This window comes from Oncorhynchus clarkii, chromosome 26 (genome assembly GCF_045791955.1).
Source record: "Oncorhynchus clarkii lewisi isolate Uvic-CL-2024 chromosome 26, UVic_Ocla_1.0, whole genome shotgun sequence".
Classification (NCBI taxonomy): Eukaryota; Metazoa; Chordata; class Actinopteri; order Salmoniformes; family Salmonidae; genus Oncorhynchus; species Oncorhynchus clarkii.
The window spans coordinates 26,862,788-27,006,966 of record NC_092172.1 but is presented as its reverse complement, the minus strand read 5'-3'; the positions used below and the strand labels follow the sequence as shown (position 1 = coordinate 27,006,966).

The 144,179-nt window shown below is 40.6% G+C and overlaps 1 protein-coding gene across 1 annotated transcript; it reads left to right on the top strand.

The window, feature by feature from the left end:
- Positions 1–31,104: 31,104 nt before the first annotated feature.
- LOC139384694 (TOX high mobility group box family member 3-like) lies at positions 31,105–92,122 on the top strand. The gene is made up of 7 exons (XM_071129522.1): positions 31,105–31,270; positions 68,940–68,993; positions 79,329–79,571; positions 87,574–87,834; positions 88,471–88,701; positions 89,371–89,451; positions 89,895–92,122. The coding sequence occupies exons 1-7, from the start codon at positions 31,169–31,171 to the stop codon at positions 90,774–90,776; spliced, it is 1,854 nt and encodes a 617-aa protein (XP_070985623.1). The 5' UTR covers positions 31,105–31,168; the 3' UTR covers positions 90,777–92,122.
- Positions 92,123–144,179: the final 52,057 nt, after the last annotated feature.

The following is a 144,179-nucleotide window of genomic DNA, read 5'->3' as shown; positions in this document are numbered from 1 at the left end:
ATCCCACACCTCCGATTACTGGCTCATTAGGTCTGATACTAGCTGTGAGCAGGGGAGGTGCAGGGGTGGGCGGGGAGGCTGTCGTATGTCTCTTTAGCCTTCACTCCCACGCCACACTTTAACCATTGAGACATTGTTAAGCAGCCTAAACCTGGGCACTGTTTAACCCCTCGTTTCTCACACTCTCACACTTCATATCAGGTCAGAGGGCAGCTTCAGGAGTTTGTTTAGACATTATCCCTCTAGCTTTATATACTGTATGATAATCTGACTTACTCTTTACGTCTTTTACCTATATTTACCATAATAACGCTAAGTAAAATAAGCTGCTGACTATCAAGATTATGATTGTTTCTGTTGTTGTTTAAGATAGCTTTGGGGGGTGAAACAGCAATATGATTCAGGCCATTGCAGAATACATAACTTACTATAGGAAGACTATAGAAACCTTTTGGGGTTGTGAAACTGTATTGTATTTTATATTGTATCTATATTCACTGAATGTACTTCAAGGCTACTGCATTTTGAGAGGTGATAGTGAATACTGGTAGATGTTCCTATGCAGCTACTGTATAGAGAGAAGAACATCATTCACTGTGCTTGTAAACAACAATAGTATGCACGGTATTAATTACTACATGTTGTATAACAGATGTTGAATATAAAAGAGCATTTTTGATAGTTTCTCTCCCCCAGGCATTCAGCTGAGATGGAAATAAAAAAAAGAGAACAGTGGAAATGCAGCAGGCACTTCAATGACCTTCCATTTCCATGGCTACGTGCCTTTGGTATATTATTATACTACTGTGCCGCTCTGTTGAATTTTTAATATACTCAAAATAAAGTTCTCATTCATTCAGCTCTACAGCTCCTGTGCTGAGTTCATCATTTCACTGTTGTTGTTTGAATAACTCTAAGGGTGAGCCACAGTGGAGGAGAGTAAAATACTACTCTCTCTATTTCTATTGCTCTCTCTCTCTTTCTAATTCTCTTTCTCTCGCCCCTTCTCTCCCTTTCTCTTTCTCTCTCCCAGTTTCTCTCTCTCTCTCGCACGCCACTTTCCCTCTCTCTCACACTCTCTCTTTCTCTCACTCTTTCCATTTGATCCGTCAGAATTCTTATTTGGAAGACATTATACGTTACTACAGTGCAATTCTCTGCAATGTTAGACAGACTGCATGAAAGTTGTTCCTGTATCTGCTGAAATAGACTGTACTGGCATCTGGAGTTGGGAACATTCTGGGTGAGCTGTAATAGATTTGCGATGGGTTTTTGTATCAGGAAGGGAAGGACAACATGGGAATAACAGCAAGCATTATAACGATTTGTAGATTAGATTGTGTAACAATAACAAACAGGAATCTTATAAAAGCATGGAGTGGTATTAGTGTAGTATATGCACGATTACAAATCACTGTTCTATCCTACAGTCTTTTATTTTAGACTCAGTATAGTAGATAATCAGTGTATTGTTGGATGTGCATGCTCATTTAATTAAGAGCTGCTGGAGGGTTAATCAAATGGAAATACAAAAACACAGATTTCAACACTGTTCGATATCATATATTATGCACACTGATGTCTATTGATCTGGTTGTTGTCAGATGATTGGGTGGGGGTAGTATGGCTGTGCTCCTCAGTGAAGGTCTGGTCTGAGGGATTGTTGTTTGAGTATGATCCTCTGTTGTCATCAGCTTCAATTCCACACATGCACATGCACACGCACGTGCACACTCACGCACAGACATTGAGAGATTGCTGTTTGAGTATGATCCTCGGTCGTCTTCAGCTTCAGCTTTACTCAGGAGAACAATCTGTACTTCACAGGCACAGGGAGAATTCGTTTTTTCAGACAGTTTCTAATGAATAATGTTGTTTTTTGCATAGCACTGAAATGTTATCAGACCTATACCCTGTATGCTGTATATGAGTTTTTTGAGCATTGTCCCTCACTATCATAACTACCTTGAACAAAAACACTGTAAACGTCAATCAGTTGACCATGCTACAATAGCAGTACAATAATTTCTGCACAAGCTTAACTATGAGTTCTTTAACATTACAATATTGACATCAATGCATGGAGGAAATACTGGAGCATTGCCAGTCATCCAGCGGTAACACTCGACCATGTTAACAGACATTACAGAAATCAAATGGCCTTCTCGTCCATTGTGATTGCCGAACTGATCTAGACAGCCAGTCGTGAGCTCTGCATTCACCGTACCGCCCACTAAATCTATCAAATAAAGCAGAACTATTTGAGGTGTTGATCTGAACGAGCAGGCCCCCTGAATTTAATCTAATCCTCTATTTCTATTTAAAAAGAAGCAAAATAGCCCTGCCTCTGCGCTCTCTCTCTCTCTCTCTCTCTCTCTAACTCTCTACTTCTCTTTTTCCATGGTGGTTATTTGTCGTGTGATTATCGGTAAAGAAAAACTAGCCAAACGTGAATTAAAGAGAGAAATAACACTGTGGTGAATGACCTGGATGTCGGTCAGAGGGGTGTGGGGGGGGATTGAAGGGATGTCTGAATGTGTCTCAGTCCAAACCGTGCTGCAACAGAGGGGGACTCGTCAAGGCAGCAGCAGGCCCTCGGACAATGGAGCCCATCGCACGCTGATGCAGTTTGACATGTGAATGACATGCTGAATGGTTGCCATGGGAACAAATGTGTTTGGATTTATGCATTAATATTCTGTGGTGAATTTTTTCTCACATTTTTTTTCGTTCTTTATGGCTCGGGAGAATTGACTAATAATGTGGTGATTCTAAGCATTGTCCCTGAACAGAGAGCTGCATAGCAGGGAGGCTCTTCTTTCTCTCTACTAGATCTACTAGACATTATATTATAGCCCCAGCTTAATGCTAATGCGTCAGAGAGTATTAGAGCACAGTCAGTCAGCGCCATGGTCCATAGATTAAATGCAGAGCATGTGAACAGAGAAACAGTGCATTAGGTTCTGCAGGAGGGGGCCTTCCACTGCTAATGATTCAATGACACAGTCTAGTCCACTACTTTGTCAGGCCTCATACCCCCATAGACCACCACATACTGGTATTAAGTGTTCAGCCACCACTGAGGAAACAGGCAAATATGTGTGTTTTGTTTGCATTCACAAGCATTACTGTGTATGAGTGTAGCATAGCGTATACCAGTGGTTCCCAACCTTTTTATATTTTTTATTTAACCTTTATTTAACTAGGCAAGTCAGTTAAATTCTTAGTAGAAAGAGGAGGAAGGGAAGCGCTACTAAGGTACACAATAGTACATTTTGGTAGATAGAAGGTGCTCTTTGGTAAAAGGGGTAAATTGGTCATCAAATAGAAAGAAGGACCAAGGCACTCTTCATATGATTGATTAAAATGCCTTTATTAGTATGGCATGTTCAATAGAAACAAAGTTTTTTTTAAACCGATGCGTTTCGGCTGCATGGCCTTCGTCAGGGAGTATAAAAAAAAGGAATACAAGGTCCTCTTTTAAACAGATTATCAATTAGCCCTAATTGGAAGAGGGAGTGGTTACACAATTGATTGGACACACCTAGTAAGTAATACTATACACATTGAAATACTGTAGCTATGTTATGGACCCATCACAACCCTACAGGATGGGTGAGAAATCCATATCTTCATTTAAACCAGGGTATTTAGTGGCCTGTAGTTTGTAAATCCAAAAACGTTCCCTTTGGTTTAACTGTTTAAGACGGTCCCCTTTTCTAATAGAGGCTGGAATATGATCAATACCCATAGCTTGTAGGGAGGCAGGGTTGCCATGGTGTAGGGACTTGTAGTGCCTTGCCACGGGGTAGTCTTCATTACCTACCCGTATGACGTACTTGTGTTCCACTAAGTGGTCTTGAAGGCGTCTCTTTGTCCTTCCAATGTAGAACACCTTGCACTGTGGACATTCCAATCTATAGACGACATGAGTGGTTTTGCAGTTAATGAAATGCTTGACGTAATACTCTATTTTGGAAGCTGGGTCAACAAAATACTTATTCTGTGCAATATTACTGCAATGGTTGCAATGGTTACATTTAAAAGAGCCCTTGGGTTTGTGGTCAAACCAAGTTTTTTGAGAGTCACCCAGAAGATAACTGTGGGCTAATTTGTCATTTAGGGTAGGACATCTCTTAAAGCTTATGACTGGTGGCTCAGGAAAGACTTTGCGTAGTAGCGTATCACTTTGGATGATTCCCCAATTGTTTATAATGATTATTTTAATGCTCTCTGCTTCAGTGCTGTATCTTGTAACAAAATACACTCTCTCTGATGTATCACGAGGCTCTCCCCTTCGCAACAAGTTCTCTCTGTCAAGTTATCCAGCCCTTATAGCGGCATCTTTCAGGACCTGAACGCTGTAGCCCCGATTCAAGAAGCGATTCTCCAATTCAACAGATTTGACACTGTAGTCTGTTTCCTGATCGCAAATTCTGCGGACTCTTTGGAATTGGCCATATGGAATGTTTTCTTTTAGCCTTTTGGGGTGAAAGCTGTCTGCCATCAGAATGGTATTCCCATCTGTAGGCTTCCTAAAGATTGATGTGTGCAAACAACCTTTGTCATTTTTACTAATGTCGAGGTCCAAAAGATGAATGTTATCCTTGCTGTACTCCATAGTTAGTTTGATGTTAGGGTTAATGTTGTTAAGGTACTGGTGGAAGGAAATAAGTTCATCTTCTGAACCGGACCAAAACAGGCAAACATCATCAATATAGCGTCCCCACCATATAATCCGGTCAAAGAAATGGTTATTAGAAGGATCCAAAATAAAGTCATTTTCCCATTTACCCAAGTACAAACCAGCGTAGGAAGGGCTGTAGCTCCCATGGCACAACCTTTGACCTGTTAAATACGGTCCTGAAAGATAAAGATGTTATGATTAAGAGTCCATTCAGTCAGTGAGACAATTAATTCTGTAGGAGGCATCTCAGTTTCAGGTCGGGTACTCAAGAAATGGTGCATCGCTGCCAAACCTTGTTCATGCTCAATGGTGGTGTATAGAGACTCCACATCCATGGTGACTAAAAAAGAAGCTGTACCTATATTGTTCAATTCCTTAATTTTGTTCAACACATCTGTAGTATCTTGAAGATGGGCTAGGAGTGACGTCAGAAAAGGCTTAATAAAGTAATCAATGTACTTAGAGATAGGTTCTGGCAGACTTTCATTACCACTGGGGTTGAAGGTAAGAGATTGGTAGAATTCATCATTGTCTAATTGACGGTAGGCTTCTGTTACATATTTGTCTTTACTCCACACTACTGTAGCACCACCTTTGTCTGCTTTTTTAACCACAATATGTTCAGTTATGGACAAGTACGCCATATGGAACACAAGTACGCCATACAGGTAGGTAATGAAGACTACCCCATGGCAAGGCTCTACAAGTCCTTACACCATGGCAACCAATGCTCCCTACAAGCTATGGGTATTGATCATATTCCGGCCTCTATTAGAAAAGGGGACCGTCTTAAACAGTTAAACCAAAGGGAAAGTTTTTGTATTTACAAACTACAGGCCACTAAATACCCTGGTTTAAATGAAGATATGGATTTCTCACCCTTCCTGTAGGGTTGTGATGGGTCCATTTGCTGTCATCTAGTGGACATTTTGCTCTATTGCCCTCAGCTATTACACTGTTGTTGTTCATGTTTTGCTTTGTTCTAGTGTACTATGGTATATTTAGCTTTTTTATTCTTGACACTTCTCCCAGTCATATTTAAGGTTAGAACTACCTTTTAGTGTTCTGATACTTCTAGTTTGGAGTATTTTTATGATAACATAGCTACAGTATTTTAATGTGTATAGTATTGCTTACTAGGTGTGTCCAATCAATTGTGTAACCACTCCCTCTTCCAATTAGGGCTAATTGATAATCTGTTTAAAAGAGGACCTTGTATTCCTTTTTTTTGTACTCCCTGACGAAGGCCATGCATCCTTTCTTTTTGATGATCAGTTAAATTCTTATTTACAATGATGGCCTGATTCTGATTTTAATAGCTAGCATTTCGATGGCAAAAACGAATATATATGGTAACAGCGGACACCCTTGTTTAACTCCTCTTGACAATTCAAAACTCTCTGAGAAGTAGCCGCTATTTACTATTTTACACCTGGGGTTGCTATACATTACTTTTACCTATTTTATAAGAGAATCACCAAAATGGAAAAAATCCACTAGAAATACCAAGCATGGCTTCTTAGATGTTTCATGTTGTTATATTATTTCTAGTAGTTGTCGTACATTATCTCCAATGTATCTTCCATGTAAAAAACCTGTCAAATCAGGATGAACAATATCTGGTAAAACCTTTTTAATTCTGAGTATTTTTGCATTACAACATTGAAATGTAAAGGGCCTCCAGTTTTTTTTAGATAGACTGGATATTTATATTTGCCATCTGGGCTTGTTTTAATAATAGTAAAATCAGACCATCCTACTGAGTACCTTACAGACTACCATTTCTATAGGAGTAGTTAAAACAAGCTAACATTGGAGCTTTGAGTATAGCTTGATATACATCTACCTCTATTCAGTGTCTTTATCATTGGGTCAGTGCCACTTTTGTTTGTTTTCAGACAATAATTTCCTCCTCCAGGTTAGATGGACGTCATATTGTATTTGTGTCTCCCCTTTTTGTAGGCAGATTATGTGGATCAGACAAAATAGTTTTTATTGGTCTATTTGTCAGTGTCAGCAGAGTCGGCTACCCTGTAATTTTTGTAGTGGGCCTATTTTAAAAAAAGTGTGTGCATGTACTTAGGTGTCCCTTACCGGTAAGAAATGTAATCTACTTTAACCCCTGGTTAAGCTGTAATCATGATAAGCTCCAGTATAACCTGGTATCAGAGGATAGATAGGGATATATAGGATAGAGAGGTAGGATAACTCCCAGATGTAGTATGTCTTTTTAGCCTTTGAATCCTGATAATTTCTTGTTTCTGGTTGAAAGTACAGTACATACAGTATAGTTACCACATTGAGAGCTGATCTTCACACCATTTTGAATGTATTAATATAGTTATTTAGTATTCAGAGAGGCAGTGGTAGGCTACGCTGACTGTGAGTGTGTGTTACTGTTAACCCGTCCTATGGGCAGATTAGATGCTGGGTCGTCCTCCACCAAACCCTGCTGATGAGACGGGAGAATCAGCACTATTTACAACAATACCACTGTCACACTCACTGATACATAATGAAATTGTGTGTGAGTGTGTGGCAAAATACCCCTGTAATGGATGTGATGGTGACATCTTAGACATTTATCATCATTTATCAGTCTTTGATAATAGAATAGGATCTTACAACCCATGATTAAACCACCCAGAATATCATTATGTCATGTAAGGTATAGAGACATCGTGTGTGTGGACAGGACTAATAAATGAAATGTCAATCTTGTGGAGAGCACACCCTTACACGGAACCCAAACCGGTTGCGCACGTGCCCCATTGTGCGCTATCGTGCATACATTTATTTTGTCCCCCTACACCAAAAGCGATCACGACACGCAGGCTAAAATAGAACAGATAGAATAAAACAAACTCTGAACCAATCACATTAATTTGGGGACAGGTCGAAAAGCATTAAACATGTATGGCAATTTAGCTAGTTAGCGTGCACTTGCTAGCTAATTTGTCCTATTTAGCTAGCTTGCTGTTGCTAGCTAATTTTTCCTGGGATATAAACATTGAGTGGTTATTTTACCTGAAATGCACAAGCTCCTCTACTTCGCCAATTAATCCACACATAAAACATCTAACCGAATCGTTTCTAGTCATCTCTCCTCCTTCCAGCTTTTTCATCTTTGAACTTATATGGTGATTGGCATCTAAACTTTCATAGTATTACCACGACTACAGGCAAAACAGTTTGTCTTTCAATCACCCACGTGGGTATAACCAATGAGGAGATGGCACGTGGGTACCTGCTTCTATAAACCAATGAGGAGATGGGAGAGGCAGGAATTTCAGCCCGATCTGCATCAGAAATAGAAAGGAGTTCTATTTTAGCCCTTGGCATCGCGGACGCTCGTTGGCACGCACGAGCAGTGTGGGTGCAATAATTGAATAACATGGATTTCTAAATATATTTTGCGATACTGGTAAAGGATACATGACAATATATTCCATATCTCTCCAGTGAGGGGAATGCCCTGGGAATATTTTATTTCACTGACCGAAGAGCTACATTTAAATTAATCCAGAGAAGCAAAAATCTCTACCAGTATGATGACAGATATAAGATACTGTATACACATAGCTCACTGTACACATGACCAGCACAATAACCATCAGTGGAGCTTTATAGGCTACTGTGTATTTTCAAATTGTACATTGTAATACAATTTTAGATACAGTAGGTCCAGAGTTTTCCCTTTACTTTATTGGCTAATTAACCTTAGAGACAGGCCAGCTCTGTTTGAAAAATGAATCAATGGATTGTTACAACGCGTGGCGATGAAATCCGAGCAAATTCAATTTTCATAGGTCAATTAGGTCCTTTGGTTCTTGTTGTACAAATGTAGCTTCTTTACTGGAAACCTGGCTGCCACTCTTAGAGTAATATCAATATCAGTGGTCATAGATCATTTATAACGTGTTGAGTTTACACATATAGACTCACAAACAGAGAGAAAGAGAGAGAGAGAGGTAGACTGAGAGAGAGGTAGAGAGAGGTAGAGAGAGGTAGAGAGAGAGAGAGAGAGCGAGAGAGAGATGGGGGAAGAGGAGAGAGTGAGAGAGAGATGGGGAAGGGGAGAGAGAGAGAGAGTGAGAGAGAGATGAGAGAGAGAGAGAGATGGGGGAAGGGGAGGGAATACACCATTGAATGTCCCAAGCCATTAGAACAAGGGATATTTCTGGTTGACTGAGCAATTCATTCTCGACATGTCACATTGAATTTCTTCCATTATAAAACACTGCTGCCTTCTCTACTCTAAAGGCAGATTGCCTGCTCCTGTTTCACCCAGTAAAATATTGCCTCTCCCTCAAACAATCTTTTTTATCCTAGTTATGAGAGAATTCAGAACATTCATAATGTTCATAATGTAGACTGATTATTTGAAAAAGTCTCACATTATTTTATTAGATTGATAAATATGTTATCATGTCATCCTTATGAAATACATGTATCCTTATACCATGTATACCATCCAAAATTATAAATTGTAAGCCTTACATTTGTTCACATTTTAAAAGAAATAAGCAATCCAAATCCATTGACAGTTAAGCCAGTCTGTGTACTGTCATTTTATGACATGGTTTCTGGTGTTGTACATCACACACCTGTCCATTTTCTCTGTTATTGATGTGGTATTGGACATTAAAAAGAGAATCCATCTGTAACTGTCACCATGTATGGGGCTTTAGTGCTAAAGTCTGTTTTTCACTGAACCTGCCCCATGACACATGGAGTAAAGAGTAGGATTGAGTCTCTTCTATCTGTCGACCAGCGGTATCATTTCCTCTCATCCTCAGCAACATCTTGTGGTTAGCTGTTAGCTCCACCACTTCACAGCATCTTTCTTTTAGGAGCCAGGCTTTATTCTGTGACTCAGACAGTTCTGACAGCCCTGCAATACAGATTGATGTTGCCCAGATAGAACCGGGAAGGAAAGAATGCCAATTATGTCTGCCTCAGAGAAACACATGTCTGTGTGTGATGATACAAAGGCCTCCTCACTACATTGTTATCATTCTCAATAACCCAAACAGTGTTTGGGAGTAAATTGACTGTCTGCAGACATCTATCCCTCTATCGTCTTCTCCTCCTTTCTATGTATTCCACCTCTATTCTAGAATTAATCTTTCTTTCTGTTGCTTTGGGTAACATGGAGTGTTTCTCTCTACAAGAAATTTAATGACAGATTTTTAAAAATCATAGTTGTTGGACACGAGTTTGAATACTATTGATACACACGCAAGACATAGTTGTACAAGAATTGGGTTTATATACAGTAAACAAACATGTATGCTTAAACCTGACCACAAAATGCTTGAATGGTCGTCTTTATCTACAATAAGCCAATACATAAACTAAGACAAACAAGAGAAGTTGTTAGTTCTGGATAAGTACAAGCCCTTTATCTGTGGGTAGCTGACAGCATACTGTAGGGGGATTTATCATACATTATGTTCTAAACAGAGAATGATCTAAAAGCTATTATTATTCCAAAACCCTCATTTCATCACTTAAGAGCACATTTTGGATAGTGTCCAAGTTGTAGTCTGAATATGCTCTCATCTCTGTTAATCATCATTAGAATAACAAAGGTCACATGACATAGATCTCCATGATATGGACACTATTCAAATGACTAGTCAGAAGCCTATAGCTGATTATTGAAAATATAATAAACCCTAAACATCAAATCCTGTACTTGTCCAAATAACACACTAACACACAATGGGAGGGGTGACTCTGAATGTATCTGACTGAGCCTCTGATCTCTCTGTGCTAATGTAAATGACAGTTGAGAGAGACAGAGACAGTAGCAGTAGGATCCTGGCTAAGATCCAGATCCATCTACTACCTCTGTTTCTCCACTGTCTAAACATGGCTGTCCTCCCTCTCTTCTGACTGAGCCAGTTCTCACAGAGCTTAATATGACACTCCTCTGGTGTCATGGCAACCCTAACGCTAAATCAAATATCTGTATTGGGAATCAGATTAGATTGGTTGTCATAGAAAAACAATACCAATTTGTTCTGACTTGTTAGTTATATTACCATACAAGTTACAACCTAATATGTTTGTGCCATCAACAGTGTAGCTACTATTTACCTCAGCAGGTTGCTTGTGTTTACAAATGTAGGATCTTAATTTGATCACCCTGTTGCAGAACAACATTCCTGCCATTTCAAACTTGATCCCTTACGAAGAATGTATCAACCCCTACAAAAATGTCCATTAATTATAATCCAAATAATAAATAACCTTTCCTGTTGCTCCAGGATTATTTTGCTGCTGTAGCAAACTGGCTCGAATTAGGATCCTACATCTGTACATCATTTGAATAGAATGACATTAGTCAAATAGAATGACATGAGTCAAATAGAATGACATTAGTCAAATAGAATGACATGAGTCCAGAGGACAGGATTCCTTTCCATCAGTAGGAATGACAGGAAGTTTAGTTAAATGATAGCATACCCGATTAGGATTGAAATTAACTCCTTGCTACAAATCAAATACGTGTCACTCAAACAGGGACAAATCTGGACTAATTTATGACCATAGAGATGAGGCTTACTTCTCTGGCAGACTCAATATCAGCAAATGACACAGTTATATTCAACGGAATATGAAGTCACATTCAGTTTTACACTCTTGTTGACATTTAATTCGAAAGACTACGGGCCAAGAGGCCAACTCCATTCTCAGGCTACTGTTTAATGTGTTTGAATGTCTATCGTAAAGACAAGCCATGATATCATTGAGATAATGGCCAGAAAAGTGAATCCAGAATGTGTTTGTAGTTTAATGTATTATGTTGTAAAAATGTAGTTCAAAACCAATAGGAAAACAAATCAAGATACAACCAAGTAGGAAATGCTATTCTATTGCTCTTCTATCTATTGAAACAGCTAAATGTAAAGGTCCCTTTCCAAGACCAGTGTCCATACCATATCACATATAATTTCCATGTGATCAGATTGTATTTCATCAATGCTTAGGGACCAACACTACCTTAATAGTCAAGGCCACGGTGGAAGCACAAAATAAATACATCATTCAACAGCTATCTCTACTGGACACCTATGGGTAAGATAAAGTCTTCATGTCTTGTTTTAAATGAGCTTCAGATTAAGCCAGCCTACAGCCGCTAGACTCCTGTGAGCTTTTCTATCCAACGGGCTATATGTAATATTCAACGCTCAAGGCAGAACAGCTAACGGCAAACAGCCCTCAAGCTGTGCAATAGTGAGGAGTGAGCAGTGCTTAACTGCAGTGTTGCATAAATATTGATGAGATTCCTAGCTACAAACCTATGATATAAACATCAGAATAAGACCAGTGACAGCCATTAGAGAGTGGTCACACTGAATCAAACAGAATAACTTGTCTTTGATGCCAGTTGTCAGCATTATCACTGCCATTAGTGGACACATAAGAGCAGAAAATGATTTTCTAAATAGACTCAGACTCTGGAACTCTGTCCTTAGATTCATTATTTTGCAGCACATTTCATGTGTGCTATGGAGATGAGAGGGTTTAGCAGCCTGTGACCCTGGAAACTCTACACTCTTAGAAAAAAAGGGTTATTAGGCTGTCCCCATAGGGTAACCCTTTTTGATTCAAGGTAGAACTTTTGGGTTACATGTGCCCTGCACAATACAACACAAATATACACATTACACACCAAATATACATATACAGTACCGATCAAACTCATACAAGGGGTTTTCTTCATTTTAACTATTTTCTACATTGTAGAATGATAGTGAAGATATCAACATTATGAAATAACACACATGGAATCATGTAGTAACCAACAAAGTGTTAAACATAACAAAATCTATTTTATATTTGAGATTATTGAAATTCTCTCAACCAGCTTCATGAGTTAGTCACCTGGAATGAATTTCAATTAACAGGTGTGCCTTGTTAAAAATGTATTTGTGGAATTTATTTTCTTCTTAAAAATGTGCTTGAGCTTGAGTTGTGTTGTGACAAGGTAGGGGTGGTATACAGAAGATATCCCTATTTGGGAAAAGACCAAGTCCATATTATGGCAAGAACAGCTCAAATAAGGAAAGAGAAATGACAGTCCATCCTTACTGAAAGACATGAAGGTCAGTCAATAAGGAAAATGTCAAGTGCAGTTACAAAAACCATCAAGTACAATGATTAAACTGGCTCTCGTGAAGACCCAGAGTTACCTCTGCTGCACAGGATAAGTGCATTAGAGTTACCAGCCTTAGAAATTGCAGACCAAATAAATGTTTCAAAGAGTTCAAGTAACAGACACATCTTAACATCAACTGTTCAGATGAGACTGCGTGAATCAGGCCTTCATGGTCGATTGCTGCAAAGAAACCACTACTTAAGGACACCAATAATAAGAAGAGACTTGCTTGGGCCAAGAAACACAAGCGATGGACATTAGACGGGTGGAAATCTGTCCTTTGGTCTGATGAGTCTAAATGAGTCAAAATTTTAGATTTTTGGTTCCAACTGCCGAGTAGGTGAATGGATGATCTCTGCATGTGTGGTTCCCCCTATGAAGCATGGAGGAGGAGGTGTGATGGTGTGGGGGTGCTTTGCTGGTGACACTGTCAGTGATTTATTTAGAATTCAAGACACACTTAACAATCATGGCTACCACAGCATTCTGTAGCAATACGCCATCCCATCTGGTTTGCATTTAGTGGGACTATCATTTGTTTTTCAATAGGTCAATGCCCCAACACACCTCCAGGCTGTGTAAGTGCTATTTGACCAAGAAGGAGCGTGATGGAGTGCTGCATCAGATGACCTGGACTCCACAATCACCTGACCTCAACCCAATTGAGATGGTTTGGGATGAGTTGGACAGCAGAGTGAAGGAAAAGCAACCAACAAGTGCTCAGCATATGTGGGAACTCCTTCAAAACTGTTGGAAAAGCATTCCAGGTGAAACTGGTTGAGAGATTCCCAATAATGTGCAAAGCTGTCATCAAGCCAAAGGGCGGCTACTTTTAAGAATCTAAAATATATTTTGATTTGTTTAACACTTCTTTGGTTACTACATGATTACTACATGATTCTGGAGCAACGAACCGCCCTTGCTGTCTCTGCCTAGCCGGTTCCCCTCTTTCCACTGGGATTCTCTGCCTCTAACCCTATTACAGGGGCTGAGTCACTGGCTTACTAGGGTTCTTTCATACTTGAGTGGGTTGAATCACTGATGTGATCTTCCTGTCTGGGTTGGCGCCCCCTCTTGGGTTGTGCCGTGGCGGAGATCTTTGTGGGCTATAATCGGCCTTGTCTCAGGATGGTAATTTGGTGGTTGAAGATATCCCTCTAGTGGTGTGGGGGCTGTGCTTTGGCAAAGTGGGTGGGGTTATATCCTTCCTGTTTGGCCCTGTCCGGGGGTGTCATCAGATGGGGCCACAGTGTCTCCTGACCCCTCCTGTCTCAGCCTCCAGTATTTATGCTGCAGTAGTTTATGTGTCAGGGGGCTAGGGTCAGTTTGATATATCTGGAGTACTTCTCCTGTCCTATCCGGTGTCCTGTGTGATTTTAAATATACTCTCTCTAATTCTCTCTTTCTCTCTTTCTTTCTCTCTCTCAGAGGACCTGAGCCCTAGGACCATGCCTCAGGACTACCTGACATGATGACTCCTTGCTGTCCCCAGTCCACCTGGCCGTGCTGCCGCTCCAGTTTCAACTAGTCTGCCTGTGATTATTATTATTTGACCATGCTGGTCCTTTATGAACATTTTAACATCTTGGCCATATTCTGTTATAATCTCCACCCGGCACAGCCAGAAGAGGACTGGCCACCCCACATAACCTGGTTCCTCTCTAAGTTTCTTCCTAGGTTTTGGCCTTTCTAGGGAGTTTTTCCTAGCCACCGTGCTTCTACACCTGCATTGCTTGCTATTTGGGGGTTTAGGCTGGGTTTCTGTACAGCACTTTGAGATATCAGCTGATGTACGAAGGGCTATATAAATAGATTTGATTTGATTCCATTTGTGTTATTTCATAGTTTTGATGTCTTCACTATTAGAAAATAGTCAAAATAAAGAAAAACTCTTGAATGAGTAGTTGTGTCCAAACGGTTGACTGGTACTGTATATACAGTGGGGCAAAAAAGTATTTAGTCAGCCACCAATTGTGCAAGTTCTCCCACTTAAAAAGATGAGAGAGGCTTGTAATTTTCATCATAGGTACACTTCAACTATGACAGACAAAATGAGAAAAAAAATCCAGAAAATCACATTGTAGGATTATTAATGAATTTTTTTGCAAATTATGGTGGAAAATAAGTATTTGGTCACCTACAAACAAGCAAGATTTCTGGCTCTCACAGACCTGTAACTTCTTCTTTAAGAGGCTCCCTGTCCTCCACTTGTTACCTGTATTAATGGCACCCGTTTGAACTTGTTATCAGTATAAAAGACACCTGTCCACAACCTCAAACAGTCACAGGTGTCACAGGGAGAACTTGCACAATTGGTGGCTGACTAAATACTTTTTTGCCCCACTGTATAAAGATATGTACACATTAAAATGCAAAAACACAGTAATGGGAAGTAAAACGTCACAAATCACAGAGAAAATCAGTACTCTAAACAGCCCGAACTGCGCCAGAACATTAAGAATAAATGTATTTTTGAATTTTGTTCCAGCAATACTGTGCATTAAAACTAATAGCAGATTTACCTAGCTCGGTGGAGACCCTAAGAACCTCAAGAGTTAAGCAATCCTGTGAATGGGTTAGGCAACTCAGGTGACTATACTTCAACAGGAAAGTTATATAAGATGGAAATTTATGAAGTAGGGCCTAGGGCTGTGGTGGTCATGAGCCGGTGATTGTCAAGCAAATAACTTCCGGTCTCACTGTAATTTACCATATTTAACATTAACAGATATAACATCTTTGGCATTTAACGCATAGCCTACAAGCCACTGATACAGACCTTAGGAACATATACATTCAAAAAAGTATAATAAATCAATTTAATATAGTCTACACCATCACAATAAATCCATTATTTATTTTAGAAAGGTCTAAAGAAACATGATATGAAGAAAATGTAGTCTATTTCAGAGGAACAGAATAGAATACTTTGACTTGTCCTTATGTCAGGCCCTGATATGGCTATGCCATGTGGCTGTGGGCTACACTAGTTAATTTAGCAGACAAGATTTGCTTAGAATTCCGTGGAATTATTTTATATTTTTTAGCTGAATAAAAAATAAAGTTGATTTTCTCCAAACAATTTGAGGGGGTGCACACAAAGAAACTGGTCCTCCTACTGTATATGCTTAATTTAGAGTTATTTATGCAACTTTAGTTTTGATACAAACGTTTGGCTACATGTTTCGATTTTTAATAGATTCTAAGGCTGCATGATGCGGCTCTAATGATGATTCGAAAAAAGTTGTGTGAAAGACATGAGCTCTGCTTGTTTTTTTGCACATGCCGCACACACTTCATCAGTCCCTCATTCACAATTTGACAAGCACTTGATAATGCCTCGAATTTCACACTGGCATCCACATTGTGTGGCAGTAATGCCCCCTATAAAAATCCATGCCTTTTGTGGCCAGTGGCCATTTTGCCCTTGGGCTGAATGTAATAATTATTCAAATTCCCTTCTCCTGGCTGCGTGCTTCGAAGCACCTCCCACTCACATGGCTCTCTCAGATATCTAAATTCTTATTAGCCAATGCCCGTCACGTGATCGGGTCCTTCTCACAGTCTACAAGTGAAGACAGACACATCAGGGACGAAACTGCGTGCGTCCTTATTGAATTCCGAGGCGTATATTGAAGATGTTGGACAAACTGTCCACATTTACTTTTTGCCAGCCAACAAGATGAGTAGGCCTAATGAACAGCAAAAGCACTAGCCTATGTCAATCTACTACCCTATGGTAAACAAGTTGACCTATTCTATTGGTCATTATTTTCGTCAAACTTGAAACTCACACACTGCCAAAGTATGCCAGTTAGGCTTTAAACCAGTTGTAAAGTGAATTATTTGGCCACTTGTGTTGCGATACAAACCTTATCAAATAGATTTATGGGCTAGGCTACATGAGATGTGCGACTATGATTTGAAAAATTCAGGGGAAAAGGGCATGCGCTGTTTGCACACAAGCTGGGCATCATTTACAAATGATAGGATTATATCACCCATCAGACTATTCTTGATTTAATCTTGTCTTCACGTATACTAAATAATATATGTGTGAAATTTGTTTTGATTTAGAATGGACCATTATCATGCACCTGTCTCAAAACAGGGGCAGGGGGAAAAAATACATATAATCTATGCACTTAAATAGCGAATGGAGGACGCTTTTCCCGTGTTTCGTTTTCAAGCCAGCCAGGGAGGCCATACTCCTGCTGTAAAGAGAAGAAACGTGCTTAATATTAGAAAAGTTGAGAAATAAATATAGTAGGCCTAACCTAAATAAAGCTGATGGGATCCTCCTCTTTTTAATAGATGCTATCTCACGCAATTGCATAGCCTATACCCTTAGGGATACGTGCCATGCCTTCGGGGGTACGCCAAATAAAGAAGTTTTAAAAATGTATTTAAACTTGTTGAGGATAGCGGGCAGTATTTTCACTTTGGATGAATTGCGTGCCCATAGTGAACTGCATCCTACTCTGTCCTAGATTGCTAATATATGCATATTATTATTACTATTGGATAGAAAACACTCTGGAGTTTCTAAAACTGTTTGAATTATGTCTGTGAGTATAACAGAACTCATAGAGCAGGCAATATTCCAAACAAGAAGTGAAATTCTGAATGTGGGTCAAATTTGACGTCATCACCCCTTCCTTTCCAAACAAGATATGGATCTGGTAGCACTTCCTACACGTTCCACTAGATGTCCTCATTCAGTAGAACGTGGAATGGAGCTTTTGGTGTGAACTTTGACCGAATGGGAGGAGAAATAGTCACGGTCTTGGCAGAATGCAATTTCCCTGTGGCGCATTTCTCTGTGGGTGCCACCGTCGTTCCATTTGGCTGCAGATGAAAACGTATGATCCGGTTGGAACGTTATTGGATATATATGAAAATAACATGCTGAAGATTGATTGTCTACTTACTTTGACCAGATTATTCGACCTGGAATATAGATTTTTAAAGTTTTCGTGCGAGTTGTCCTGGACCAGCGTCAGTTTTTGGGTACGTGAGCTGAAAGTGCTAGCAAATGCAGCTAATTGGACACTAGTATTGGACATTATGGAACAAAACAACGATTTATTGTGGAACTAGGACTCCTTGCACTGCATTCTGATGAAAGATCATCAAAGGTAAGGGAATATTTATGATGTAATTTCGTATTTCTGTTGACTCCAACATGGCGGAGAAATACTTTTACGTCTGAGCGCTGTCTCAGATTATTGAATGGTAGGCTTTTTTCGTAACGTTTAAAAAAAATCTGACACAGCGGTTGCATTAAGAACCCGTGTATCTTTAATTATATGTAGAACATGTATCTTTAGTCAAAGTTTATGATGAGTATTTCTGTTATCTGGTGTAGCTTTCTATAATTCCTCCGGATATTTTGGAGGCATTTCTGAACATGGCGTCAATGTAAACCGAGATTTGTGGATATAAATATGCATATTATCGAACAAAACATAAATGTATTGTGTAACATGTCATGAGTGTCATCTGATGAAGATTTTCAAAAGGTTAGTGATTCATTTTATCTCTAATCCTGCTTTTGTGACTCTATCTTTGGCTGGAAAAAATGGCTGTGTTTTTCCTTTGATTTGGTGGTGGTCTAACATAAATATATGTTGTGTTTTCGCTGTAAAACATTTAAAAAATCGGACATGATGGGTAGATGAACAAGATGTTTATCTTTCATTTGCTGTATTGGACTTGTTAATGTGTGAAAGCTAAATATTTCTAAAGAATATTTTTGAATTCCCTGCTCCACCTTTTCAGCTGAATGGGGGGGTGGAGTTCCCCTCGGGGATCGCCTTGCCATAACAGGTTTTAACATTTTTATTTCTTCACATTTTCAAACAGTACATTTATATTTTCCAACTAGGGCTATACATTTTGGACTATACACGAGTAGCCTTGTTTCACTGCCAAAAATACAATTAAACCATATAGTGTTTAGCGAAATAACAACAATTAATTCATTAATAATTAACATCCAATCACATTAACCGTTACTCTCTCACGGGAAACCTTCACTCTTGCGCAGACATTTAGAAACGAAACATGACAATTTAAAAAATAAGCTACGGGAGTATTTTGAGCGAGAATAAAGATGACCTTCGAGTAGTAAGACCTGTATAAAAGCAACAGATACCATTAATAACAAAGGGCTAGAATCGTCTTATATGGTGAGCTACCGAGTGGCTAGGACAGGCAGGCTCCATACTACTGTGGAGGACTTAATTATTCCTGCTGCCGCGGATATGGCTGGGACAATGCTGGGAGAAAAGGCAAAATAAATATATACTGACAATGACTTCTTCAAACAACACTGTTATACGACACATCAGTGACATGGCAGGAGTTGTTTTGAAACAATTACTGCTTCGCATACAACAACAGACATGGCGGGCCTGGCACAGGTCCTGGTATAGGCATGTCTGTTACGTTTATGTGGGGTCAATTAAGGAAGACATCCTCTTCTGCAAACCACTGGAAACCAGAACAATGTGAGAGGATATTTTTAAAGTACTGGACAGCTTTGTGACATCAAATGGACTTTGGTGGTCAAGATGTGTTGGCATCTGTACTGATGGCGCAAAATCCATGACAGGGAGACATAGTGGAATGGTAACGTGCATGCAAGCAGTTGCTCCCAACACCACTTGGGTACACTGCAGCATCCACGAGAGGCACTTGCTGCCAAGGGAATGCCTGACAGCTTGAAAGACATTTTGGACACTATAATGAAAATGGTTAACTTTGTTAAACCAAGGTCCCTGAACTCTCGTGTATTTTCTGCATTATGCAATGATATGGGCAGCGACTGCGTAACGCTTTTACAACATACAGAAGTGCACTGGTTATCAAGGGGCAAAGTATTGACACGTTTTTTTTCACTTGTCTGACCGTTTGCGTGATGACGAGTTTCTCACATGACTGGCCTATCTAGGTGATGTTTTTTCTCGCCTGAATGATCTGAATCTAGGATTACAGGGACTCTCCGCAACTGTATTCAATATGCAGGACAAAAGTGAGGCTATGATTAAGAAGTTGGAGCTCTTTCCTATCTGCATTAACAAGGACAACACACAGGTCTTTCCATCATTGTATGATTTTTTGTGTGCAAATGAACTCAAGCTTATGGACAATGTCAAATGTGATAAAGCGAAGCACCTTTGTGAGCAATTACGCAGGTACTTTCCCGAAACGGACGACACAAACAACTGGATTCGTTACCCCTTTCATGCCCCGCCTCCAGTCCACTTACAGATATCTGAACAAGAGAGCCTCATCAAAATTGCAACAAGCGGTTCTGTGAAAATTGAATTTAATCAGAAGCCACTGTCAGATTTCTGAATAGGGCTGCGCTCAGAGTTTCTTGCCTTTGCAAATCGCACTGTTAAGACACTGATTCCCTTTGCAACCACGTACCTATGTGAGTGGATTCTCGGCCCTCACTAGCATGAAAACTAAACACAGGCACAGACTGTGTGTGGAAAATGATTTAAGACTGAGACTCTCTCCAATACAACCCAACATTTCAGAGTTATGTGCATCCTTTCAAGCACAACCTTCTCATTATCCTTTGGTGAATTATTCACAATTTCTGATGAACAAATAAGGTTTTATATGTAAGATGGCTACATAAAGAGCTAAAATTATATATTATTATTATATTATTATTTGTGCCCTGGTGTCACACCCTGACCTTAGTAATCTTTGTTTTCTTTATTATTTTGGTTATGTCAGGGTGTGACGAGGGTGGTAAGTGTGTTTTTGTCTTGTCTAGGGTTTTGGTATGTCTAGGTAAATGTAGGTGTATGGTGGCCTGAATTGGTTCAGCTGTTTACCGTTGTCTCTGATTGGGGATCCTATTTAGGTTGCCATTTCCATTTTGGTTTTGTGGGTTATTGTCTATGTGTAGTTGCCTGTCAGCACTTGTGTCTTATAGCTTCACGTTCGTTTTGTTGTTTTGTATAGTTTGTTCAGTGTTTCTCTTTCATTAAAGAAGAATGTATTCTTATCACGCTGCGCCTTGGTCTCCTCGTTATGACGAATGTCACAGAATAACCCACCAAACCAGGACCAAGCAGCGTGAAAGGGAGGAAAGGCGCTTTGTGGAAAAATGGACCTGGGACGAAATACTGGACGGTAAAGGATCCTGGACGTCGGAGGAGATTTTGGCAAGAGAGGATCGCCTACCATGGAGGCAGGTGGAAACTGCGCAGGAGGAACGGCAAAGTAAGAGAGGACAGCAACGACGTCGGGGAGGTAGGCCACAGAAACCCCAATAATTTTTTTGGGGGGAGCACATGGAGCAGTAGGCAAAGTTGAGGGGTTAGTCTGAGATTGTCGAGGAGTTATTGGACAGATTGGTGGAGAGTGAACGGAGGGGAGATTATGAGACATTCAAGGAGTTGTTGATGAAATTGGAGGAGAGTGAAGAGAGAGAGCTGATGGTTTGGCATAGTATGCACAGCATTCGCCTTGAGGAGCGTGGACCTGAGGACCTGTGTCAGTTTATCGTACTCATCCTGAAACATGTGTTAAAGTTCCGGAACAATTGATGCCGGCTATACACACCAATTCTCCAGTGTACCTACACAACCCAGTGTGTTCTGTTCCTACTCCTCGCACTCTTCCTCCAGTGTGCCTCCAGGGTCCAGTACACCCTGTCCCTTCTCCCCGCACTCGCCCTGAGGTGCGTGTCACCAGCCAGGTACCACCAGTGCCGGCACCACGCACCAGACCTACAGTGCGCCTCGGCAGTCCAGTGTGTCCGGTGACAGTACCCAGTCCAGAGCGTCCGGCGACAGTACCCAGTCCAGAGCGTCCGGCGACAGTTCACAGACCGGAACCTCCAACGACGGGCCACAGTCCGGAACCTCCTACGACGGGCCACAGTCCGGAACCTCCACTGACGGGCCACAGTCCGGAGCCTTCAACGACGGACCACAGTCCTGAGCCTCCAACGACGGGCCACATTCCGGGGCCTCCAGCGACGGTCCCCAGCCCGGGGTCTCCAGCGATGGTCCCCAGCCCGGGGTCTCCAGCGACAGTCCCCAGTCCAGAACATCCGGCAATGATCCACGCAGCGAGGGTCCCCAGCCCGGGGCCTATGGCGAGGATCCGCCTTAGGCTGTTTATCATTGTCTCTGATTGGGGATCCTATTTAGGTTGCCATTTCCATTTTGTTTTTGTGGGTTATTGTCTATGTGTAGTTGCCTGTCAGAACTCGTGTCTTATAACGTCACGTTCGTTTTGTTGTTTTGTATACTCTGGTCAGTGTTTCTCTTTCATTAAAGAAGAATGTATTCTTATCATGCTGCACCTTGGTCTCCTCGTTATGCCGAACGTGACACCTGGTCCTATAAGAGCTCTTTGTCACTTCCCACAAGCCGGGTTGTGACAAAAACTCACCTTTATTTTTATGTTTAATAAATGTCTCGTATAGTGTGTGTGTGGCAGGCTTACAATGATGACAAAAAACAACATTTGAGAGTGCGCTGACCCTGGTGCTAGAGGCGGTACACAGCTGGAGGTTGAATGTTTGAAGGGGTACAGCACTATAAAAAGTTGGGATCCACTGGATTAGAGGGACAATAGAGTGCTGAGTCCAGGCAGTTAGCAAGTTTGGTGGGCTACTAATGGCCATCAGCATCATCAGAGCTTGGAGAAGCCTAGTTACCGCGACTAAACGGTCACGTGGAATTTGACTGCCTTCATGACTCGTGACCGCCGGTGTGGCGGTAATACGGTCACCGTAACAGCCCTAATAGGGCCTTGTCATTATTTTAGCTCTGTTCTGGATGACTGTGTGATAACGCTCTCGTTAGCTGTTGTGAGAAAGACCTTTACCAGGACGTGTACTCGAAGCATGTGCGGACCAACTGGCAAGTGTCTTCACTGACATTTTCAACCTCTCCCTGACTGAGTCTGTAATACCTACATGTTTCAAGCAGACCACCATAGTCCCTGTGCCCAAGGAAGCGAAGGTAACCTGCCTAAATTATTACCGCCCCGTAGCACTCACGTCGGTAGCCATGAAGTGCTTTGAAAGGCTGGTCATGGCTCACATCAACAGCATCCTTCTGGATACTCCACACTGCCCTTTCTCACCTGGACAAAAGGAACACCTATGTGAGAATGATGTTCATTGACTACAGCTCAGCGTTCAACACCATAGTGCCCACGAAGCTGATCACTAAGCTAAGGACCCTGGGACTAAACACCTCCCTCTGCATCTGGATCCTGGACTTCCTGACGGGCCACCCCCAGGTGGTAAGGGTAGGCAACAACACATCTGCCATGCTGATCCTCAACACTGGGGCCCCTCAGAGGTGTGTACTTAGTCCTCTCCTGTACTCCCTGTTCATACACGACTGAGTGGCCAAACACGACTCCAACACTATCATTATGTTTACTGACGACACAACAGTGGTAGACCTGATCACCAATAATTATGAGACAGCCTTTAGGGAGGAGGTCAGAGAACTGGCAGTGTGGTGCCAGGACAACAACCACTCCCTCAATGTGAGCAAGACAAAGGAGCTGATTGTGGACTAAAGGAAAAGGCAGGCCGAACAGGCCCTATTAACATCAACGGGGCTGTAGTGGAGCGGGTCGAGAGCTTCAAGTTCCTTGGTGTCCACATCACCAACGATCTATCATGTTCCAAACACACCAAGACAGTCGTGAAGAGGGCATGACAACCCCCCCCCCCCCCCCCCCCCCCCACTAAAAATATTTGTAATGGGTCCCCAGATTCCTCAAAAAGTTCTACAGCTGCACCATCGAGAGCATTGACCGGTTGCATCAATGCCTGGTATGGCAACTGCTCAGCCTCTGACCGTAAGGCATTACACAGGGTAGTGCGTACGGCCCAGTACATCACTGGGGCCAAGCTTCCTGCAATCCGGGACCTATATAATATGCAGTGTCAGAGGAAAGCCCATGAAATTGTCAGAGACTCCAGTCACCTAAGTCATAGACTGTTTTCTCTGCTATCGCACGGCAAGTTGTACCGGAACTCCAAGTCTAGGACCAAAAGGCTTCTTAAAAGCTTCTACCCCCAAGCCATAAGACTGCTGAACAGTTAATCAAATGGCCACCAGACCCCCATTTGTTTTGTACACTGTTGCTACTCGCTGTATATTATCTATGCATAGTCACTTCACCCCTACCGACATGTATACATGACCTCTAACCTGTACCCCCGCACACTGACTCAGTACTGGTACCCTCTGTATATAGCCTCGTTATTGTTATGTTATTGTGTTACTTTTTATTATTTTTACTTTAGTTTATTTTGTAAATATGTTCTTAACTCTACTTGAACTGCACTGTTGGTTAAGAGCTTGTAAGTAAGCATTTCATGGGAAGGTCTACACTTGCCGTATTCGGCGCGTGTGACAAATAATGTTTGATTTGATTTGTACAAACTGAACAGGAACATGTTGCCATGAAAGTCACTAGCAGAATTCATTGCTTACCATTATGGCAGAAAGAATGCGTTGACATGACATACTTGAATTTCAGACAACAATAGGATCAATGTAGATGGGTATTTATGCAGGAGGGTGACAGCAAGCCTGTAAACATGCTAATTTGCTTAGTTAACGATGAGATGAAGAGAAAACATTCTCATTCAGAGCACTGATGGGGAACAGACTACACAAAGACGTGACAAAGCAAATTGTGGCAGAATAATTTATTTAATTTACCAAAATGGCAACCCCAAACTATCCATCAAAAGAGGATGTGGGTAGAAATCTCATTATGCTGTAGCATTTGGAAAATAAGCTCTTCGGGACATAGCTATTTCTTATTTTACCTCAAGACAATCTTAAGTTTCATGTATCTGTCAATATTATGGGTAGATCAGATTGTATACAAAGAAGTGCAGGCATTACCCTTATACAGAAATACCATGTAAAAGTGTCAGATAATAAGATTCTTTAACTTTAGTATCACGCTGACATTAATATGAAGCCCTTGTGGAGGGTTCTCACAATTATATGTTTTACACACTGAAAGCCTTGTGAAATATGAAATGATTATAAAAACACTGAAGCATATAATGTAATTACTTCCCCAAGTTTTTACAGAATGTCAATCAGCATCATATCTCTGCATCATTTAATGGGATATTGAAATATCCTCTTCCAGCATGAGACACTGGAGGCTGCTCTACTAATTAGTATAAATGACGAGCACTAAGATTACTAATGCTGCTGAGGACAGGTTTTAATTGAGAATAATATAATTAAGTATCCTGTAGATTTGTCAGAGTTCTCTAGATTACTTTTCATTGGTCTACTTGGGGGTTATGAGAGGGGTAGCTAGTGTTATGTATGTCCTGTATACAGTAATAACTGTATAATAACATAGTATTAACAGTAACAGTGGTTACTGTGTAACATGTTACTTATAAACAATATTTTTGTCTTTGTTTAATGTACTGATGTGTTACTCGAATAGGGGATGGCTTACTTTGAATGATTAAACTGTCTCTGAATATAAATACAATGCTGGCCACTAAGGAGGGAACTCAAGTCATGCATATTAATTAGGGTGCTAGTATGCACTGTATTTTGGGATGGGTGGGACTGAGTGGAATGGAGTTTCAGCACCTTAGTATAGAACATCATTCAATGAAAATTGAATAGGTTTCTGGTAGACATCATTGAAAAGCTACACATTCTGGAGACAGATGTATCTCCCATTTCATGTTCATGTTTGAGCATTTCAACAACAGTCAATGAAAATAACTGTTTCAGTAACAAATATTCCCTAGAAACGGTCCTTTGAGGCGTTAATGGTATTACTATGTTCAAATGCACATGTAGGTGCCGCGGATATGATTCAGCATTGCAAGAAATGTTGCACAAACATGCCCTGTGACATCACCGCATAGGCCTATCACCTTAGAGGAAGAGGATGGTTCAGTTTGGCTTTAATCTTCAATCTTCTCATCATTACCGAGTAGTGTAATAGAGGCAATGGTCCCCAAGAGCGTGGCATGAAACGCAAACACAGCACAGCACATCTAAATCTATCTCCTGCAGGATGAACGATGCTGGCTGCTAGATATACTCAGACTAAATGACACCCTATTCCCTGTATCGTGCACTATAGTAGTGCACTATATAGAGGATGAGGTGCCATATGGGATGTCGTGTACCAGTCAGAACCAAGTCCTCCAAAAACAAACAATCAGCTCAGGAGACATTCAGGTCGGACTGGAAATATACCAGCCATATGATAGGCAATGAGATCATGTCAGACTGCATCACGACCAATCTGATTTAAATAAAACACACATTCCTTTTTTTAGAACACTGTAGTTTTCTTTACAACACCCAATTACAGGCAAAGGATATGATCTGATTGGTCAAATGACTGTAAATCACGGTACAGTATCTTCTTCTGTGGTGGAGGTATTCAAAATGAGCTAGAAAAATGGTTAATGACTGTCCACAGCTCAGGAGGCTGTCTCTTTCTCTCTGTGGTGTTTGGGTCTGCATTATCCACTTCATGTTCACTCCTCAGTGGCTAGCTGCAGGCCACTATTTATCTCCTAGGAGTGTGTGTCAGGGAGGTGTATATGTGTGTGTGAACTGACTGAGTAATCACCAACAGTGCACTGTAATAGAAAACTGTCATTTATATGCTAATTTTGTGTATTATTAACAGTAAAATACAGTGAAACGTTTAACTACAGGATTCTGTAAAGAATTGCAATTTTCAAATGGTACTGTAATTCAATCCCACAGAATACAATACCATACTGTATTATTAGAGCAGCAAAAACCTTTTGACCAGTACTGGGTACATGGTATTGTTGTTTCTGGGTCCTTAACATATTTTTAGGCTATATTTGTTGCACCCATGAGTGAGAGTGCTGTACCAATTTAACTGATATGTAGTAGCAGTGCCCCATCGATTTAAATTGTATAGAGGACAGATTTGAGTGGCAGCAAGTACTAGTGGGTACATGGTATTGTTGTTTCTGGGTCCTTAACATAATTTTAGGCTACATTTGTTGCACCCATGAGTGAGAGTGCTGTACCAATTTAACTGATATGTAGTAGCAGTGCCCCATAAATTTAAATTGTATAGGGGACAGATTGGAGTGGCAGCAAGTCTTAAACCTTTAATGGTTGAGCATTTTGCCATGTCCTTGGTTTGTTTTGCACTGTTGTCGCTGCCAAGTGGAAGCTTTTGTTCAGGCCTCTAGAAGTGAAAGTAATATAAAACACCAAATATTCATTGACATGCTGTAATGTGTTAACACGTTACCTAGCAGCCAACCTGCTTGCACCATTCCCATATCATTAAAGTAAAATACTGTGAAATACAAATCTCCTCTCAAAGAATTTCATTAATCTATTCATTAATTACAATCACAGTATTACTAGACACAACAAGTTGTGATACTACTGAAGTTACAGTAGACATACTGCCAAATTCTCTATAACGACGTTATGGTAGAGAAATGAACATTCAATTATCTGAAAACAGCTCTGGTGGACATTCCTGCAGTCAGCATTCCAATTGCACGCTCCCTCAAAACTTGAGACATCTGTGGCATTTTGTGTGACAAACCTGTACATTTTAGAGTGACCTTTATTGTCCTCAGCACAAGGGGAACCTATGTAATGATCAAGCTGTTTAATCAGCTTCTTGATATGCCACAATTGTCAGGTGGATGGATTAGCTTGGCAAATGAGAAATGATCACTAACAGGGATGTAAACAAATTTGTACACAACATTTTAGAGAAATAAGCTTTTTGTGTTTACGGTAAATTTCTGGGATTTTTTTATTTCAGCTCAGGAAACATGGGACTAACACTTTACATGTGCATTTATATTTTTGTTCAGTATACAAAGAGAAATCAAATGGATGAATGCTATGGTGCACATGCACAAAACAACCATTGGCTGGATAGATAGAGGGTTAATTAACCAATGGCCCGACAGAACAACCACAAAGCACAAGAAGCTTCCAGGCTTCCCATGTCAAGGTGAGGTTGTAGCCTTGGAAATAGTGTTACAGTAGGTTGTGGATTTAGTAGAATAGTATGGAGATAATACATTTGTACATTGTCCTTGGGTACATGGTGCCCTTCAGTAAGGATAAAAGCTTCTGCGATAAAAGCTACATTTTGTTTTGCTGTACATGTACAGTATTATGTTATATGTTTTGATAAAATCATCTAGTCTCGTCTTAGCAAATGTAGCTTGATAATACATGTTCTGCACATCACATTTGGTCAGGTGTTAGGGTTGCATATCTTATCCACACATGTCAGTAATTCACATAAATTCTCCACTTTCCTCGAATAGATTGACATTCTAACACGTATACTGATGCAGCTGTATCCATCATGTACAATATGTGCTTAATGGGTGAATGAGATGGTAATCAGAACAGATCTGGGTATGACATGTACCTGAGCTGTTTTTAATATGAGATGGGAAAGAGATGGGAAATAATGAGCATTTGATTTCACTAATGTAACACAGGATGAAAAACAAGCACGAGAATTCATTTACAAATATACAACAGTAGTTATTTGTTCAGGTTGCCGCACAATGGAATCCCATACTTAATATGAGGAGCATCATAAATAAAGATTATTAGGTTAATTAATTATTTTGCATTTATTACTCTTTTGTACCTCCACATAATTACTCAGCACTGATTTAATTGAATTTGAACGAGAGCTAGCGGAAGATAATTTGTTTTCAGGTTACCAAATGGTTCCAATGTTTCCTGAGAGAGCTGGAGAGGGAGAAAATGACAAATGGTTGGATCCCAATTGGCACACTATTCCCACCCCTGATCAAAAGTAGTGCACTATAAAGGGAATAGGGTGCCATTTGGGACATTTCCATGGTAGCAAGGCATAATTCATCAGGCTGGGACACTGACACCCAACCAACAATACGGAAATGAATTCAGCTCTGCAGCTGCATGGGCGAACAACATTAAACACAGAAATAAATAACAACACCAACCCAAAGACCTGCCAGAGCCAGAGCACAGCCGTGCTTTATTCAAAACCAAAACATATCTAATAACCATGAGCTATTGAATTAGAAATGTAGTGTGGCGGGCGGGCGGTGGCACTCTTATCTGATAAATTATGTGGGAGATTGTGTGGGTTTTTATTTGTGTGCGTGTGTGTGTGTGAGTGAGTGATAGTGAAAGAGATGTGATTGAGTGTATATATGTGGGTGTATCTGTATGTGTACATGTATAATGCATTTTTTTTTACACGTTTGCAGTTTAATTATCCAGAAACATAACATAAAAACATCCACCTTGGGTCAACGTATCCATAAATGCAAAGTATATGGATTTTTTTACATTTTGTTAACCATTTCAAAGCAAGCGTTGGATCGTTGGACAGCACTCAAAACATTGATTATCTTCTAGCATGGGCATACAATGATATACTTGATATAATGATATGATATAATGATATAATTTGATTCAATAACACATGCTAAACACCTCCCACGTTCAGAATATCTTATACAATGAAAACATACACCATACCTTCACCCACTTGGGACCACAAAGGAACCTTAGATCTGAGATGTTCAGTAACGCCAGCTCTCCATTTCTCTAACATGTTTGACAGCACTCAATTTTTAGGTATATGTGTAGATATGTGTTTACATACAAGAAGAAGAATACTTTGTCTATAGATGTTTATGTGTGTGAGTGAGTGAGTGAGTGTGAGTGAGTGAGTGAGTGAGTGAGTGAGTGAGTGAGTGAGGGACAGAAAGGTAATAGAAAGCCCTTTGTCCGGGGTCTCTTTGTGGTTGCTAATAAGTGATGCCCCTCATTTTCATCTCTCCACTGGTCAGTACGTATGCAGCAGGCCTACTATCCTGAAGAGAAAGATGTGCAGGCAGGTGGTTGAAGTATCTAATAGGCCATGTCTCTACATGGGGCCGTATATGTTTGACTCGGCCTGACAAGAAATCAGGTTATCATTATATACATAAGAGGCCGAGCACACATAAAGTACATCTCCTCCAATCCCTGTAATGGGAGACTGACTGTTAGTTCAATCTTTTCAGAGGAGAAAATAAACAAGTAGGGCTACACATCACTGAGACATGATGATTATTGTAAATAGACTGTTTGTATTCATTCTAGTGTCCCATGTGGTCATATTAGGGAGTGGACCAACAAGCTGCTTCAGGCTATAACTACTCCTAAGATTGGATTGGCTTTCAAAACTCATGTTTGTTTGTTTTGAAGCGATTTTCATTAGGAAAAATGTGTGATTTAGTAAAGCACATAGAAACAATTATAGTAATAAGGTTCATTACCATCTTATTACCAGTTTATTACAAACATAAACAAATGGTGTGTATCCCACTCAATTCGCAATTCAAGCAACTGCTGTAAAAACATGTGTATATTGCTGATTGAGTATTTTGATATAAAATCTGTCAATCAAAGTATCCCCAGAGACTGAAAGCAGTGTAAAATGTAACTATCTAGTGTTTTCATTGAGGCAAATGCTGGCTAAATGGGAGTGGCGTGCTGTGTTCGGGGAGTAGCCCGATTTGTTCACACATTGTTCATCAACAGAGCCAAAGACTGAACCAAGCATCTATCTAGTGTTGTAAAGAAAATCTACCAATTCCACATTATTGGTTGACCACACAAATGGATCAGATTTTGTCCCAAACCCCACTCTCCACTGATGGAACACTATAGCAGAATTCCAGGGAATACAATATCCTCATTGCTTTGTGCACCTTCGCCAACTACTGTGCAAACTTGAGGAAAAACAACTTCTGAAAGAAACGAGAGGGTGGGGGAAAAACGAGCCGGACTTCTTATTATACACCTATTACAACGTTAGCTCTGTTTTACATTTTGTTTCGCAAGCTGAACAGGGGAAAGACGATTGTGCAGTCTGTCCCTGCCGGTCGCGTGGCTTCTTTGTGTACAGCAGCTGCCTCTAAATGCATGGGCAAACATCACCGCTTGGCGCAGATATCATAAACCTTGAGGACGAGCTTGGACATAGCTCAACCGTTATTTGGGTTTCAAAACTATGAAAAGCTTCTTCAACAAGTAGAAGAGGAATAACAAAACGTCGTATTTTAACCCTTACCTCTTCTTATCCCGCTTTCTATTTATTTGATTTACGGTCCCGATAAAGCTTGCCTGCCTCGCCGCCTTTCTCTCACTCTATGCGCGTGGATTGTAAAAAGGTAGAAACAAATTGAGCTCTGTTCACAGTACAGCTGCGCTGTTGCCTGGTACATCATGGATGTACGGTTTTATCCGACTGCCGGAGGAAATCCTATTCCAGGAGACCCACCAAACCTGGATTTTTCCCACTGTTTGGGCTACTACAACTATAATAAGGTGAGCATTTGTGATCTACATTGTTTTGCGTACTTCTATCTTGTTTCTGCACACTGTATTCAAACCCCATTCCTCCTGAGTCCAGACAGTCTGATATAATGGCAAACGGTGTTGTACACGATTGGGAATGTTTTATTTTAGAATTAATTAGGCTACTTCATCTAATCCTATTCTGCATTGGCATTACAAACCTTTTTAAAATAGACATAATAACAAAATAAGACAATAGGTCGTTTTACCAGTGCATTACACACTTTTATCAATTAGGCAAGTTACCATCTTAATTTGGTGCTGGAGTTCTGCATGTCATAATGTTTACTTGTTGAAATGCTTTCTCATATAGCACATCTATCTCCCTGTTGGACGAAGTTTTGGTATCCTATCTCTTGCAGAGTAAGCTATTCATGCCAGGTGGCAGTGACACTGCTACTTTACGATGAGTGATCAACTTGATTACATGTGTGACAGAGCCTTTAAAAAGTGTCTTGATCCATAATCATTTAATCATTTAATGGGCAGTGTTTATAATTCCACCTGGAGCTTCTAGTCTACATCATCAATCAATCAACATGCAGTTCATATGTTTTAGATTCCCTGAAGGCACATGATAAAGTGATGTCACTACCTATAGTGCTGGTCATATTTGAGGCCAATTCATGAATTGTGAAAGGTATTAATTATCCTTGAAGTGAGCAGGTTGTTTATGTTGATATCTGATGTCTGATTCAACTGCTGTTGTTTCAGATCGTGATCCCTTCTTTTGCTCACAGATAATATGTATCTTTTTACTGATGTGTTGCAGTGTTTTGAAAAAAAAATGTCATACTGTCCCTAGTAGGGTTATCCTATGTGAGATATCCTTACACAAACAGTCCCAGACTGACAGGTGGTTTGGTACACAACCAGCAGCAGATATTTGGTGTTTTTGTATCACAAGCACAAAGGAGTATTTGTTTTGAAAAGGATAATGGCTCTATTTGACAACATCTTCAGGATGTGGAAGCATGGTAAGCTGCCAAAAGAGAGAGACAGTCCATATCAAATGAGTTTCCAGACTTTTTCCCAGAACATCCTCTAAAACTGTTCTGAGAACCAGTAGAAAACATACTATAATCGTGTTCTGAGAACATTCTGAGACCAGAGCAGTGTTTGCGTCTGCTTAGCCAAATAGCCCAGGCTTGTTAAAGCTCCCAAGTGCAACCACATTTGTTTGACTGTCCTATAATAGATAAAGTGTGGTTTTGTGTTTGCTTGAAAACTCCCCGGGCCAAAGTTTGAGAAAGGAAATAGTATTTCTATCAGGAATATGCCAAAATGCAATTGTAGTCTGAGAGGGAGAGGAAATGAAGCACTCCCTCTGCAACATGTCTCATCACAAACCACACATCACATGCCAATTCAGAAGCCTCTGCATGCTGAGTGGAAGGGAGATTTGCATGTGTTTGCATAATGCAAGGCACATCATCCCGAAACTGATTCGACCAAACTCATTGAGAGGAAACATTAGTCATCCAGACGGTGTCAGGTTTTCAAGTTGTAGAGACTCAAATTAAATTGGGTTGATAACAGAGTTATTTATTATAGCTTGCATGTCAAGTTCCCACTCCAAGAAGCTTTAACAGTGCCTTGGTCAATGTCAATGGGTACTCAATGTGATGTATAAACAGTAACACCCTCTCAAAATATTGTCTGAGGAAATAATTCAGTTTTAATCACTTTCAAACATCACAGATTCTTTTAAGTCTACATAAACATCCAAATGAGTGGCACAAACTTAATTAGGTATTACAGTCATCATGATTCATGACTAATGAATCCAGCCGTGATTTGGCAATGAGATGAAGGGGATATGTTAATATCATGTACTTTACAAGGGAACATGAGCTGCTAGTAATCTAGTAGAATTGAACCTCGAACCCTTGATGATAAATGTCATTAAGAGCTGATTTAAAGCACACTTCATCTATGCTACCTATTATTCTATACCTTTTTAATATTTAATGGTGTGGATTGTGTTCAGGTGTATGACAGGGCAGTCTCAGCAGGGTGCCTTTGGTAAAGTGCTTTTATTTAAGCTGGGACACAAGGCAACTATGTTTAGGGGTATATACCCACAGGGACTCTTTTTAGCCACTGATTGGTTGGTAGTTGGTACTTCAGAAATTGTGTGCAGTCTTACATTACATTCAATTTATCTGGGATAATGACTTGGCTTTTACTGGCTCTTTGGTTTATACTGAGCACATGTGGTCTTAGTCAGTGAAATTTACAAGAAGCCCGGTTTCACTTGTGAAACCTTATGAATACACGCCTAGATTATTTCTGGTCATCAGGGTCTCAAAAGTTGAATCTTTTATATTTGTCCCCCTTGGTTTAAATGTGGGACAGTTGTGGTCTACATAACTGGGCAAACTCTTCAGATTGGACACTACTAAAGGCTATGAGCTTTTTTTGGTATTTTCTCAACTGTACGTACTGGTTTACATTTAGCATGTCTCAAAGTCAGGTTTGATTTGACTGTTTGACTGAAATGCCTTTGTTCATGAGCGTGCCCCCCCCCCCCCCCCCCTCCCCTGTTACTGGCACATTTATAGTCCTGTGTTATACTCCCCTGAAGTTTAATAATGTTTTAGATGTAATATACATTTCATTAGCTGCACTGGTAGAGGTAATTAGTTGGTTGTTACCAGATGTAACTGAGGAATGTGTTGCACCTGCAGCACTGTCACTACTACAGAGTTTCAGTTTGTGAAACTATTACTAATACTGCCAGTAAGTGATTATAAATTGTGGATGGCTATGTTCAGATCCAAAGTTTATGTAATATGCATTAGCATTGTGTTAACTGTGATTGATATAATTTTTCCGCTGTTCCGTAGCCATACTTTTCTGTTGGTTTTAAAAGGTGTCATTGCGGAAGAGTGAATGATTGTCTTCCAAGAATCCTTTCAATGACAACCGCTGTAAACAGGAAGTATGTTTCACTGAGCAGGGTTGATAGTAACAGCTGATTGGCTCTGATGACAAATAGCCTCTGTGTCTACCAAATGGATATGTTTCCTCTTATCCAAGGAAACGCTTATCAATGGATTATATTTCAACTTTGAGTTTTATCAACCACTTGTCTGTCATACGTAATAGACTACATACACTGTAAGAACAACAAATGGGAAGTTATTCACAGCATAACACATGAGGCTGGAAGGCTGCAGCTGCAGTCGGCATACTCTAGGACTTTACTGAGCCTTTAAATGAGTCATGTAGGTGAAACAAAAGCCTGATTGAGTATGGGTTGGATCCTATTGTCCCTTGCATATGTATAGGAAACAAAGCAGAAAGGACATAAATAGACTCAGAGATGCTACATTACAGTTCCTTCACACCAGAAAACCCTTGGGGCAATATTTCCCCATTGTCCCCTACAGCCAGATTGGCCTAGCCTCCCGTGGTCTTTGTTGTCCCGTCTGTGGAGTGGTACTGAAGGGGTTAAGACGCTCTTCAAACACACAGTGGGCCGTGTGCATCTTGTCAGTGTACACAGCTGGTGCCATTTCACCACACACACATTGTAAACATATCCAAACACTACTAGGACTCTAAATCGCTGGTACCCCGAGAAGCTGCTTACTTTGCCGTTTTCTAAAGTTGATGGATGTAACTGAAGTTATATGTTTAAATGTTTAGGAAGTGAAAAGCTGATGTGTTTCCTGGGCATTTTAATTGCAGCTTTCAGAAGCCTAGTTCAACAAAGAGCCAGTTTTCCATTTGAGATTGGGGAAATGTATTTTTAGCTCGCTCACTTGAAGTACAGTACTTGGAACCCCTGAGCTAATGGATGCTCTGTCCGGAAGTGAGTTACTCTGCAGATTCAGACAATTTCCCTAATTTCTATCTACATTATTTAAACTGATGTGTGTATGTGATTAACTATGTAGTGTTTACGTTTTTGTCCTAGCTCTGAACTTCTATCAGCTCAGTAAAGCTTCCTGGATGGAAGACACTAATAGTTGTTGCTATGGAAGCTGTGTCTGGACTGTGAGTCATATACTGTATATTAGAGGTGGCCTTGTGGTGGAACATTAGTAGATCATACTCTCTGCTTTCTATGGCTGCGCTGTAGATGATCTAAGCTATTACACGCATCATTCCTTGCAATGTGTACACACACACACACACACACACACACACACACACACACACACACACACACACACACACACACACACACACACAGGGAGTGCTCCTGTTTGTGTTTGTATGTCTCGGCAGTGTCCATTTTTAATCCAACCACCACCCAGTGCTCACAAATCCATTCCATCTCCTCTTCTCACATCACCATCATCAGCCAGCAGGCTGCATGTAGATAGAGTTCACACAGTATTGCTACATTTGAATATCCACACTAGCATACTATTTAGAATGAAATGATGTAATGGGCATGCACGGCAAGCGGTACCGATGCACCAAGTCTGGAACCAGAAGGACCCTGAACAGCTTCTACCCCCAAGCCATAAGACTGCTATATAGTTAGTTAAATAGTTAACCAATAGCTACCCAGACTATTTGCATTGACCCTTCATGTACCAACTCTTCTGACTCATCACATACTGTACACTGCTGCTACTGTTTATTTTCTAACCTGTTGCTTAGTCACTTTATAGCTACCGATATGTACATATCTACTTCAATTACCTCGACTCAGTACTGGTACTTCCTGTATATAGCCATGTTATTACCTTGTACCCCTGCACAATGACTCAGTTCTGGTACTTCCTGTATATAGCCAAGTTACTCATTGTGTATCTAATTTTCTATTATCATTGTTGAGAAGGGCCCATAAGTAAGCATTTCACTTGTTGTTCACCAAGCATGTGACAAATAAAATATGATTTGATTTTGGAATGTCCACACTAACCTACGACGTAGAACACATGCCCGATACATTGCTTCCTTTTAAGTAGTATGCTAGTTTGGACATGGGAACAGAGAGACTGTCTCAGAAGATTCTGTTTTCTCTCTGGACAATCCAACAGCCGTGTCACTGTTACAGCTCCACAGCACTCAGATATAATAGACGGGTAGTAGCTCAGAGCTGAGGTGTCATGCTCGGTGTAGGGTTACGGTCATTTATCATGACACACCTGCAAGTGAATGAGAGAGAAAGGCCTCATTTAACCAGTATTGCTTAAACTGTCAAAGTTCTGAATCATTTAACAAAGGTACTGTACCCTGGAAACTTGAGCTGTAGCACGTCCTCTGCCTAAGGGTCCTAGATGGACTTTCTTTAGGCTTTAAAACCACAGCCAAACATTTGCCTGGTTACTCATCCACATCGCTCTGGCCAACTGATGTTTATTCTCCACGTTGAGTCTGGAATTGCCTCTATCTCCAACGATTTCGAGAATGTGAACACATTCTGTCTGTTCTGATTGGTCCCAGAAACCGATGGATTGGTCCAGAGCTGGCCTATATGATGACATCATTAACTTTGGTACTCTGATTGGTTATACTTGTTAGAGAATATCCCATCGCTAATTAATTTGTTCTGTACAACTACCCTCATTTTGAAGTCACACAAACTACAGTTTTAGACTAAATGTATGGAGCGATTGATAGAGCAGAATAATTAAATTCAGGGTGAGTCGTTAGGCCAGCCTAACATGTCTCTTTATATCACACCAGGGTCTACTAACTCACCATGAGATCTTCTTTTTCCACCACGATAAACCGTCTCATCCTCTTTGTCTCGCTACATCTCTGACAGCATCAACCTCACTGACTTATTAAAGATAGAATCTGTTCACCCGAGCGCCATTGTTATTGTTTTTGTTTTGTCGACAAAACGGAGGTGAGCAGCATCCAAATAGAAATGAGCAGCGTGGTACAACAAATTTCAGTACATCAGTGGAGGCTGCTAAGGGAAGGACAGCTCATAATAATATCTGGAACGAGCAAATGGAATGGCATCAAAAACATGGAAACAATGTGTTTGATGTATTTGATACCATTCCACTGATTCTGCTCCAGCCATTACCACGAGCCCATCCTCCCCAATTAAGGTACCACCAAACTCCTGTCCAGTACATATTCTGCCGTTCTATCGAAGCGTGCAGTGATGTTCGAGGCAAAACAACTGTGTTTGTTGTTTGCTGTAACTTCTGTGGTGTTATAATATCCCAAACGTACATGACAGCTTCACCATTAAGGATTCCATCTTTAAAGAGAGAGAATAAATGATTATGTGCCACAGAAACGGCTTTTACTGTGAATTAAGCAGTGGGACCAGTCAATCAGTTCTGGCTGGGTGATTCAATAAATTGTGTCCTATAAATTATTCGCATTGCAGTTAAGACACTTACATTTATTTTTAAAGCACTGTTGCAGTGAGACAGCCATCACATTTTTCACATAACTAATTTCTAATGCCTCGTAATGGGCTGACGGAGGACTGTATCAAAACATTTAACTGATCTTCCCTGGATTTAACCTTAAATCCAACACAGATTGAATTAGTAGATAGATTAGAAATGTGACGTTTTACACAATCAAATATGCATGACCCCCTTCACTCAACATGTGAATAGGAGGTCCTGTCAAGAAAACGAGACTTAAAAGTTAAATTGTTTGAATTTTTGCCTGTGCTATTTTTCAGACCATCCCTTACTGTTCAGAATGGACATATTTTCCTTCTCATCAAGGTATTGCTGACTGTTATTATGACGTTCATTTGCAGGGAAATGCGTTGTCGTGACTGTGAAATGTCACCTCATTAGTGAGCTATGTGCTGTAGGGACTGAGAGAGAGATATTACGTAGAAGGCAAAGGAGATTTATGTGCATCCAAAATGCCACCTAATTCCCTTTGCACTACTTTTGACCAGGGCCCTGGTAAAACAATGTGCACTATATAGGGAATAGGGTGCAATATCAGACGCAGCCATACTGTGGTGATTAGTCCAGCTATCCTTTGTTCAGCTGCCCATAGTGCCACCACGACCATGTAACATTCCCATATTGCTCAGTGTGTGTCACCACCAGGTCGTCCTTTAGGGAGAAGACAATGGCAGCAGGTGGGCAAATATCCATTAGACCTGCTGAACAAAGAGCACAGAAAATGGAGTAATACAACAGATATTTGAATGTTTAAATGGAAGACTGAAATGAACCACAGTAACAACGTACTGTTTTTCAATAGGTGATTTAATGTAACTTGGACCTATGCCTTGGTTGCTGTAATACAGTAGTAAACAAATAATCTGTGTCACGTTTAGAACACACTGACTTTAACGGCATTGTTAATCTTCATTTCCAAACTGTTTTCTTACATTTTCCCAGCCAGTGCAGAGGTCCCCAAACCAACAGCTGGAGTCAGTGTTATGGAAATAGGGGAGCCATGTTGGCCTCAGAAGGTCATAGTCATTGATCGTAGATCGCCCCTCCCCCAACGTTATATATGTGGTAACAGGGTAAATGTTAAAATCTCACTCTGCTAATCTAATTTTACTGCAGCGTTAATAGTGTAGTATTTAAAGTCATCTTCACCTAATAAATAAACTTTAATAGTCTCCTCAAAAGCTAATATAAATTGGAAAAGCGCCATCACACTCTGGCAGATTTTAATTGGATCTTTTATAGACGTGCATTAGAATGATAAGAATATTCTATTGCAGAAAGTCCTTTGTTTTTCCTGGAAATGTAATTTGCCATAATTTATGTTAGAATTAAATGGTAGCAGAGATCTACAGTATATAGGCACTGTGCTGACATGTCCTTGTCTGTCTCTCTTCTCTGTGTAGGCCTAGCTCTGAGAGTTTTGAAAGAGCTGTTCTTGGGAGAATGTTTCTGTTTCTTGTAGAGGTCGACCGATTATGATTTTTCAATGCCGATACTGATACCGATTATTGGAGGACCAAAAAAGCCGATACCGATTAATCGGATGATTTTTTATATTTTTTATTTATAATAATGACAATAACAACAATACTGAATTAACACTTATTTTAACTTAATATAAAACATAAATAAAATCAATTTAGCCTCAAATAAATAATGAAACATGTTAAATTTGGTTTAAATAATGCAAAATCAAAGTGTTGGAGAAGAAAGTAATATGTGCCATGTAAAAATGTGTGCCATGTAAAAAAGCTAACGTTTAAGTTTCTTGCTCAGAACATGAGAACATATGAAAGTTGGTGGTTCCTTTTAACATGAGACTTCAATATTCCAACGTAAGAGGTTTTAGGTTGTAGTTATTATAGGAATTATAGGACTATTTCTCTTTATACCATTTGTATTTCATATACCTTTGACTATTGGATGTTCTTATAGGCACTATAGTATTGCCAGTGTAACAGTATAGCTTCCGTCCCCCTCCTCGTCCCTACCTGGGCTCGAACCAGGAACACATCGACAACAGCCACACTCGAAGCATCGTTATCCATCGCTCCACAAAAGCCACGGCCCTTGCAGCGCAAGGGGAATAACTACTCCAAATCTAAAAGCGAGTGACGTTTGAAACAGTATTAGAGCACACCCAGCTAACTAGCTAGCCATTTCACATCGGTTACACCAGCCATTAGGCTGATAGGCTTGAAATCATAAACAGCGCTGTGCTTGCGAAGAGCTGCTGGCAAAACGCACGAAAGTGCAGTTTGAATTAATGATTACGGGCCTGCTGCTGCTCAGTCAGACTGCTCTATCAAATCAGACTTAATTATAGCATAATAACACACAGAAATACGAGCCTTTGGTCATTAATATGATCGAATCCGGAAACTATCATTTTGAAAACAAAATGTTTATTATTTCAGTGAAATACGGAACCGTTCGGTATTTTATCTAAGTCTAAATATTCTTGTTACATTGCACAACCTTCAATGTATGTCATAATTACGTAAAATTCTGGCAAAATAGTTCACAATGAGCCAGGCAGCCCAAACGGTTGCATATACCCTGACTCTGTGTGCAATGAACGCAAGAGAAATGACACAATTTCACCTGGTTAATATTGCCTGCTAAACTGGATTAGTAGTTATAACTAGTGATTATGATTGATTGTTTTTTATAAGATAAGTTTAATGCTAGCTAGCAATTTACCTTGGCTTCTACTGCATTCGCGTAACAGGCAGGCTACTCGTGGAGGGCAATGGTTAGAGCGTTGGACTAGTTAACTGTGCGGTTGCAAGATTGGAACCCCTGAGCTGACAAGGTGAACATCTGTCGTTCTGCCCCTGAACAAGGCAGTTAACCCACAGTTCCTAGGCAGTCATTGAAAATAAGAATGTGTTCTTAACTGACTTACCTAGATAAATAAAAGCTATAAAAAATGATTTTTTTTATTTTTTTTAATCGGAAATCGGTGCCCAAAAATACTGATTTCCGATTGTTATGAAAACTTGAAATCGGCCCTAAATAATCGTCCATTCCGATTAATCGGTCGACCTCTAGTTTCTTGTTGTTTATTTATGGGTTTAAATAGTTGATTGTGTCCATTGTTCTTTAACTGGATAGTAGTGCCTATTCATATATTGATCATTTATCCTCTCTGTCAGAAAGCATTCATCTCATATATGGATACTTAGTATTCATTTATTTGTGTACAAGTACACAATTCTAGTTATTACTCCTGCCTGTAGTACGTAGCTCCAAGGACACAATTTTCCAAAGCAATCAGTTCACAGTGATGCCTGGAATGTTTTTCTGAAAAAAAGTGCTTGACTGTACAACCCAAAACAATTCATCATTATGCCAACATATGAAATAAGACACATGGTGAGTGAGCCCCAATATCAAAACAGGGAAAGAGAAAAAGTGAGAGAGAAAAACAGATATTTTACTAAAACATCAAACTCTCTCTAACACATTCAATAACCATTAAGTTGTTGTCAGATTGTATCAGCTTATGGGGTGCACCATTACTCCCAATAAAATAACACGTCTGGCAACCACACAAATGCCTCTCACATATCCGCTCTGAACCCATCTTTTGATAAGTAACATACTCCCCCCGAGTAGCATTTCCCTATCTGTTCTCAATGTACCACACATTTACTGTAAATCACTATTTAGTTGGAGTGCAGATTTATATGAGTTAACTTTTATATATTGGAGAAAAGATAAAGACGTAGCGTTTTGTAGAAAGCACTAGCCTATGGATAAAAAAATGTATCCACCAAGAAACATATGGTTTCTCTAATGCTCTGGCTTTCATACGCATATTAAAACTGGAAAGTGGTCTCTTTTCAGAAGGTTTCCAAAAATTATACAGTGATTGCTTCATTGCTGATTTTTATTGGCCTCAGACGTACTGTGTTAAACAAAAAGCGTGCCTCCCCCTTCCCCTGCCTTAATTCAATGTTGCATTTAGGATGCACCAATAAAGGCCCAATAAGGGGACACTTTGCTGCCGGCCTCCATCTGGATCTCTGAAAGCAGTATTGATGTGGAGGGAGAAGACTGAAAAGTCATCCAGTAGTTGGTTAAGTTCTCTTTTGTTTCTTGGCAATCATTCTTGTGGGGTTTAGAGGTCGCTGGTTGCAACCTCTGATTGTTTGCAAACTGATGAGTTGATGAGAGGGTTCCACAATGTATTTGTCTTATGAAGACTCCCCTAGTTCATTTGGGAAAGGAGCTGATATTTTAGGCTTTTTGTTTGAGCTCATCTCTTCAACATTGCAGTGGGACCCAGTGTACACATCCTCACAGGTGGCTATGTTGTGGGATGCCAGTGGTAGGAACCAGGCCAAGGAGAAAGAGGCCTCGGCATTGAGGAGTCCTTTAGTTTCCTCCTGAGACTACATGCTATTGAAAAGTCTTTCATATTCCATTCCTTTCTAGGAAAACGATCTAGTTTCTCTGACAATGGGCAATAACCCTGAACGTTCCTCTCTCCTCTTCGGAAGCTGTTACTCACGTGTGTCTTTCCAGACACATGCAGATCCTGGAAAAGGAGCTTGCTCTCTTATTATTCTCGTTCTTTTTCTCTCTTTCTATAATGGAGACACAGGTACGTTTTTCCTTCCTACCCGCTGATAAATGAGAAGTAGAAGCAGAATGATAACATTGTATCAGAGACATTACAGGCAGTTGATTAAAGCGTTAGTTGGGGAGTTAGCCAAGGTTAACAATCCATAATGAAACACTGTGAAAATAATGATACGCTGCATGGTTTTATGAAGGCTTGTGGCTGCTCAGCAGAGCTGCGTTGACCTTCAGCAGTTACTCAAGCTAATCGTGGTGAACCTTTTGCACCCCTGTAGTTTCCAGCAGACTCAATTAGCTTGTAATATGCGTCTTCTAGAGTTTTGGTTTTGGGATTGGGATTGTTCTAGTGACATTGAGATTACTGGCAATTCTAAGATAGCTCTTTTAGGTAGTATCATAAGTTGTTTGTCTGATGTACAGTGGCTTGCGAAAGTATTCACCCCCCTTGGCATTTTTCCTATTTTGTTGTCTTACTAATTGGAATCAAAATAGATATTTTTTGGGGGGGGTTGTTTCATTTGATTTACACAACATGCTTACCACTTTGAAGATGCAAAATATTTTTTTTATTGTGAAACAAATAAGAAATAAGACAACAAAACAGAAAACTGGAGTGTGCATAACTGTCTCTATCATCTTGGCACATCTAGCCACTGGGATTTTTGCCCATTCTTCAAGGCAAAACTGCTCCAGCTCCTTCAAGTTGGATGGGTTCCACTGGTGTACAGCAATCTTCAAGTCACACCACAGATTGTCAATTGGATTGAGGTCTGGGCTTTGACTAGGCCATTCCAAGACATTTAAATGTTTCCCCTTAAACCACTCGAGTGTTGCTTTAGCAGTATGCTTAGGGTCATTGTCCTGCTGGAAGGTGAACTTCTGTCCCAGTCTCAAATCTCTGGAAGACTGAAACAGGTTTTCCTCAAGAATTTCCTTGTATTTAGCATACATCATTCTTTCAATTCTGACCAGTTTCCCAGTCCCTGCCGATGAAAAACAGCCCCACAGCATGATGCTGCCACCACCGTAGTTCACTGAGGGGAATGAGTTCTCGGGGTGATGAGAGGTGTTGAGTTTGAGCGTTTTCCTTGATGGCCAAAAAGCTTTGCAGCTCCATCAGAGTTATCTTTGGTCTCTTTATTGCTTCTCTGATTAATGCCCTCCTTGCCTGGTCCATGAGTTTTGGTGGGCGGCCCTCTCTTGGCAGGTTTGTTGTGGTGCCACATTCTTTCCATTTTTGAATAATGGATTTAATGGTGCTCCGTGGAATGTTCAAAGTTTCTGATATTTTTGTATAACCCAGCTCTGATCTGTACTTCTCCACAACTTTGTCCCTGACCTGTTTGGAGAGCTACTTGGTCTTCATGGTGCCGCTTGCTTGGTGGTGCCCTTTGCTTAGTGGTGTTGCAGACTCTGGGGCCTTTCAGAACAGGTGTATATATACTGAGATCATGTGACCGATCATGTCACACTTAGATTGCACACAGGTGGACTTTATTTAACTAATTCTGTGACTTCTGAAGGTAATTGGTTGCACCAGATCTTATTTAGGGGCTTCATAGCAAAGGGGGTTTATACATATGCACCCACCACTTTTCCGTTTTGTATTATTTTTTAAAATTTCACTTCACCAATTTGGACTATTTTGTGTATATCCATTACATGAAATCCAAATAAAAATTTTAAATTACAGGTTGTATTGCAACAAAATAGGAAAATCGCCAAGGGGAATGAATACTTTTGCAAGGCACTGTGCACCAATACTTAGGGGTTTACCCTTGATACACCACACTTCCTTTTACATGGGTGTGGCTGGCTTGAATGACAACAGTCATTTAAAATAATCAAGTATTTCTTTGTTTTCGTGGTTTGTTTTCAGTGAAGTCTATTAGAGTGCCATTGATTCTCCTGGAGAGAGCCAGAGATTGGTCACTGTGCAATGTCAGATCCTTTGTGTATGTTGAAAGCAGTTGTCTGGTGTTACAAAGGTCTCAACTTGTGATGTTGTTGAAACAGCAGCATATCTGTATGCTTTGGATAGTAGCTTGGATCATGTTCCTAATGCTTTATCCAGACCATTTGCTACTCAACAGGCCATGGTGCTAGCGGTCTAGCACCATTAGCTTTGATCACTGACTAATAAAGTGTTCTACTATCTAGGGATCCTGTTGCCACAAAACATTGAGGATGTCAGGTGATGTCATATTTTGATTGGACTGTAAGGGTAAGACATTCGTTCCTATTGGCTAATGACAACATTAGCCTGTTGCTGACATCATAGATTACACCTACTTCTCCTCCACAAACTATCCTCCAGATGCTAATAAGATATTTAAGAAATACTCAGCCTATATAGCGATTAACTATTGCTTCAAAAGATAATACATTTTCTCGGCCCAAATGTGTGAAATACCAGAAAAAAAGCATTGTTTACTGAGGCATGTTCCAAGCGAAGCTTCATTCATGTTTACCACCATCTGTGAGTGGTGAGTATTGTAATAAACTGTGGATAAAATGGAATTAAGATGGTCGTTAATGAGGCGATATGCTGAAGTTATGCGGAGGAGTGTGAGTTACATATCTTTCTGTAATTACCTCAGTGATTGTCCGCTGCTTTGGCTCTTATCAGACATAAACTTGAAGCACATTCCTCTGTGTAATTGTGCTCGCCATTATTATTGCAATTACTGTAAGTTATTACTCATATTGTTCTCTGTTGGACTGGTAGTTTGCTAGTTACCAAATATGGACTCTAGGGTTGGGCAGTATCCAGGTTTTCATACCTTCATAACATTTCTGTAACCTTCCAAAAACATTTATTAATTATTTTTTTTGACACACAAAACTATTTAGGCAACAGGGATCTTCATCCAGGGGGAATTGAATGTCTCTGCTGTAACCAAGAAGCTTGATCTTGACATCTAGTGACTAACCAAATGCATAGCTGGAGCCCTGAGCTGGATATAATTTATTTGACACATCTTAGAATTCTTATAGTTATACTGAATTATAGTTGTAAGCAAAGGTGTAGCATGCACCCCTATAGCCACCACGAGGCAGGGGTGCCCCCACATTTCCACTTCACAATAACAGCACTTACAGTTGACCGGGGAAGCTGTAGCAGGGCAGAAATCTGACAACATTACTTTTTGGAAAGTTGGCATCTTATGATAGTGCCACGTTGAAAGTCACTGAGCTCTTCAGTAATACCATTCTACTGCCAATGGTTGTCAAATGAGATTACATGGATGTGTGCTCGATTTTATACACCTGTCAGCAACAGGTGTCGCTGAAATAGCCGAATCCACTAATTTGAAGGGGTGTCCACATACTTCTGTATACATACAGTGCCTTCGGAAAGTATTCAGACGTTTTCCACATTTTGTTGCGTTACAGCCTTATTCCAAAATTGATTACATTTGAAAGAATCCTCAGCAATCTACACACAATACTCTATAATGACAAAGGGAAAACAGATTTTCATTTTTTTTTATGCAGATTTATAAAATATATAAAACAGAAAAACCTTATTTACATAAGTATTCAAACCCTTTGCTATGAGACTCGAAATTGAGCTCAGGTCCTGTTTCCAATGATCATCCTTGAGATGTTTCTACAACTTGATTGGAGTCCACCTGTGGGAAATTGATTGGACATGATTTGGAAAGTCACACAACTGTCTGTATAAGGTCCCACAGTTGACAGTGCACGTCAGAGCAAAAACCAAGTCATGAGGTCGAAGGATTTGTCCATAGACACAGATCTGTTGTATCGAGGCACAGATCTGGGGAAGGGTACCAAAACATTTCTGCAGCATTGAAGGTCCCCAAGAACACAGTGGCCTCCATTTTTCGTAAATGGGAGAAATTTGGAACCACTAAGACTCCTTCTAGAGCTGGCCACCTGGCCAAACTGAGCAATCAGGAGAGAAGGGCATTGGTAGCTGACCAAGAACCTGATGGTCACTCTGACAGAGCTCTAGAGTTCCTCTGTGGAGATGGGAGAACCTTCCAGAAGGAAAACCATCTCTGCAGCACTCCACCAATCAGGCCTTTATGGTAGAATGGCCAGATGGAAGCCACTCCTCAGTAAAAGGCACATGACAGCCCGCTTGGAGTTTGCCAAAAGGCACCTAAGACTCTCAGACCATAAGAAACAAAATGTTCTGATCTGATGAAACCAAGATTGAACTCTTTGACCTGAATGCAAAGCGTCAGGTCTGGAGGAAACCTGGAACCATCCCTACGATGAAGCATGGTGGTGGAAGCATCATGTTGTGGGGTTGTTTTTCAGCAGAAGGTACTGGGATACCAGTCAGGATCGAGGCAAAGATGAATGGAGCAAAGTACAGAGAGGACCTTAATGAAGACCTGCTCCAGAGTGCTCAGGACCTCAGACTGAGCGAAGTTTCACTTTCCAACAGGACAACAACCCTAAGCACACAGCCAAGACAATGCAAAAGTGGCTTCGGGACAAGTCTCTGAATGTACTTGAGTGGCAAAACCAGAGCCCGGACTTGAACCCGATCAAACATCTCTGGAGACCTGAAAATAGCTGTGCAGCAACGCTCCCCATCGTTTTAAAAAAAAAAATAATACCAACTGTATTTCAAAATACCCCAGTATATTGTGTAAACAGTATATCGCCCAACCTAGTGGACTCCCTCAAATAATTAAAGCATCTTTCCAATTATTTACAGATGGGACAGGCTCAAAGAATTCAAGCATATTTACATTTTTTCTTTCCAGTTTATATATTTTTTGGCCTGAGGATAGTACATTCAGCAGATGGACTAATGATTACTTACACAGCATCCAGGGGCTGCAGGTAGCCTAGTGGTTAGAGCATTTGGCCAGTAACTGAAAGGTTATTGGATCAAATCCCTAAACTGACAAGGTTGAAGTCTGTCATTCTTCCCCTGAACAAGGCAGTTGATCCACTGTTCCTCAGTAGGCTGTCATTGTAAATAAGACTTTGTTCTTAACTGAATTGCCTAGCTAAAGGTTAAACAACAAAAAATGCAGGATGTGTAATGTTTTCATAACGTTAACACATTTTCCACCAGTGTCCACCACATACCAGGCCTGTTTATTCAATTCCAGGATATCTTTCATTTTATGAACTAGCCTAATGTGCAGGGGGTTTCAGATCACGTTAGCGGATCAAAGCACAAATTCCCTTTCTATGTTTTCCTCCAGCATGTCTAACTACAAACAAGCCCTCATACTTTCCGGTTGCAGTTTTATTTTGTTTACTCAAAACAGATGAAGAGGTCCGTGACACTCCAACATGAGAGTGGGCTGTGCTAATATCTCTCCAGGCTAAACGGAGGCCTGATAGAGCCATGATATTGAGGCTAAATCACAAGTGTGTGCACTCACATTAGCAGGCTACATTTGGACAGCCACAAGGTTGAGTACTAATTGGTGTTTTTAAAAGCCAATCAGTTCCGCACGATGGCTGCTTAGTGCCGTCCAAAAGTGTCATTTTATTTAATCTGGGTATCAAAGTTTATCCAGCAATGGAGTGTCATTGCAAATACAGGCAGATTGTTTTTGGATTAATTGTGAGAAGGCGGAGACTGGGAAACGATAGGACAGAAAGAGATAGCCTTATGTTCAGACTCGCTGTTGTAGTGTATTGTGGGTATTGACATTTTCAGAGAGAATATATTTTTCACAGTAGCTAATTAACAAATAAGAGTAAATGCTCAATCTGCATATTCATCACCAGGCAGGGTCATCTCTCTCACAACACAACAGGCAAGCCTTAAGCAGGAAAAACAAAGTAGTACATAAATCAAAGGTTTTCTCTGGCAAGGCGGAACCCCCCGGGACCTACCTTGGTGATTCATTAGACTCCAGAAGGATCATGTTTTAAGTGGAGGTGAGCGAGTTCTGAATAACAATGACAAATCATGCATCAGAGCATTCGGTGCTTAGGGAACATAAAAGTAACATATCCCTTTTCCTAAAAGTGAATAAAATATTATTTGAGGTAAAGGATATTCACAGCACTATATCATATAAGTACAGTAGTTAACGTAATGGTTACTATTGCTGATTCTGGCAGAGTTTCCCAAATTGCGGTTGAGCATATTCCTTTCATAATTACCCACATGGGATTACAATTAATAATGCTCTTTATTAGACTTCAGTGTGATGGCTTCACATGTTTTACTAATTTAAATTGTTGTCCTTTTTTGCATCTCGTCATATTTGACCACATAATTCTATTCACTTAACTCACCCCACATACAGTACTTGTGAGGAAACACTCATGATAATATATGATCAGTATCATGTTTCTCTTTTAATTATACAAACATGATGTTTCTCTGTAGAAAGTGATACTAACATAACTGAGAGAATATGCAGCACTCTATGTAAAGCTTGTAAGATAAAATACATCCAGAGTTTGTTACACAGGCTGTCAAACCACTGTGTGCTGACATAGAGGCTTTTAGAGCCCAGTCAGGCAGGCCTCTGGCTATTGTTGTTCCTGATCTTTGAATTCCTGGATCTGACAACTCTACACTGACCAGCGTAACCAGCACTGATGTCTGATGGTCTGTGGGTGAGAGAGAGCCAACAACAAATCTGAGGGTAACAAATCATCATATAAAAATGATATGGATTAAGGATATGGATTCAGATGATGCTAGTGAGAAAGAGTCACTGAACTATAATATATCACAATTTGCGATGTGCCTGTTTAGAGAGGCCTTTACAAATGAGTAATACATTACATAGAAAGCCTTGTGTAGCCGAGTTAAAATAAGAAAGCCTTTTCCAGTATCAATCTGCTCAATTACAGACAGACAGGAGAGATATGCTGGAGCAACATTCCCATGGCTATTCAGTCACACTGAATATCCACACATGGCAGATTTGAATAAAGAGATCGGGATTATTATTGCTTCCCAGTGTGATGGTAGCCTCGTTTTCCAATCCAGGCCTTTATTTGGATTTTGGGGCCAGCATGATAGCAGTAATGCTCCCGATTTAATAAAAACTTTGAAATACAAGGAGCTAACAGTCAATACTGTTGGAGAGCTGATTTGGTCGATCTCTTCAGTTTACATGAATGAAGAGATGAATTATCTCTGTGTCCAATGAATCTGCCCCCCTCTCTGCAGGTAAATTGGCTGTCACTCTCTCTCTCTCTCCAAAAGAAAGTGGTGTTTTCTCTCCACCTGTCCAGCACAACTGTTTAAAAGCCTCTCACTCTTGTGTGTCTTTAAAGAAGGACATCTGTGAAGGATAGTTAGAAGGACAGTGTAGAGTAGATGAGATGTGGGCTGCTACAGTATGAAGGAGCTGCAGCTGCTCCCAGTAGACTCTATACTTACAGAGATGTGGAGAAACAGTTCAAACACAAGCTTAATGAAGACGAATGGAGAGGCATGTTGGTACACACATACACACACACAGTGGGGAAAGTGCTTGGGTTCTTTGTAGAATGTATGGTGGAACCCGGCCTTTGCTGAACTGTCTCGTTTATTTTGGTGCAGAAACTCACAGCGTGGTTCCCATTTACCCCTAACATAGAGGTCAAGGCTCAAATACAGCATATGTCACTGTCTGACCCCTTTATCATCTTCCTGGACTGTTAGAAATTGGATAAAACTGCTCTGAGGGAGCTGTGGTCAAAGGAGGAAGTCAATGGCTTATTTTGCTATAGACACTTAGCAGACCTTCCTGCCTCAGAGGTGGAGTAGTGTACAATATCACATGTGCAGTGTTATTTTTAAGCGTGGAAAAACAGATACTTTTTCCCGTAGTTGTTTAATACAAACTGTACACTACTTAATCTCTGAAGTCAACTTAATTGATACCCAGCATTAAACTGTCCATTAAAGCACATCTACATTGCAATAAGTAGATCCTCATGTTCTAGAACACACTAACAATCTAATTGAACCATGATCTTAATGTAATGTATTTCACTTCATCTAGTATACTCAGTTGAAAGGGGTTGGATAGACTAATGACATTGCCATGACTCCCCTACTCTCCATTCCAGACCCAGATGCTAGTTTATGGTTGTAATGTACTGTATGCGCACATGACTGACTTTATGAGTTATACCATTGGCTCATACATTAGTCGTAAAGGCAAACGCTTAGCCTCATATTATCCTGAGGGAAATCCACACTTTTAAGTGTCATTGCTGTATATGATTGGTCACATGCTTTTTACGTGTCAGCCTCACCAAGGATATTTTTGAGAGAGAGAAAATCACACAGACCCACAAAGAATTTGAAAACAAATAAAACATTGATAAACTCCCATATCTGTGCAATCATGGCAGCAAGGTTTGTGGCCCGTTGCCATGAGAAAAGGGAAACCAGAGGAACACAAACAACATTCCAAATACCAGCAATATTTATCTGCTTATTTATCTTCCCGTACTATTCGTACTTCAACTATTTGCACATTACTAAAACACTGTAAATAGCTGATAATATAACACTGGAAAAGTATTTATCTTTTTGAAACCTTTTTGAGTGCTATATTTACTGTTAAATTCAAATAGTTTTTTGTTGATGTTTTGTGTCTTCTCACCTTTGTTTATTGTTTATTTCACTTGCTTTGACAATGTAAACATGTGTTTCCCATGCCAAAAAAAGCCCCTTTGAATTGAATTGAGAGAGACGGAGAGACAGAGAGACAGACAGAGAGAGAGGTATATTTTCTCCGTCACCTTTTTCAATGCTTTGCTAGCTAAGCTCAGCTTCTCTTTTTCCTTCCCTGTAAAAGAGAAATCCTCTAAAACATTAACTCTGTGGACTGTCATTTTCAGGTTCACTTTGATCTCGTTGTTCTTTCTAACATTGAGGAACGGAATCATTTTACATTGTGTTTAAACATATCTGTAGAGCGGATTTCTTCTTAAGCTCTCTAAATGTCACTGGCTGCTGTGATGTGAAATAAATAGTGAAGATTAAGTCTTTGTAATTATTCAACAGTAGGTATCATAATCTTACACTTCCTTTGAGAAGTGAAATGTTAAAATGGCACTTCAGGTGTAAATATAGTGAAAAGCATGAACAGAGCATTTAGTCTTGATGGCTCCTGTCACATAACGAAAATAATATCTGAAACTCAACAGACGCTTGTTTTTTTTATTTCATTTTCGGAGGCCCTGTTGCCACGAATTGTCAGTCAAATTGCTGAATGGAGGGCAGTATGCTGGAAAAGACATACTTGAAATAGCTAATTGTCTGTAATATGCAGGTCTAAACAGCTGTTTTTTGTCCACAGTTGTCCTTTGCAGCTGTCCTTTCACTTTGGAATAAAACAATTCATAACATGCTAGGCGGTGCACTAACATAGACTATTGTGCCATAATGGGTGTGTATGTGATCTTACACACCATCCCCCAATGATTGTGTAGGAGAATGATACTGTAACAACTAACAACGACTGGCAAAAATGGCAGGAATATGTCGCTCGACAACCCAAAGGAAAACATCCTTATCCATAGCATTTCCATAATTTCAGCTAATTTGCTCCAGTCATTGCGTTAATCTGTGCCGACCTGTTGATTGCCAGTTTTCCAGACACATTTCTGTAGCCGAACACAAACAGTATTTGCAGCAGGACCTCTCTCTGTTCTGTCAGTAGTGCCAAGCAACACAGCCACAAATTGGAACGTGGTAAAGCTCTGGGAAGGCAGCCAAGATTGAAATTAGACAATAACCTTTGCTCCCCTATACTGGCTCTCTCCTCCAGCTGCAGGCAGATCCATTTGTTTAATACAGTCAGCCCTGTAGTGTATAATAGACTGATATATGAGTCACCGCTCAGCAGTTTGTGTTTCTCAGATTTATAGAGATTGAACAACTGGTCGGTTTATACTTACTGTAGTCTTATCGAGAAAAATACATGGAAAGGAAGGATGCATGCAGCCAGCACATCACAGCACATCACAGCACAGCACAGCACAGCACTGCACTGCACAGCACATCACATCACATCACATCACAGCACATCACAGCACAGCACAGCACAGCACTGCACTGCACAGCACATCACATCACAGCACAGCACGTCACATCACAGCACAGCACTGCACAGCACAGCACAGCACGTCACATCACAGCACAGCACTGCACAGCACAGCACAGCTCAGCACAGCACTGCACAGCACTGCACAGCACTGCACAGCACTGCACAGCACAGCACAGCACTGCACAGCACAGCACTGCACTGCACAGCACAGCACTGCACAGCACTGCACATCACAGCACTGCACAGCACTGCACTGCACAGCACAGCACAGCACTGCACAGCACAGCACTGCACAGCACAGCACTGCACAGCACTGCACAGCACTGCACATCACAGCACGTCACGTTACGTCACAGCACAGCACTGTACTGCACTGCACTGCACAGCACATCACAGCGCAGCGCAGCGCTGCACAGCATAGCACATCACAGCACAGGGTAGATAGATACAGTACACACACGCCAGTTTACAGAGCTGTATCTTTACAATACATGCATGGAGAAAAACACAGGTATTTACCTAATCCATTACTAGCCTAAAGAGTTTTGTTTTGCAAGTAAGACAAGAAGCATGAAAGCTTAACAGGTAATACTACAGATCCTACTGATGGTACACAAGGAATTTGCTGGTGGAATAATTTGTTGGTACATCAGATCTATTTACATAAGCATTGCATGGTAGAAAACTTTCATACTGTCACTTTTAATCCAGGAAGCTTTTCTGCCTGCGTCAAATTATAACAGTAGCCTGGTTTATAAACGTTGTTTCAACCTCCTGAGTTAAATGTCATTATTATGCAATTACTCTCAAAGAATTAGAGGATTAACTTACAGTGAGTCCCTGAAACAGTGACTGGTACCTGCGTTTTGCAGTGTGTACAGAGGCAAAACCATTCTAATGAGTGTGTTTAACCAGTAATAGTGTCCAGGGAATATAGAAATGTGTCTATTCTGCCAGCGCAATAGGAGAAGACTCCATTCTCCGCAGCTCTCTATAGGGATGGATCCAGGTCACTGAGCCCATACCCACCTGTCATATCTAGTACAGCAACACCACCATCAGCACTAATACCACTGAAACAAACCCATCTACTGTGATGAAAATCTTTCCTGTATGGCGATTAAACAATGCATTATCTCAGATAATGACACACCTAAAACCACAGTAGCCATAGACCAGAGAGCTAAGAGTGCAGTAAAAGTAAGCCTGGTTTAAATGATAACATCTTGGTGCTGGAGTTACATTGAGGCTGTCCCAACTGGAACTCTCTTTCTTATTGGTCTATTAAGTAATGTACATCCTGGTGATGTCACTAGGCAGGCCAAAACTCCATCCAGCAAAATAAGCTGACATTTCAGGCGGTCTTTTCAAACAGCTCTTACACTAAAAGGGCATTGTCATCATTTTCACAATGTTGCAGTATTATTCCAAGCTCATAGTGTGGAAATACTGTATATATATAAAACACAGGTAAATCAAATGTTTCACTGCACTGGGCTTGTGTGTCTGTGTCTGTGCTGCTAACAGCAGGCATTGTGGGAAAGCTTCCCCATGTTTCTGAGGCCTTATACTCTTCTCCTCAGCCCTAAGCCTCTTTGTGGCGGCGGGCCAATGGCATTGCACCCCGCTAGATCAAAGATGAAACCCCTCATTCAGCTACTGCTTTCTTTTAGGATTTGCTCTCGGGAGTGTGGACCAGACCAGACTCAGTGGTAAAGGGAGAAGAGGGGAGGGTGGTTCATGTACATAATATGTAGACTAGCTGGATTGGACCCAGGCTAAGGACACAAGTCCATGTAGGCAAAGTGCTAGAACAGATGCTTTTGGTCATTATTGGTATCAACTAGGGATGTGGCGGTCACGAAGTTTGTCAGCCGGTGATTGTCAATCAACTGACTGTCGGTCTCACGGTAATTGACAGTTAATTAACATAAACACATTTAGCATCTCCTGGCTTCCACACAGAGCCTACAAGCCACTGATGCTGACCTTAGGAACATATACACTTTAAAAAGCCTCATAAATCCATGTAATATAGCCTACACCTTCACAATAAATCTATTTATTTTAGACAGGTCTAAAGAAGCATGATAAGAAAATGTAGTCTATTTCAGAAGAACAGAATAGCATACTCTGAGTTGTCCTTATGTTAGGTCCTGATCTGGCTATGCCAAATGGCTGTAGTAGGCTACACTAATTAATTTAGCAGACAAGATTTGCTTAGAATTCTGTGCCATTATTTTATAGTATGAAGAATACAATTGAACATAGCTGAATAAAATAGAAAGGATTCTCCAAACGATTTGAGGGAGTGCGCACATGTGACTATTCTGTGTTGAGCGGTTAGTAAAGAAATAGGTATTCCTATATGCTTCATTTAGAGTTATTAATATAACTTTAGTTGTTCTACCATTGTTGGGCTATTTGTTTAGATTTTTAATACATTGATAGGCTGCATGATGCGACTTTAATGATAATTTGAAAAAGTTGCTTGAAAGGCATGATCTCTGCTTTGTTTTATTGTGCAGGCTGTACACACTACATCAGTCTCTCATTCACAATTTGACAAGCACTTGATAATGCCTAGAATTTCATGGTGGCATCCACTTTGTGTGGCCGTAATGCACCCTAAAAAAAATCCATGCCTTTTGCGGCCAGTGGCTGTTGTGCCCTTCTCGCTGAGTGCTGCACGCTCCATCGCTTGATTGGGTCTTTCTCACAGGCTACAAGTAAAGACAGACACATCGGGGACGCAACTTGCATATTGAAGATATTGGAAGAACTGTCAACATTTACTTTTTGTCAGCCAACAAGATGAGTGGGCCTAATGAACAGAAAAAGCACCATCCTATGTCAATCTACTATCCCCCATAGTACAAAGGTTGACCTATTCTAGTCTGTGCAATAAATAAATATTCAAAACATAGTCCTGGACAGTTGTGGGCTGCGATAGATCCCAAATGAATACAACCACTAGCACCAAAAAAACTTTTTTTACAGAATGTGGCTGACACAACAGATCAGAACATTTACAATAGCTTAAAAAGTTGATAAACTATTAGGCTATTTCTTCACATTATAGCAAGGCTATAAGCACGAATGTTCCATTAGTGGAAAACATCATTATCAACAGTGACCGCAAATGCAATTATGCATGTAATGCTTTTATTATAAAGGTGCATTTTTATGGTGAAAATGATCTTCCCCAAACTTGAAACTCACGCGCTGCATATGTATGCCAGTGAGGCTCTACATCCCTTGTAAAGCAGAATAATGTGCTTAATTTTAAGAAGTTATTTGGACACTTTAGTTGTGATACAAACCTTATTAAATCATATAGGCCTATGGGATAGGCTGCTTGAGGTGTGCGACTATGATTCGAAATAGTCTCCAAAAAAGCCATTGTTTCTTATGCTGGGCATCATTCACAAGTGATAATATATAATTCACATGTGATAGGATAATATTGTCACCCATCAGACAATTCTTGATTTAATCTTGTCTTTACATATGTAACGATGTGCGCTGAGAGTCGGAAAGCAAGTTCAGGGAGTGAGTGTTTTAATTAAATAAACGCGACATAATACAAAACAAGAAACACTAACAGCACAAAGACATGAAACAGAAACATAAACAATGACGCCTGGGGAAGGAACCAAAGGGAGTGACATATATAGGGAAGGAACCAAAGGGAGTGACATATATAGGGAAGGAACCAAAGGGACTGACATATATAGGGAAGGAACCAAAGGGACTGACATATATAGGGAAGGAACCAAAGGGACTGACATATATAGGGAAGGAACCAAAGGGAGTGACATATATATGGAAGGAACCAAAGGGAGTGACATATATAGGGAAGGAACCAAAGGGACTGACATATATAGGGAAGGAACCAAAGGGACTGACATATATAGGGAAGGAACCAAAGGGACTGACATATATAGGGAAGGAACCAAAGGGAGTGACATATATAGGGAAGGAACCAAAGGGACTGACATATATAGGGAAGGAACCAAAGGGACTGACATATATAGGGAAGGAACCAAAGGGAGTGACATATATAGGGAAGGAACCAAAGGGACTGACATATATAGGGAAGGAACCAAAGGGAGTGACATATAGGGGAGGAACCAAAGGGAGTGACATATATAGGGAAGGAACTAAAGGGAGTGACATATATAGGGAAGGAACCAAAGGGAGTGACATATATAGGGAAGGAACTAAAGGGAGTGACATGTATAGGGAAGGAACCAAAGGGAGTGACATATATAGGGAAGGAACTAAAGGGAGTGAAATACTGTATATAGGGAAGGAACCAAAGGGAGTGACATGTATAGGCAAGGAACCAAAGGGAAGGACATATATAGGGAAGGAACCAAAGGGAGTGACATATATAGGGAAGGAACTAAAAGGAGTGACATATATAGGGAAGGAACCAAAGGGAGTGACATATATAGGGAAGGAACTAAAAGGAGTGACATATATAGGGAAGGAACCAAAGGGAGTGACATATATAGGGAAGGAACCAAAGGGAGTGACATATATAGGGAAGGAACCAAAGGGAGTGACATGTATAGGCAAGGAACCAAAGGGAAGGACATATATAGGGAAGGAACCAAAGGGAGTGACATATATAGGGAAGGAACTAAAAGGAGTGACATATATAGGGAAGGAACCAAAGGGAGTGACATATATAGGGAAGGAACCAAAGGGAGTGACATATATAGGGAAGGAACCAAAGGGGATATGGAAGGTAATCAGGGAAGTGATGGAGTCCAGGTGAGTCTGACGACACGCAGGTGAGCACACGTGACAACATATACTAAATAATACATATGTGTGAAATTTGTTTTGATATAAAAAACAGGGGCAGCGGGAAAAAAATTTAGAACTCTTTTCCAGTGGTTTTCCATGCCAGCCAGGTAGGCTATACTCCTGCTGTAAATACAAGCAATGTACTTAATATTAGGAGTTGAAAAATAATATAGTAGGCGTAGCCTATAGAAAGCTGATGGGATCTTCCTCTTTTTAATAGAGTCCATCACTCTATGTTCTCACGCAATTGCAGAGCCTATAGAAATGTTGCAAAACGAGCTCATGAGCTCTCATTAAGTGTTTGATTTGATTTTCGAACACATTTGCATTGATGTCAGAGTGATTAGAGGGACAATAAAGTGCTGAGTACCAGGCAGTTAGCAAGTTTGGTAGACTACTAATGACCATCAGCAGCATCAGAACTTGGAGAAGCCTAATTACCATGACTAAATGGTCACGTGGAATTTGACTGCCTGACCGCCGGTGTGGCGGTAATACGGTCACCACAACAGTCCTAGTATTTACTACAGTGTTGAGGCTTTGGTGTGCATCTATCACAGATCCAGTGAATTTCTGACATACTTTGTGAATTTGTTTGGACTGTAATGGAAGTAGCTTTGTGTCATCATAATTCCGAACGTGGTTGATTGATACTGCCCATTTATCCACATATTCCATATTCCTGAAACAGATGAAGCAGTGTTTGAGTTGTAGGCAACATTTTTGGACAACAGTGAATATGTGACACAGGATTAATAACAAGAAACATTTTTCAAACGGAACCAAAGCACAACTCTCCTCGGCCCAGTGTTTGTTATGTTTGCTCTGCAGAGAACATGACAAAAGATGTCTGCGTCACTAACCTCAGACTTTTACTTACAGTCTCTCTCTCAACACTACCAAAACAAGCTGGCCCAGAGAAGAAACTTGAAAGCAAAGCACACTATAAAATCATTCAATCTCATTTCCTTTATTTTCTTAATTGACCACTTCAGCTTGTTTCCAAGTGTAGCCCATGTTTCTTAAGCCAGCAACAAGAAAGCAGTAATGTTCTTAGTTATGCCATGTACTGTAACATAGTACCTGGGAGGCTCTACTTAGGTTTAACTCCCGTCCCAAATAGACACATCTATATTAGGTGCTCTCACATTTCAGAGAGAGCACCCTTGGGACTGTATCTTTCATATAAGTTAAAGTGAGCTTACACAAAATCTTTCTGAGGGGACCTGCACATGAGACCTGAAACTCTGTTTTATTAATACACTCAACTCCACCGAGGCTGCTTCCCAAATGGGACCCTATTCCCTACATAGTGCACTATTTTGACCAGGGCCCATAGGGCTCTCATAGGGCTCTGGTCAAAAGTACTGCTATATAGGTAATAGAGTAATATTTGTGACGCAAGACATCAAACACTGGTAGAGTATAAGTGAACAGTGAACAGGTGGTCTTTTATAGCCATGTTGATTTCCCAGCATGGGGTTAAACAATTCCATCAGGTCAGATTTTTTAAAGCAAACAGGGCAGACTGACACACAATGGGCATGTCCCAAATAGCAACCTATTTCCTAAATAGTGCACTACTTTTGACCAAAGACCTATGGAATAGTGTTCCATTTGGGATGCAACCAATGCAGGGCCAGAGAAGAAGAGAGTGGACAGGCTGTTAAAGAGAGAGACAATCAGACACAAACTGAATAAAACTGTCATCTGTTAGATCCAGACCTCTGATAACACCAAGCCTTTGTCTCTCAGAACCGTTCTACTGCTCCATTCTAATCTAGTGAGGGGTGAGAGATAGGCTTGAATGGTATACCGTATATACTGTACCATATAACTGGGTATTTGGAAATAGCCATGGGATCGTTTTTCAATACCGTTAATACCGTTGAAACTAGTTATTTGAAGTTTTTTTAATACATTTTACTGTTTGTAGCTACTTTTTAAGTAAACATTTACAGTCAATTTGTGCAATACGTAGATTAAGAAAATCCCATTCTTTATTTCACCTGTCACATATTTTTCATTATAGTTCCCAGTCACGTGGTGATTGTTTACAAGCACACAATGACGAGAGACTGGAGCCTTGTGAGTCACTCATTGTTGTCCAGCATGCGCCAGGTGAACTAGTTACAGCATGGAATTCACAACTAAATCTTTGCCAGCAAGATATCTTATTACTATTAAGTTAGCTGTCTAAAATGTTCTAATTGCTCTGCAGTTGTGCTTTTGATTTGCTAATTTAGTAGCTAGTTAACTATCTAGCTAAGTGGTTAGCTTATTCCAAAATCAAGCTAAGATTGGTAACACCAGAGAATCTATTGCTGGAGCCTTGTTGTCTATTATTTGTTTTGTGCGTGCATTTGTGCATTTTTTTGTATAACTTTATGAGCTGGGATGTCTGTCCTGTAAATAATTTAGGTCAGAGACTGTATAAAATGTTCACAATAAGCTTGTTAGCATTTAGTTAGCATTCTCTATGGGACGTTACATGTACATGCATTTCTAACCTTTGGATTACAGATGCTCAGTGGGATTTTGTTCACTGCTGGTATTACTGAATATTCTGGGATGGCATATGGTCGGTATGAAGGTAAGAAAATCTGGATACCTCCCAAGCCTAGTGCGAGAGAGAGAGAAAGAGCGGGAGAGAGAGAGAGTGTAAGGGACAGAGAGAGAGAGAGATAGAGAGTAGAATCAGAATGGCCGATTAATTAGGGCCGATTTCAAGTTTTCACAGCAACCGGAAATCTGTATTTTTGGACACCGATTTGGACAAAACATTTTTTTTACACCTTTATGTAATCTTTATTTAACTAGGCAAGTCAGTTAAGAACACATTCTTATTTTCAATGACGGTCTAGGAACGGTGGGTTAACTGCCTCGTTCAGGGGCAGAACAACAGATTTTTACCTTGTCAGCTCGGGGGATTCAATCTTGCAAACTTACAGTTAACTAGTCCAACGCTCTAACCACCTGCCTCTCATTGCACTCCACGAGGAGACTGCCTGTTACGCGAATGCGGTAAGCCAAGGTAAGTTGCTAGCTAGCATTATACTTATCTTATTAAAAACGATCAATCAATCAATCATAATCACTAGTTAACTACACATGGTTGATGATATTACTAGTTTATCTAGCGTGTCCTGCGTTAGATATAATCGATGCAGTGCGTATTGTTGCTCCAATGTGTACCTAACCATAAACATCAATGCCTCTCTTAATATCAATACACAGAAGTATATATTTTTAAACCTGCATATTTAGCTAAAAGAAATCTAGGTTAGCAGGCAATATTAACCAGGTGAAATTGTGTCACTTCTCTTGCGTTCATTGCACGCAGAGTCAGTGTATATGCAACAGTTTGGGCCGCCTAATTTGCCAGAATTTTACGTAAATTGTTCCCCTTGCTCTGGGCTGCGGCTTTTGTGGAGTGATGGGTAACGCTGCTTCGAGGGTGGCTGTTGTCGTTGTGTTCCTGGTTCGAGCCCAGGTAGGAGCGAGGAGAGGGGCGGAAGCTATACTGTTACACCAGCAATACTAAAGTGCCTATAAGAACATCCAATAGTCAAAGGTTAATGAAATACAAACGGTATAGAGAGAAATAGTCCTATAATTCCTATAATAACTACAACCTAAAACTTCTTACATGGGAATATTGAAGACTCATGTTAAAAGGAACCACCAGCTTTCATATGTTCTCATGTTCTGAGCAAGGAACTTAAACGTTAGCTTTCTTACATGGCACATATTGCACTTTTACTTTCTTCTCCAAAACTTTGTTTTTGCATTATTTAAACCAAATTAAACATGTTTCATTATTTATTTGAGGCTAAATGGATTTTATTGATGTATTATATTAAGTTAAAACAAGTGTTCATTCAGTATTGTTGTAATTGTCATTATTACAAATAGATTTTTTTAAAACGTCCGATTAAACGGTATCTGCCTTTTTTGGTCCTCCAATAATCAGTATCGGTATCGGCGTTGAAAAATCATAATCGGTCAACCTCTAGTAGAGAGAATAAGAGAGAGAAGGAAAGATGGGAGACAGACAGAGGGATATTCACTTTAATGTTTCTTCTTGTGTAGTCCTGTACCAACAGTCAGTTAGTTCTGATGGGAGGGAACAGTCTGTGCTGTGCTGTGGGAGTAATGATTTTAGGTTTAAACTGAATTACAGATCGATCCATCCTGCAGATCAGAACACAGCTTGTGAGCTGACTGTGTGGACACGCTGTGCACTAGAGTCGCTTTACAAATTGACTGCAGAACACATAGTGAGGAATACATATATATATATCTATATGTGTCAGCTTGGCACTGCATGTATGGGGGCATGCTGGGGGTGAATAGCCCCTATAATCACAGGAGGGTCCAGCTGCAGACTATTTATGCTGAATTGGGTGGTAAATGAGCATGTATTTGGTGAGGAGGACCCAGGGAATCAGAGATTGGTGTTTACCCAAGCTGCAACTGGCCTGGTGGAGGTTGGGGAGAAGGGAAAGTGTTCCATTTGTATTGCTAGTATTGGTCTCCTTCCCTTCTGCTAAATGAAAGGGCCAAAGCTACAGTGGCTGTCATCTTAATGGAAATATTAAAATAAAAAAACAGAGCAAAGTACTTGTGTTTATACTCTGGACTGAACTAGAGGCATAGTGTAGTTGCAAGTTGACTGGTGTTTTATCCTTCTTACAGAAAGATGACTGGACTGGAAAACACATTAGCATAGGCATCATGTCCCGGAGAACAGAGGCTATGCTGTGATTACTGAGCTCATAGTTGAACTGTAAAATTGCTTGTCAGCAGCTGATATGTTTCTGGCAAATGTCTGTTCTAGATTGAATTACTTTTTGGTGTTTCTGTGAGGAGGAGGGAGGAGGAACACGGTCAAGGTGCTTACCTGCTGTTAAGCAGGTACTGATACTGATGGCTTTGGATTGTATTGTGTAACCTAAGTAGCCTATTTTCTGCTCATTCTGTGTCTCGTCCATCATAGAGTAGACATCATTTTTTCTCTTCTCTGGATATTTGTGACATGGTCAGTCAGTTATTGTGAGGTAATTTAATTTAGCTTTATTCATGAGTCAACTTTGAAATTGAATAGTCTAAAGTGCAGATGAAGAGGGAAGATTGTAGACCCTTTGTATTCAATTTAGTATGTAATTTTACACTCCAAGACTTAAGCGGAAACAGTTACTTGATTTATTCTTATAAAATTATGTTTTCGATGACTTTGCTCTCTGTTCATGCTCTTGTGAATCTGGACTGTATGGTGACCAAACCAGCACAACAGTCCAAGCTGACATTTATGAGCATCATCATATGACAGTTGGCCAACAGAGGCTCTCAAGGCATAATTGTGGGTCTAACTTGTCCTTCCCATGTTTACTGATTTGATCCATTTGGTTCCTACCTCATACTGGGGGTTAGATGGGGTCATACTGGTGTAATATTGTGTTTGCCCTGGGGTTGAAATAATAGTGTTTGGTATAATAGCTGTCAACAGCTTATTTCCAATATGACATACAGTGCCTTGCGAAAGTATTCGGCCCCCTTGAACTTTGCGACCTTTTGCCACATTTCAGGCTTCAAACATAAAGATATAAAACTGTATTTTTTTGTGAAGAATCAACAACAAGTGGAACACAATCATGAAGTGGAACGACATTTATTGGATATTTCAAACTTTTTGAACAAATCAAAAACTGAAAGATTGGGCGTGCAAAATTATTCAGCCCCTTTACTTTCAGTGCAGCAAACTCTCTCCAGAAGTTCAGTGAGGATCCCTGAATGATCCAATGTTGACCTAAATGACTAATGATGATAAATACAATCCACCTGTGTGTAATCAAGTCTCCGTATAAATGCACCTGCACTGTGATAGTCTCAGAGGTCCGTCAAAAGCGCAGAGAGCATCATGAAGAACAAGGAACACTCCAGGCAGGTCCGAGATACTGTTGTGAAGAAGTTTAAAGCCGGATTTGGATACAAAAAGATTTCCCAAGCTTTAAACATCCCAAGGAGCACTGTGCAAGCGATACTATTGAAATGGAAGGAGTATCAGACCACTGCAAATCTACCAAGACCTGGCCGTCCCTCTAAACTTTCAGCTCATACAAGGAGAAGACTGATCAGAGATGCAGCCAAGAGGCCCATGATCACTCTGGATGAACTGCAGAGATCTACAGCTGAGGTGGGAGACTCTGTCCATAGGACAACAATCAGTCGTATATTGCACAAATCTGGCCTTTATGGAAGAGTGGCAAGAAGAAAGCCATTTCTTAAAGATATCCATAAAAAGTGTTGTTTAAAGTTTGCCACAAGCCACCTGGGAGACACACCAAACATGTGGAAGAAGGTGCTCTGGTCAGATTAAACCAACTTTTTGGCAACAATGCAAAACATTATGTTTGGCGTAAAAGCAACACAGCTGAACACACCATCCCCACTGTCAAACATGGTGGTGGCAGCATCATGGTTTGGGCCTGCTTTTCTTCAGCAGGGACAGGGAAGATGGTTAAAATTGATGGGAAGATGGATGGAGCCAAATACAGGACCATTCTGGAAGAAAACCTGATGGAGTCTGCAAAAGACCTGAGACTGGGACGGAGATTTGTCTTCCAACAAGACAATGATCCAAAACATAAAGCAAAATCTACAATGGAATGGTTAAAAAATAAACATATCCAGGTGTTAGAATGGCCAAGTCAAAGTCCAGACCTGAATCCAATCGAGAATCTGTGGAAAGAACTGAAAACTGCTGTTCACAAATACTCTCCATCCAACCTCACTGAGCTCGAGCTGTTTTGCAAGGAGGAATGGGAAAAAATTTCAGTCTCTCGATGTGAAAAACTGATAGAGACATTCCCCAAGCGACTTACAGCTGTAATCGCAGCAAAAGGTGACGCTACAAAGTATTAACTTAAGGGGGCTGAATAATTTTGCACGCCCAATTTTTCAGTTTTTGATTTGTTAAAAAAGTTTGAAATATCCAATAAATGTCGTTCCACTTCATGATTGTGTCCCACTTGTTGTTGATTCTTCACAAAAAAATACAGTTTTATATCTTTATGTTTGAAGCCTGAAATGTGGCAAAAGGTCGCAAAGTTCAAGGGGGCCGAATACTTTCGCAAGGCACTGTATGTTCATTCAAATATTCTTGAACTATGGTTAGAAGATATTGAAATGACACTGGTATCAGTCATACAATGGCTTTGCCAGGGTTATCAAATGTACCTGCTTGTTTAGAATGTCAGTTTGTAAATATATATGCATACAGGAAAATGTGAAGTAAAAGATCCTAATACAAGTTACTGGGTGGAAAGTCTTGCCAAATAAAAGCAAACCGTTGAATTACTATGGTATTTACAGTACATGGAGAAAGCAAATGCATCTCAGCAAATGAAGATGTAAAGAGCCACCATCTCCCCTCCTCCTCTTCCAGCTCTCACAAAGCTCATCATAGCACTATAATGTGAGAGAAGACTGCCAATGGAAAAAATATTGGGTATTCTTTCCCTTCTCAAAACACAGAGAGAAATATGAACTAATCTCTTCGTCTGATTCACTGTGAGGAAAGCTTAATGCTTTTCTGTCTCTCTCTGTGAGTGTTTTGCCAGACAGTACAGCATTTACAGCCTTTTCACGGCAGGATCAGGATCATGTAAGCTCTTTAATTCTCTGTTCTCTGAAACATTTATTGAAGAAATACATTTGCTGCTGGTGCAGATAGAGAGGAAGTGGCTGGGAGTGAAAACACTAGGTAGATGGCCGGTCAGTCAGTGTGTTTGGTCTGTCATTTAGCCGTTTCTGTCTCGCACCGTCGAGGCTCGTGTTACACAGAGCTCCTTTGGCCATGGATCCACTCTGTTAATAAAAGCCTTCTATCCCAAGGCTATTTTAAAGCTCTACTCTACTCTACTGCTGCTTGTTCCCCTCTGCCAGATAGAGCCTTTATGAGATAGAGAGAGATTGGGAGAGGGAAAGAGAGACATCACTTGTTTTTCCAAACATGCTGAGCTTGGAGCTTGAATGTGAGGGCTGTCTAATGCTTATTAACAGGTTTGCCTGGCCTGTTGCTGCTGTGCTCTTATGTTCCTACACATTTTTCACCCCCAGTTCCCTGGTTCCTGTAAGAAAACCCCATGATAACATTTCTGTAACATTTACTCTGTCATGTTCGGGTTATAATACCCCTTAGTTCAACCAGTGGCAGATTTCACTGCTGCCAAAAAGCTTCCTGAGTAACATAGCGTGGTTTGGTTTTGTCCTAACGAGGACTGTAGCAGGCAGAGTTTGCTCATCCATCCTGCTCATCTCATCATTTTAATTACAGAGCGCTCATTGTCTGCTCTGACCCATTTTAGTGCAGGCTCTGCCGTCAGCTGCACAGTCCTTCCAATCACACTTAATTTCATCTGGCATTTGACTCAGGGCCGGCCGTGAAACATGAACATTAAACGCCGGCGTTCCACAAAGATTAATTGGGAGCAACAATATAATAATAACAAGATCCGATCGTGTTGCTACTTGCTGTCCACTGAGGATGTGGCCAAGCGACTGCCACGGTAGGGTAAAGCTCTTAATGGTCAAGATTGATACTGGAGGCTGGGGACCATTTCCAATGGTGTTGATGAGAGACTAGGATGTGTCCCAAATGGCACCATGTTCCTTTTATAGTGCACTGCTCTTGACCAGGGCCCATAGGGTTTTGATCAAAATTAGTGCACTACATAGGGCATAGGGTGCCATTTGGGATACAGTATAGTTCTCAGAGGAGAGAACTGGGCCCTGGAACTGGAAGCACAATAAAACACACCTCATGGAAACAGGGCAGTCTTCCTAAAGAGTTTCACAATACTTTCCTTTTTGCAGTGTTTTCTCTAAAGCTAATTTACTGGACCTCAGGCCAACATCAATTGTTGTTGTTTGTTTTCCTATTGTCTCGCCTTAGAGCATGGTGTTTGTATTTTTTATTTTTGTATTTCACCTTTATTTAACCGGGTAGGCAAGTTGAGAAAAGTTCTCATTTACAATTGCAACCTGGCCAAGATAAAGCAAAGCAGTTCGACACATACAACAACGCAGAGTTACACATGGAGTAAAACAAACATAACACAGTAGAAAAAATAAGTCTAAATACGATGTGAGCAAATGAGGTGAGATAAGGGGGGTAAAGGCCAAAAAAAGTCCATGGTGCCGAAGTAAATACAATATAGCAAGTAAAACACTGGAATGGTAGATTTGCAGTGGAAGAATGTGCAAAGTATAAGTAGAAATCATGGGGTGCAAAAGAGCAAAATAAATAAATACAGTAGGGGAAGAAGTAGTTGTTTGGGCTAAATTATAGATGGGCTATGTACAGGTACAGTCATCTGTGAGCTACTCTGACAGCTGGTGCTTAAAGCTAGTGAGGGAGATAAGTGTTTCCAGTTTCAGAGATTTTGGTAGTTTGTTCCAGTCGATGGCAGCAGAGAACTGGAAGGAGAGGCAGCCAATGGAAGAATTTACATGGATTTGTTCTCTGATATGTACATACAGTATTATTGAGGTATAAATTCACCATGTGTTGGGAGCACACACCACAGAGGCGGTAGTTTACAGATATAGGATCTTAATGTGACCTGTATTGTCGCAGCAAAATAATCCTGTGCAACAGGATTTTCATGTTTAGTCCATAATGTTGCTTGATCCGTGGTTAGGCTATTAGCTGGTCAAAATGAAGCTACATGAAACGTGGAATACTGTCAATATAACCGTGTGTTAGTGTGGGTTTTCAGTGAATTTATGTAGATCACGAAGCCCAACTGCATTTTCTGTGGCACATAAAAATATTCAGCAACAAAAGAATGATCAAATTAAGGTCCTACATCTGTATATTGCAGGTAGTAATTGCATTGGGAAACGGTTGGATGTTGATGACATTAATGATTAACTAAACACTGACAACCAACACGCTCAAATCTGCCTGCATGCTCTGTGAAGACATAGCCTACCTCCGCATCAGTTCTTGCCATTAGAAAGCCCACAATAACAACAAAATTATGTATTCACCTACTTAGATTCTTATGTTCCCTCTCCATTTTCCAGAATGTTCAGAGAGTTCTCTTGGTTCCAGAGCTATTGTTTGTTTACCCCCTAACGTTTCACTCACCAGTAAAAACCAAGGGGGTTAGGAAGAGGTAGCACTGCACAAAACCCTCCTATCTCTCCCAACATCAACACAATGTTGCCTGTGTTTCAATAGAGAGTGATATCTCTGAGGCTTCAATTTGTAATCTAAAAGAAGAAGGGGACAGTGTAACACTTCACAGATAAGCCCAGGCTGCGTTAAGGTTAATTACTAGCAGAGTGCTGCTCAGAATGCCAGGTGTGTGTGTGTGTGTGTGTGTGTGTGTGTGTGTGTGTGTGTGTGTGTGTGTGTGTGTGTGTGTGTGTGTGTGTGTGTTTGTGCTCCTCAGAATGCCCAATGTACCCGGGCCATGTCAGGTCTGAAAGTACAGAGGGGGGAAGTGTGTGTGTGTGTGTGTTTGAGTGCTCAGCTCAGATACAGTTCAGAGGGACAGCTCCAGGTAAAGAGGTCTTCAAACGGGTTGTGTTGAATGTATCAAACCACCTGCTTTGCCAACTGCTAGTGGGTCTTGTGGCTTCCCTTCTCATTGGTGCATTACACTCTTAACATTGCTGCTGATTCTACACGCTCTCTCTCCAAGGCATAGGCTAATTAATGGATACCATTCACAGTTGATTAGCCACAGTTCTTTTGGTAATTACATTCGCATACTAACCACTCACAAGAAAACAAGGGGAGAAAAAAACAAAGGAGTGGAAAATAAATTAATGCACTTCTCATCTGATGGTCTTAATTTATTTCCACTATTGTTTGGCTTCCGCTAAAGATAAGAAACCATTTTTCTCTCCCTCTATATTTGAGTTGTTCCACATTCATAATGTTTCACTAGAATGACTTTGAAATAAATACACAAAATTAGATTATTCCAGTGCTTTGTGCAAATGGAGAAAGTGTCTCACAGAGGGAGGACTCATGAAGACACAAACCTCTTCCCCTCTTCCCTCCCTGCCCGGTGTAGGCTGGGGTTTGTGGGGTTTGTGCTGTTGCTGTGTCTTGGTCACAGAGAGGTGCATTGTGCTCTAGGGCCCAGCTGTTAGTGCATAATTCTTCATTCTGTCTCCCATTGTTCCTACCTGTCAGCATGCTTGTGTCTCAGAAGAAAGGAAGTGGCAGCCATTTTGCTAAGAGGGCTGTGTGTGTGGGTTTAGGGGGCTCGTCAGGAACGCAAAACACAGCGCTGTTGCTATTTTTTAACTAAACTAAAGGACACATTTTATAATAGCTCATCTAGGTACACTTATCCCCTCCATTCATGCTTGCCTTTCACCAATCCAAAAAACCACAACCGCTCCATGTCCTATTGGTACTCTCCCACCATCTTGTTTTTGTTCCTTGGCAGCATCCTCCTCCCTTGGGTTACTTGAAGTTAATAACCTGCCAGAACATCTTGATACTTTGCTTTGTGATGCAAACCCGTGCTTAATTACCATCCCATAAGGCATGAATAGCCGGCCCAGATTTTCATTACCTTGCAGTGAATTGGCTATAACCTCTCGAAAGACATCTTTCTACTACGTGACAATAGAGCAATGTGGCAGAAATTACTCACCCAAGCAGAAACAACTAGGACTTAACTCAACACGTAAATGTGAAAAATGTAAACGCAAGTGGCACTAATTGAATGGATCTGTGAAAGGAAATATCTCTGTGACACTGATTTGACATAATCTTGGTACGAGGCCAGAGGTATAATGATGATCTGTTCTCTTATCTTGCAGTTTGCCAACAACAACAACTACATGAACATGGCAGATGTCGCTGGTGGTGGTGATGTAAGTATCCCTTCTCCACTTTCCTCAACTATCTCTTCCCCACGTTCTGATCTCTTCTCTACGTTCTGATCCACATTCTGATCCCTTCTCCACATTCTGATCCCTTCTCCACATTCTGATGCCTTCTCCACATTCTGATGCCTTCTCCACATTCTGATCCCTTCTCCACGTTCTGATCCACGTTCTGATCCCTTCTCCACGTTCAGATTCAAGTTCTGATCTCTTCTCCACATTCTGATCCCTTCTCCACGTTCAGATTCAAGTTCTGATCTCTTCTCCACATTCTGATCCCTTCTCCACTTTCTGATCCCTTCTCCACGTTCTGATCCCTTCTCCACATTCTGATCCCTTCTCCACGTTCTGGTCCCTTCTCCACGTTCTGATCCCTTCTCCACGTTCTGATCCCTTCTCCACGTTCTGATCCCTTCTCCACGTTCTGATCATGTCAAGGCCAATAATGGAGATGTAGGGAAGTCAATGAATCAGATGAAGATGTCAGAGATAACTACTATTTTTTTCAGACAGTGTACCGGCATACAAGCTATAGCAAATTATAGGCTACAATTGTTTTTAACATCGAGTAAGGCTTTGTTGTATTGCTGTTAAATTGCTTCATTTTTAAAAAATGTATTGGGGCGGCAGGGTAGCCTAGTGGCTAGAGCATTGGACTAGTAACCGAAAGGTTGCAAGTTCAAATCCCCGAGCTGACAATGGTACAAATCTGTCATTCTGGGGCAGAACTGTTCCTAGGCTGTCATTGAAAGTAAGAATTTGTTCTTAACTGACTTGCCTAGTAAAATTCATAAAAGGCTTTGTTAAATTGCTTCATACTGAAGCATAGATAATTAGTAAGATTAGTTAAGTTCAATATAGAGCCCTCTCGTCTGAAAGCCTTGTGATGTGTCAAGGTGAGGTGTCAGAAAGTTAGGGATGTAATCACCTGTTTTCCCTCGTGTTCCAAGACATGATCAAGGAGCCTGAGGAGAAACACGTGCCATCACTCACAAAACCACTCTCTGTCTTGCCTGGCAGTTCCAATGCCTTGAATGTCATGTGGCATGACTTTAGAAGTGTCTGAATGATCTGTGTATGTTATGGTAAGGACACATAGAGTAGGTTTGGGACTACTTCTGCTAAGCTGCCAAACTCACATTTCATGTCTCTCTGAGCGTTGGTGACTGAGGATTCAATCGTGTGCTAAATATACCAGTGTAGTCGACCTCCACCCTCTCTCCTGCCCTGTCATTAGGGAGAAGTGCACCAAAAATACCCATCATCCATCCACAGTAGTTCAAAACAGGGCAATCTCATACTGTTTAGTGTACCATGGTGCTGTCTAAAGAGAGACTGATCTAGTCTGCTCTCTTAACCATGTACCAAGCAACCACAGTATTGCCATAGAGAAGAGCAAAACAGATTCCTTTGTAATGTTACACATCACATCTCTCTCCATGGTTGACAAAGCTATAGTTACTTAACTCAATACCTCAATGGTGATGCTACTCAGTCAAGCAGTTACAGTACAGCAGGGACTGCACAGACTGACCCAACTACAAAGCCTTAACCTTTTGCGTGTAGGGGGCAGTATTTTCATTTTTGGCAAAAAAACGTACCCATTTGAAACTGCCTATTTCTCAGCTCCAGAAACTAGAATATGCATATAATTGTCAGATTATGATAGAAAACACTCTAAAGTTTCCAAAACTGTAAAAATATTGTCTGTGAGCATAACATAACTGATATTGCAGGCAAAAACCTGAGGAAAATCCAATCAGGAAGTGCCTCTTATTTTGAAACCTCTCTGTTTCTATGCATGCCTATGCTACATTTAAAGGGATATCAACCAGATTCCTTTTTCTATGGCTTCCCTAAGGTGTCAACAGTCTTTAGACATAGTTTCAGGCTTTTGTTTTGAAAAATTAATGTGAAAGATCACATTGCGTAAATGGATAGGTGGGGGCTCTCATAGTGAGTTTTGCTATGTATATGCTGACGAAAATGATCCCGCTAACGGGATGGGTAGCATCAAGAAGTTTAGAGTCATATAGGGAGATGTTCCATTTGCCAACACATTTTCTCAAACTAGGTGCATCCATCCTCCATGTCCAGGGGCTGCTGAGGCCAAATAAATATAATTACTAAAACCGGCATCCTCATGCAACTCAATGTGCCGTGGTCAAAGGGGATTTTTTTTAAATCCAATCTAGTAACTCTACTTCTATGGCTGAGGCCCTCTGTGGTGAGGCGAGTCGAGGCCACGCCATCACAAGCTGTTCAGAGAGCATTCAGCCCAAGCTGTGAAAGCCCAGTGTGGCTGGACTGGCTGGGTGGGGGCTGGTGGGCGGGTGGTAGGGCGAGGGCAGGAGAGTTAATAGAATAGCCAAGCAGCTCATTTGCATTTTATCAAAAGGAACAACTGTTTCCAGTGTTACGGCGCAGATGGCATTGTACTTCAGCCCACTTTTTGTGTGTGTGTGTATGTGCATGCGTGCATATGTGCATGTAAAGAGAGAATGATAAAAAAAAATTGTGTAACCACAGGCAGAGCACAGATTATTTATTTTTTCTAATGAAAAAAGGATTGGAGTGTGTGAAGTATTGTTTCTTGTAACCTGAACTGAGAAGAAATTTAAGTGACTTTCCACTTTGAGTTGTGTAATTTCACACTAAAATGAGATTTCTCTCTACTGTAACGTTGTATTAATCAAGTTAATGTGACAGGCCTTGGCTCTGGGTGCACTGGAAGGGAAGGCTGTACCAGCACCAGCCAAAATGGATCTGGCTCCATGATGAATGAGTGACTTTGACAGCAGCTAAATATATACAACTGCATTCTGCATAGACAATTGAGGCTAACGGTAATTGTAAAAAAAAAAGCTAACATCCAGTTCTCTTGCAACTCTTGTATAATACGGAACACTAGTTTATGATTCATTTCTACACAAACACTACAGGCTATTTATTACTCACTGGTATACTCAAACTCAGAGAACATCTTTAAATAAGCCAACATGCTTATTCAAATAGATAAAACAATATTAGATACTTAGATAACTAGTGTATCAAAATAAACCAATATGCTTATCCAATAGATACAATAACATTGGATATGTAGATGGCTGGTGTATCAAAATCAACCAAAACGTCATATGTAACAGATAAAATAACATTGGATATTTACTGTAGATGGCTGGTGTGTTATTACCTTCTGCACTTACAGAATGAGATAAGATGACCTTGGTGTGCTCCTGTTAAAACACCCATCCTAACAGGGAGGCTTGACTGCTCTCCTTAGAGAGTATGATACTGTACAGCGGGATTCAATTCCACTCAGCGGTGGGTATCACTTCTCCCTTCCAATCAAATTAGACAGGAGTAATGATCTATGTAGAAATGGATTTGAGATGGTTACAAATTTGAAATGTTGATTGTGGGCCCACCGTGATGTTATCATTTGAGTAGCTTTATGCTCTGCTGCCTCGCTAGATATTGGAAACTGGAGTCTCAATCCTGGCTCTATTGATCCCGGGGCCTATTATATTCAGTAAATGCATGGCTCTGCCTTTAACAAGTCTTGGTTATTGCATCAGTGAATTGGATTACAGAAGTTTATTGAAAGGCTGGAGATATTGCCTCAAAAGCTTTTTATTGCTGCTGTCTTCGATATTGGGAGTGAGAACACCATACATGTTCTAGATAGAAGGAATATGAGAGAGAGTGGAGTCCTCGATGGTTCACAGAAACACATCAGATCATTAGCATCTGAAACTCAACCATGAATCGTCTCATGCTTTTCCTGAACATTTCCATAATCCTTGCCTGTTAGCTCCAATAGTCAGCACTTTAGCAGTGAGCCAATGTGTTTGTCATAAATCTAATGGCCTTTTCACCATGCACGTAATGCTGCCTGTGTATTAACAACACACTATATCATACAGCACTGGGGCTCTGTGGCTGCTTGGGAGATTCCCTATACATCTGCCCACACATGCTGGATTGATCTGGTCTGGCCTCAGCTCCCTCTTTACAAGCCCTGCTCTGCCCCCTATGCCATCGGACCCTCCGCCTGCCCATGGAACGACCCGTCACACATGCAGGCACACATAACACACAACACACACACACACAGTGAACGACATGGACACACACACACAAACATGAAGCTAGCATCTAGTTTGCTTGGCACTTGGCTGTGCTGAGCTTTCATAACAATTGAAATGGATAACCAGGCTGCTGATGTGAAGGAAGTGGATTGTGCATCTCTTAATCTGAGATAAGAGCCCTTCTAAACTGCTCCTGGTGCAGAATTAGCCAGGTTTTATGTGAAGTGACACCAGGCAGTAATGCTGCAATGCTGTAACAGTGTGTTACTCTCTGGGCTCCACCAGCCATCCATCCAGCCAGGCAGGCAGGCAGGCAAGCACTCCTAGTCTGGCACCTCTCCCCTGAGGAAGAGAGGCCTGCCCTGCACTGACAGCTGACACACTCCCTCAGGCGAGCCTTAGCTAACTTCATGTATCAATTTTCAGCTCCCAACTCGTGCAGATGTTAATTTGGATTATCATTATGGACGGGAGATGAGGAACACAACCATAGTCTTTGATAGCGATCTCACTTCCTCTCTCTCTCCCTCCCTTCATTACACTATTTATCAGAAACTAGGAAAATAACATTCCTCTATTCCTGCCCTCCAGGGCAGGTCAGTTTATCTTGAAGGTCACGGTCACATTTGCTCTGTTTTACTATAAAAATGGAGCTCACCTTTGCTCATCATCGTCTAAGGGAAGGCTGTCTCAAACATCATCCTGCTTGCCACTATAATTCAGGCCACAATGCATCAGCCTACGGTCCAACATCCCTATCCAGCTCTGTTCACTGTCCTGGTTTAGCTTCTTCCACACAGATCTTGGCAAATTGTACCCATATGAAAAGGTCAGAGAGTAATACAAATTAATGTAATGGCAATGTCCTTTTTTCCTCCCCTAAAGTATCCTTCTGAGGCCTGTGAAACCAGCCAAACAAACAGAGAGGCCCTTTTTACTGCACATCATTCTTCTCTAAATGACAGGTTCAGATTGGTAATGAAGCCTGTGATGATGATGTCTCTCCTGATCACTGCTATGTGGCCCTGGCTGTAGCTCTACACCAATGAGTCATGACAGTTCCCTTTTTACACTATTTATGTTTTAAACACTTTGTGTTTTCATTGTTAGGCACGGAGACAAAACATGTTAGGCGGCAGGTACCCTAGTGGTTAGAGCATTGGCTGAGTAACCGAACAGTTGCAAGGTTGCAAGATCAAATCCCTGAGCTGACAAGGTAAAAATCTGCCATTCTGCCCCTGAACAAGGCAGTTAGCCTAGGAACAGTGGGTTATCATTGAAAATAAGATTTTTTTCTTACCTGACTTGCCTAGTGAAATAAAACATTTATAAAGTTCCAGTGCTTTTTCGGTGGCGTTAACATTAAATAAGATGGCAGTAGTAGAGTAGAGCACAGTACATGGTTGTTAAAAGCTTTCTGTAATTTATCCTGCTCTCCTCTACACTCTTAGAAAAAATATATACAGTTGAAGTTGGAAGTTTACATACACCTTAGCCAAATACATTTAATCTCAGTTTTTCCACAATTCCTGACATTAAATCCTAGTAAAAATTCCCTGCCTTAGGTTAGGATCACCACTTTATTTTAAGAATGTAAAATGTCAGAATAATAGTAGAGAGAGTGATTTATTTCAGCTTTTATTTCTTTCATTACATTCCCAGTGGGTGAGAAGTTTACATACACTCAATTAGTATTTGGTAGCATTGCCTTTAAATTGTTTAACTTTGGTCAAATGTTTCGGGTAGCCTTCCACACGTTTCCCACAATAAGTTGGTTGAATTTTGGCCTATTCCTCCTGACAGAGCTGGTGTAACTGAGTCAGGTTTGTAGGCCTCCTTGCTCGCACATGCTTTTGCAGTTCTGCCCACACATTTTCTATAGGAAGTCAGGGCTTTGTGATGGCTACTCCAATACCTTGACTTTGTTGTCCTTAAGCCATTTTGCCACAACTTTGGAAGTATGCTTGGTGTCATTGTCCATTTGGAAGACCCATTTGCGACCAAGCTTTAACTTCCTGACTGATGTCTTGAGATGTTACTTCAACATATCCACATAATTCTCCTTCTCGTGATGCCATTTATTTTGTGAAGTGCACCGTCCCTCCTGCTTCAAAGCAACCCCCCAACATGATGCTGCCACCCCCGTGCTTCACGGTTGGGAGGGTGTCTCTTCAGCTTGCAAGCCTCCCCCTTTTCCCTCCAAATATAACAATGGTCATTATGGCCTAACAGTTCTATTTTTGTTTCATCAGACAAGAGGACATTTCTCCAAAAAGTATGATCTTTGTTCCCATGTGCAGTTGCAAGCCGCAGTCTGGCTTTTTTATTGCGGTTTTGGAGCAGTGGCTTCTTCCTTGCTGAGCGGCCTTTCAGGTTATGTCAGTATAGGACTAATTTTACTGTGGATGTAGATACTTTTGTACACAAGGTCCTTTGCTGTTGTTCTAGAATAGGTTTGCACTTTTCGCACCAAAGTACATTCATCTCTAGGAGATGTCTCCTTCCTGAACAGTATGATGGCTGCGTTGTCCCATGGTGTTTATACTTGCATACTATTGTTTGTGCTCCCAAGGATGAACCAGACTTGTGGAGGTCAACAATTATTTTTCTGAGGTCTTGCCTGATTTCTTTTGATTTTCCCATGATGTCTAGCAAAGATGCACTGAGTTTGAAGGTAGGCCTTGAAATACATCCACAGGTACACCTCCAATTGACTCAAGTGATGTCAATTAGCCTATCAGAAGCTTCTAAAGCCATGACATCACTTTCTAGAATTTTCCAAGCTGCTTAAAGGCACAGTCAATTTAGTGTACGTGAACTTCTGACCCACTGGAATTGTGATATAGTGAATTATAAGTGAAATAATCTGTCTGTAATCAATTGTTGGAAAAATTACTTGTGTCATGCAAAAAGTAGATGTCCTAAACGACTTACCAAAACTATAGTTTGTTAACAAGAAATTTGGGGAGTGGTTGAAAAACAAGTTTTAATGACTCCAACCTAAGTGTATGTAAACTTCCGACTTCAACTGTATCTAGAACCTTAAACATTTATTTGCCTGTCCCTATAGGAAAACCCATTTTGGTTCCAGGTAAAAGCCTTTTGGGTTTATGTAGGACCTTTTCCACAGAGGGTTCTACAAGGAACCCAAAAGGGTTCAATGTGGAACCAAAAAGGGTTCTCCTATGGGGACAGCCAAAGAACCCTTTTGGAACCCTTTTTTCTAAGACAGAATAAAACCGTCCGCATGCTTCCCAACTGAAACAGTTCATACATATATTATGATGACATTTTGTGAAAATGTTGTTTGTTTTGTCCTTTGGCTAGGTTTTTTTCCAGCTGTTCATACACACATTATTTTTTATTGAGGCAAGCCAAATCTATCCCCCTTTGTCTGTAATTGGTCAACAGTAGGGATTGTTCAATGGGGCGGCAGGGTAGCCTAGTGGTTAGAGCGTTGGACTAGTAATCGGAAGGTTGCGAGTTCAAACCCCCGAGCTGACAAGGTACAAATCTGTCGTTCTGCCCCTGAACACCCACTGTTCCCAGGCCGTCATTGAAAATAAGAATTTGTTCTTAACTGACTTGCCTGGCAAAATAAATAAAATTAAAAAATGAAGTGTTTGTTGTCATTCAACGATAGACGACTCATTTTCATGCAAATCTTTTCACTTGAGAAATACTAGAAATACTAAACCAATCATTCTAGTTAGGTGTAAAGTTGTGCGACTAAGATCTCCTTGGCAAAAATATCTAAATTAGTTACAGATTTTTTGTTTTGTTATCTTAGATTAATCTTAAATCAAATCAAAGTTTATTTGTCACGTGCGCCGAATACAGTGAAATGCTTACTTACAGGCTCTAGCTAATTGTGAACAATAGGTAGGTAAAGAAATAAAACAACAGTAAAAAATATATATATACAGTAGCGAGGCTATAAAAGTAGCGAGGCTACATACAGACACCGGTTAGTCAGGCTGATTGAGGTAGTATGTACTCGTAGATATGGTTAAAGTGACTATGCATATATGATGAAAATATAGTAGCAGTAGCGAGTGGTTGGCGAGTGGTCAGTGGGACACAATGCAGATAGCCCGGTTAGCCAATGTGCGGGAGCAGTGGTTGGTCGGCCCAATTGAGGTAGTATGTACATGAGTGTATAGTTACAGTGACTATGCATATATGATAAACAGAGAGTAGCAGCAGCGCAAAAAGGAGATTAATTTTGAGTAATTCTATACTGGTTACGGCGTCTCAAGATGGACTAACTAGTACTATTGGCATTTTTTTCAAATTTTTAAAGCGAAGGTCTTTTCAAGCAAAGGTCGAAGGTATGCGAGCACACTAGTTTGGTCACATAGTTGAGTCCTGCTAGGTGCCCTCCGAACCGAAGCATGAGGAAGCCTTAAGCCAGAGTCCAGAGCTGTGATGAACATGCAGTGGCTCCTTCAGAAAGGAGAACTGATTGAACTGCTGTGAAACAAGCATCAGAAAGTTTAAAAGTGGTCTGAAACTAGGGGAACAGGAAAATACAACTCTATTAGCTGTCTCTGCCTCTGGAATTCATCAGTGCTTGTCAAGACAGCTGCCCTGAGTAGGCAATGCATTTGTTTCAAGTGTCTGTGTGCCAAAGCAAGCAACAGAAACATTACTACTCTCTAATCAAGGACTAAGCTGGCATATTCGCTCTGCTGCCAATGCCTTAGGTTTTTTCATTGCCTGTAAGAGAGAGATCGAAAGAGAGAGAGAGAGGCTGATGGACTTCTGTTCTGCCTCCCCTCTAAGCTTGTCCTGGTATAAAAAAGTGTATTAACACTGATATCAACACACTGACCTAAAGCTAACAGAAATACTTATTTCAACTTGACTTTAGACCTTTGATATTGAGGAAAGAGTATCTTGACTGCCATGCTAGTAGTGGCTGTATCCAATTGTGGCGCGTCCTATATGCATGTAACTCAGATGTGGTCATAGTGGGTCGCTATGTGAATACGTTGGCCTTTTACTGAGTGGCTTAAGGAATGTGCCAATGAAGACAAGACCAGCAGTAGGTGAACAGAGCAGTTGGTACCATCTCCAAGAATCCAAATAAGCTAATTAAGTGTGACCAAAAGCTTGAATTCTGCAGGCAGAGGGATTAGACTGTTTGATGAGCAGATTTAAGGGTTCAACCAAGGGGAACAATGAGAAACCCTTCTGGCCAAGCGTAATATTTCTCAGAACATTTTCTTTAAACCCATGTTTCTGTGACGTGTATTTTCTCCGCACTTCAGACCCAAGATCTTCCATCCCTGAGATTAAAGGGCTTTTATCATGGATCCTCTCCTCTCTCATGATTTCTTCACTTTTTTGTAGTTGCTTTCTTTTCCCTCTTCCCTCCTTACTTTGCTCAGAGTGGACTTTAATGGGTTTTAAGAAATGTTACAACTCTGTATGGTCACAGACAAGTGTTAGTACCACTCCACCGAACTTCTCCTCCTTTAAACAATAAATCCCTGAAGGAAGGCTTCATGCAGGTATGAGAGATAAGAAGATCGAAACCTTGTCTGTTTTGTGCGTCTGATTAAATCCACATGGGAGCATAGCAGAGTTGCGGATATTCATTTTTTCCTTTGATTATAATTAATGGACATTTTTGTAGGGGTTGACACATTTTTCATAAGGAAAAATCTACTCTGAAATTTTAAAGTGGAAATTACAAACTTCGGAATCCTTTTTAAACCTCAAATACACTACACATTTAACATTTCCTGCATTGCAGGAAAGTTCTCCTGCAACAGGGTGATCAAATGAAGATCCTACATTTGTAACATGATCATTGGGATCATACCAGAGTTGTGGACATGTATTCTTTCTTTGATACGTTCTTCTGGCCTGCACCTGATGAATTGGATGTGCATATTTGTTTATTTTTTCCATTAATTATAATCCACATAATAATTCACATGTCCTGTTGCTGCAGTATTATTTTCCTGCTTTAGCAAACTGGCTAAAATGAAGATCCTACATCTGCAGATAGTTTTAGCTAAATGTCACTATAAAGTATCTAGGCCTGTAGCGACAGTACACATACACTGATCATAAATGAATACATTGAAGTGACAGTGTGCTTTTCCTTCCTTTTTCTCGCTCAGCCAACTTTCACTACTAGTTTCCTATACAGTACACATGATCTGTAAACATGAATCCAATGATATGACCGTGTACTTTCCTCTCCCTATCTGCTCTCTAGACATTCCACACCCCCAGCCTGGGAGACGAGGAGTTTGAGATCCCTCCCATCACCCCTCCTCCAGAGACAGAGTCTGGCCTGGGCCTATCGGATGTGGACTCCCCCTTCCCGGGGCACCCGCTCCAGCACAGGGGACCCTTCACCCCCCAGTTCCCCCCTCAGAGCCTGGAGCTGCCCTCCATCACCATCTCACGCAACCTCATGGACCAGGAGGGGCTCTCCAGCATCAACGGCCTGCCATTGGTGAGTACTAGACTGGACCAACACTTAGGGTAGAGGGATTTAATAGATACTATGGTCACATGCATAGGCATCAAGTACAGCGTGCTATTAGGACATGCGCCTCTTCAATAATTATAGGGCTAGGGTGGGTTTAAGGTGTCAATTTGACATATTTGTTCATGCACAGAGAAAATAGAGTACCAGGCACCAACACTTGGGTACAGGATCAAGGTGCTGTCATATAAACATATATATAAAAAAGGTCAGGAGAGCCCATGTGACCATATGATCTGAGTACCTGGAGAATACCCTTACCCTTTATTAGGCCATAGAGTAACCTTCACTGCACTCAGTGCACACCTCCAGTTGTTACTGCATCTGGCACAGCATCTGGCCCGTTTATAAAGCTGGAGGATGGAATAGTATCACAATGCTAGCTAGACAATGGTTGCAGTATGTAAATACGGAATTCTGTTTGGGTTTATAAAGGAAAAACAAAGCCTACAAAAATAACCCTTTTTGTAATAGGAAAATATATGAATGGATCATGGGCATGATGGCACAATGTATTTTTGCCCCTCCAGGGAGTGATGAAAGTGAGTCCCCAAAAAGTGCAACGGTTTCATGGCCCCGTATACAGTATGTTGGTTCCAGAAACCCTGTTCTGTAGATGCTGATGCATCATTCCGTTCTGTCCTGTCCCCTCCACTGTCACATGATGTGTTTCCATGCCTTTATCTACATGTTGTTATGTTCAGAGCCTGAATGCACTCAGTCAACTGACAGACAGAGCTTTGTTTGAGTTCAGAATCCCAGGTTTTGTATTTGGTTAAATAACACGATGCTACTAGAATTAACCTTTTGGTGTGAGTACTTAGAAAGGGAGTCAATGAATGGATCTCCAGCTTAGCCTTCCTGTCCATTGATGTGGATGAGAGAATCTGGAATGGTTCCGGAACCCAGTAATCACTTTCTGTATGTTGATAGAGTTCTATTTTATAGATTTTTTTTTTAATTGATAGAAAAAGCTTTCTTAAATGCCATTGAGGATGAAATGCATTGAGGAGGAAACATGGAAATGTCACTCGCTGACACTATCACAGTAATATGGGATTATTATAGGAAGAAAATATGGAAGCAAAAAGCATTATATGCAGAAAGATGATATTGATGCTGTGTTTTTTGGGGGGTGAACTGCAAAACAGTCATTACATTGAACAAAAATATCAGGATAGTTTTAGCCATATTATCCATGTAAAAATGTATTTCAGACCCCCCACTTTTAAACCAGACACATATGGTGAATCACATACAGTGTATGATATTACAGAATATGTATTTACATTCTGATATGGGCAGGCGCTATAACATTTCATTGCCTTTTTTCCTCCCTTCCATGCTGCTGGCATGTAAAATAATTGCAGCTTTTAAAATATCTGTGCTGCATAAGCGAGCCCCGGAAGGCTTTTGCCTAAAGAATTTTCATTTCATGGTCAGTTAAGCTTTTTTACATCTGGAGAAGAAACGGAACCTTGACACAATTACAGTTCTGACTGTTCTCACGACTTGGTGGAGGATTAGATTTGATTCTCCAACATTATTCCTCTTTAACACCATTTGCATGGCTCATGTCTCTGATTGTAAGGAGACTCTATTAAAACTACAGGGAAAGAATGTGAGGTTTCTGCTCCTTTGCCTCGTGACATTGTCACTGGGAGACTGTTGCACACTGCTCTGCTCCTTTATCACTCAGCAAACATTGTACCACAGACAGAAAGGCAGAAAGGCTTACCGACCGTGAACTCCATTATGTTCTGGATATGGGATTGATCCCCAAAAGTCCTGAACACAGAGACAATGCAGGGAAATTACATTGATCTATGCCATTGTCTTTGGTTTGAGATTTGAAAAGGGTTGCGGGAAGTAACTATTTTAATGAACTATATAGTGTTTATAAAAGTGTTATTACATTTTAGGTTCATTTTGTCAGTGGAATGACATTGGGGGACAACATTATGTACACTACACTGTTGTGTATCTCTTATTTGAAACGTTTGCAAGGACATATAAATAAACCATGCAAATAAAACATAGTAAGTACATTTCCCAACCAGTCACACTTTTCATATTTCCCAAATAGTTTTCTCTGTTCTCTTAGCTCTGTGGCATTGGGTAATTCGTAACTGTGATAGCCTCTCGCTACACCACCATGACAAAAAAAAACAATGGGTGTACAATGTACCTGTACCATTTTCAAATCCCCCCTCCATGTAGTTACTCTGCCAAGTGTTCCACTAATTCATTTCCCCTATAATGCTCCATGTATGTCTTGCAAATTAGCCACAGATGCTATGGTTCTACAAAGAGAAATACATGTCTGTGGGCTGGCAGAAAGCAAGTCATTATTTATTTAATCTGCTCTCCTAACAAGCTTCTGACTGTCATTTGTGTGTTGCAGCATGTGTCCTCCTGATTTGTGATTTGGTCTCTGTCAATAGTGCCAAATACTATTGGAGGTGGAACTGCCAGTATCTATTTATTTAGAGCTCCCTTCATTCTCGCTTTCTTTTTCTCTCTCGTTCTCTCTCTCTCTCTTTCGCTCTCTACGATGCACTGCACAGGGCCCTGGGTGCTATTTCTGAAAATATCTCTGTCTTCTCTACAGTATCCTTGCACAGAGTTAGACTTTTCCCATGTTTCCTCCCTTGTAAGAATGTATGGGTGGATATGGCGGTCTATAAAAAGGTCCCTTCTACGTGTCACATCTTCATAATTGGGTTAGAAATAGCCCAAATATCTTGTTTGAATAGAAATGAATATGGAGTCAAATGTATCTTTCTTAGTTTGTTGCCCAAAATTGATGCAAAGATGCATGTTTATTGTATTTACATGAATACATACTGACTATATGCCAAGTCTAGTCAGTAGGAATCTAATCTGCATCATTTGCGCTACGTTCACCCTAATGACTTAGTACACACAAACATTTAGCCAGCTAGACTAGTACATTCATCGACAGTTGTTTTTCTCTATAGCCAACACCCAGTAATGCCATGCAATTTGGTCTGACCTGGGGATTTGTAGCTGAATGTATGTACAGTACGTTAATTACACCCTGATAGTGTACAGATAGTCTATGAATCTAATCCCCTAGATTCTGACACAAACCACTGTCTTGAATAAAATGGAAAATATGACCAGTATTGCAGAAACAGTTGTATTTTTTACACTCTCTTATCTTCCTTCCAAGCTGAGTAGCACTGACATCAGTTGTACATCCATTTCAGAGTGGATTTTTTTGTCATTGTTTTCTTCGTCCTGTTTCTTTTCTCTTTTTACTTTCAGCCAGACAGATGTTGTGACATATTGGGTCAGTCAGAAATGAAAGATATTCATGCAGGCATGCAATACTTGTAATGAAGTCTCAACCTGACCTTCTGTATGATTGATTCTGTAATTTAGTTTTCTTAGGCAGCCAGCACTTGAAATGAAATTATATCATGTTGAACAAGTTTTAAATACCCACAGTGCACCGGGAGAAATGGGGGAAGGAAGGGTTTTGGGGCAGGGCATTTATGGGGGAGCGGGAGAAGGGGAAGGGTCAGGTAAAATGGGAGTGTGGAAGGGAAGATTTTGTTTTTGGGCAGGGGGGTTGGATGGAGAGGGGTTAGTCAGTGGATGGACTGTGACTGTGTATATGCACAGCAGTATACTGTGAGGTTTGTTAAAGCCAGAGACAGGGGGGAGAGGAGTCGAAAAACAATTTATCTTCATGCTATTATAGCCTTTACCAGCATTCTAAATTCCATTTTTCTCATTTGGCTTAAGCACCAAGGTTCTGCGGCCAGGGAGCCGAAAAGGGAGGAGTAAGAAAATAAGATGTACTCGTTTAAAAGCACATGCAGTAAAGGACTATGTGCAGAGGACTGATAAACTATCTTTAATAGGACTGACCTTTCATGCTGGCGAAAGTTACTGGGGGACTCATCCTTATAATTACCATATAGATGATTTTACCCCTCTTCTGCAATGGAACATTTCCAAGAGCCTCTGTCAATGATTGAATGGAAATTTAACTTGTTAACATTCTTTTCAGCCTGTTAAATTCCCCACCTCCTCAAATTCTGATTCCAATATCTTCAAGAACAGACCCAAGGCTCTTTTCATTGACATCACTGCTATTGAGATTTTATCTCTGGTACTTCTGAATGAGTAATGTTGCATTTTCAGTCCAGCTGCTGTGTTTATTAGCCAGTGTGTTGTGGAAGGGTCTCGGCTATTGTTGGGTTTTTTATTGCATCTTATACATAGTTGTTGGGATGCTTTGGTGCAGAGGAGAGGATAGGATGTGTAGTCAAAGCCAACAACCTTCTATCAAACAAGCCAATATGCTTGTGACAGCTTGACAGGTACACGTGAGTTGCTGGCTCCTTGAGCTTGAGGTCTTTTAAAAAGGCATAGATGTTGAGAGTCTCCATCTCAAGATTTCCTTCACAAAGCCATATTGATTGGAGAGTAGATTGCATAGACTCTAGGTTTACTTGTGTTTGATACACATGTATACAAACACACAAGCTGGATGGAGCCTGATAGGGATGTTTTTTTTTATTTGACCTTTATTTAGTTAGGCAAGTCAGTTAAGAACACATTCTTATTTACAATGACAGCCTAGGAACAGTGGGTTAACTGCCTTGTTCAGGGGCAGCAAGACAGATTTTTACCTTGTCAGCTCGGGGATTCGATCTAGCAACCGTTCGGTTACAGGTCCAACACTCTATCCACTAGGCTACCTGCTGCCCCGCTTGTCACATCTGGCCACTGTGCATTCAAGATAAGGACTTATTTACAGATTTATGATGACTATCAAGCTATCTTCTTAGATGTCTGCTGTGACTGCAGACAATATCTGCGTCCCAAAGGCACCCTATTCCCAACATAGTGCACTATGGGCCCTGGTTAAAAGTAGTGCACTATATGAAGAATAGGGTGCCATTTGGGACACATCCAATATTCTAATTAAAATGCAACTGAGAGGATAGAAGGACATAAATTAACAGACTTGTTGCAGATTCACACATTACATTCACAACAACTGTAGCCCTTTCTCAGGGACTAGTATTATCCAGGGGTGTTTTGATAGTATGGTTAACATAGATGTGTTAACATTAGGCCTAAGCTAGGGTATGTTCGCCTACTCTATAATCACTCACTCCTCTTCAAACTTTGTTTGTACAGCTTTTTTGTTACATACATCATATATGTTACACACATTTTACATACATGCTACTTTTTTTTACATTGTAGTTGCATAGCAAATATATCTATTTTTCATATAGATTACATTAATCACTCACTCTTTTAGGTAAGTAGTTGTGAGCTGAAGAAAAGAGCCGTAGATGTATTTATAGCCACCAGTCAAGTTTATAATATTATACCACTATAGTCTGTATAGCAATCTGGGTTTGGTGATATTATTGTAACACTAGTGTAAGCTATTTCACCACAAACCCATTTACAAAAAGGCCAGCTATCACTAAAGCCAGCAAACACAAGATACATTTTGAAAGGCAAACTATCTTTGAATAGGGCAGGGCCATAGCTGTTATGAAGAAAACTCAACATTTGACACAAATGGCATGATGTGCCATTGCTCTAAGTGATATTGCATCATTGTGATATTGTGTTGAAATGTTGTTACACAGATGGTCATGGCTAAAGAGCTCAGTGTGTTTCATCTGTGATGCTCTCAATGAGCAGAGAGTCACTCAGAGCACTAACTTACTGTAGCTCACTACTGGAGGTGACAATGAGACTTACACATCAAGTGGAACATTTGAAAACTGAAGATATGTAAGTCAACATTACATCGTTATCCCATTGCTCGAGTTTATTTCACTATTTATTCAAAGAGAGAATTGAATGGTTGGCATGTTTTATTTCACTATTTATTCAAAGAGAGAATTTAATGGTTGGCATGTTTTATTTCACTATTTATTCAACGAGAGAATTGAATGGTTGGCATGTTTTATTTCACTATTTATTCAAAGAGAGAATTGAATGGTTGGCATGTTTTATTTCACTATTTATTCAAAGAGATAATTGAATGGTTGGCATGTTTTATTTCACTATTTATTCAAAGAGAGAATTGAATGGTTGGCATGTTTTATTTCACTATTTATTCAAAGAGAGAATTGAATGGTTGGCATGTTTTATTTCACTATTTTTTTAAAGAGAGAATTGAATGGTTGGCATGTTTTATTTCACTATTTATTCAAAGAGAGAATTGAATGGTTGGCATGTTTTATTTCACTATTTATTCAAAGAGAGAATTGAATGGTTGGCATGTTTTATTTCACTATTTATTCAAAGAAAGATTTGAATGGTTGGCATGTTTTATTTCACTATTTATTCAAAGAGAGAATTGAATGGTTGGCATGTTTTATTTCACTATTTATTCAAAGAGAGAATTGAATGGTTGGCATGTTATATTTCACTATTTATTCAAAGAGAGAATTTAATGGTTGGCATGTTTTATTTCACTATTTATTCAAAGAGAGAATTGAATGGTTGGCATGTTTTATTTCACTATTTATTCAAAGAGAGAATTGAATGGTTGGCATGTTTTATTTCACTATTTATTCAAAGAGAGAATTGAATGGTTGGCATGTTTTATTTCACTATTTATTCAAAGAGAGAATTGAATGGTTGGCATGTTATATTTCACTATTTATTCAAAGAGAGAATTGAGTGGTTGGCGTGTTTGCATCATTGAATTGTATTGTATTCCGTCTCTGGTGGAGTATTTCTATGTAAATATTGAATACATATCTGCCTGATTTATCTGACATATCTAGACTGATTTATGATAGGTAGTAGACATGGCACATGAGAAAGGGAGATGGGAGACAAATGGATTGTAAATTCAATATGTTTCTGTTCTGTGAAGGTGTTTGAATATTGTTTTGAAGACAGGGTTCGTAAGTTTCTCTCAATAAAGCAAGGTGTGTGGGTATATGATGTGTTGATGTTGGGAGAGATGGAGTTTGTGCTGCTGCTGAATACCAGATGGATGTTACTCAGGGAGAACACACGAACACACGAACACACACACACACACACCTCCCAAACAAATCACATTTTTGTTGTGTTTGGTTATTTTTCACTATTCCCTGTCAGCTCCGCTGCATCCCTGATCATTCTCCCCTCTGAGAGAATGACAGGCCATGTAATTCCATCCTCAGTGGAATTCTCAATGCAAACATCTACCTCTCCCTTTACACAAAGAGATTTTGAAAACCATAATGTTTTATCTGGAAGATATATTAGAAAATATGAAGATGGTATTGATGGTATCATATACTCAGCATTGTATAAAGAGGAAGAAAAATGCCCATGACACGCCAATCGTATCCCTTCAGACAGTTGAATTATAGAGTTGATTATATATAAATATATTTTCACTCTTTGGCAGTTAAAGTATGATCTATGAAACCTGCCAGCAGATAGCATTTCATCTTTAAGCATACAAATCGTGACTTGTACAATCTTCATTTTTTTGTCCTGGCATTTGAGGTTATGTAGCCTAACCATATCAAGGGTACTAACTCAGTCCATTATACACCAGGATCTGAGCAGTCAAAGCTGTGCCACAGAGTGGTGTGAACTGTATCAATGGAGCTGTGAAGCTATTTATTAATGGCAGATCAAACTGGCTACTCAGGTTTCAAGATAATTCATCATAGTTGATAATGGGAGAAGTTAAAGACCCAGGGCCATGTGTAATGTTATGTGATGCATTGTGGCCATGTGACAGTCTGGAAGAATGTGATGACCAGATTTTTTTCTGTTATGCTCTGGTCCAATATATGTTTGTGCTGTATAGCCAACTCCTATTTGGTTGTCATGCCAAACAAATAGCTATATAGCACAAACATATCTGGGACCAGGCTACAGATACAGTACAGTCTCTTACAAGATGCTGTCATATTTACTGACTTTTCCCTCTCTTTCTCCTCTGATTCAGAACATGCAGGGCCACCTCCGCCAGTACCCCCCTAACCCCGCCATGGTCATGAGATCCATCATCAGCATGAACAACCCCCATGGTATGATGTCCCGTAACCAGCTGACCACCATCAACCAGTCCCAGCTCAGTGCCCAGCTAGGCTTGAACATGACAGGCCCCAAAATCCCCCATACTTCACCCTCACCACCAGCCAGCAAGTCGGCCACGCCCTCACCCTCCAGCTCTATCAACGAGGACGACCAAGACCAGGACAATAGGGTGAGTGAGGAAAACTCTATGAAAGGGCCTTAAATAAAAACACATTTTAAAGAAGGCTGCACTAAGATTGTGCTCACTTTAGTGTGAAATAGACCTGATTGAATAGCACAGTGACTGCTTGATATTCATATGCATTTGTTGAAGGTGGTTGTGTTAGTAAAGTGTCACATGCACATTCCTCTGGCACTACCACAAGTCACCATTGAAAATACATTATTCATCTCATACGCATACGTATATACTGTACTCTATATCATCGACGGTATCCTTATGTAATACATGTATCACTAGCCACTTTATACTATACTATGCCACTTTGTTTACATACTCATCTCATTTGTACATACTGTACCCGATACCATCTACTGTATCTTGCCTATGCTGCTCTGTACCATCACTCATTCATATATCCTTATGTACATATTCTTTATCCCCTTACACTGTGTACAAGACAGTAGTTTTGGAATTGTTAGTTAGATTACTTGTTATTACTGCATTGTCGGAACTAGAAGCACAAGCATTTCGCTACACTCGCATTAACATCTGCTAACCATGTGTATGTGACAAATAAAATTTGATTTGATTTGATTTGATTTGATTTCATCTGTCTAAACCAGATCACTCTTCTTGTAACAGGTAATGGCAGGAGAAAAGCGCCCAGCGCCAGATGCTGGGAAGAAGCCTAAGACCCCCAAGAAGAAGAAGAAGAAGGACCCCAATGAGCCCCAGAAGCCAGTTTCAGCCTACGCCCTGTTCTTCAGAGACACACAGGCCGCCATTAAGGGTCAAAACCCCAACGCCACCTTCGGAGAGGTTTCCAAGATAGTGGCCTCCATGTGGGATGGCTTGGGAGAGGAACAGAAGCAGGTAATCCATCATTATCTGTCAGAACAATCCTACACTATGACATTTACACCACTGGGTCTGCATTCACAAAGGCTGTGTTTACACAGGCAGCCCAATTCTGATCTTTTTTTCGGCTCAATTCTGATCTTCAGCTCTGAAAAAGATCTGATGTGAAAAGATCTGTGATTGATCAAAAGACCAATTAGTGGAAGAAAAAACGAATCTGAATTGGGATGCCTGTGTAAACACAGCCCTAGCATCTCAGACTAGGAATGTTGATATAGAATCAGTTTAGCCTTTTAGATCATACTGAATACGATTATATATGAACAGGACAGGGGAGACTTACCAGATCCTGAATGAGCACTTCTACTCTGAGATGCTTTGTGAATACTGGCCCTTGACTTTTATATCTGATTGAGAAGCAAATGCACGATGATCAGTAATTAGCAGTAATTGCTCTAAGGGGATGCATGAAGTCAGATTGTATAATTTCTCCTGCCCGCTCATTTCCCAATCAATATGTCGAGAGCTACAAAAATAAATCAATGAATATAGACATCAAAAGTAGAAGGCTGTTTAGTCAGTTATATTGTGCTGCCTATGCCTGCATCTAGATGTTGTATCTCTTTACAGAGTGATCCTTTGTTTGTCACCTGTCGTTCACTCCTGTCCGTCTTGTCATAACAGGGCTATAAAAGCAAAACAGAGGCTGCTAAAAAGGAATATTTAAAAGCCCTCGCTGCCTACCGCGCCAGCCTGGTTTCAAAGGTGAGACACTGCTTTCTTTCACTTTTCACCCAACAGAAGTGTGAACTGCTGGGAAGAAGCCTAAGACCCCTAGTTTTTATTTCTGACTTGTTATATTTTTGATTTGACTTGATTATAATTGATATTGATATTTGTACTGCATTATTGAGGAGCGCTGCATTTCACTGTACCGTTTATAACAGCAGTATCCTGCGCATGTGACAAAAGAAACATTGATTTGATTTGAATTTAATTGTGACAAGTAGTAAACTTAGATATTCAAATCTTCCTGCACGAGCTGCATCCAGATCCTGAATCTTTTCAAGATTGCAATCTTAGAAAGTAAGAGGATTTATAGCTTTACGTTGTTACCTCAGGCTATTGTCGAAATAAACAGTTATTTCGTGAGTAAGTCTAGTGTCCATTCCTAGTCTGTATCTAACATGCTGTTGTTTCACTTCCAGGCTGCCCAGGAATCAGCAGAGGCTCAGACCATCCGTTCAGTCCAGCAGACCCTGGCCTCCACCAGCCTGTCCCCAGGTCTGATGCTGCCTTCCCCACTCTCCCAGCACCCGTCCATGTCCTCCATGTCCTCCATGGCCCAGGCTCTCCAGAACGGCATGCCACGGGCCATCGCACCCAAGCCGCTGCAGATGAGGCTAGGGGGCAACCAGATCGTGACCTCGGTGACGGTGCAGCACCAGAACATGACCAACGGTGTGCCATCCCAGCTGCTGAACCAGATGGGTGGAGGTGGTGGAGGAGGGGCCATGGTGGCCGGGGTCCAGCCCACGGCCGTGTCCCAGATGAGCCCGCCCATGCAGGGTGGCGTGGGGGGGCACATGCAGCAGCTGCAGCAGCAGCAAACACAGCAGCAGCAGATGCAGCAACATCTGCAGCACCACCAGATGCAGCAGCAGCAGATGCACCACCAGCAGATCCAGCAGCAGATGCAGCATCAGCATTTCCAGCACCACCTCCAGCAGCAGCTGCAGCAACACAACATACAGCAACAGCAGCAGCAACAACAACAACAGCAACAACAACAACAACAGCAGCAGCAGCAGCAGCAGCAGCAGCAGCAGAGGCATGATATGCAGCAACAGCAACTGCAACTCCATCAGATGCAGATGCAGCAGCTCCACCAGCAGCAGATGCAGCAGCATCTCCAACAACAGCAGCAACAGCACCAGTCCCAGTGTTCCCCACCACAACACTCACCCAGCACACCTCAATCTGTGGGGGGCTCCGCCTCCATGGGCAGTCCCCAACCCGCCCCCCAGCAGCCACACCCATCCCAGATCCAGGCCCACGCCCAGGTTCTGTCCCAGGTCTCCATCTACTGAGCCAAATGAATGGAAGATATCTATCTTATCTCAAAGAAGAGGAATAGAAATAAAAGCATAATTTCCACGTTGCTTTTCTAAGTTGCACTTAAGAAGTGTGTAAGAATTAGAATGTTTTACAAAGAACTTGTCCATTGTTATAGACGGATATGAATACCTACGTAGACGTGTAAAGGGGCAGATACCTTAGCTGGATTTTGTCTATAAAATAGGCTGCGCTATGAGGATAAGTCGGTAGGCAAATGCCCATTGATTGTTTATTGTTTGTTTGTTTGTCTTTCTCTGCTCAATTGTCAATTCAAAACTGACTTTGGGCGCATTTGTGAAAGGACTGGTGTACCTGACTCACACAGGGGAAGGAATGCCCTGTTTTTATTTAATGATAAAGCTTTATTTATGAGGTCAAAGTTGTCATTTCAGCCCAACTACTGGACACAATGAATGGATTTCATTCAACAGGAATTTTGTTTTGCAGCTCTAACCTCTCCCAGAGATGAACACCTGAACTGAATGACTTACAGGTACCATACTGGAGACCAGTAATCCACACATTAAACTTGTTTCCACACTGGCCAGTATATTATGAGACTGTCTACCTTTTTCCCATTTTTCTCTTGCCCTACATTCCTGCAGATGTAACTGTTTAACAAATTGTCTAAAGGAAACTCTCCATTAAACCATCATGCATTTCAGGCCAATGTGATATCTGAGTGCATTCATCCTATGGCATGAAGGCAAGAGACAATATCTTAAGGAAAAAGGGAACTGAAAAATGTCTTTGGGATGGGGGATTGTGGGGGTTGCTGGATGGAGGAATGGAAGAATGGACAGACTGAGAGACATAAACTGCCATAAGATCATTTATGTCATCAAACTGTAAATGTAACCTGCTGTAAGTGTTTTGTAGAGTTGGGGACCTCCTTTTTCCACTAAATTACCCAATTGTTCAAAAAGTGTGTGTAAAACTGGCACTCCAAAAAATCCTCCTTTTATGTATTTGTTTTTACCTCAGATGTTTAAGAATTAAATTATGTTTTTATTTGGTGTGATAAAGGGGATATTTTATGGTAAATGAAAAATTCCACGATCAAGGTTGATGGTTTCATGATTGATTGATGTATTTTTACACTACGTACTCCTTGATACTACAAAACTTATCAAAAGTAAGAAGAAGTAGCAGAGACACTTTGTTGCACTGTCAGAGCCAATTGAAAAGGCAATGAGGGTATTTTCTTGCCAGATGAAGTGATATATCCATGATGAAAAGAGAAGCGTTGTACATTTTTCATATCACCTGTTGTAAAGTTTTAATATGTGAGGCTGTAATTAAAACATTGGTAAAATGACCTGTATGATTACTATATCACGTAGTGCATTTCTGCTCTTTTATACTTTTTTATGAGTTATAATAGCAACAATTAATTTGTTTGTATTTTGCTTACAGATAAAAATCCAACTGCTTTCTTAAAACTGTCCATAGAATAAATGCATTTTAGTATGAATATTCTACTTGTTTTTGAGCTCTTAATAGGACATTTAATTTAACATTTGAGTTTAAATGAAAACACAACCAGAGACATTCCATCTATTATACTATTAGCCATAATAGTATAATTAGCCATAATAGTATAATTAGCCATGATATTATACTCTATTATACTATAAGCCATGATATTAGCCATAATTTTGTATGAAGTCTCCTTATTGTTAGGTTTTGAAAAATGTGAGAAAAAAAACAATATTTATGTATAGAATTATTTCAAGATAATTAATTATTATGGAGTAAATAAGACGTTTAATAATAATAACGATGTAGGGATATAAAACCTACTTCTCCTGTTGCCATTATTATAGTTTGTATATGTTTCTCTGTGATTTCAACATGGAGTACCAACTGTGTCAAACAAACAGACTGGAAAGAGTCAGCATGTAACTGGTGCTTGTCTCAATAACAGTCCTCATTCTCACTGACAAATGTTTTGGATTCTGACTCTTTCTTCACCAGGAACTAACCATTTTGTACCACCACATATTAACTACTTAATTTCTAAGATAGCCTATAGTTAAATTTGACCTTTATTTAAATAGGCAAGTCAGTTAAGAACAAATTCTTATTTACAATGAATGCCTTAAGAACAGATTTGTACCTTTGTACCAGCTCGGGGATTTGAATTTGCAACCTTCCGGTTACTAGTCCAACGCTCTAACCACTAGGATACCCTGCCGCAACAATCATCAGGGGGCTCTGAGCTTACATCAACATGGTGAATGAGTGGGGGAGGGAAGACTGGCAAACAATAATTATCATATATCCACAATGAGCAGAAAAGCCATTAGACTACGTAGGGGGGAGTGACGTTTATCATAAACCAATTGTGAAATAAATCTGGACCTGGAAAAAAAATGTGAAATAAAACTCATGCATATTTTATACCACCGATTGATATAATTTTCAAAATGTGGCTTTGTATTCAATTAGTTAGTTTGAAAAGGCATTTGTAATTTGGGTTTTGAGGGCTGGCTGCTGATGCTGTAGTGTGTAGTGACTGGCTCTTCATCTCTGTGTGGAGCAACGATACCCATTTCTCTGCCCGGCTTGATTAATTGCAGCATCTGTCCTGTCAGAAGGCAGTAGTGAAGAGGTCCGCAGAAAAACTGCAAATGAGCTCTGGCAACAGTCTAAAAGCGCTTATGATGAAATGAAAATTAAAAACAGCAAGTGCTGTTCATGATCTGAATCTCAATAGGAGAGGGTGGGTGGAGGGAGGTGGGGGGGAGGAGAGAGAGAGAATGTTGTAGAGTGGGGTGTCCATGGCGACCAAACACATGCTTAAAAACACAGTAATGAGGTGGAGGGAAATGGCTGATATTATTCTAAACAGATTCATGGTCGAGCTTCCATTAATAATACATGGAGCACCTTGTTATTCCATAACCCCACAGCACTGCGGTCACTGTGTGGACAAATATCTCACAGCCAGGGATGGGAGTTTAGGGACTGTTCAATAAAAATATTACAGATTTATTTTCAAAACATTGTTAGTAGCCTACATCCTCAACATACATTTTAAATGATTACTGTTGAGTAAGTCTTCTTTGGGAGACTGACTGGATTAGATTGAAGACCTAGCTGAATATATTTCACTTGCTTTCAGTGGACTTCCATTGAGGTTTTCTGCAGGCATTTACACTGCATCATAACCAGTGAATTTATCTACATTTGCAGAAGTAGGCTAGTGCAACTTTTAATATGAATTATCCCTCATCACAATTTGGCAGTTTTGATAACAAACATAATAATTCATATGTTAGGCTATACCAGGAATTGGCAACTTTTGAACTTTTACCCTCTGGTAAATTTCTACAACAAAAAACACTCAGTCAGGGTCTCAACTTACAAGTTAGAATAGTAGAATACTGTCACGTTTGTATAAAGAGATTCGGGAGACAGACGCAGGAATGGGTGGTAGGGTTTTTTATTGTACCCAAATTACGGAGTGCCCTGTAAAGGCACAGGGACCAAACAAACACTATACAAAAACACAGGGTTGAAACCCAAACAAAAGAGCGAGGAGTATCTCAAATAAATAACACACTCGCACAATGATTAACACACGAGACGAAACCCGTAATCATCTGCGCAATCCATAATGGCACGAAAGCCAAAACACACAGCACAGGTACTCACACGCACCAACGGACATAGTAACAATAATGGACAGGACAATGGTAAACCAAGAACACACTTATACAATTACTAATCACTGGGAATAGGGGCCAGGTGTGTGTAATGAAAGTTCCAGAGGGATTCGTGACAAATACACAAGGTGCAATTTAGAAATTTGGTTGTGCATCACCAGTTTTTCTCTTGTTGTCAGTCATTGATAGTTACTCAATTAGCCCATGTCAGCAATTTTTTTTGGATTGGTAAATTAGTCTAGCGACCAGCTATCTAAACTTATTAATCTTGGTTAAATTACCCTGCGGGGGGCCCCCATTGATTTTGTTAGTCGGTCTCACTCAGATATCATATCAAAAACAGCTAACATTTCTCTCCATCCTATGGAAAAATGTGTAGAATGTTTGAAATTAGCTGTAAAACAGCACATTTTCCTCTCTGACCCATTGAAAAAATGAGTAGAATTGCATGAAATTAGTTATAAAATTGTAAATTCTCTCCACCCTATGGCAAAATGTGTAGAATTGCAGCAAACTTGCTTTAAAACTACAAAATGATCTCTACGCCCCATGTCAAAATGTGCAAAAATGTACTTTAAAAGGTAAAACATGTCTCTGTTCTCTCAGGAGGAGGGGCTGCTAAAAGGTTTTGCTCACAACTGGCCCCTCATTATGCGTTCAGATTTTTTGTGGCCCCTACCACATTAAAGTTGCCCATCCCTGGGCTATATGATTCATGGATAACCTGAGCCAGTTGCCTTCATCCTTATTCAGGTCTTATGTCTCATATGCTTGGCTTTGTGTTAGAGGAAGCCTGAGGAGCCAGATGTGGAACCTGTATGATCCCTACATTTGAATGATTTATTTGGGTTCTGTGTTTTCCTGTTCAATGCACAGATACAATGTAGCCATAACAATAGCCCTGCTGCTACTGACTCCTAGTCCCCCAAACACCCAGACCCACGTAGGCTTGGACCATACCCCACACCCAAGCTACAGCCAATATCTGAGTCTGGACTTGGACTCTAACTCCAGTATGCAGAGTTGCTGAACTGACACTTTGCCCATCAAAACTATGTCTAATATAAAAAGCACGCAGCCTTTGGTTGTGTCTGAAATTGCACCCTATTCCCTTTAGACAGATGTAGGATCTTAAATTGATCACGCTTTTGCAAGAGAGGAAATGTAAAGCTGTATTTAAGGTTTAAAAGGACTTCTGAAGTTTGTAAATTCACTGCATTACTTTTGACCAGTTCCCTATGTGAACCCTGTTCAAAAATAGTACACTGTATAGTCCCAGTCGGTATTAAATAGAACGTTGCGGCCCCGCCCGCCTGTGAGGAAAACAACCCGTGGTTACCCAATTGGATAACAGCAAAAACGGACCTTTTTCAGATGCAATTTTCTTTTTGTCTGCTTGTTATAGTCAATTAAAAAACTACATTTAAGAAAAATACATGTCTAAAGATGACTTTTCAGCACTGCCTGCTCCCAAGCGTTCTCACTCCTTAGAAAAACGTAATATTGTAGGGCTTCCCTAATGCCCCATTTCGTGACGGCGCTAATGTTAGCCACGCTAGCCAAGAACAACAACACAAACAAACGGACTATAAAGCTACAAGTAGTGAGTGGAGTTACAAACAGACTATACTGAACAAATGTCTTACCTGTGATTAAATGTTAAACTCGGACCTACTCGGACCCCGAGTCCCCACAAGTTCCCAGTCTTTCACATTCCACAACCTGAAACCACAGGGCTCTTCTCATGGGATTTCTTACCTGGTTACATTGACCAGCACAGCAGCTTTTCAGCATTTCTTGTTATTTCTGTATAACAAAAAATCTACGCCGAAGTTGGCTCTTTTACAATGGGGGTCAATGGGAAAGAATGTTTGTTTTCCCCAATTTGTGGGCGAGGTCGAAGGGAATACCGACTCGGGGTTTAGGGAATAGGCTGCCATTTCAGATTCTGCCTTTTTTTTCACCTTTATTTAACCAGGTAGGCTAGTTGAGAACAAGTTCTCATTTACAACTGCGACCTGGCCAAGATAAAGCATAGCAGTGTGAACAGACAACAACACAGAGTTACACATGGAGTAAACAATAAACAAGTCAATAACACAGTAGAAAAAAAAGAAAAAAAAGAGTCTATATACATTGTGTGCAAAAGGCATGAGGAGGTAGGCGAATAATTACAATTTTGCAGATTAACACTGGAGTGATAAATGATCAGATGGTCATGTGAAGGTAGAGATACTGGTGTGCAAAAGAGCAGAAATGTAAATAAATAAAAACAGTATGGGGATGAGGTAGGTAAATTGGGTGGGCTATTTACCGATGGACTATGTACAGCTGCAGCGATCGGTTAACTGCTCTAATAGCAGATGTTTAAAGTTGGTGAGGGAGATAAAAGTCTCCAACTTCAGCGATTTTTGCAATTCGTTCCAGTCACAGGCAGCAGAGAACTGAAAGGAAAGGCGGCCAAATGAGGTGTTGGCTTTAGGGATGATCAGTGAGCTACACCTGGTGGAGCGCATGGGTGTTGCCATCGTGACCAGTGAACTGAGATAAGGCGGAGCTTTACCTAGCATGGACTTGTAGATGACTTGGAGCCAGTGGGTCTGGTGCCGAATATGTAGTGAGGGCCAGCCGACTAGAGCATACAGGTCGCAGTGGTGGGTGGTATAAGGTGCTTTAGTAACAAAACGAATGGCACTGTGATAAACTGCATCCAGTTTGCTGAGTAGAGTATTGGAAGCTATTTTGTAGATGACATCGCCGAAGTTGAGGATCGGTAGGATAGTCAGTTTTACTAGGGTAAGTTTGGCGGCGAGAGTGAAGGAGGCTTTGTTGCGAAATAGAAAGCCGACTAGATTTGATTTCAGATTGGAGATGTTTGATATGAGTCTGGAAGGAGAATTTAAAGTCTAGCCAGACACCTAGGTACTTATAGATGTCCACATATTCTAGGTTGGAACCATCCAGGGTGGTGATGCTAGTCGGGCGTGCGGGTGCAGGCAGCGAACAGTTGAAAAGCATACATTTGGTTTTACTAGCGTTTAAGAGCAGTTGGAGGCCACGGAAGGAGTGTGGTATGGCATTGAAGCTCGTTTGGAGGTTAGATAGCACAGGAAGGCCAGAAGTATACAGAATGGTGTCGTCTGCGTAGAGGTGGATCAGGGAATCGCCCGCAGCAAGAGCAACATCATTGATATATACAGAGAAAAGAGTCGGCCCAAGAATTGAACCCTTATTGCACCCCCATAGAGACTACCAGAGGACCGGACAACATGCCCTCCGATTTAACACACTGAACTCTGTCTGCAAAGTAGTTGGTGAACCAGGCAAGGCAGTCATTAGAAAAACCGAGGCTACTGAGTCTACCGATAAGAATATGGTGATTGACAGAGTCGAAAGCCTTGGCATACTTCCGGCGCCGACAGAGATGGCCGCCTCGCTTCGCGTTCCTAGGAAACTATGCAGTTTTTTGTTTTTTTACGTGTTATTTCTTACATTAGTACCCCAGGTCATCTTAGGTTTCATTACATACAGTCGAGAAGAACTACTGAATATAAGATCAGCATGAACTCACCATCAGTACGACCAAGAATATGTTTTTCGCGACGCGGATCCTGTGTTCTGCCTTACAAACAGGAAGACGGAGTGGATTCCATGCAGCGACCCAAAAAAACAACTCCGAAAAAGAGGGAAACGAGGCGGTCTTCTGGTCAGACTCCGGAGACGGGCACACCGTGCACCACTCCCTAGCATACTTCTTGCCAATGTCCAGTCTCTTGACAACAAGGTTGATGAAATCCGAGCAAGGGTAGCATTCCAGAGGGACATCAGAGACTGTAACGTTCTTTGCTTCACGGAAACGTGGCTCACTGGAGAGACGCTATTTGAGGCGGTGCAGCCAACGGGTTTCTCCACGCATCGCGCAGACAGAAACAAACATCTTTCTGGTAAGAAGAGGGGCGGGGGCGTATGCCTTATGACTAACGTGACATGGTGTGATGAAAGAAACAGACAGGAACTCAAATCCTTCTGTTCACCTGATTTAGAATTCCTCACAATCAAATGTAGACCGCATTATCTACCAAGAGAATTCTCTTCGATTATAATCACAGCCGTATATATCCCCCCCCCCCAAGCAGACACATCGATGGCTCTGAATGAACTTTATTTGACTCTTTGCAAACTGGAAACCATTTATCCGGAGGCTGCATTCATTGTAGCTGGGGATTTTAACAAGGCTAATCTGAAAACAAGACTCCCTAAATTTTATCAGCATATCGATTGCGCAACCAGGGGTGGAAAGACCTTGGATCATTGTTACTCTAACTTCCGCGACGCATATAAGGCCCTGCCCCGCCCCCCTTTCGGAAAAGCTGACCACGACTCCATTTTGTTGATCCCTGCCTACAGACAGAAACTAAAACAAGAGGCTCCCACGCTGAGGTCTGTCCAACGCTGGTCCGACCAAGCTGACTCCACACTCCAAGACTGCTTCCACCACGTGGACTGGGACATGTTTCGTATTGCGTCAGACAACAACATTGACGAATACGCTGATTCGGTGTGCGAGTTCATTAGAACGTGCGTTGAAGATGTCGTTCCCATAGCAACGATTAAAACATTCCCTAACCAGAAACCGTGGATTGATGGCAGCATTCGCGTGAAACTGAAAGCGCGAACCACTGCTTTTAATCAGGGCAAGGTGTCTGGTAACATGACCGAATACAAACAGTGCAGCTATTCCCTCCGCAAGGCTATCAAACAAGCTAAGCGTCAGTACAGAGACAAAGTAGAATCTCAATTCAATGGCTCAGACACAAGAGGCATGTGGCAGGGTCTACAGTCAATCACGGACTACAGGAAGAAATCCAGCCCAGTCACGGACCAGGATGTCCTGCTCCCAGGCAGACTAAATAACTTTTTTGCCCGCTTTGAGGACAATACAGTGCCACTGACACGGCCTGCAACGAAAACATGCGGTCTCTCCTTCACTGCAGCCGAGGTGAGTAAGACATTTAAACGTGTTAACCCTCGCAAGGCTGCAGGCCCAGACGGCATCCCCAGCCGCGCCCTCAGAGCATGCGCAGACCAGCTGGCCGGTGTGTTTACGGACATATTCAATCAATCCCTATACCAGTCTGCTGTTCCCACATGCTTCAAGAGGGCCACCATTGTTCCTGTTCCCAAGAAAGCTAAGGTAACTGAGCTAAACGACTACCGCCCCGTAGCACTCACTTCCGTCATCATGAAGTGCTTTGAGAGACTAGTCAAGGACCATATCACCTCCACCCTACCTGACACCCTAGACCCACTCCAATTTGCTTACCGCCCAAATATGTCCACAGACGATGCAATCTCAACCACACTGCACACCGCCCTAACCCATCTGGACAAGAGGAATACCTATGTGAGAATGCTGTTCATTGACTACAGCTCGGCATTCAACACCATAGTACCCTCCAAGCTCGTCATCAAGCTCGAGACCCTGGGTCTCGACCCCGCCCTGTGCAACTGGGTACTGGACTTCCTGACGGGCCGCCCCCAGGTGGTGAGGGTAGGCAACAACATCTCCTCCCCGCTGATCCTCAACACTGGGGCCCCACAAGGGTGCGTTCTGAGCCCTCTCCTGTACTCCCTGTTCACCCACGACTGCGTGGCCACGCACGCCTCCAACTCAATCATCAAGTTTGCGGACAACACAACAGTGGTAGGCTTGATTACCAACAACGACGAGACGGCCTACAGGGAGGAGGTGAGGGCCCTCGGAGTGTGGTGTCAGGAAAATAACCTCACACTCAACGTCAACAAAACTAAGGAGATGATTGTGGACTTCAGGAAACAGCAGAGGGAACACCCCCCTATCCACATCGATGGAACAGTAGTGGAGAGGGTAGCAAGTTTTAAGTTCCTCGGCATACACATCACAGACAAACTGAATTGGTCCACTCACACAGACAGCATTGTGAAGAAGGCGCAGCAGCGCCTCTTCAACCTCAAGAGGCTGAAGAAATTCGGCTTGTCACCAAAAGCACTCACAAACTTCTACAGATGCACAATCGAGAGCATCCTGGCGGGCTGTATCACCGCCTGGTACGGCAACTGCTCCGCCCTCAACCGTAAGGCTCTCCAGAGGGTAGTGAGGTCTGCACAACGCATCACCGGGGGCAAACTACCTGCCCTCCAGGACACCTACACCACCCGATGTCACAGGAAGGCCATAAAGATCATCAAGGACATCAACCACCCGAGCCACTGCCTGTTCACCCCGCTATCATCCAGAAGGCGAGGTCAGTACAGGTGCATCAAAGCTGGGACCGAGAGACTGAAAAACAGCTTCTATCTCAAGGCCATCAGACTGTTAAACAGCCACCACTAACATTGAGTGGCTGCTACCAACACACTGACACTGACTCAACTCCAGCCACTTTAATAATGGGAATTGATGGGAAATGATGTAAATATATCACTAGCCACTTTAAACAATGCTACCTTATATAATGTTACTTACCCTACATTATTCATCTCATATGCATACGTATATACTGTACTCTATATCATCGACTGTATCCTTATGTAATACATGTATCACTAGCCACTTTAACTATGCTTCTTTGTTTACATACTCATCTCATATGTATATAGTGTACTCGATACCATCTACTGTATCTTGCCTATGCTGCTCTGTACCATCACTCATTCATATATCCTTATGTACATATTCTTTATCCCCTTACACTGTGTACAAGACAGTATTTTGGAATTGTTAGTTAGATTACTTGTTGGTTATTACTGCATTGTCGGAACTAGAAGCACAAGCATTTCGCTACACTCGCATTAACATCTGCTAACCATGTGTATGTGACAAATAACATTTGATTTGATTTGATTTGATTTGGCCAGGTCGATGAAGACGGCTGCACAGTACTGTCTTTAATCGATGGCGGTTATGATTTTGTTTAGTACCTTGAGCGTGAATGAGGTGCACCCGTGACCGGCTCGGAAACCAGATTGCACGACGGAGGAGGTACGGTGGGATTCGAGATGGTCAGTGATCTGTCTGTTGACTTGGCTTTCGAAGACCTTTGATAGGCAGGGCAGGATGGATATTGGTCTGTAACAGTTTGGGTCCAGGGTGTCTCTCCATTTGAAGAGGAGGATGACCGTGGCAGCTTTCCAATCCTTGGGGATCTCAGACGATATGAAAGAGAGGTTGAACAGGCTGGTAATAGGGGTTGAGACAATGGCGGCGGATAGTTTCAGAAATAGAGGGTCCAGATTGTCAAGCCCAGCTGATTTGTATGGGGCCAGGTTTTGCAGCTCTTCCATAACATCAGCTATCTGGATTTGGGTAAAGGAGAAGCTGGGGAGGCTTGGGCGAGTAGCTGCGGGGGGGGGGGGGAGCTGTTGGCCGAGGTTGGAGTAGCCAGGAGGAAGACATGGCCAGCCGTTGAGAAATGCTTGTTGAAGTTTTTGATTATCATGGATTTATCGGTGGTGACCGTGTTACCTAGCCTCAGTGCAGTGGGCAGCTGGGAGGAGGTGCTCTTGTTCTCTATGGACTTTACAGTGTCCCAGAACTTTTTGGAGTTAGAGCTACAGGATGCAAATTTCTGCTTGAAAAAGCTGGCCTTTGCTTTCCTGACTGTGGATAGTTTCAGAAATAGAGTGACTGCATGTATTGGTTCCTGACTTCCCTGAACAGTTGCATATCGCGGGGACTATTCGATGCTATTATTGCAGTCCGCCACAGGATGTTTTTGTGCTGGTCGAGGGCAGTCAGGTCTGGAGTGAACCAAGGGCTATATCTGTTCTTAGTTCTGCATTTTTTGAACGGAGCATGCTTATCTAAGATGGTGAGGAAGTTACTTTTAAAGAATGACCAGGCATCCTCAACTGACGGGATGAGGTCAATATCCTTCCAGGATACCCGGGCCAGGTCAATTAGAAAGGCCTGCTCGCAGAAGTGTTTTAGGGAGCGTTTGACAGTGATGAGGGGTGGTCGTTTGACCGCGGACCCGTAGCGGATACAGGCAATGAGGCAGTGATCGTTGAGATCCTGATTGAAGACAGCGGAGGTGTATTTGGAGGGCCAGTTGGTCAGGTTAACATCTATGAGGGTGCCCATGTTTACAGATTAAGGGTTGTACCTGGTGGGTTCCTTGATGATTTGTGTGAGATTGAGGGCATCTAGCTTAGATTGTAAGACTGCCGGGGTGTTAAGCATATCCCAGTTTAGGTCACCTATCAGAATAAACTCTGAAGCTAGATGGGGAGATCAATTCACAAATGGTGTCCAGGGCACAGCTGGGAGCTGATGGGGGTCGGTAGCAGGCGGCAACAGTGAGAGACTTATTTCTGGAGAGATTCATTTTTAAAGTCTCAGAAAAAAAATTAAAGCCAGGATTCAGACACGGCAAGGACATCAGGGTTGGCAGAGTGTGCTAAAGCAGTGAGTAAAACAAACTTAGGGAGGAGGCTTCTGATGTTGACATGCATGAAACCAAGGCCTTTTCGATTCCAGAAGTCAACAAATGAGGGTGCCTGGGGACATGCAGGGCCTGGGTTTACCTCCACATCACCCGCGGAACAGAGGAGGAGTAGGATGATGGTGCGGCTAAAGGCTATCAAAACTGGTCGCCTAGAGTGTTGGGGACAAAGAATAAAAGGAGCAGATTTCTGGGCGTGGTAGAATATATTCGGGATATCATGAGGTATGGTTGGGTGCGGGTACAGCGGAGGTAAGCCCAGGCACTGGGTGATGATACGAGAGGTTGTATCTCTGGACATGCTGGTTGTAATGGGTGAGGTCACCGCATGTGTGGGAGGTGGGACAAAGGAGGTATGAGAGGTATGAAGAGTGGAACTAGGGGCTCCATTGTAAACTAAAACAATGATAACTAACCTGAACAACAGTATACAAGGCATATTGACATTTGAGAGAGACATACAGCGAGGCATAAAGCAATCGCAGGTGTTGATTGGGAGAGCTAGCTAAAACAACAACAGCTAATCAGCTAACACAACAACAGCAGATAAAATGGCGATGACCAGACAGAGAGGGTCGGATTAACTGCACACAGAGCCTGAGTTCGCGGCTGGGGCCGACAGATAAAAAAAATTATAAACAGAATGGAGTACCGTGATTAATGGACAGTCCAGCAGGCATCAGCTATGTAGCCAAGTGATCATAGTGTCCAGGGGGCAGCAGTAGATGGAACAGGGAAGCCGCCACTACGCTAGCACACGGGCGACACAGCGTTTAAAGTTAGTAGCCCGGGGCTAGTAGGAGCGTCTGCAGGAGTAGGAGCGTCAAGGTCCAGAGTTTACAGCAAGGATCCGGTGGAATATTGGGCTGTAGCCATGTATGAGTGGGGTTCGGGTGAACAGCTGAGTAGGCCGGGAGGTGGGCCTCAGGGATAGCTTCGGTACTGGGTGCCACGGTGAGTGCAAGCTAGCTGTGAGCTAGATAGCTGCAAGCTGTGAGCTAGCTAGCTGCAAGCTAGCTGTGAAGATCAGAAGTAGTGGTCCAGGGATTAAGGTAGGAATCCGGCGTTGTTGTGGAGAGACAGTCCGATACTGGTAGACTAGCGAGTATTATCGAGGCTAAAAACAGGGCTGGTATCTGTGCAGAAGGTAAAAGCCGCTAGCAGTGACTAACAATGACTAAATAGCTTGTAGCTAATTAGCTGGTTAACTTCTGGAGGTTCTTGAATGTTCTTGAATGTGTTCTAAAATTAAAAATAATATTCCGTATCACATTGGGTGAGGCAGGTTACCGGAAGGTATAATCAAATTAAAATTCGAAAAGAGATTGAAAATAAAATTGAAATACATATACAAAAAAATACGAAAAATACAAAAGTACACGAGAGGACGAACAAAACACGTCTTCACTGCTGCGCCATCTTGGAACTTTAACTCCTAACACCTGGTCCTGGAGCGATGACAGTTGACCATCCAAGTTCAATGGCAAAGCTTTGTTTAGGGGAACCGTTAAGCTCACATGTTTAAAGTCCACTAGTGATCTTTGTTTAGAGAACTATTGACCCCATCGTTCAATGATTAACTTTATTTAGGTGGGCTGGCTGGCTTTTCAGGCTTTGGAAAAATGAATTCTTGACTCCCCTGACCAATGGTAACCTTGGTTTCGGGAACTTTTGACCCAGCAGACCATGGATGGACATAGTTGAGATGATAAGCAACCTCTCCGGATGATAAGACTAATTTAGTGTCTGTGGGAAGCTTGTGATAACACCATACAACCCCTGTAAAACTTTCACTGATATGTATCCATAATGTTAGTGTAGGTCATTTGCATTTTATTATCGCTATAATGAATTTAGACCTACTAAAAATAATATAATGCCTTGGGTTAGGGTCCTTTGCTCTGTTTTTTGTAAAACAAAATAAACTACAGCATTAGTTTGCCATGTTGGTAGTATAACCAACACATTGAAACCTAGCACACACACATAAACACACAGGACACACACTTGCACACACACATTCTCAATCCTTGGTGACAGTGATTCAGTCTTTAGGTTTATCCCCTCTTTTGTTGAATTCAGTGAATGTAAGGCTGAACTGACCACTCTACTGACCTTAGTTGGTCTGAGATTCATGCTAAGTCACACTATATCACAGGCCTGCTATTGGCGTTAGTTTACCATACAAATATAAAATACCATATTTAGAGGGATACCCGTGTTTTATAGGTTTGTAATCAGACATTTATGTAGGCTAACAAACATCCTTACTAACCCAGCGTATAGGCTACCTCCTGAAATAGAACCAAATACAAACTGGAAATCCACTCTGACAGTATAGCATACAAAACATTAGGAATACCTGCTCTTTCCATGACATTGACTGACCAAGTGAATCAATTTGACAGCTATGATCCCTTATTGATGTCACCTGTTAAATCCACTTCAAATCAGTGTAGATGATGAGGAGGATACAAGTTAAAGAAGGATTTCTAAGCCTTGAGACAATTGAGACATGGATTGGGTATGTGTGCCATTCAGAGGGTGAATGGGCAAGACAAAATATTGAAGTGCCTTTGAACAGGGTATGGTAGTAGGTGCCAGTCACACTGGTTTGAGTGTCAAAAACTGCAACTCTGCTGGGATTTTTACAGGCAACAGTTTCCCATGTGTATCAAGAATGGTCTACCACCCAAAGGACATCCAGCGAACTTGACACAACTGTGGGAAGCATTAGAGCCAACAAGGGCCACATCCATGCCCTGACAAATTGAGGTTGTTCTGAGGTCAAAAGGGGATGCAACTCAATATTAAGAAGGTGTCCCTAATGTTTTATACACTCAAGCCTAATGAAACTATTCTAAGACACAGTCACTACACATCACTTCAGTTTGTTTTAGTTCTCATGTCTCTTTAAATTCAACCATCTGGTGAAAGCAGCAGCTCCAGAAGAAACTTTAGGGTGAACAGAAACAAGAATCAGAACACATTCCTCAAGTACAAGGCAAGGGAACATTCCACATTCGTTACTGTCAACTTCTGCAAAGCTCATCGAACAAACATCTAAAGTCAAATAGTTGAACAAAAATGCCATCAAGCCTGCCTATCGTCCAACCATGCTGTGAACTGAATATACATTGAGACCACCCACTGGGCACAGGCGTCAGTTCTATGTCTAGTTTTGATAGAAATTTGGTTGAGTTGTCAACTAATGTGAATTCAACATGAAATCAACCCAAAATATCACAATTGTCATTGGATTTAGGTGAAAAGTTGGATGAAAAAAATACTAAATTCCCTTACGTTGATGACTTTTTGCAAATCCAATCAGTTTTCCACGCTGAGTCAACGTCATCACATTGAATTTCTTGTTGTGGAAATGACTTGGAACTACGCTGATTCAACCAGTTTTTTTTCAAGTGGGCAACTACACTTAGCATTCTGCAGCTTGACTGGCTACCCCATCCACAACGCTCCGGCCAAACGCCACGCCCTCTGAATTTGTCCTCCCCGATGACTTCTCAAATGCAAACACATTCAAACCGATCTGATTAGTCCCAGAAACCGATGGGTTGGACCAGAGTCGGTCTACACAAATCATGAATCACAATTTTTACGTCTGCACAAACAATTTCTAGGATGGTAGATTGAGACTGATGTATGGAGCAATCGATAGAGCAGTGGAATTAAATTCAGGATGAGTTGTCAGGCAAGCATTCTGAAGTTCTAATGTATTTTGCAGTATTTATTTTGTGTTGAGTTGTAGCTACGAGTGACTAGTCATTTATGTCAGTGATTTGAGAACTCTGGCTACAGTATATTGTGACAGAACATCATAGCCCAGAGGTGTTCTGCAGAGTTGCCCATTCTCTGACATTGCTTTTTATTGCAACTTACTTAGCCTGTTTATAAACTATTACCGAGCTCACATGTTTCTATGGCAACAAAACCAGACCAAAGTGATAGCTGACATGTGCGTGCTGTGTCATATCCAATTAAGTCAGACTGACTATATACCACCATTATGTATTCCTCTGCTCTGGAGGAAAATCAATAAATATGGACGTGCCCAACAAGGATCCCCCTTCTTGTTTCTTTTATTATCCACTTTGGACTAGCAAGGAAACCGGGAGGCTAAGATAGATCAAGCCACTAGGATGTCACTGATGCTACAAGAGGCAGGTGCTCTGTAGACACCATTCAAAACTTGGCCTATTCAGTCCAAACTCCTCTAACGCTCCATTCATGCATAGCAAAACACCATCTGCTGCTGTTTTGCCTGGAGCAATCACAGCTGACCAAAAAAACCATGATACCAGCTGTTGCCAAACAAAAGCCAAACAAAGGGGGCAGGAAAAGGTTAGACAAGTTTGACCGCGCTGAATATTACTCAGTGGAGAGAGGGAGAGAGCAGGAGAGGAGGTAGATGGAACATTTTTGTTGGCTCCCTCAAATCATCAGAGTAAGAAGGGTCTATTCAGGAACAGTGAGTGTAAAGGGTTAAACATGAGATATTTAATCCCTTAGTCTACAAGAGCCTTAAAGCATCAGTGGGTCAGGTGATAATAAAGACGGAGACTGTGGATGAGGATGGTTTCACTGTTCACACAGTCACCGTCAGGGGGGAAACATCATGGTATATTATCACTGTCCTGGTGCCTGCTGTAGCATGGAGAAGCTGGTAGGAGAGCATGTAAAACACAGGTGTTAAATGAGACTGAATTAAACAGGCAGAGGGCCAGAGGGGGAATCACATGATAGAGAAGGAAGAATTATTCTAGTGAATATACTAGAAATGTGTAATAGTTGACAAACCTGAGAACTAATCATAAGACCATATCAACAGACTAATTCACATCCAAAATCAACAAATCTAAGGAAGTTCGAATGATCCACTGAAGGAAAACTGGTATTTTCAGTGAATATAGAAATGTATAACAGTTAACATACCTTGTCACCAGACCATATCAACATATCTTTACACTTAAACTAAACAAACAGATTAGGTAAACAAATATAAACACAATCAGAGAGAGCTGGGTCACAACCTAAATGAGTGCATCACATTGCTTCCTTCCTTATTAAGGGGCTCTATTTGTCCCCATCGGTGTGATGCTCATTGCTCTGTATTGTAGAGTGATTGGCACCTGTCCCTGGACCTTGTGAGACTGATCCTGCTCTAACGTATGGCTGGTTGACCTGGGGGAGTAGCAGCCAGGAGATGTGGAAGACTGAACAGCTTGCGTGCCTTCAGACTTCAGCTGTCCATGCAGACTGTGACTGTGTCAGAAATGGCACCCTATTCACTTGTGCACTGCTTTTGACCAGAGCCCAATGGTGGAAATGGTCAAAAGTAGTGCACTATATAGGAAATAGGGTTCCATTTCGGACACAACCTGACAGGGTTGGGCTCAATTCAGATTCAAAGAAATCCCACTCAGTCATAGAACATGAGAGTTTCATTAATTCTGACAGGTCACACTTCCAGATACCAAAGAATACATAACTTTTGCCAAGAAACAATGTACTCTTTCAACATTAGTGCTTAGAAAAGCCAATTATATTTCCACCAACCATTTCATTTGTTTGGCTTCTTTTTGAAGGCCTCAGGGTCAACTTGAGGGTTAAACTAATGCATTCTGGGGAATGTATTTTCCCCACAATGAACCAAATTTAAGTGATTTATGAAATTAAAAATATCTTAGAATATTCACATACAGTTTTTGTTTTCCTTGATCATTCATTTTTAAAATTTTATTCTGAAAATCAAATGTTCAAACAATATTTTATATGCATGTATTTAACAACATTGTTGATGTTTTATGTACAATATGTATATTTGTATAGGCTACACCTAATATAGAATAGAAGAGACATTTGGATTTCATTGAATTTCAATTAATTAAATTCTATTTCCTTTAATCCAAATTAAATTTGCAATTCTGTATCATGTTTACTACTGCAATTCAAATTACATTCAAAGATTTAATTCGAATTTGAGGCATTCTCAATTCAATTCTGAATTGTTCCAAACCCTGCAACCTGTGAGCTGTAAAAACACTATTAGAACCACACAGACCTGTTGTCAGAATACGGCAACCATCTAAAAAAGTAACAATGTGTCACAAACACATGCAGTGCAGTGGGCACTAACAATATACTACCACCAGTACACAGAGAGGGAAAGGGGAAAGGGATACCTAGTCAGTTGCACAACTGAATGCATTCAACCACAATGTGTCTTCCGCATTTAACCTGACCCTTCTGAATCAGTGAGGTGCTGGGGGCTGCCTTAATCGACGTCCATGTCATCAGCGCCCGGGGAACAGTTGTTGTTGAGGATTAACTGCCTTGCTGGGTCAGGGATTCAAACCAGCAACCTTTTGGTTACTTGCCCAACGCTATTAACCGCAAGGCTAGCTGCCTAAAAGGTGTGTGTGTGTGTTGGGATACTGAAAGTACGATTAATGATGACTGTGAATTAATGGTAAATGTCCTTTTCCATCTGAGGCTGTAAGAGAGGTGTCTATTGGTGGAACTTGCATTTACAAACAGACATTGATGATAATGCAATTTGACTAACAAATGCAATTTGACTAACAAATGTATGCAGGTGTTGTTTTTGCACCTGATTGTCAGTTTGTTATTTATGCTGTCTCTTCCAATAGATTTATGTTGTTCAATAGATTGATCTTGGAAATACTTTTTCCGGAAAAAGGAGTTTTGAAATTAACACTCTAACATAAGTAGATCAACTTTCTCCTCATTCATTTCTAAATCTACTGTAGCTAAGTTAAATTACACTATGTCTATATGCCTGGAGAAGGAGGAGAGAGGGGCAGGCTCCAGTCTGTTACCATCAGCCTATTAGAGGTGATTTGGCTGCTGTACTGATTCCAGTGCCTGCAGTTTTATCAGTTTAAAGCACAGGCAGCGTTCATTATTTCTTTGCCGGGAGGGTCAGCCTCGCTTCAGCAGAACAAGTGTGGGTTGTGTTTCTGTCAAAAAGGGGGTTTAGTGCTTGACCCGCAAAGCCATTCAGCTCTCAGAGTGATCCATTGTTTGTGTCCTCTCTTTGTTTGCACTGTACAGAAGAGAGAGAGAGGGAGGGAAGGGGCCAGTGCAGGGGGAGGGAACAGGGGAATAAAGCAGGGGTCTTCAGTGCAGTGCCAGAGGTTTGCACTCTTCTTCCCACTCTACACACAGAGATCCAAGCCTACAGTAGGCCTACACTGAACTCCTAGTAGGCTTGATTATCAACTACAACGAGACAGCCTACACCAGGAGGAGGTGAAAGCCCTGGTAGAGTGATGCCAGAAAAATAACGTCTCCATCAATGTCGACAAAATGAAGGAGCTGATCATGCACAACAGTAGACAGCAGAGAGAGCACGCCCCCATGCACATTGACAGGGCAGCAGTGGAGAGGATCAAAAGATGCAAGTTCCTCAGTGTGCACATCACTGAGGACCTGAAACGCACCCTTCACACTGACACCGTGGTGAAGGCGTAACAGCACCTCTTCAACCTTAGGAGGCTAAAGAAATTTGTCTTGGCCCCTAAGACCCTCAAGAACTTCTACACATGCACCATCGAGGGCATTTGTCGGGCTATATCACCGCCTGATACGGCAACTGCACCGCCCGCAACTGCAGGGCTCTCCAGAGGGTTGTGCGGTCAGCCCAACGCATCATCGGGGGCACACTGTCTGCCCTCCAGGAAATCTACAGCACCCAGTGTCACAGGAAGGCCAAGAAGATCATCAGGATTTTAGCCACCTGAGCCATGGCCTGTTCACCCCACTAACATCTAGAACAGGGCTGCCCAACCCTCTTTCTGGATATTTACCGTCCTGTGGGTTTTCAGTCCAACCCTAATTTAACACACCTGATTCTACTAATTAGCTGCTCAACAAGACCTTAACTAGCTGAATCAGATATGCTAAATTAGGGTTGGACTGAAGACCTACTGTAGATCTCCAGTAAGAGGGTTGGGCAGCCCTGATCTAGAAGGTAGAGACAGTACAGGTGCATCAAAGCTGAGACCGAGAGACTAAACCGCTTCTATCTCCAGGATGAGCTGGGCGTTTGAGTATGCTAAACTAGCTAACTGCATATAGCTAAGTGAAAGTGAAAAAATACCCACTGAAATCTCTCTCTCTTGCTTCTCCTTCATTTTTAAATTAATTAATTAGAAAACTGTTCAACTATTGTCTTTCTCTCTCTTTGACTCAACTACTCACCACATTGTATGAACTGCAGTGCTAGCTAGCTGTAGCTTATGCTTTCACTATTAGATTCATTCTCTGATCCTTTGATTGGGTGGACAATGTGTCAGTTCATGGTGCAAGAGCTCTGATAGGTTGAAGGATGGACCCTGGTGTTACCCTACAGAGTGCTGTTGAGGCTACTGTAGACCTTCATTGCAAAACAGTGTTTTAAGAATTATTTGGTGACGTGAATATATTTATTATAGTTTTATCTAAAAAGGATAACATTTTTTGTTTCACAATTTTTCCTTCATGAAATTCACTGAGGATGGTCCTCCCCTTCCTCCTCTGAGGAGCCCCAATAGAACACTGGTAACTTTAATAATGTTTACATACAGTTTTACCCACTTTATATGTCCAGTATATACTGTATTCTAGTCATGGCTCTTCCTATATAACTACTGGTGTACACACCTTTTCTGTTGACATACTGTCCATACTGTCTATACACACATATACATACAGTACCAGTCAGAAGACTGGACCAAGAGTGTGCAAAGATGTCATCAAGGCAAAGGGTGGCTACTTTGAAGAATCTCAAATATAAAATATATTTTTAATTATTTAACACTTGTTTGGTTACTTCATGATTCCATATGTGTTATTTCATAGTTTTGATGTTGTTACTAATATTCTACAATGTAGAAAATAGTACAAATAAAGAAAAACCCTTGAATGAGTAGGTGTGTCCAAACTTTTTACTGGTACTGTACACACATTTATATTCCGGACTCTGCAATTCTATCCATTTTGCCATGGGGTTATGTACTGCGTATTTATATACTGTATTCTCGACATAGCACATTATAATATTTATTATACTGTACATTTTATTTTACAGTAGTTACACTGTTTATACACACTCATATGTATTTATGTATTGGATTCTTAACACCCCTTGACCTTTTACAGCTTGAATTTAAAATGGATGAAATTGAGATTTGTTGTCCCTGGCAAGATCCCAAGATCCCATAATGTCATAGAAGAATTTTGTTTTTGGACATTCTTACTAATTAATAAAAAATGAAAGCTGAAATGTCTTGAGTCAATAAGTATTCAACCCATTTGTTATGGCAAGCATAAATCCACAAGTAAAAATGTGCTTAACAAGTCGCATAATAAGTTGCATGATCTCACTCTGTGTGCAATAATAGTGTTTAACATGATTTTTGAATGACTACCCAATGACTACCCAATCTCTGTATCCCACACATACAGATAATTGTAAGGACCCTCAATACTGTGTTCCTTACAGGACATTCTGTCCCTACCCAGGGAGGGGAGAGACCTTGGGCTTGTAGTAGATTGTTTAACAGGTGGCAGACAATGTGGGAAGGCTTGTGAACTATATTGCCATTGTATCTGAGAGGAGGAGGGACATTTATGACGGAATGTGAGGTATATAAACCAATGTACATTGTATTATGACCAGCGCTCTCGAGAATAAATGCTATTGGCTAATTTTGGTAGACTGGTCTCTGTCCATTTTATGCAAATAAGGATCTTACAAATTCTTAGAAACAGACAGAGTGATTTAAATTGAATTGGTTAAAGAATACATATAGGAATTGTAAAATTCCTTTAACAATTTGGTCCTTCGAGCGGATTTCCAAAATCTCTCCCTGTCGTCCGAAGGTAGCACGCCGAAAACCGTGGACGGGCGGGTCGTTGAACCATAAATTAAAGACATGGTCCCTGAATTGGGGTTCAAAGAACAGGCCGGTATATATCTAAGGCCGACAGAGACGGTGACGGAATCTCACGAACATTGCTTTTCCCAGTCTACAAGACGACGGTAAATGGTCTTTATTCTGGAATTTGGGGCAAATGATTTAAGATATCTTTGATTTGATGTTCTAAAAATCGTTAGAATGTATCAATAATAGGAGCTTCATTATTCCAAACAGATTTGCGGGGTTTTGTATGACCAATATACACAGGGTTTTGTATGACCAATATACACAGTTGTAACAGGTCCGCGATGACCTGAGGTAAGGTGCGCTACCATAAATAGAAATAAACTTAATAACAGAGGCCCGTTCGCCCGAGATTAAGCCGGGATACTAAATGGGTGTTGTTAGGTAGGACGGATGTCTTGTACAAATAATAACTAACAGGATCATTTAACCTACTCAACACTTGGATAGTGTCCAAAAAGGAGGAGAGGGAAGCCTAAAGTAGTGGAGTGAGATACGAGATATTGGTGTACTTTAAAAATCCTCAGACACAACCCGAAATAAGAGGTTAACTAGGGATTTATGACCCCTGGGTAATGGCTTATAGTTGTATAGGTAAGACCTAATATCCGATCGACAGTCAACGCTATAGATAAAGTTTCCAGAAAGGAGAAAACACAAATAGAAATCCATACACATAGATTGTAAGCATTAAAGAGACACACACATAGTCAGGCAGGAGAACAACCATAGAGACTAGGTAATTGTAAACAGCACATACATAGATCATAGAAATATATACACCTATATTGTGAGAATATACTGTAGATTATAACTATAGTAATTGAATAGCGGTAGAAAAGAACACACACATAGAAGGTAAAAAGCACATACACATAGAAGAAAATAAGGGGACATATAGAAAAAGAGAGAGAGAGAGTAAGGAGAATCCTCGCTCGGGAAAAGCTTGGACCTTTGAATTAGGGCTATTTTCTGGGAATTGTCTCGGTGCCGGAGTTTGCGACTACAGACAATCATAATAATAGGGGTGTTGGCGGGGAGGCTATATCATTCCAATAGTGATGGTGGTTCAGTGGTAAAATAGCAGCCTTCCAAGCTTGAGACCCAAGTTTGGTTCCAGGTAAATGCTCTGACTAAAATCTGAGTTTTTGATTGTAATTTCAACTATTTGTATGTTTTGCCTAGAAAGATATGTTTGCTTGTGTTTGTATAATATATAAATTGGACTTTTTAATAGATTGTTTAGGTTAAATGGAAAGACCTATCCATTCTAAATAATAGCGGGGCGATGTCGTTGGAATACACTATCTTGCCTAAATAGCCCGCTGGAACAACGTATTGGGAATGGAGTCGTATTCAAAATGCTGAATAATAGATGAGACAGTTACCTAAATCTAATGAATGCTAAATAATAACGAAGAGATAACTACTATAGAGTTGTGCCCATCGAAATGTTTTTTAACATACATTATACATTTAGCGAAGTACATGGTACTTTTACATTTTGAAGTAGAGAAAGTTGAAAAGTGTGGTTTTACTCTTACGATAGGGTTAAAGCAGTTGGAGTAGGGGGTATATTTTTGCCTAGAGGCAGGAATAAGAGAGTTAGTTGCTGTGTGGGCTACTAATTTTCAGGGTAAGTTGCTAGAGGCAGGTTGATTTGTTGTGTGATGACGTAAAACTGCGTCATTACGTTGAATACACAATAACGTTACTCAAATTGATTTGACCGTTGTTCAGGTACACTCTTTTCTGTACTTTTGGCAGTACAATTTTGATTAAGAGATGTTGATTGATGTTGTAAGTTCTATTCAAGATCCAACATTTGTGATTTATTTGGGTTTGGCTTGTCGAACCCGTACTACTGCTGCTGTAGTCAGCCAACAATGATTTGCAATTCGCTGAGGTCCTGTTGCTGACATCACTTACAATGCACTTTTGCAGCCAGGCAATGAGGTTGTGACTGAGGGTGACAGAGAAAATAGTTTGTGTCATTTAGAGGGAAAATGTGTGCATTATAGCTTTGAGTCACTTTTCAAAAGTTGCTAAAAGTTCCAAATACATTTTTAAAAGTTGCTGAATATCGTCAGGATAGTCTGAAAAGATGCAAAAACTAGCAACAAAATTGCTAGCTGGCCATCACTGATTGGTGGCGTTCACTGGGCTATATTTGGCTATAAGAGAGGGAGGTCTGAATAGTTGTATCTTAAAAGTTTTGTTATAGTTCTCGGTTATTGATTTTGGTTTGATTGTTTAGGTAACACCATTGAAATTTAACAGGAAGTTAAGGTATACTAACATTATAATCTGTTTCCATTACGGGGAACAATGAAAGGTCCGCAAAGAGGATTGCAGGCTGAGTTCATTTGATTTTAAAGGGACAGTGCACATTTATCACAGTTGTGTGTGTCTAATGGCAGGGTTATCTTAACAAGCATTTTGGGGAGACTATTTGGAGAAAGACTGAATGAGTTACATGAAACATTGAGGAAATTTAAAACAAATGATTTGAGGGAGTACAATAGTATTATCATAATTATTAGGTTTTGTTTGTAGTAAACGTTTGGGTTTAATGTTTCCCAGAGACAAGATATCTTAAAGGGGTACACTCACATATGGAATATTAGGAGTATTATTTTCTGAGTTCTAATTAAACACGTGAATTCTTTAGATAAAGGGTTCTTCAACCTTTTGCTTGTAGGGGGCAGTATTTTCGTTTTTGGCTAAAAAACGTACCCATATTGCATATTATATTGTAATATACCCATGTATATTTCTCAGCCCCAGAAACTAGAATATGCATATAATTGTCAGATTAGGATAGAAAACACTCTAAAGTTTCCAAAACTGTCAAAATATTGTCTGTGATTATAACAGAACCGATATTGCAGGCGAAAACCTGAGGAAAATCCAATCAGGAAGTGCCTCTTATTTTGAAACCTCTCTGTTCCTATGCCTGCCTATCCTCCATTTAAAGGGATATCAACCAGATTCCCTTTTCTATGGCTTCCCTGAGGTGTCAACAGTCTGTAGACATAGTTTCAGGCTTTTACTTTAAAAAATGAGCGAGAAAGATCACATTGCGTAAGTGGATAGGTGGGGGCTCTCAGAGTGAGTTTTGCGTAACAGAGTAAAGCGGCCATTGTTTCTCCCGGTATTATTGAAAAACCTACACACCCGTTTGATATATTATCGAATATATATTTTAAAAACAACCTGAGGATTGATTATAAAAAACGTTTGACATGTTTCTGTGGACATTATGGATATTATCTGGAATTTTCGTCTGCGTTGTCATGACCGTTCTTTCCTGTGGATTTCTGAACATAACGCGACAAACAAACGCAGGTATTTGGATATAAAAATAATCTTTATGGAACAAAAGGAACATTTGTTGTGTAACTGGGAGTCTCGTGAGTGAAAACATCCAAAGATCATCAAAGGTAAACGATTATTGTAATTTGCTTTCTGATTTTCGTGACCTAGCTACTTAATGCTTAGTGTACATAATGTTTTGTTATGCTATCGATAAACTTACACAAACGCTTGGATTGCTTTCGCTTTAAAGCATTTCAAAATCTGAGACGACAGGTGGATTAACAAAAGGCTAAGCTGTGTTTTGCAATATTGCACTTGTGATTTCATGAATATTAATATTTTTTTGTAATTTTATTTCATTTTAAAGCTCTTGGACATAATTGTAGTTTCAACCACAGAGGCGAAAGTGGAATTGAGGCAGGACAAATTATGGGGAGCGGGGGAATAAACTCTAGCAAGGAAGAGGAAGAGGTTTAGGGATTCTGTTGTAAACACTGACTGTGAAGGTTTCGAATGGGCTATTATTGATTTGGTATTACAACAGGGGGAAAAAATCCTATTTATCTTCGATAATAAATAGGGGAAGATATGGTACATTGAGGTTTGGACAGGAAATATTTTAAGCCAATAGGGCAGGAAAATACATAGATAGAAAATAGTGATTTTATAAGCATTAAAATGATTAATGAAAATAAATAAGTTGCAGTTCTTAGGGATGGTACCGTACTGTAGATAAGGTTTCCCACACTATGTAACATATATTAAATTATTGATGAGACTGATTTTAAGGTTAACCCATGTTATTGTTAGATAAAATACAGTGGGCTCCTGAAGGAGAGAGCTCATTAGTACAGAAAGGATATGATATGGTTAGCATTCGTTTTGGCTTTATTTGACCATTAGAAGATTTTTATTTAAATAGTACTAAAGTTGACAGGGATATATGACATCTGTGGTGATTCAGGATTATTGATAGGATCGAGATAGGTTGATTAAGGTTATGTAAGTACTTTAGAGATTGCCACCATAGACATGTTTTTTCTAAAATCCATGATTTTAGCCAAACAGTGAGACCCTTAGTTAATATTTGGAGACAACACATAGTTGTTACTGACTGTTATGAGAAAAAGAGCTACAGACAGATAGGGGAAAAGGCAGACAGAGGAGCCCTCTGTCTGAGTGACACCGAAATAGGAGTGACACCGAAATAGTAGCGTTGACTAGTGTCTGTGAAATAAGAAAGGAGAGAAAAGGGTTACTGTTTAAATAGATAAACATATATATATTTAAGAACATACAAAGCAGCACAGATATCTCTTAAAGTAGATAAGACACTTGACAGTGAATTGATACAGGATAGACATGAATGGACACCCAAGGTAGAATTGGATATGTCGAGAATGAAAGGGGCCGACATGATAACGTCAGAACATAAGGATAATTTACTAATCTTACCTAAGTCATTGTTTAGAGTAGGCAAGGCCGTTACCTGGGCAGAGCCAGGTATCAAAGGGGGGATGGGTAGGTTGTGGTCTAGGATAGGATGGGGCCTAGGGGGCCTAGGATAGGACACTTTGTGGCCTATTGGAATAAACTAATAAAAACTTTAAAAAATTCCAGCTAACAAGTAGGCATAGAATTTAAAGATATAATCAGATAGAACAAATGAGAAACTGTTTGTTAACCTCTAGTGACACCCCATCCCGTGAACAGGACCGTTTTCATCATCTTACACTAATTAGCATAACGCAACGGACATAAATCTTCCTAGAAAATCTTCCTATTCATGAAAATCACAAGTGAAATATATTGGAACACAGCTTAGCCTTTTGTTAATAACCCTGTCATCTCAGATTTTCAAAATATGCTTTACAGCCAACGCTAGACAAGCATTTGTGTAAGTTTATAATAGCCTAGCATAGCATTATGCCTTGCTAGCAGCAAGCAACCTTGTCACGGAAATCAGAAAAGCAATCAAATTAAATTGTTTACCTTTGATGAACTTCGGATGTTTTCACTCACGAGACTCCCAGGTAGATAGCCAAAGTTCATTTTTTCCCAAAAGATTATTTTTGTAGGCGAAACAGTTCCGTTTGTTCTTCATGTTTGGCTGAGAAATCGCCCGGAAATTGCGGTCACCACAACTCCAATTTTTTTTCCAAATTAGCTCCATAATATCGACAGAAACATGGCAAACGTTGTTTAGAATCCATCCTCAAGGTGTTTTTTCTAATATCTATTCGATAATATATCCGTCGGGACAATTAGTTTTCCTCTAGGACCGATTGGAGTAATGGCTACCTCTGCACTTTACGCTAGAATCTCTATCAGAGCCACCATGTGACCACTTACGCAATGTGCCCCCATACAGCTATTCTTCAACAGAAATGCGTAAAACTACGTCACAATGCTGTAGACACCTTGGGAAATACGTAGAAAGCGTAAGCTCGTTGATGGTACATTCACAGCCATATAGGGAGTCATTGGAACGCAGCGCTTTCAAAACATGAGGCACTTCCGGATTGGATTTTTCTCAGGTTTTCGCTTGCAACATCAGTTCTGTTATACTCACAGACAATATCTTTACAGTTTTGGAAACGTTAGAGTGTTTTCTATCGAAAGCTGTCAATTATATGCATATTCTAGCATCTTTTCAGGACAAAATATCCCGTTTAAAACGGGAACGTTTCTTTCCCAAAAAATGAAAATACTGCCCCTAACACCAACAGGTTTTAACCAAACCTGTATGTCCAAGATTTTATGCACTACAGGTGAATTACAGGAGAAGGTGATTCACTCAATCCAGTCGCTGAGGAGAATAGACGGGAAGCAGCCCTGTTGGGAGGGGCCATACCAAGTACTCTTGGTGACAGCCTTCGCGGTGAGGATAGCTGAAAGAGCTACCTGGGTGCATATCACACATTGTAAGAGGACAAGACACAGACACTGTCGAACAATCACAGGGGTAGGAGCAGAACCATAACCAACATGGTTCGGGGGTTAACTCTCTACTGAAGATTCCCTTATGCCCGACCTTTCCCCGCTGTGAGCATTCATAGAAGTGGAAGTGTGACTTGTCCTCTGGCTGATGATATGTTCTCTGTGAGAGGGTGGGGCTTCACAGGTGTGCTGGCCGTCCCGAGCTGTCTGATCATGGGAGCCATATTCCTGATACACCATGAACCCCTCGAGAAGGCCAAAGAGGGTAACTTGACTCATTTGCTAGACGAGGGGAATTTGATATTACCATAGCATCTCAAAAAGTCACTGGAACTGAATAGTAAGGAAGGGAGAGTGAGATTGGGAAGGATGTCTCAGTGGAGTTCTATGAAGACCAAATGGGGTCTCTGACTCCTTGGCAGTCTACGACTATACTACCATTATGGAAGATATCTGTGCAAGTCCCTGTGTAGATCATGGAAACAGGTTATAGCTCACACCGAGAGAGAGGGCTACATAAATCCACATACCCATTATGGAAGAAGATGGAGTGTAGTGAAAGTAAGGGTTTCAGTTGATAACCTAGTGCCATTCTGGGTAGAAGAAGTTAGAGCAGATGATAGCTCTATAGTCAGCCAGAATATAAGCAGAGCCCCTGAAAAAGCAGATACTGACCGTGGAGTTGTCTAGAGCCAAGGGCCGGTGAGGATAGTGCAGACGAAAGATCTTAAGAAAGTGATTGAGGTGAAAACTGGTTATGGGGATTCTAACCTATGGTTAGAATGGATTCAGTATAAAGTCAGATCAGTAGCGAAAGAAGAATGTCAGGCCTGCTCCACAGCAAAACCTCAGTTGACAACAATTTCCCTTTCCATTTGATGGAAATGATTCACCCAGGGGAATGGCCTGTATGGTAAAGCTGTTCATGAAGGCAGGGAAACCAGACAATGACAGTTGCATTTATCTGCATCATCTGTATCCCCATGTGCTCATCACATTCAGATGTCCCTCTTTCACAGTTACAGGAGGACATTATTATTGCATGGCTCGCTACACCACACACGGATGGGACGTAGGAGAAGTAAGAACATAGAACTTGCCATAGGAAAGATAATCTTTACCGACAAGACAATGAGGGACCTGACTAGCAGATGAGAAGGCTTAGAGTGTGGAGGTATGAAGCTGTGGCCTAACCTGGCCACCAATTTGACCGGTAGTTGTGCAGTAGTGCAGTTAGGCATGCTTTTCACCCTTACCTAGCGCCAGGTAGAAAAGAGAGAAGGAGTGCTCCGTCAGGATCTTTTGACAATACAGTTTACATTGATAGCATTGGTGTTCCACGGGGGGGTGCCAGACGAGTTCAAAGCAAGAAATCAGATCCTAGCAGGATTAGAGTCAAGTATTTTCTGGTGGTCCACTCTCAATAAGAATGTGGACTGGATCAATGATATTTATTATAATCAACAGCGCTTCATCAATTATATCCGAGATGTAATAAAAGGATTGGCAGAGCAGACTGAAGCGACCAGCCTGATGGCTTGGCAGAATAGAATAGCCTTGGACATGTTACTGGCTGAAAAGGGTGGGGGGTGTACAACAGAATGTTGTAATTTCATCCCCGAAGACACAGCTCCAGACGGATCAGTGACCAAGGCCCAGGCAGAGAACTCTGGGGTAGATAATGCTCTAATAAATTGGTTCTATAGTGTGTTTGGGAAATGAATAAACGTCATGATCACTGTGTTTTGGGCAACCTTCACCTGTGTGACTGTGTTAGTTTTGTGCGGATGTTGTGAGAAAGGTTCTCATTTCTAGGACTCTGGAGAAATCGATGACATAACAGATGGAGAAGTACGGACCAATTCCAAGCTCTGACCAGTGGAATGATGAATACATGGCTACAGACCTAGTAGATGAATCCGGATCCTTCACATACGAGGAGCCTATGTTAGATGAAACCATTTTTGATGTTTAGGGAATTTAGGTTGTTTCTTGTTTTGATGTTTAGACTGTTTCTTTGATGAAGATTGTAATGACAATCCTGATAAGAAGAGTTATGATTCTGATGTAGGCCTAGAACAGTCAGTGTGAATGCATGTATTGGTTTCTGTTAGGTTGTATTTGGATAACAAGAAATATTTCTAATACAAATAGATGTGTGCTTTTTAATATTTTTTATAAAACTAGATGTGTGATTGGATGTATAAAATTAAGTCATATGTTATGGGATTTTTATGCATAATGACTAAATTATGTATACATTTAACTATAACTAAACAGAATACTACTATGTTACTGTATGAATGTATGAATCTTATTATAATCATAATACTGAATATAATGTGTGAAGTTTTAGTCAAGAATTAGAACAAGGACTTTCTGTTCCTTGTTAGAAACTAATGGAGCTATTGTCAGACCGGCTGGAATACCCAGGGAGGGGAGAGACCTTGGGTTTGTAGTAGATTGTTTAACAGGTGGCAGACAATGTGGGAAGGCTTGTGAACTATATTGCCATTGTATCTGAGAGGAGGAGAGACATTTATGACGAAATGTGAGGTATATAAACCAATGTACATTGTATTATGACCAGCGCTCTCGAGAATAAATGCTATTGGCTAATTTTGGTAGACTGGTCTCTGTCCATTTTATGCAAATAAGGATCTTACAAATTCTTAGAAACAGACAGAGTGATTTAAATTGAATTGGTTAATGAATACATATAGGAATTGTAAAATTCCTTTAACAATCCACAACATTGTAGTTACTCCACAATACTAACCTAATTGACAGAGGGAAAATAAGGAAGCCTATACAGAAAACATACATCCTGTTTGCAATAAGGTACTAAAGTAAAACTGCAAAAAATGTGGCAAAGAAAACAACTTTATGTCCTGAATACAAATTGTTATGTTTGGGGCAAACCTCACACAGCATATCACTGAGTACCACTCTTCATATTTTCAAGCATGGTGGTGGCTGCATCATGTTATGGGTATAATTGTCATCGACAAGGGAGTTTTTTTATGATAAAAGAAAAGGGTTTCCTCCAGTGTCTATACATTGGATTCGTTCCGACATTTCAAGATTATTATTATTTTTTGTCATTATTATTTGTGTACTTTGACATTTTACTGCATTGTTAGGAGCTAGTAATATATGCATTTCACTGCACCCGCTCGCTATAACATACTAAACTGTGTACCTTGAATGACCAATAAACTTAGATTTGATTATTAGATTTTGGCCTAGTATGACTTCTAGGCTGATATAAACCAAGCAGGTAGGTTCAAATGAAACAAAAATAATAAAATATTTGGAATTCAATCAACAGCATGTACATTTTTAGGGTCCAATACAAACCCGGGTAGCCTAAAATCACTCTTAATTAAAGAGTAACTTTCATTATTTTCTTTTTTTTCTTTGATGACCAGACAAGGTTTTGGGATTTATTATAGTGAAACTCACCAATTCTGGGCTTCATTTTGACAGTTCATTGCAAAAGTCGTATATTTTGGTCTTTTACTATTAAATCTAGCTCTTTTTGCCCCTAGAGGTTCAACTACTTTTGAAATCGTGATGTAGAGGCATTTCATCTCAAGGGATGTGCTGGGTGGTACCACCTCAAGAATTACTATAAAAGCAGGTGACAGGGCACCTTTTTTGACAATGGTCTTGGTAAGTGGATGCTTGGTAAGTGGAAGCATGATGCTTCCTTGACTAGACTACTGACGGTACACAACATTCAAAAGGCAGTAAGGCACATTTCCACATATGACCAAATTCATCATTTTTGCTTACTGTTTCATACACATCTATGTGCTTTTACAAATAAAAAAAACATGTAGGCTATATGGATTACACCAAGTTAAGCATACATCATTTCAAAATAGGCCATCATCACTGTCAGTTGTAAATTATAATTCTTCACATTTTACAGGTGAAATTGCAACAGCATGCCAATTTTCTGATTGATGTCAATAAGTTTCATGGGAATAGACAATGCATTTTGATCTTTTTGAATTACTGTTTTATGAGAGAATTAGAGCAGATGGTGTTATCAAACTATTACATAATCAAAGCATACAGTATATCTTGCCTAGTGGCTCTGTTGAGTTTTGGCCCATTTTTTTACTATTCAGCTTCAGCTAACCATCCTAAAATGTAATTAGAAATGAGGAGCAGTTTTTGGTGTAACAGTAATGTTATAGGCCTACTATGCTATAATATTTGTTTATTTTAATGTAAAATACTAATGAATCGTTATTTGATCTTGCAAGACAGAGGGGCACCATTGTGAGAAGTGATAATCTCCTATTTGTAATAATAGTAATAATTGATGAGTAGGACAGATATTTATAAGTCTTATTTAAACGATTGGAGCACCCTTCCTGGTTCTAGAAGGACATAGCTAAATTAACATTGATTTGATTAGCCTGAATACACGGTAACAATTTTCCCATATTACAGAATAAAAGAAAACAGAGAGGTGAACTATCAATTCATATAATTTATTTGGATAGATTTATTCATCAAATCAATTGACCAAGTAGTGAACATAAATCACTCATTTAAAAATAGCCATAAAATCAAGCTTTTGGAGTAGGGTATTCACGCATCTCAATAAACCAGTGGCCATATTTTAACATGTAAATCTTGCTGGAGCAAACTTAAAAACATTTTTAGATGCATGCCAGCAAAGCCACAACACAACACTAAACTATATATTACAGTGTCCACAAACTGTTAGGGCCTAAATAAAGCTGTCCCAACAGCAGAGGATTATTTTCCGCACCATGGAGTGAATCCTTACCACTGCTACACCTGGCTAACAGCGGAGCCTTGTCAGGCAGCTAAACATTTAATTCAGCCTCATTTACTGCCTTTTAAAAAACATAGCTGATATGGCTGACTTGCTTAAACAAATGTGGTTTCTACTGACAATTAAGATATGGCATAAGAGAACAAAGAGCGGATAAGTGGCAATGCATAATTTCGATTAAGACATTAATGGGCTAGGACAGATGTAGTCAATATAACTATTTGTTCAGCACTTTTGAAATGTACAGCGACATAATTCAAAACATAGTCCATTCTTACAGTATTCTGTACGCCATGTCAGAACCGTAGAATAAATAATGGGGGCATATAAGCAGACAATGAAAGCAGACAATATTCAATGATTACATTTCTCTAAACAGGCTATAGGCTACATGTGCACCACCAAGTCAGAACAGTGGGCTAAGTTAGGAAGGGGAAAGGGACCACCTTTTTAGGGTGAGGCTCATGGGCTACTAACAGCTTACTACACAACATACACTTAGTATTACGTTCTTAGCTACAGTACACAAATCTCCCTGGAATATTATATCATTTACGCAGCAGCATTCAATACTTTGTTGTAATCATCTTGTTGTGCTGTGCTCACTTGAACAGGAAGGTGGTATGGCAGTCGTAATTGGGCAAATGTTGTCATCAAACTTTGTTATCAAAGTCTGTCATTCTCTGGATTTACAGTGCTTTCAATGCAACTGGGAAATGTGGGAAAAAAACAAGGTCGAATAATGGAGTCAGCGATCTTCAAGTTGGAACTAGAAAGAGGCCAAAGTTCCCAACTTGGAATTCCAAGTTGAATGACCGTTCAAAACGTATTTTTCCAGACGGAGCTCATTTTTTTCAGAGTTCCCTGTTGTCTTGAACTCACTGGAGTCTGAGATTTTCCAGTTCCGAGTTTCCAGTTGTTTTGAACACGGCAGAAGTCATGCTGGATTGACAGCATGGCCAATGTATTCAACCGTTTCTGGCCCCATCTTGTTGACTGTTTATCCTTTTAAGCTTAGAAAGAGACCTTTAAACCCAGACTTGGACCACACACCCACTCCACTGAATAGCAGGATAGTGATTGCTTTGCAAAGCTTGTAGTTAGCCACTGATTCCTTCCAAACTACTCATTGTTGAATTTGCAATTTCCAACTTGTTGTGTAATGTTTATGTCCAATGGCCGATGAGCACCGATACATTTTATCTATAATTTCTCTCCATAATTTCTCTTCATACGACAAGGATTGAAAAGGATTTGCCAGTAGATTGTCGACTTGATTCATGATGATGACTGCTAGATACGATTTTGAAAGTATGATGTTGACATGATCAGTCCAATCAAATCTACAGTAGATATAACGCGATTTAACATAATTTTATCTGTGGCCAACGACCTTGAGCCTTCTTGGATGGGCACTTTTAATGTACAGTGCATTCAGAAAGGATTCAGACCCCTTGACTTTTTCCACATTTTGTTACATTACAGCATTATTCTAAAATTTAATAAATAGTTTTTTCCCACATCAATCTACACACAATACCCCATAATGACAAAGTAAAAACATATTTTTAGAAATCTTTTCTAATTTATTTAAAAAGAAAACTGGAAATATTACATTTACATAAGTATTCAGACCCTTTACTTAGTACTTTGTTGAAGCACCTTTGGCAGCGATTTTCAGGCCTGTGCAGAGATGTTCGGCTGGGTTCAAGTCTGGTCTCTGGCCGGGCCACTCAAGGACATTGAGAGACTTGTCAAAAAAGCCACTCCGGCGGCTGCAGTCTGAGGTCCTGAGTGTTCTGGAGCAGGTTTTCATCAAGGATCTCTCTGTACTTTGCTCCGTTCATCTTTGACTCGATCCTGACTAGTTTCCCAGTCCCTGCCGGTGAAAAACATCCCCACAGCATGATGCTGCCACAACCATGCTTCACCTTAGATATGGTGCCAGGTTTCCTCCAGTTGTGACAGTTGGCATTCAGGCCAAAGAATGTTTTGGTGCTTTTTTTTTCAAACTCCAAGCGGGCTGTCATGTGTTTTTTACTGAGGAGTGGCTTCCGTCTAGCCCCTCTACCATAAAGGCCTGATTGGTGGAATGCTGCAGAGATGGTTGTCCTTCTGGAAGGTTCTCCAATCTCCACAGAGGAACTCTGGAGCTCTGTCAGAGTGACCATCAGGTTTTTGGTCACGTCGCCCACCAAGGCCCTTCTCTCCCGATTGCTCAGTTTGGCTGGGCGGCCAGCTCTAGGAAAAGACTTGGTGGTTCCAAACTTCTTCCATTAAAAAATTATTGAGGCCTCTATGTTCTTGGGGACCTTCAATGCTGCAGAAATGTTTTGGTACCCTTCCCCAGATCTGTGCCTCAACACAATCCTGGCTCAGAGCTCTACGGACAATTCCTTCAACCTTATGGCTTGGCTTTTGCTCTGACGTGCACTGTCAACTGTGGGACTTTATATACAGGTGTGTGCCTTTCCAAATCATGTCCAATCAATTGAATTTACTACAGGTGGACTCCAATCAACTTGTAGAAACTTCTCAAGGATGATCAACAGAAACAGGATGCACCTGAGCTCAATTTTGAGTGTCAGAGCAAAGTGTCTGAATGCTATTGTAAATAAGATATTTCTCTTTTTATTTTTAATACATTTGCAAAAATGTCAAAAAACCTGTTTTCACTTTGTCATTATGAGGTATTGTGTGTAGATTGATGATATAAATGTATAATTTAATCAATTTTAGAATAGGGCTGTAACATAACAAAGTGTGGAAAAAGTCAAGGGGTCTGAATACTTCCAGAATGCACTATATATCATGGTCACAAGGCCAATGAAATAACAAGTTATAGAGCACACAACCCAATTATTACAATACAAATGTTGTAGGGCTTTTTTTCTGGCTTGTTTTCCCAGTGATTTTCGCTGTAACTCCTGTAAGTGATCACATATTTTTCAGGGTTCCACTGTGCAAGAGGGGGTCTGTTGAGTTTAATGAACAACAAGGCATTTTGAAATGGAAAAGCTTCCACAGCACTACACACAGCACTACACACATGTTCTCGACATAAATGTTGTAGCTTTAACCAGTGGTGTATTTTTCCATGCGCATTTTTTGTAGGTTATATCATTTTGTTCGCACCATCTTCTCTTGAAGTCAATAACACCTGTATGATGTTCGGATGCAGGAAGAATCAGGAGACAGACATTTTCGGATTCGGGAAGGAACAGGAGACAGACCTACAATTCCTGTCAGTGCACCAGGCTTTGGACACCAGAATTCAAGTTTTGAACTGGAATGGTAGCATTTTATGCTGAGTAAAGTCAAGTATCTATACAAACTGTTTCACACATTAGCAGCCTATATGCCCATTTCTTTCAAGGAAAATGTACTATGAAGAAAAATTTTGGGAACGTCTCAAAGATATTGCGCAAAGAAGTTGATATTGGTGTAGCCTACAAGTTACCAATAGGCCCAATAACTATAACCTTACAAATTAAGCTTGTAATATTTGGATATGGACGAGTAGGCTAAATGCACATTTTGCCCTCACACTGCTACCAATGGGTCAGTTGTTTAAGCCACTAACTAGGTACAGGAATCATGGCCAATTCCTCCCATACTGCACAGTGGTCAGGGTTCATCTGAACATGTCTATGTTCTTTACTTCCACTCCCTCAATTCCAATGTAGCCTAATTGGAGAAGCTGGACAGTGTGGGTTGAGAAGTGGAGGTTTGGTGATTTGGGTGACAGCCAGGATTCATGCAAACATAGGCAGCCTAGGCATGCTACTGACTGGAACCAGTTTAATCAGTGGGTGCAGTCAATTTGTCTTGGGCTTTGATGTGATGGTGGGGTCTGGGTGACAGAAGGTAGGTCTAATGCACTAATTCTGTGTTCATCATCTGCAGCAGTATGATCTATCAATGTCAGGTTGGATGACCCCTACCCCAACCAAGCCTACCCTCAAAAGCTGTTCACATACATAAGGGGTACTTTTTTCACTGTGTTCTTAATTGCACTCCATTTTAACAATTCAAATGAGAATGCACTGCCACAGTTAATTAATGGAATAGTACAAGCACTGCTATTCCCCATCCCCCTCATCCACGCATATGGGTTATTAAATTATTTACTGTATTTGGGATGATTGGAGTTAGTGTAAGAGCTGTAAGGCTTTGCCATAGTCAGTGATGTAGTGGTAAAAAAAGCAAGACAGTACATTTTCAGCAAAGGGTGGGTAAACTGTCAAGCAAAAAAAAATAAGTGGGGAGGCCCATCCTACTCAGTGAATTTCATAAAAATGTAAATAGTAAAACATTAAAAACGTACCTCAACAGTACTCTGTAGGGTAGCACCATAGTGTAGCCGGAAGACAACTATTTTCCATCCCCCTTTTGGTACATTGACTTCAATACAAAATCTAGGAGGATCATGGTTCTAGCCCCCTTCCATAGACGTACACAGTAATTATAACGACATCTGGAGGACATCCTCTAACTTATCAGAGTTCTTGCAGCATGAACTGAAATGTTTTCCATCCAATCAAAGGATCAGAGAATGAATCTATACTGAATCTATACTGTCTGTTTGTCTCACAACACAACGCCACAGATATCTCAAGTTTTTAAGCAGCGTGCAATTGGCAAGGTGACTGCAGGAAAATCCACCAGACTTGTTGCCAGATAATTTAATGTTAATTTTTCTACCATAAGCTGCCTCCAACATAGTTTTAGAGAATTTGGCAGTGCGTCCAACCGGCCTCACAACTGCCAACTCTGTGTAATCACGCCAGCCCAGGACCTCCACATCCAACTTCTACACCTGCGGGATCATCTGAGACCAGCCACCCGGACAGCTGATGAAACTGAGGAGTATTTCCATCTGTGATAAAGCCCTCTTGTGGTGAAAACTCATTCTGATTGCCTGGGCATGGCTCCCCTGGTGGGTGGGCCTATGCCCTCCTGGGCCCATCATGGCTGCGCCCCTGCCCAGTCATGTGAAAGCCATAGATTAGGGCCTAATTCATTTAGCTAGGACTGCAGTGCATAAAATGTGGTGAGTAGTTGACTCAAAGAGAAAGACAATAGTTGTATTTTTCCACATTCACTTTCACTTACTTAGCTAGCTAATGCAGTTATTTTTGCCTACACAACAACCTGACTCAAACAGAGAGGAAAGCTGTTTATGTTAGCTTGCAGGCTAAGGCAATCTAACACTCCAACTCTTCCATGTCAAGGTAAGCTTTCAGGGCCCACCAGTGTAACTGTTAAACTATTTGCTGATTGTACACATGGATTGGATTGTGGGTTTATTAACGCATTAGTTCTAGTAGCTATGTTGACTATGGCGTTAGCTAATATGGTGACAACGATGAAGACTCTGTGTAGCGGTTAGTGGTTGTGATATGAAGGTTTGACTTGGAGAGGTTTTTTTGCCTGGTCACAGACAGCTGAAGTGCACAAGGCTTTCCACAAGCGAAGGGAAAATGTGAGAGGAGGAGAATGCGTAGATGTGATGATGATGTTGTATGGCTGCTATGAAAGTGAACTGTGTCTGCACGGGTGATCAGGGGTGTATTCATTCCACCGATTCTGTTGCAAAACATTTCTTATAGCGAAACGTGGATGGCCCTACCTGAATTTGTTCAATAGAAACTCTCGTTTTGCAACTGTTTGGACTAATGATTACATCCTAGATCAGCTATATGCAGGCAAGAGAGTGCAAGGTGGTAAAGAATGTGTCACTGTCTGTCACCAATCACTCCAATGTGTCTCTCAACCTGTGCACCTACGTTATAAACTTTCATTTGCAAGCTATGTTGGGGGGACCACGTGCTGGGTATAACGCAACTTAGTGTATCATGTAGTACCCTAAACACAGCAATGTTATGTTGACCTGAGTGAATGGAATATGAATGACAGTCATCCAATATGCTGTAATAGAAGTAAGGCCATGATGATCATTAAAAAAATGGTGCTCCATAATCTTAAACAGCACCACCCGCCACTGGATTATTCACTACCCTGTATCAGATTAAATTGCATGCTGTCATCCTGTGAATTATTTAGACAAAACAACAATATTTTTTGATTAACCAAAACAATAAACCTAGAGGTCTCATGTTATAGTTAGTGTCAGACAGTACCCTTAAAATGCATCAAATGCATTCAAACAAAACTTTGAGACAAAGAGTCAGAGTGGCGAGACCTGCTTTCTGAAAAGATTAAGAGTGATGCAGCTAATTCAGCGGGTGTACGTCAAACATGAACGCTGGCTATGACCTTTTGTGGCTATGAGAACAGGCCACCTCACAAAAACTGTATTAAAAATAAATGGAGGAGCTTTGTGGAAAGGTCAGGACACGTGTTTCTGAGATGTCTGGTATAAGTCTGTCTATAAGACTATATACTGTAAAACTTCAATTAACTTCTTGGTGACAGGGGGGCAGTATTGAGTAGCTTGAATGAATAAGGTGCCCAGAGTAAACTGTCTGCTACTCTGTCCCAGATGCTAATATATGCATAGTATTAATAGTATTGGATAGAAAACACTCTGAAGTTTCTAAAACTGTTTGAATGATGTCTGTGAGTATAACATAACTCATACGGCAGGCGAAAACCTGAGAAAAATCCAACCATGAAGTAGGAAATCTGAGGCTTGTAGTTTTTTTAACTCAGCCCCTATTGTAGATACAGTGGGATATTGGTTATGTTGCACTCCCTAAGGCTTCCACTAGATGTCAACAGTCTTTAGAACTTTGTTTGAGGATTCTACTGTGAAGTGGGACCGAATGAGAGAGGAATGAGTCAGAGGTCTGGCAGATTGCCACAGGCTCTGAGGCGCAGTCACGAGAGAGTTAGCTCTCGTTCCATTGCTTTTCTACAGACAATGGAATTCTCCGGTTGGAACATTATTGAACATTTATGATAAAAACATCCTAAAGATTGATTCTATACTTAGTTTGACAAGTTTCTACGTGCTGTAACGGAACCTTTTGAACTTTTCGTTCGTCAGGACCTGAACTCGCTTTTGGATTTGTTTACCAAACGCCCTTACAAAAGAAGCTATTTGGACATAAATGATGGACATTATCGAACAAAACAAGCATTTATTGTGGAACTGAGATTCCTGGGAGTGCATTCTGATGAAGATGATCAAAGGTAAGTGAATATTTATAATGCTATTTTTGACTAATGTCGACCACCCAATATGGCGGATATCTTTTTGGCTGCTTTGTTGTCTGAACGCTAGACTCAGACTATTGCATGGTTTGCTTTTTTCGTAAAGTTTTTTTGAAATCTGACACAGCGGTTGCATTAAATGGCAAGTCTCAAATATCCGCCTGTCCCTTTTAATTCCCTGGCAATGTCACACATTTCAGCAAATAAATGACTGTTTCAAATAAACGTCTTGTCTAAATGAATTGTTTATGAGGTTACCATGAATTACCATAAATTGTTAACAATGTTTAATGTTTGATTTGTTTCATTAAAGATGCACTCCGCAGAAATCGCTCCGCCATTTCTTGGTTGCTAAAATTCTAATAGTTTGCCTAATTTCAGTTTGTGACAAAACAAACTAGTATAGTGTAGAGAATCATTGTACCATCTAAACCGCCTTCAAATCGCTTTTCCATAACCAAACAATATTGTATTTTCAACTGTTTGAAACTGGTGTACAAAAACGAAAGGAAAAGATGCAAAAATGAAACTTGAAAACGGGAGGCATAGAAATAGCGCACATGCAGTAGAACTTAACTACCGCTTCTTAGAATTGCTTTCAATGAGAATGACAGAGCTGTAACTCACATTTCTATGTGAATTTGTAGCGTCTCCCAAAAAGTTACATATTTTAGCTTTAAGGTTCACAACACATTTTTGATATTTTCGGATGATTTGGACATGATAGGCAAAAAAAATTACATTTCGGTCACATGACTTGAATGGGATTTGTGCCACAAATGCTAAATTTTTTAAATATAACGTGTATAAGTCAGTCTATATTCTGTAAAACTTCAATTAAACAGCATGTCTCAAATAGACGCCTGTCACTTATAATAGCCGGGCAATGACACACATTTCAGCATATAAACGCCTGTTTCAAATAAACGGTGGGTCTAAATTAATTGTTTATGAGGTTACCATGAATCACCATGTAACCTTTTTGGCGTTCCGACCAAATTCACATAAAAATGTGAGTTATAGATCTGTCATTCTCATTGAAAGCAAGTCTAAGAAGCGGTAGATCTGTTCTATGTGCGGTATTTCTTTGCTTCCCATTCTTAAGTTTTGTTTTGCGCCTTTTACTTTTGGTTTTGTACACCAGCTTCAAATGGCTGAAAATACAATATTTTTGGTTATTAAAATATATTTCCCAGGGGTTTAGATGGTACAATTATTCTCTACACTATACATTACTTGTTTTGTATTAGGCACACTTTTATAATTTAAGCAAACTGGAAATGGCAAAGCATTTCTGCATATTGCACCTTTAAAGAATTCAGCATTGGCTTGTAAGACTAGTAAGAAACTGCTAGCCATTGGCTGCTAATAGCTGAGAATTGCTAGCTAACTGGCAAGCGTAAGACAGTCAACAACTTTGGGAGATCAGACATGTAGAAATCGGCCAATAACCTTCCAGTGGTGAAAGTAAGATCTGCCGAAAATACACAGTCAAAGAGGAGAATAATTATTCTATAAATGATTTTTTTTAAATGTATACAGGCATACTAAGACAAAAGAAACGTGACACAGTGTGTAAATGATAACATATTAGTGCAGGAATTGAATAAATTGATTAAAATGCTGGAAGTGAATGCTGGAATTAAACAATTAACAATGCAAATGTGCAAAAGCTATGTACATTAAGGAAATAGAAGCCTGGCTCAAATAAAAGCCTGTCTAGTAAGCACCTTTTGGTTATTTAAGCAAATAAACACCTGGGCTATTAATCTAAGTTTTATGGTAGTCCTAGTGGTTGGACGCCTTAATGATACTGTACGGAGAAAGGGAAAACAAGATGGTCAAAGACATTATAATCTTTTGAGTCTTTGAGAAATAAATTGCTGTGGATGTGTAAAATGTTCTTTTAGAGGTTGAACTCTTTAATGTTTTATTGTGTTTAATTGACTTTGACTTTATGGAATGCATAATTGCCATGTTTTGGTATTCAGTGCTGAAGTAATCTAACCCTAGATCATTAGTGTTTTTTTTACCATTTATAATCAAAAGAAGTATGACGATGGTAGCTTGTAAGCCTGATTGCTGGAATACCGAATTTTGTCTTGCTTTCCTGCAGGCCTACGGGAGACTGTAGCTTGTTGCCACAGGCAGTCACACACCATTGCAGGAGAGGGGACCTACACTTACAGTAGGAGTTGGAGTGGACCATCTCAGAACTGCAGCTACACTGTGATTAGGAGCTGTGCTCCATAACATCTCTCTTCCTAGTAACATTAGGACTATCTGACATATTTCTTTCCTTTGGGAGGGCATTGGGTGCGTTTAAGGGTCATTGGTTTGGGGAAGATCGGTGTTGGTCATTGTGGTTGGCCATTGTGGACGCTCCATAGACTATAACAAAGCGTCCACCATAACAGCTGCAGTGTTGAAATTAACTGACCATTTAAGCCCTGATGAACTTGGGTCTTTGTCACTTCTCTTTGGATCCCTTGATTTTGATTTCCTTGGCCGTATTGGTTTTGGATATCACCTTATGACTGAATTAAGATCCTGCTGTAGGCCTAGTTATGGTAACATAGTGCACAAATTAGTGTGGCTTGTAGTAACTTGAGTCAAGCAAGGTTTTGATTATGTAACTTGTTGAATGAGCAGATCTTTTTTGTCTTTGTATTCATACAATAATCAAGATTGATTAGACAGCAATTGCCATCTGCTGTGCAAACGTTTTGAGTGATTTTAGTTTAAAATGCAGTAGCACACTCAATTTCAAAATGTGAATTTTATTCAAATTGTCACTTGAGCAGGTGGGTCACTTCCTATGCTGATTTAAACAGTGGTGTATGCAGCTTAGCACTAGGCTACTTCATGGCTATAGCATATGTCCACCGGGGTGTCAGTAGGCTTAATGGACAGCAGACCTGGGCAGAAAATAGTTGTATATAAATGTTTTCAAATACTTGAGATAGTCTAATATAGTTTATGAGGAGTTTCAACTAAAACTTTGATAATCAAGTCTCATAAATCCAAATAACATTTGTAAGTATTTTGAATACGTCTCAGAAAACCAAATAATATTTGAAGGTATTTGAATATATGTAAGGTATTTGAAAACAAAATAAATATGCATCCAAAAAAAAATTGTCAAGAAACTGAAGATCTCGTACAACGCTGTACAGAACAGCACAAACTGGCCCTAACCAGAAGAGAAAGAGAAGTGGGAGGCCCCGGGGCACAACTGAACAAGAGGACAAGTACATTAGAGTGTCTAGTTTGAGAAACAGATGCCTCCCACGTCCTCAACCGCAAAACACCAGTCACAACGTCAACAGTGAAGAGGCGACTCCGGAATGCTGACTTTCTGTTCATAGTTCCTCTGTCTAGTGTCTGTGTTCTTTTGCCCATCTTAGTATTTTCTTCTTATTTTCCAGTCTGAGATATGGCTTTTTCTTTGCAACTCTGCCTAGAAGGCCAACAAGGAAATCTCTAAGTGACCCCACACTTTTGAACGGTAGTGTATATTTTCATAACTGAGACATAAGGTAATGCAGTATCACTTGACATCAAGTTCCTATACATGTGTAGTAACTTTGATTATTACAATAGCAACATTTTTGTTACATAGGACTTTGGAAATTGCTTTATAATTGCATAATAATGGAGTTATTACATAAGTGGAATATGGAACAGTCACTATTCCTCTTGTGTACAGTAGTTACAAAAACTCAGCTCATTGCTATGGAATTAAAATATAATTACCAAAGTATTATGTAACAACATGCTAATAAAATGTTTCTCCAAAGTTAATTTCCATTTTATTACACAGGCACAAGAACAGTTTAATGTTAAGTGTTACTGAGAATGCTAAAAGTAACAAAATATGTCTATTAAGTGTCGAAAGGAAACTAAATAATCAAACTTCAGCCAAGGTAGGTGGAAAATCATGTTATTTTGTATTCGGAGTAAACTATCCTTTTAGAGATGGTATACTGTGTGTTTGAAACAAGAACACTTAGGCCTACCCTCAGATGGAGAAAGTTGTTTTTGCTAAGAATCCAATGTTCTGTTTGAAAATGGATTTGAATTACTCTGCAGTATATACACTGAAAAAAATATAAACGCAACATGCAACCATTTCAAAGATTTTACTGAGTTACAGTCCATATTAGGAAATCAGTCAATTGAAATAAATCCATTAGGCAATCATTTATGGATTTTTCACATGACTGGGAATACAGATATGCATCTGTTGGTCACAGATGCCTTAAAAAAACAGTCAGTATCTGGTGTGACCACCATTTGCCTCATGCTGTTGATTGTGGCCTGTGAAATACTGTCATACTTCAATGGCTGTGCGAAGTCGCTGGAACTGGAACATGCTGTCAATCCAGAGCATCCCAACATGCTCAATCGTTGACATGCCTGGTGAGTAGGTAGGCCATGGATGAACTGGGACATCAGCTTCCAGGAATTGTGTACAGATTGTTGCAACATGGGGCCGTGCATTGTCATGCTGAAACATGAGGTGACGGCGGTGGATGAATGGCACGACAATGGGCCTCAGGATCTAGTCATGGTATCTCTGTGCATTCAAATTGCCTTTAATGTTGACAGTATGCCTGCCCATAACATAACCCTATATCCACCATGGGGCACTCTGTTCACAACAGCAAACCACTCACTCACACGATGCTTTACACGTGGCCTACTGTTGTGAGGCCAGTTGGACGTACTGCCATATTCTCTAAAACAACGCTGGAGGCGGCTTATGGTAGAGAAATTAACCTTAAATAATCTGGCAACAGCTCTGGTGTATTCCTGCAGTCAGCATGCCAATTGCACGCTCCCTCAAAACTTGAGACATCTGTGACATTGTGTTGTGTGACAAAACTGCACATTTTAGGGTGTCCTTTTATTTTTCACAAAGGTGCACCTGTGTAATGGTAATGCTGTTTAATCAGCTTCTTGATATGGCACAACTGTCAGGTGGATGGATTATCTTGGCAAAGGAGAAATGCTCACTAACAGGAATGTAAACAAACCTGTGCACATTTTTTGTTTGAAATAAGCTTTTTGTGCATATATAACATTTCTGGGATCTTTTCAGCTTATGAAACATGGGACCAACACTTTTTTGTGTTTATATTTTTGTAAATCATAAAATGTATTGTTTCTGTGGCAAGTTGAAAGATTCATACAGTAGTTGATCATCACAGCTTATTTATACGTATCTGTACATAATATAATTGGTTATTTGGTTTGACTTGATGATGTACAGTACACCTGGGGCAATGGACATTCAGGAGAATGGACATTTACAGAATGTTCAGATATAAATGTATACGGCAGATCAAATATGACTGTAGGATAGATTGGAATAGTATAGGAGATTGTGTGTGCTCTATTCATTCTATTTATCTTCAACATGCAGTTCCAGATACAGCCCTGCCGTTAGATGAAGGCAGCCAATCCAATAGTTTCAGAAAAGTACAGATCTCACTTCTGTATTCAAATATTTTTTTAAGTAGTTGATTTCTCAGGTCTGTATTCAAATAGGTTAGAAAGTAGTCACTTTCTGAAATCTGTATTCAAATAGTTGCAGTTATCAAATCAGAACATTCACATTTTTTACGGTATGACAGTATTTGACTGTATTTTATGTTTTTGAGAAATACAAATGTTATATCCATAAATTAAGTGATTTCAATGGGGGATTCTCCATTCTGATTGTTTTGTACGATTCAATCCATCTTCAATCAGAAATAGTTTTCAGCATTTTCATCAATTTCTGTATTTCCTGATCTTTTCTTATCATTTCCACAATGTTTATTTATTGTTAATTTTTTATTTCAAAAAATAATAATTTCCACAATGTGTCACATTGGGCTCATGATGGATATGGGCAAACAATCTAGGCCTACAGTAGGGTGTTAGGGGACAACATGAAACATGAGTTCTGGTGTTATCCATGGTATAGATAAGCTTCTCAGGAACACAGACACATTATTTCATGAGGATAGGACTTACGATTGCTGAGTTATCTTATTTTCAAATGATCGGGAAAGGTCAAAAGGGTCGCGGACAGATCAGTGTTAATATCTAGTCAATAATGGCACCAAATGGCACCAAATGGCCTGTCTGGATTCTTAAATGCAGCACGTTTTGTCCAATATCTCAAATAGGGTGGTCATATTGTTATGACATTTTCAGGGCTGATGAAGAACACAGAGATTATTCATATAAAAGTAACTTTTTTTCAAATTGAAATGCTATATGTAAATGAGGCATTTATGTAAATGTAAGGAATACATAATGGGGCGGCAGGTTAGAGTGTTGAACTTGTAACCGAAAGGTTGCAAGATTGAATCCACGAGCTGACAAGGTAAAAATCTGTCATTCTGCCCCTGAACAAAGCAGTTATCCCACTGTTCCTAGGCAGTCATTGAAAATAAGAATATGTTCTTAACTGACTTGCCTAGTTAAATAAAGGTAAAATAATAATAATTACAGTAATTTAAGCACAATCAGACCACAAGGGTGGTCATATTATGAACAAAATCTTAATTTATGCAAAACTGAGAGTTTGTAACAATTTGTGAATTTATGAAATTAGAATACATATTTTTATACTGCTTTATTTTAATTAGATACTTAATACATACATACACTTCTCAGCATCCCCACACTCTCACATAGCACCCTCACGAACACACATACACGATATCACACTTAGCCTAACACAGACACACACTGCCTAACAGAGACACACACCTCTCACTAAGTCTGAACTGTAACACAGAAGGCTACTAGTAAAAAAATATGGGTGTAGGCCTACCTTAGAATTAAGATGAGTTGGGTTACATTGTAATGTTATTTTTGGTGTTGATGAGATACTCTGATGATGGGAGGATAAACTGCAGCAAATAATTAGCTCAGGCACAGAAGTGACAGAGTGATCTTCCTTCTAGCCAGCTGTGCTGAACGATAGATGGGACACAGTTTCAATTCACTGGTATTGTCACATTCTGACCTTTATTTCCTTTGTTTTGTCTTTATTTAGTATGGTCAGGGGGTGAGTTGGGGTGGGCAGTCTATGTTTGTTTTTCTATGTTTGGTTTCTGTTTCGGCCTAGTATGGTTCTCAATCAGAGGCAGGTGTCGTTAGTTGTCTCTGATTGAGAATCATACTTAGGTAGCCTGGGTTTCACTGTTGGTTTGTGAGTGTTTGTTTCGTGTGAGTGTTTGTCGCCACACGGTACTGTTTCGGTTTCATTCATGTTCACATTTATTGTTTTGTATTTTATAGTGTTCAGTTTATTTATTAAAGTAATCATCATGAACACTTACCACGCTGCATCTTGGTCCGATCCTTACTCCTCTTCAATCGAAGAGGAGATCTGCCTTTACAGGTATTTAGTTATGTTTTTATCGATTGTAGGGCTACAGCCACTAAATTCTGGTTGTTTTTACTTGAAAGAATAAAACCATCAATCACTAAATTTGCAGCTGGCACAAACAGCCAATGCCGTGCAGAGCTGTTTTTCACCCATCTCGTTGCTTCAGCGAATGGTGTCAGCTATAAAGCTCTACTTTGTAACCTGCTGTTTTTTTCGTGTCTGAACACATCTGCAAGTGAAGGATAAACGTTTACCTTATATTTCAGTCAAAATACTTCTAGTGATTGTGAAACAAGCTCAGGACTTTTCTAAACTTCTTGGCAATATAATGCCACATAACATTTTATTTGTCACATGCTCTGTAGACTAACAATGAAATGCTTACTTACGGGTCCCTTCCCAATAATGCAGAAAGCAAAAAAGAGAAATAACAGAAAAATAATAACATGAGAAATGGATGCACAATGAGTAACGATAACGCTATATGCACAGGGTACCAGTACTGAGTCCATGTGCAGGTGTACGAGGTAATAACATGGCTATATACACAAGGTACCAGTACTGAGTCCATGTGCAGGTGTACGAGGTAATAACATGGCTATATACACAGGGTACCAGTACAGAGTCAATGTACAGGAGTACGAGGTAATTGAGGTAGATATGTATATATAGGTAGGGATAAAGTTACTAGGCAATAGAATATAACATAATCAGTAGCAGCAGCATATTTGATGAGTCAAAAGAGTAAAAAGAGCAAAAAGGGTCAATGCAGATAGTCTGGGTAGCTATTTGTTAACTATTTAACTAACTATTTATCAGTCTTATGGCTTGGGGGTAGAAGCTGTTCAAGGTCCTGTTGGTTCCAGACTTGGTGCATCGGTACTGCTTGCTGTGCAGTAGCAAAGAGAGCAGTCTATGACTTGGGTGGCTGGTTTTTGGCAATTTTTAGGGCCTTCCTCTGACACTGCCTGGTATAGAGGTCCTGGATGACAGGGAGCTCGGCCACAGTGATGTACTGGGCCATACGCACTAACCTCTGTAGTGGAATCCAAGCAGTTGACATACCAAGCTGCAGCCTGTAAAGATGCTTTCAATGGTGAGGCTGTAGATTTTTTTTGAGGATGCCAAATCTTTTCAGCCTCCTGTGTTGGTTTGGGTGAGTCATGATAATTACTGTATTTTATGATGTGGACACAGAGGAACTTGAAGCTCTTGACTCACTCCACTAAAGCCCCGTCGATGTGGATGGGGGCGTACTCGGTCCTCGGTTTCCTGTGGTCCTTGGTCTTGCTGACGTTGAGGGAGAGGTTGTTGTCCAGGCACCACATTGCCAGGTCACTGACCTCCCTATAGGTCACGTGACAAACTCATTCCACGAAAGGCTGAGTGTCTGCAGGTTGTAAATATTTATTTATGTTAGAATCTCCCCTCACCTGGTTTTCTACGTCTTAATTGGACACAAATTGAAAGGAAGAAGCAAAAACCAGCAGACAACCCTGTTATATGCTGTTTCATCGTAGTTGGTTATCAGACAAACTACCATCGTGTTGTCAGCAAACTTAATGATGGTGATGGAGTCGTGTGTGGCTACGCAGTTGTGGGTGAACAGGGAGTACAGGAGGGGACTAAGCACGCACCCCTGAGGGACTCGTGTTGAGGGTCAGTGTGGCGGATGTGTTGTTGCCTACCCTCACCATCTGAGAGCGGCCCATCAGGAAGTCCAGGATCCAGTTGCAGAGGGAGGGGTTTAGTCCCAGGGTCCTGAGCTTAGTGATGAGCTTGGAGGGCACTACGGTGTTGAATGTTGAGCTATAGTCAATGAACAGCATTTTCTCGTAGGTGTCCTCTTGTCCAAGTGGGAGAGGGCAGTGTGGAGGGCAATAGAGATTGCGTCATCTGTGGATCTGTTGGGGCGGTATTCGAATAGGAGTGGGTCTGGGTGGCTGGGATGATGGTGTTGATGTGAGCCATAATCTGCCTTTTAAAGCATTTCATGGCTACAGATGTGAGTGCTACAGGACGATAATCATTTAGACAGGTTACCTTGGCGTTCTTGGACACAAGGACCATGGCGGTCTGCTTGAAACATGTAGAAATTACAGACTGGGTCAGGGAGAGGTTCAAAATATTACAGTTATTCAGGTCCCGTTGATGGGATAGTCTCAAACAGAGCTTGTCCAGTTTGTTCTCTAGTGATTGTATGCTCGCCAATAGAACGGAGGGTAGAGGCGGTTTATTTACTCGCCAACGTAGTCTCGTCAGGGAGCCTGCTCGTTTGCCTCTCTTGCTCCGTTTCTTTCGAATCCTGGGGAGTCGGGCCTGATCCTGAGTGAGCAGTACATACATCCACAGCTGCTGACTCATTGAAGTAGAAATCTTCGTCCAAATCGAGGTTAGTGATCGCTGTTCTGATGTCCAGAAGCTGTTTCCAGTGATATGAAATGATGGCAGAAATATTATTGACAACTATCCACTCCAGCACCATCTTTTTACTCTGTTAGGTTGAGGAATACCCATGCAAAGAGCAAATATTAACACCCATTTTGCGTGTTTCACAAAACGGTCTGTCCTACAGTTTTGAACATGCTTTACATTTCTGCTCATATCGCATAAATATGATAACGTACAGTATTGCGGTTTTTAGAACTGCCACATGAATGTTTTCAAATAATTTATTATGTATTTTGACAACCACATTATTGACATTTATTGAAAACGGATTTGTTTACGGCACTTTTTATTTTATTCACCCATATCATCTATTGTGTGTTGCGTCACCTAGGAGCCTACCTACAATAGTTTATTGGTGAATTGTTGAAATCATGGAAATGTTATGATTATTGTAATTCAATAGTTGGAATATAGTGGGCAGCACTTTGAATACATTGTTGTTTGACATAACAACAAATGAATGAGCCAGGGAGGAATTATAGATAGACGACTTGCAAGTAGCAGATGAGTAAACTATAAATATGGAAATTACATGCGCCAGAGTTGCATATCACATTTAACAAACCAAACATTGAAATACCGTTATAGGAGGTAAAGTAAAAACCCAAACTGGTCCGTGTATCAATTCCAGGTATATAGTAAAATACAGTATACTGCACAGCCCTACATCATAACGGCATACTGTATGTTTGACATAAGACTGGCAATTTAAGTTTTTGTCCTTGGTATAACCTCAACATAATTGAGTGAGGAAAATATCAAGAGAAAATGTGTGTTGGGAATATCTTTTGTATCATACACATAATTGTAAAGCAAATATACGGATACTGTTTTTGCTTGAGAGCAACAAGAGAAGGTTGGAAATGCTCCTTGAAATCATGTCTCCCTTCTTTTCTATTAGATATACATCTGTAGCCAAGTTTGTGTTGCTGTCACATTGAATAAAGATGCTTTGAAGAGTTTTTCAGGGTAATAAATAAAACATCTGTCCCAGGACTTCAAGACCTCTTGTGGAAGTGAACCATAAACATCAAGTTGATGAACCTTCGGTTTAATTTCAGTTTCAGGTGCCTGCTGGATGTTAGATTCAAAACAATTTGTTACATTTCAAAGTACATTATGAGGTTAGAATCAATTTACCAGGCCAATTTCAATGATCAGTGCAGTTTTGTACAAACCATTTCAGTAATTCAATGCATCCATTGGTTTCCGACTATAAAATAAAATGTAATCTGTAAAATGCAATACTTCATGCCACGTCAAAGATGTGATATAATACTGCATAGCAACTAGTCTCTGCGGAGGGAAAGGTCACTTAGCCAATAAATTCATTGCCTCAGTTGATTCCTATTACTATATTACATTTGACCATCGCTTTCATACAAAGCAACTTACAGTCATGCATGCATACATTTGTGTGGCCCTGGGAATCAAACACACAACCCTGGCTGTGCAAACACCATTCTCTACCAACTGAGTCATACAGGACCACTTGTATTTTGCTTGCTCTCTCTCTCTCCCGCTACCTCTCTTTCTCCCCCTCTCTCTCTTTCCCCCTTGTCATGACGTTGCCCTCTTTGGGTGTGGCGAGCTCCATTCCCCTCTCCCTGCCTCTCCCTTTCCTCCTTCAACTAGGCTGCTGTGGTCAGAGAGACGTCGTAAATTCCTGAGGATCTCCTCATGGAGACACAGTATAGAGAGAGTAAATGTTCATAGAGAACAGGGGAATCTCTTCCACCTCACAGAACTCGAGGTCCGAACAAATTTCATGTTCCGGAGAAAGTATAGAAGATCGGTGAAGAATCCAGCTATGAACTGGTCCATTTGTTACAACTTGGGGAAGCTCATGGGAGACGGTGTGGCCAAATTACCATAACGCTGTTTATATAATAGCCTCAGATATGAGGTTTACATCTAATTGTTGTATAAGATGAATTAGTGAGTATGATACTGTTTACACAATTTTACAATGTGATTTTGGGCTGTTTCATGAAGGAAAACTAAAAAAGGGAATTGGAGTTAACTAAATCAGACGACCGCCCCTGAGCCCAGTTAGGTTCAGGCGTCCTGGGACAGCCCTTTTCTGCAATTCCGAATAAAACCCAACTTTGAGAAATTATCACCAGACTCCATTAGGAGAGGACGAAGGTTGTACACCATTGCTGAATATTTTAACCATACCACGTGGTTAAACTCTTAGACTATCGATACCGACAGAATAAGAATAAGTCTTTGATATTAATTACTATTCTGCAGCTAGGAATTCGGTATCATTGAACGCGAAGAACGACAACTGCCGAAACATCCATTCTACAACAACATGAATGAATGTCGCGCTGAACTATCCCCTCTGACCAAGACAGAGAGAGAGAGATGGACAAAACTCTCCAACAGAAACAAGCTTTTCAACAAAGATGGGTTGGGTTGAGGTCGGGTGATTGTGGAGTCCAGGTCATCTGATGCAGCACCTCATCACTCTCCTTCTTGTTCAAATAGCCCTTACACAGCCTGGAGGTGTTGGGTCATTGTCCTGTTGGAAAAACAAATGATAGTCCTACTAAACGCAAACCAGATGGGATGGCGTATCACTACAGAATGCTGTGGAAGCCATGCTGGTTAAGTGTGCCTTGAATTCTAAATACATCACTGACAGTATCCCCAGCAAAACACCCCCACTCCATCACACCTCCTCTTCCATGCTTCACGGTGGGGACCACACATGCGGAGATCATCCGTTCACCTACTCTGCGTCTCACAAAGACACGCCGGTTGGAACCAAAAATTTCAAATTTGGACTCATCAGACCAAAGAACAGATTTCCACCGGTGTAATGTCCATTGCTTGTGTTTCTTGGTCCAAACAAATCTGTTCTTCTTATTGTTGTCCTTTAGTAGTTGTCTCTTTGCAGCAATTCGACCATGAAGGCCTGATTAAGTCTCCTCTGAAGAGTTGATGTTGAGATGTGTCTTAATGAAGCATTCATTTGGGCTCTAGTCTGAGGTGCAGTTAACTCTAATGAACATATTCTCTGCAGCAGAGGTAACTCTGGTTCTTCCTTTCCTGTGGTGGTCCTCATGAGAGCCATCTTCATCATAGCGCTTGATGGTTTTTGTGACTGCGCTTAAAGAAACTTTCAAAGTTCTTGAAAAAGTTATT

What these genes read in the sequence shown, in the direction of transcription:
- LOC139384694 (XM_071129522.1), top strand. Translation starts at nt 31,169, where the DNA reads ATGGATGTACGGTTTTATCCGACTGCCGGAGGAAATCCTATTCCAGGA. An exon ending in TGGGAGAGGAACAGAAGCAG is followed by an intron (nt 88,702 to 89,370) that starts GTAATCCATCAT and finishes TTGTCATAACAG; the next exon opens with GGCTATAAAAGCAAAACAGA. An exon ending in GCGCCAGCCTGGTTTCAAAG is followed by an intron (nt 89,452 to 89,894) that starts GTGAGACACTGC and finishes TTTCACTTCCAG; the next exon opens with GCTGCCCAGGAATCAGCAGA.